The 129,992-nt window shown below is 51.9% G+C and overlaps 1 protein-coding gene and 1 pseudogene across 1 annotated transcript; both read left to right on the top strand.

Annotated features, from left to right (window-relative positions):
• The first annotated feature begins 3,491 nt into the window (after window positions 1–3,491).
• Window positions 3,492–3,801, top strand: LOC137346532 (cytochrome b-c1 complex subunit 10 pseudogene; annotated as a pseudogene).
• A 42,322-nt stretch (window positions 3,802–46,123) lies between these two features.
• smtnl (smoothelin, like) lies at window positions 46,124–122,287 on the top strand. The gene is made up of 8 exons (XM_068010003.1): window positions 46,124–46,844; window positions 97,073–97,151; window positions 101,235–101,459; window positions 103,112–103,178; window positions 109,676–109,846; window positions 113,001–113,121; window positions 121,111–121,262; window positions 121,906–122,287. The coding sequence occupies exons 1-8, from the start codon at window positions 46,470–46,472 to the stop codon at window positions 122,030–122,032; spliced, it is 1,317 nt and encodes a 438-aa protein (XP_067866104.1). The 5' UTR covers window positions 46,124–46,469; the 3' UTR covers window positions 122,033–122,287.
• Window positions 122,288–129,992: the final 7,705 nt, after the last annotated feature.

Raw genomic sequence — 129,992 nt, 5'->3', positions numbered from 1 at the left:
AGTTCCTGAAGGTGCTGACTCTCACTGGGATACAGTTCCTGAAGGTGCTGACTCTCACTGGGATACAGTTCCTGAAGGTGCTGACTCTCACTGGGGGACAGTTCCTGAAGGTGCTGACTCTCACTGGGGTCTAGTTCCGGAAGGTGCTGACTCTCACTGGGGGACAGTTCCTGAAGGTGCTGACTCTCACTGGGATACAGTTCCTGAAGGTGCTGACTCTCACTGGGATACAGTTCCTGAAGGTGCTGACTCTCACTGGGATACAGTTCCTGAAGTTGCTGACTCTCACTGGGATACAGTTCCTGAAGGTGCTGACTCTCACTGGGATACAGTTCCTGAAGGTGCTGACTCTCACTGGGATACAGTTCCTGAAGTTGCTGACTCTCACTGGGATACAGTTCCTGAAGGTGCTGACTCTCACTGGGATACAGTTCCTGAAGTTGCTGACTCTCACTGGGGGACAGTTCCTGAAGGTGCTGACTCTCACTGGGATACAGTTTCTGAAGTTGCTGACTCTCACTGGGGGACAGTTCCTGAAGGTGCTGACTCTCACTGGGGGACAGTTCCTGAAGGTGTTGACTCTCACTGGGATACAGTTCCTGAAGTTGCTGACTCTCACTGGGGGACAGTTCCTGAAGTTGCTGACTTTCACTGGGGAACAGTTCCTGAAGGTGCTGACTCTCACTGGGATACAGTTCCTGAAGGTGCTGACTCTCACTGGGGGACAGTTCCTGAAGGTGCTGACTCTCACTGGGATACAGTTCCTGAAGGTGCTGACTCTCACTGGGGGACAGATCCTGAAGGTGCTGACTCTCACTGGGATACAGTTCCTGAAGTTGCTGACTCTCACTGGGGGACAGTTCCTGAAGGTGCTGACTCTCACTGGGGGGCAGTTCCTGAAGGTGCTGACTCTCACTGGGGGACAGTTCCTGAAGGTGCTGACTCTCACTGGGGGACACTGCAGGACATCACAGCTGAAACTCACCCTGGCCTCATATGGTACCCATACTCGGACGTTCCACTGTGACTGACTGGGTGCTGATGTGCAGTAGCAATCCTGGTGGAGGTTTCTCCTCCAAAGCCCAGATTTGCTGAGGCTGATTACAATCAGTTTTATTTGATAACTTTCATGTTGTAGCAGGGATATTAAGTTCCCTGCTTTATTTATATATGTCTATCTAATCCTTATGGACTGTATTTATTCTGAAACAACAGTATCCCTTGTTATTTTAGCACCACTAAGTAATTAAAATATTGAGTTTCTGAAATAAAGTTTTGCAAAAATTTAGTTTGTATTGAAAATTCTGGCAGTGATAATCTGACCTGAAGACCCATTTGACAGCAGCACACTGATAAATGTCGCCCCACTCACTACTAAAGTGGAAATGCTTCATTTCCAACAAATTAGAAATTTTGTTTACTTTCCAGCAAATACATAATTCTAAGATTGTTGCCATTACTGTGAAGAGTTTTGATAAAGTAAATAAGGAGAAACTGTTTACAGTGACAGAAGTGTGCATAACAAGAAGACACAGATTTCTGCTCATTGGCAAAAGAACCAAAGGCAAGATGAGGAAAATATTAGACAGTGAGTGTTGCTGTGATGTGGAATGCACTGCCTTGAAAGGATGGTGGAAGCGGATTCAATAATAACTTCCAAAAGGGATTCAGATAAATAAAAGAGAAGATTGCAGGGTTACGGGGAAAGAGCTAACTGGATAGTTCTTTCATGAGCTGGACAGACATGATGGTCAGTTGGCCTCCTTATGTATTGTAGCATTCTATGTTTTCTTTTACTCTCCAACTGCACACTCTCATTTCTGGTAACTCAACAGAGACTGGGGATTAGAGCTCCAATACTCCGGGACTGTGGCTCAGTTCTACACTGACCTCTATCCTCAGTAAAAACCACACTCCAACATTCCTAGATACCTATCCAGCCATAGTCCAACTTCGCAGAGTTAAACTCCCACTACACTGTCCCCATCAAACACTCCCAGGACAGGTACAGCACAGGGGTTAGATACAGAGTAAAGCTCCCTCTACACTGTCCCATCAAACACTCCCAGGACAGGTACAGCACAGGGGTTAGATACAGAGTAAAGCTCCCTCTACACTGTCCCATCAAACACTCCCAGGACAGGTACAGCACAGGGGTTAGATACAGAGTAAAGCTCCCTCTACACTGTCCCATCAAACACTCCCAGGACAGGTACAGTACGGGGTTAGATACAGAGTAAAGCTCCCTCTACACTGTCACCATCAAACACTCCCAGGACAGGTACAGTACGGGGTTAGATACAGAGTAAAGCTCCCTCTACACTGTCCCCATCAAACACTCCCAGGACAGGTACAGTACAGGGTTAGATACAGAGTAAAGCTCCCTCTACACTGTCCCCATCAAACACTCCCAGGACAGGTACAGTACTGGGGAAAAAAAAAAGAAAAAAAAAAAACGGGGTTACATACGGTCCGGCGGGCGGAGGAGTAGCCGAAACCCCCGGGACACCCCTCACTGCGGGTGGCGAGGGGGCTCGGGAGTGCGGAGCGATCCCGGCCGAGCTGACCCCCGCTCGGCTGGAACTGCTCATCGGACCCAGGCCCCGAAACCCTCCTCGGGAGCCGGTCCCGCACAACCCGAGCCGCCTCTCGGAAATGCCCTCCGTGCCATTCCAATCGGCGCGGAGGGGTTTGCTGTACGGGCTGCTCCTGCACACTTTCCACTTCCTCGCCCTCGTCAGCCGGCCGGACACGCCCTGGCGGTCTGCGTTGCCATCTGGTGGCGAGGGGAAACCCCGATGGAGGTCTCTCTACGCGGGAGTCTTCCCCCTTTACATCGGGGACCTGGGGTGGAGGGTGCTGCACAGAGCAGTCCCGTGCAATAGACTTTTAAGTAGGTTCACGGACTCCCAGGCCTCCTGTACTTTCTGCGGCCTGGACGAGTCCGTGTTTCACGTTTACACGGAGTGTGCGAGGTTGCAGCCCCTCTTTGAGTATCTGAAGGGGCTGCTCCTCAAATTCTGGCTGCACTTCAGTCCCACGCTCCTGATCTTTGGGCACCCGGTGCGGAGGGGCTTGGGCCGGGAGGAGGATCTCCTCGTCGGTCTGCTCCTGGGCCTGGCCAAGGTGGCAATTCACAGGTCCAGGTTGCGGGCCGTCGGGGGTTCCGTCCTCCCCGATTGCCTGCCCCTCTTCCGCGGTTACGTTCGCGCCCGGGTGTCCCTGGAGAAGGAGCGTGCAGTGTCCGCTGGTACGCTTGAGGCCTTCCGCGACCGGTGGGCACCGCAGGGACTGGAGTGCATCGTCGACGCCGAGAATGGCATTTTAATTTGAGTTTTTGTTTATTTCTGTTTTTAATAAAGTTATTTTAAAAATATAAGCGTGTATATAAAGGGGGCCTGAGGAATAAAGGCCCCCTCGATGTAAAAAAAGAAAAAAAAAAACGGGGGCTTTTGCAGGTCTGGAGCTGCGGTCAGGGAGTGGGCGCCGAGATGTTGTAGAAATTCTTGGGACCCAGATACGTCCAGCTGATAAAAAACTGGATTCCAACAGTGTCATCATGGGGAGCTGTTAGTTGTGCAGCACTAGTATACGCTCCAGATTGGAGAGTAGTATTTGACCGTATCCCATACATAAGAGGAAAATTCAAGTCTGAATGAAGTATTCATGTTTTAATGGATTTAGATGAACAATCCAGACAAGTGATCAGTGGCTTCAGACATCAGGACAGTTGGGATCTTTCTGAACTGAATGTTTCTGTTTTTGAACTTTTAAAGCTGGAGCAGGAATCAGTTTTAGCAGCTTGTGTTCTAAGTCCTCAGAATTTTTGGGTTTTGCCCCAAATTCCATCCTTCAGCTTCTAAAATAAAATACGAAAACCTGTTAAAAAAAAACGGGGATTGGCTGCTCTTGTGATTGGGAATCCTGAGTGCTGTGTGACTGAACGAGGTGCAGCTGACAGTGCGGCAGTCAGTTGTTGGAGGTGCTGCTGGAGAGGGAGAACTGAGGAGAGAACTGCAAAAACCTTTCAACAACTTTTGTTGCAGAGGAAAGACTTTGGAATAAGGCTGTATTTCGAGGTGGGTGTCAAGCACCAGACTTATATTTATTTGGACTGTTGGGAGAGGCTAGAAGAACAAGGGGTGGGGGCTATACAATTCAGCAGGGAGCTGTGCAGTTGCTCTAAGGTTACAAGGAAGCTCCCTCCCCACCCCAATTGCCCGGCCTGGGTCAGCTGAAGCTGCCTGGCTAAATAGACGGAAAGGGATAAATAGTGCCTGGGCAGCTTCAGCTGACCCAGGTGAAGCCGCCTCCCCCAACCAGAAGACCGAGTGTGCTGGCAGAGACTGTTTTAAGTGTCTCCTCTACATTGGGGAGACCAAGCGCAGACTGGGTGACCGCTTTGCGGAACATCTCCGCTCAGTCCGCAAGCAGGACCCTGAGCTTCCGGTTGCTTGCCATTTCAACACTCCCCCCTGCTCTCATGCTCACATCTCTGTCCTGGGATTGCTGCAGTGTTCCAGTGAACATCAACGCAAGCTCGAAGAACAGCATCTCATCTACCGATTAGGCACACTACAGCCTGCCGGACTGAACATTGAGTTCAATCATTTCAGAGCATGACAGTCCCCCATTTTACTTTCATTTTTAGCCATTTTTTTGTTCCTTTTTTTTACATTCTTTTTTACATTTTTTACAATTTTTTTTTTGCATTTATTTCATTTCATCTTAGTTTGTTCAGTTTGCTTACCCACTGTTTTTTTCACGTTTGCACTTGCTGCTGTTCAATATTCAGTATATTAACAGCTAATCTGTACTAATGCTTTGTCTTTCACCACACCATTAACATATTGTTTGCCTTTGCTCCGTGACCTTTTGGTCAGCTATGTGGCCTGGTCCAATCTGCACCTTCTCCTTTGTTATCTCTTGCCCCACCCCCACCTCACTTGCTTATAACCTGTGACTTTTCTAATATTTGTCAGTTCCGAAGAAGGGTCACTGACCCGAAACGTTAACTCTGCTTCTCTTTCCACTGATGCTGCCAGACCTGCTGAGTGGTTTCAGCATTTCTTGTTTTTATTTCAGATTTCCAGCATCCGCAGTATTTTGCTTTTATTTTACTGTTTTAAGTGTGCTGTGTGCACCACCTCCTGAGAGCAAGTCATCCCTCACCCTCTCCTCTGTTCCCTCAGACTCTCCCCTAACCTGTTTGTTTGTTTGTTTGTGAATCTTTCAAGTTCTTTTGAATTACAAGCTTACAATTTGGGGTGGGTTAGCTCTTAGACTCATGGCAAGCCCTTCATCACAGGTGGCGGGGCCATCTACTACCTATGCAGCTGCAGCCTCTGTGGCTGCCCACGCGGCCCCGTCACCCTTTAAATTGATAACATCCAGCCATGGGGTGAAGAGCTATCCCCACCCCAACATGTCCATTGAGGCCTGCATGAAGGCAATGGCCGAGGTTGTCGGCCCCTCGGCCATTGTTGCAGCCTCAAAGATGTATGGGAAGGCTGTGCTTTTTCTGAAGACCGAGCAGGCCGTGTCCCTGGCCCTGAGTAAATGGATCACTGTGGGGGGGACCTTCCTGCCGGTGGACCCTCTGGGGGCCTCTGTGCAGTGGATAATGTTATCCAACGTCCCACCCTTCATTCCCAGTGAGCTCCTCCTCCCCCACCTACACCATCTGGTGGGGGTGAGGTCGGGGATTACCCCAATCCCGCTCGGTCTTCAGGAAAACAGCCTCTGGCATGTTTACTCCTTCCACCGCCAGCTATTTATGCAGCTGGCGCGGGAGGAGGACTCGGAAGGCCAATTTAATGTGGAGTTCCAGGGGATGACCGATTGCATCTTCTGACATTGGACAGGGCGCGGTGCCGTGCCTGCAAGGGGGTGGGGCATGTTCGTAAGAACTGCCCCAACCTCCCGGCCGCCAACTCCACCTCGACGGCCCAGGGTGGCGCCGCTGCACCTCCTCCCACCCCCCCACACATTGTACAGACGCTGCTCAGTCTGTGATTTTTCACAGTCTCCAGCGGGTAGGAGAGTACCCGTCTGGGTGGAAGGAAGGCGCGGAGCAAAAATAGACAGCGAGAGGCGTGTCCCCTGGACACATTGACACAACCCGAGCCTGAGCTCAGCCCAAGGCCCGTTCCCACGGAATCCACCTGTCCCAGGGCTGGGCTCAGGCCTAGGGTGACTAAAAAGAACAAAAAGGAGGATGCGGAGGCCTCTGATGACATGGAGGTCTCTGAGCCTCCGCACCCTAGTGGGAAAAAGACAAGAAGGCACCCCTCCACTGAGGTAACAAGGGGCCCTGAGGTGCAGGGTCCATCTGTTGGAGGGGAGCTGTCTCCTCTTTCGGGTCCCCAGGATCCCCCTGCCACCACCACCAACATCAAGGCTGTAAAGCCTGAGCAGGAGCTCCCTACCCCTCAGGATGAAGGGGAGGGGGAGACACCTGTACATGTGACCTCTCCAGGGGAAGCCAGTGGAGCCCTGCTTGTGGTGGGGAAGCCTGGGGACGCTGCCCATTCTGCCACTGGGTCGGGTGCCCTGAATGGAGGGGAGGGGGAGGCCCAGAAGGGTCGGCCATTCCAGTCAGAATCCACTCACAACCAGGAGACACCCGACCTGATTATAATTGAAAATGTTGTCCTATCTGCTGGGTCTGTGGGTGCTGGCGGAGCGAGAGATGGCCTCTTCTCTCCGCCTCCGGTCTCGGCTCCGGCTGGATTTCCGGAGTCGGGAACTCCCGTCTCCCCTGGACCAGTCATTGGCCTGGGGACAGAGGTGGAGGGGGGTCCTGAACCGCTGTTGCCCACAGGCTCCAGTTCCATCCTAGAACCCAGAGAGGACTCCTCCGCCATCGATCCTGGGGGTGGGATCGTGACGGAGGCGGGACAAGCTGGCGCTGCTGGGGCGTCCACCCCAAAGTGTGTGGTGGGTGTGTCGGCCGCTGGCGGTGACGACCCAGAGGAGGATGGGGACTCGGTATGGGGCACGGAGGACGACCTTGATCCCATCGCCAGTGAGGTGGTGTAGTCCCTCGTGCCTCCCACCGAGTCTCCTCTCATCCCCACGGCAGAAATCCGGGATTTCCTCCCGGCTTGCAGGGGTTGCCGCGAAAAAGTTGAGCTGGCCCTCGGTCATTGGACGAGTCTGGCGCTGATCATCCAGTCCATCACTGCCGCCCTCAAGAAAGCGGGCAAGGGTACGGGAGTGAAACTGGTTGAGAGGCGCCGTTTTAATGTGTTCTTCAATGGGTTGCTGGGGGAGTGGAGGGCCAGGTGCACTTCCACTCCCTCCTCACAGTGAGGTGTTGGTGACGGGTTTTAAGTACCTTTGACATGAAGATAACCATAGCCAGCCTCAACATCAACGGCAGCAGGGGGGCTCACCTCAGATTTCACAATCTCTCAGTCCTCAGGGAAGGGAGATACGCGGTGAGCTTTCTGAAGGAAACCCACACCGTTCCGGGAGACGAAGCCACCTGGCTCCTGGAGTGGCAGGGTGGGGTCTACATGAGTCACCTCAGCCCTATTTCTAGTGGGGTGGCTATCTTGTTGGCCCCGACTTTTCAGCTGGAGATCGTGGGGGTCAAGGAGCTAGTGCCGGGCCGCTTGCTCCACCTCGCCGTCCGCCTGGGTAGCGTGCTGCTCCACTTTGTGAACGTGTACGCGCCCAGGCCCGGCGCGTGACAAGCACGCTTCTTTGAAGAAGTGTCCGCTTTCTTGAGCTCCATCGATAGCGGCGAGTGCATCATCCTCGGGGGGGATTTTAACTGCACCCTCGAGGTGGGGGATCGCTCCGGTCCCCAGCGCGGCCAAGCGTCGGTGGAGAAGTTGAGGGGACTGATCAGCTCCCTTAACTTGGTGGACGTCTGGCGGAATCTCCATCCCGACTCCAGCGCCTTCACGTGGAGGTCTGGAGGAGGAGGGTCGCGAATCGACCGCCTCTACATTTCGCAGGCGTACGCCTCCCGCGTCTCGGCGGCCTCCATGCGGCTGGTGCCGTGCTTGGACCACCGCTTGGTGTGGGCGGAGTTCACTCCACTCTGCACCAGGGCAGGGTCCGCGTACTGGCACTTTAACAACTGGCTGCTGGAGGACGAGCGATTTCTGGACTCGTTCCGTCGATTCTGGGCCGACTGGAGAAGGAAGCAGGGGGGCTTCCCCTCCTTGAGGCTATGGTGGGATGTGGGCAAGACTCACATCTGTGTCTTCTGTCAGCAGTACGCGAAGGGGTCAACCAAGAGGCGGGAAGCTGAGATCGGGTGCCTAGAGAGGGAGGTGCTCGACTTGGAGTCCCGCCTCGGTCATGCCGTCGTGGACCCGGCCCTGTGGCAGGCGTATAAAGAGAAGAAGGGAGCGCTGAGGGACCTGCAGCTCATAGGGTCCCGAGGCGCGTACGTGAGGTCGCGGATCCAGATCCTGGAAGATTTGGACCGCGCCTCACCATTCTTCTACTCGCTGGAAAAATGGCGGGGGGTCCGTAAGCAGCTCGTCAAGCTGCTGGCCGACGACGGATCCTCCATCACGGATCCGGAGGGAATGGGCCTCCTGGTCCGGACGTATTACAGTGCGTTGTTCTCTCCGGATCGTCCAGCGAGAATGTGCACAGAGTTTTGTGGGAGGACCTGCCGCAGGTCAGCCCGGAGGGCGCCGAAGGATTGGAGGCTCCGCCCATGTTGGCGGAGCTGACCGGCGCCCTCCACCAGCTCTCGAGGGGCAAATCCCTGGGGTTGTTCGGGCTAACCGTGGAGTTCCTCAGGACGTTCTGGGACGTCCTGGGGGACGATTACGCGTGGGGCTTGGGGGATAGCCTGGCGACCGGGGAGATGCCCCTGTCATGGCGCAGGGCGGTCATCGTCCTGCTGCCGAAGAGGGGCGATCTCCACCTGCTTAAAAACTGGCGTCCGGTCTCCCTCCTCAGCACGGATTATAAGATCTTTGCCCGGGCTATGTCTACCCGCCTGGGCTCCGTGCTGGCCCACATGATCCACCCCGACCAGTCCTACACGTTCCCGGGCCAGTCCATCCAGGACAACATCCACCTGGTCCGGGACCTGATCCATATTTCCCAGAGGACTGGTCAGTCGGTCGCCTTCCTCTCCCTTGATCAGGAGAAGGCGTTCGACAGGATGGATCACGAATACCTTTTCGGGACTCTGCGCGCTTTCGGACTCGGGCTGCATTTCGTGGCCCGGGTCCGACTTTTATACGCCGCCGCAGAGTGTCTAATCAAGGTTAACGGGTCCTTGACGGCGCCCCTTCGCTTTGGGAGAGGAGTGCGTCAGGGATGCCCCATGTCTGGCCAATTGTATACCATCTGCGTGGAGCCCTTCCTGTGCCTGCTTCGCAGGAGGTTGACGAGATTGGCTCTGCGCGAGCCGGCCATGCGGGTCGTCCTCTCGGCTTACGCCGACGACGTGCTCCTCGCAATCACAGATCCCGTTGACTTGCGGAGGATGCGCGACTGCCAGCAGACCTTTTCTGCCGCATCCTCCGCGAGGATCAATTGGGAGAAATGTTCCGGACTCCTGGTGGATCAGTGGTGGGTGGACTCCCTGCCGGAGGAGATGACACCTTTTGTGTGGAGCACCACGCACCTCCTCTATCTGGGAGTCCACCTTAGCCCCGCTGAGGAAGCCTGGCCGGCAAACTGGCAGGAGTTGGAGGCGAAAGTCACCGCTCGGCTGGGGCGCTGGACAGGACTGCTCTGAGTGCTTTCCTACAGGGGCTGAGCGCTGGTCATAAACCAACTGGTGGCCTCCATGCTGTGGTACCGGTTGGTCACTTTGGCCCCGCCCCCTGCATTTGCCAACAAGATCCAGAAGAAACTCGTCGATTTCTTCTGGGGCAAGAGGAAACACTAGGTCTCTGCCGCGGTCCTGAGTCTCCTGATTGAGGAGGGTGGCCAGTCGCTGGTGTGCGTCTGCACCCAGGCTGCGACTCTCCGCCTTCGGACCCTGCTGAGATACCTGTACATCGAGCGTCCTCCCAGATGGTGTGCGCTGGCGACGTATTTTTTATGCCAGTGTCACTGCCTTCAAGACGACACGCAGCTCCCGGTGGAGTCCGTTAGCCGCGCCGCTCTGAGGGAGTTGCCTGTCTTTTACCGGGATCTATTCCGAGTCTGGAACATGGTCGCCTCCAGTCAGGGCGCTCCCCACCGGCGGAGGAGAGCGCCTCAGCTGCCCGGGCGGCCGTCTCCGGGGACGGTCCAGCAGGCATTGGAGTAGCCGAAACCCTTGGGACGCCCCTCACTGCAGGTGGCGAGGGGGCTCGGGAGTGCGGACCGCTCCCGGCCGAGCTGACCCCCACTCGGCTGGAACTGCTCATCGGACCCAGGCCCCGAAACCCTCCTCGGGAGCCGGTCCCGCACAACCTGAGCCACCTCTTGGAAATGCCCTCCGTGCCATTCCAACCGGTGCGGAGGGGTTACCTGTACGGGCTGCTCCTGCACACTCTCCACTTCCTCACCCTCGTCAGCCGGCCGGACACGCCCTGGCGGTCCGCGTAGCCATCTGGCGGCGACGGGAAACCCCGATGGAGGTCACTCTACTCGGCTGTGCCTCGCCAGCATATTACACCTACTTCCTCCTTTGCATTCAACAGAAGGGAGGAAGCTTCCACCCAACAGATTTAATTCCGGGGTTGGATTGGAGCAATATCCATCACTGTGCCATCCAATCCCACTGTCCATTCAAGAAGAATCTCCATCCATCTGGCCACAGGTCCAAGAGATGAAAGGCCAGTTTCTGGCCAACAGTCTGAGTGAAACTGTTTTCTTAAATTATTCATGACCGGGATCTGAGTGTCGCTGGCCAGGCCAGCATTTATTTCCCTTGAGAAGGTGGTGGTGAGCTGCCTTCTTGAACCGCTGCAGCCCATCTGGTATAGGTACACCCACAGTGCTGTTAGGAAGGGAGTTCCAGGATTTTGACCCAGTGACAGTGAAGGAACGGCGATTATAGTTCCAAGTCAGGATGGTGTGTGGCTTGGAGGGAACTTTCAGGTGGTGGTGTTCCCATGCATCTGCTGCCTTTGTCCATCGAGGTGGTAGAGGTCGTGGGTTTGGAAGGTGCTGTCTGAGGAGCCTTGGCGAGTGGCTGCAGTGCATCTTGTAGATGGTACACACTGCTGCCACTGTGTGTCGGTGGTGGAGGGAGTGAATGTTGAAGGTGAGGAGGAATCGCTTCGTGTTTCAAATTGTGTCAGCTGTGGATCAGTGAGCGACACCCTCATTCCTGAGTCAGAAAATTGTGGGTTCAACTTCCATTCCAGAGACTTGAGCACATAATCTAGGCTGACACCTAGTGCAATACTGAGGGAGTGCTGCACTATCAGTGGGTCAGTACTGAGGGAGTGCTGCACTGTCGGAGGGTCAGTACTGAGAGAGTGCTGCGCTGTCAGAGGGTCAGTACTGAGAGAGTGCTGCACTGTCAGAGGGTCGGTACTGAGGGAGCGCTGCACTGTCAGAGGGTCAGTACTGAGAGAGTGCTGCACTGTCAGAGGGTCAGTACTGAGGGAGATCTGCACTGTCGGAGGGTCAGTACTGAGGGAGTGCTGCACTGTCGGAGGGTCAGTATTGAGGGAGTGCTGCACTGTCGGAGGGTCGGTACTGAGGGAGTGCTGCACTGTCAGAGGGTCAGTACTGAGAGAGTGCTGCACTGTCAGAGGGTCAGTACTGAGGGAGAGCTGCACTGTCGGAGGGTCAGTACTGAGGGAGTGCTGCACTGTCGGAGGGTCAGTACTGAGGGAGTGCTGCACTGTCAGAGGGTCGGTACTGAGGGAGTGCTGCACTGTCGGAGGGTCAGTACTGAGGGAGTGCTGCACTGTCCGAGGGTCAGTATGGAGGGAGCGCTGCACTGTCGGAGGGTCAGTAGTGGGGGAGTGCTGCACTGTCGGAGGGTCAGTACTGAGGCAGTGCTGCACTGTCAGAGGGTCAGTACTGAGGGAGCGCCGCACTGTCGGAGGGTCAGTAGTGGGGGAGTGCTGCACTGTCGGAGGGTCAGTACTGAGGCAGTGCTGCACTGTCAGAGGGTCAGTACTGAGGGAGCGCCGCACTGTCGGAGGGTCAGTACTGAGGGAGTGCTGCACTGTCCGAGGGTCAGTATGGAGGGAGCGCTGCACTGTCGGAGGGTCAGTAGTGGGGGAGTGCTGCACTGTCGGAGGGTCAGTACTGAGGCAGTGCTGCACTGTCGGAGGGTCAGTACTGAGGGAGTGCTGCACTGTCGGAGGGTCAGTACTGAGGGAGTGCTGCACTGTCGGATGGTCAGTACTGAGGGAGCGCTGCACTGTCGGAGGGTCAGTACTGACGGAGTGCTGCACTGTCAGAGGGTCAGTACTGGGGGAGTGCTGCACTGTCGGAGGGTCAGTACTGAGGGAGTGCTGCACTGTCAGAGGGTCAGTACTGAGGGAGCGCTGCACTGTCGGATGGTCAGTACTGAGGGAGTGCTGCACTGTCGGAGGGTCAGTACTGAGGGAGTGCTGCACTGTCGGATGGTCAGTACTGAGGGAGTGCTGCACTGTCGGAGGGTCAGTACTGACGGAGTGCTGCACTGTCAGAGGGTCAGTACTGGGGGAGTGCTGCACTGTCGGAGGGTCAGTACTGAGGGAGTGCTGCACTGTCGGAGGGTCAGTACTGAGGGAGTGCTGCACTGTCGGAGGGTCAGTACTGAGGGAGTGCTGCACTGTCGGAGGGTCAGTACTGAGGGAGTGCTGCACTGTCGGATGGTCAGTACTGAGGGAGCGCTGCACTGTCGGAGGGTCAGTACTGACGGAGTGCTGCACTGTCAGAGGGTCAGTACTGGGGGAGTGCTGCACTGTCGGAGGGTCAGTACTGAGGGAGTGCTGCACTGTCAGAGGGTCAGTACTGAGGGAGCGCTGCACTGTCGGATGGTCAGTACTGAGGGAGTGCTGCACTGTCGGAGGGTCAGTACTGAGGGAGTGCTGCACTGTCGGATGGTCAGTACTGAGGGAGTGCTGCACTGTCGGAGGGTCAGTACTGACGGAGTGCTGCACTGTCAGAGGGTCAGTACTGGGGGAGTGCTGCACTGTCGGAGGGTCAGTACTGAGGGAGTGCTGCACTGTCGGAGGGTCAGTACTGAGGGAGTGCTGCACTGTCGGATGGTCAGTACTGAGGGAGTGCTGCACTGTCGGAGGGTCAGTACTGACGGAGTGCTGCACTGTCAGAGGGTCAGTACTGGGGGAGTGCTGCACTGTCGGAGGGTCAGTAATGAGGGAGTGCTGCACTGTCAGAGGGTCAGTACTGAGGGAGCGCTGCACTGTCGGAGGGTCAGTACTGAGGGAGTGCTGCACTGTCGGAGGGTCAGTACTGAGGGAGTGCTGCACTATCGGAGGGTCAGTACTGAGGCAGTGCTGCACTATCGGAGGGTCAGTACTGAGGCAGTGCTGCACTGTCGGAGGGTCAGTACTGAGGGAGTGCTGCACTGTCGGAGGGTCAGTACTGGGGGAGCGCTGCACTGTCGGAGGGTCAGTACTGAGGGAGTGCTGCACTGTCGGAGGGTCAGTACTGGGGGAGTGCTGCACTGTCGGAGGGTCAGTACTGATGGAGTGCCGCACTGTCGGAGGGTCAGTACTGAGGGAGCGCTGCACTGTCGGAGGGTCAGTACTGAGGGAGTGCCGCACTGTCGGAGGGTCAGTACTGAGGGAGCGCTGCACTGTCGGAGGGTCAGTACTGAGGGAGTGCTGCACTGTCGGAGGGTCAGTACTGAGGGAGTGCTGCACTGTCGGAGGGTCAGTACTGAGGGAGTGCTGCACTGTCGGAGGGTCAGTACTGAGGGAGTGCTGCACTGTCGGAGGGTCAGTACTGAGGGAGTGCTGCACTGTCGGAGGGTCAGTACTGAGGGAGTGTTGCACTGTCGGACGGTCAGTACTGAGAGAGTGCTGCACTGTCGGAGGGTCAGTACTGAGGGAGTGCTGCACTGTCGGAGGGTCAGTACTGAGGGAGTGCTGCACTGTCGGAGGGTCAGTACTGAAGGAGTGCTGCACTATCGGAGGGTCAGTACTGAGGCAGTGCTGCACTATCGGAGGGTCAGTACTGAGGCAGTGCTGCACTGTCGGAGGGTCAGTACTGAGGGAGTGCTGCACTGTCGGAGGGTCAGTACTGGGGGAGCGCTGCACTGTCGGAGGGTCAGTACTGAGGGAGTGCTGCACTGTCGGAGGGTCAGTACTGGGGGAGTGCTGGACTGTCGGAGGGTCAGTACTGAGGGAGTGCTGCACTGTCGGAGGGTCAGTACTGGGGGAGCGCTGCACTGTCGGAGGGTCAGTACTGAGGGAGCGCTGCACTGTCGGAGGGTCAGTACTGAGGGAGTGCCGCACTGTCGGAGGGTCAGTACTGAGGGAGCGCTGCACTGTCGGAGGGTCAGTACTGAGGGAGTGCTGCACTGTCGGAGGGTCAGTACTGAGGGAGTGCTGCACTGTCGGAGGGTCAGTACTGAGGGAGTGCTGCACTGTCGGAGGGTCAGTACTGAGGGAGTGCTGCACTGTCGGAGGGTCAGTACTGAGGGAGTGCTGCACTGTCGGAGGGTCAGTACTGAGGGAGTGCTGCACTGTCGGAGGGTCAGTACTGAGGGAGTGTTGCACTGTCGGACGGTCAGTACTGAGAGAGTGCTGCACTGTCGGAGGGTCAGTACTGAGGGAGTGCTGCACTGTCGGAGGGTCAGTACTGATGGAGCGCTGCACTGTCGGAGGGTCAGTACTGAGGGAGTGCCGCACTGTCGGAGGGTCAGTACTGAGGGAGTGCTGCACTGTCGGAGGGTCAGTACTGAGGGAGCGCTGCACTGTCGGATGGTCAGTACTGAGGGAGTGCTGCACTGTCGGAGGGTCAGTACTGAGGGAGTGCTGCACTGTCGGATGGTCAGTACTGAGGGAGTGCTGCACTGTCGGAGGGTCAGTACTGACGGAGTGCTGCACTGTCAGAGGGTCAGTACTGGGGGAGTGCTGCACTGTCGGAGGGTCAGTACTGAGGGAGTGCTGCACTGTCGGAGGGTCAGTACTGAGGGAGTGCTGCACTGTCGGATGGTCAGTACTGAGGGAGTGCTGCACTGTCGGAGGGTCAGTACTGACGGAGTGCTGCACTGTCAGAGGGTCAGTACTGGGGGAGTGCTGCACTGTCGGAGGGTCAGTACTGAGGGAGTGCTGCACTGTCAGAGGGTCAGTACTGAGGGAGCGCTGCACTGTCGGAGGGTCAGTACTGAGGGAGTGCTGCACTGTCGGAGGGTCAGTACTGAGGGAGTGCTGCACTATCGGAGGGTCAGTACTGAGGCAGTGCTGCACTATCGGAGGGTCAGTACTGAGGCAGTGCTGCACTGTCGGAGGGTCAGTACTGAGGGAGTGCTGCACTGTCGGAGGGTCAGTACTGGGGGAGCGCTGCACTGTCGGAGGGTCAGTACTGAGGGAGTGCTGCACTGTCGGAGGGTCAGTACTGGGGGAGTGCTGCACTGTCGGAGGGTCAGTACTGATGGAGTGCCGCACTGTCGGAGGGTCAGTACTGAGGGAGCGCTGCACTGTCGGAGGGTCAGTACTGAGGGAGTGCCGCACTGTCGGAGGGTCAGTACTGAGGGAGCGCTGCACTGTCGGAGGGTCAGTACTGAGGGAGTGCTGCACTGTCGGAGGGTCAGTACTGAGGGAGTGCTGCACTGTCGGAGGGTCAGTACTGAGGGAGTGCTGCACTGTCGGAGGGTCAGTACTGAGGGAGTGCTGCACTGTCGGAGGGTCAGTACTGAGGGAGTGCTGCACTGTCGGAGGGTCAGTACTGAGGGAGTGTTGCACTGTCGGACGGTCAGTACTGAGAGAGTGCTGCACTGTCGGAGGGTCAGTACTGAGGGAGTGCTGCACTGTCGGAGGGTCAGTACTGAGGGAGTGCTGCACTGTCGGAGGGTCAGTACTGACGGAGTGCTGCACTATCGGAGGGTCAGTACTGAGGCAGTGCTGCACTATCGGAGGGTCAGTACTGAGGCAGTGCTGCACTGTCGGAGGGTCAGTACTGAGGGAGTGCTGCACTGTCGGAGGGTCAGTACTGGGGGAGCGCTGCACTGTCGGAGGGTCAGTACTGAGGGAGTGCTGCACTGTCGGAGGGTCAGTACTGGGGGAGTGCTGGACTGTCGGAGGGTCAGTACTGAGGGAGTGCTGCACTGTCGGAGGGTCAGTACTGGGGGAGCGCTGCACTGTCGGAGGGTCAGTACTGAGGGAGCGCTGCACTGTCGGAGGGTCAGTACTGAGGGAGTGCCGCACTGTCGGAGGGTCAGTACTGAGGGAGCGCTGCACTGTCGGAGGGTCAGTACTGAGGGAGTGCTGCACTGTCGGAGGGTCAGTACTGAGGGAGTGCTGCACTGTCGGAGGGTCAGTACTGAGGGAGTGCTGCACTGTCGGAGGGTCAGTACTGAGGGAGTGCTGCACTGTCGGAGGGTCAGTACTGAGGGAGTGCTGCACTGTCGGAGGGTCAGTACTGAGGGAGTGCTGCACTGTCGGAGGGTCAGTACTGAGGGAGTGTTGCACTGTCGGACGGTCAGTACTGAGAGAGTGCTGCACTGTCGGAGGGTCAGTACTGAGGGAGTGCTGCACTGTCGGAGGGTCAGTACTGATGGAGCGCTGCACTGTCGGAGGGTCAGTACTGAGGGAGTGCCGCACTGTCGGAGGGTAAGTACTGAGGGAGCGCTGCACTGTCGGAGGGTCAGTACTGAGGGAGTGCTGCACTGTCGGAGGGTCAGTACTGAGGGAGTGCTGCACTGTCGGAGGGTCAGTACTGAGGGAGTGCTGCACTGTCGGAGGGTCAGTACTGAGGGAGTGCTGCACTGTCGGAGGGTCAGTACTGAGGGAGTGCTGCACTGTCGGAGGGTCAGTACTGAGGGAGTGCTGCACTGTCGGAGGGTCAGTACTGAGGGAGTGTTGCACTGTCGGACGGTCAGTACTGAGAGAGTGCTGCACTGTCGGACGGTCAGTACTGAGAGAGTGCTGCACTGTCGGAGGGTCAGTACTGAGGGAGTGCTGCACTGTCGGAGGGTCAGTACTGATGGAGCGCTGCACTGTCGGAGGGTCAGTACTGAGGGAGCGCTGCACTGTCGGAGGGTCAGTACTGAGGGAGTGCTGCACTGTCGGAGGGTCAGTACTGAGGGAGTGCTGCACTGTCAGAGGGTCAGTACTGAGGGAGTGCTGCACTGTCGGAGGGTCAGTACTGAGGGAGTGTTGCACTGTCGGACGGTCAGTACTGAGAGAGTGCTGCACTGTCGGAGGGTCAGTACTGAGGGAGTGCTGCACTGTCGGAGGGTCAGTACTGATGGAGCGCTGCACTGTCGGAGGGTCAGTACTGAGGGAGCGCTGCACTGTCGGAGGGTCAGTACTGAGAGAGCGCTGCACTGTCAGAGGGTCAGTACTGAGGGAGTGCTGCACTGTCGGAGGGTCAGTACTGAGGGAGTGCTGCACTGTCGGAGGGTCAGTACTGAGGGAGTGCTGCACTGTCGGAGGGTCAGTACTGAGGGAGCGCTGCACTGTCGGAGGGTCAGTACTGAGGGAGTGCTGCACTGCTGCACTGTCGGAGGGTCAGTACTGAGGGAGGGCCGCGCTGTCGGAGGGTCAGTACTGAGGGAGCGCCGCACTGTCGGAGGGTCAGTACTGAGGGAGTGCTGCACTGTCGGAGGGTCAGTACTGAGGGAGCGCCGCCCTGCCGGAGGGTCAGTACTGAGGGAGTGCTGCACTGTCGGAAGGTCAGTACTGAGGGAGTGCTGCACTGTCGGAGGGTCAGTACTGAGGGAGTGCTGCACTGTCGGAGGGTCAGTACTGAGGGAGTGCTGCACTGTCGGAGGGTCAGTACTGATGGAGTGCTGCACTGTCGGAGGGTCAGTACTGATGGAGTGCTGCACTGTCGGAGGGTCAGTACTGATGGAGTGCTGCACTGTCGGAGGGTCAGTACTGATGGAGTGCTGCACTGTCGGAGGGTCAGTACTGAGGGAGCGCTGCACTGTCGGAGGGTCAGTACTGAGGGAGGGCTGCACTGTCGGAGGGTCAGTACTGAGGGAGCGCCGCACTGTCGGAGGGTCAGTACTGAAGGAGTGCTGCACTGTCGGTGGGTCAGTACTGATGGAGTGCTGCACTGTCGGAGGGTCAGTACTGATGGAGTGCTGCACTGTCGGAGGGTCAGTACTGAGGGAGCGCTGCACTGTCGGAGGGTCAGTACTGATGGAGTGCTGCACTGTCGGAGGGTCAGTACTGAGGGAGTGCTGCACTGTCGGAGGGTCAGTACTGAGGGAGTGCTGCACTGTCGGAGGGTCAGTACTGAGGGAGTGCTGCACTGTCGGAGGGTCAGTACTGAGGGAGTGCTGCACTGTCGGAGGGTCAGTACTGAGGGAGCGCCGCACTGTCGGAGGGTCAGTACTGAGGGAGTGCTGCACTGTCGGAGGGTCAGTACTGAGGGAGTGCTGCACTGTCGGAGGGTCAGTACTGAGGGAGTGCTGCACTGTCGGAGGGTCAGTACTGAGGGAGTGCTGCACTGTCGGAGGGTCAGTACTGATGGAGCGCTGCACTGTTGGATCTTCTGTCTTTTGCATGAGATGTTAAATCAAAGCTGCCACTATTTCGGAGAAGGTCAGAGGAGTTTCCCCTGTGTCCTGGGGCCAATATGTATCCCTCAATAAATGTCACAGAAACAGATTATCTAGCCATTATCTCGTTGCTGTTTGTGGGATCATGCTGTGCACAAATTGGCTGCCTGTTTCCTACCCTGCAGCAGTGAATACACTTCATAAATACTTTGTTGGCTGTGATGTGCTTAGGGACATCCTGAGGCGGTGCAAGGTGCTATAGAAATGCAAATCTTTCTCTCTACCTCCTGATCCCAGCCTCTGCAGCAATGTCGAGGATGCAGTTACTACACGTTGTGTATCGTGTTGCTATCAGTGGTTCAGGAGCTTTTATTTGTCTGATGACATTGCCTGGCGATAATATGGATAGCCCAGGCTCCAGTGATGTAATGCCATTATCTTTGAGGACCAGAGACAGAGCAAAACTCTCTCCCTTTCTCACAGCAGCTCCAGATAACAAACCCCTGCCTCACAGTCCCGGCCATTATATTCATATCAGCTCCAGCCAGAATCCCAGGAAATGCAAACACTTTTCCAGCCTGCTATCGCACAGTTATCTTTGCTAGATTTTCCATGAGCAACCAAACCCTGTCCCATTCCCACATCTCCTTAACTCTTCGAGTTCTTTCTGTGTCTGAATGAAACTGAAATGAGTTTAGACATCTACAACAACAACTTTCATTTATATCGCACCCTTAATGTAGTAAAGCATCCCAAGATGCTTCACAGGAGTATCATCAGACAAAATTTCACACCGAGCCACATCAGGAGACATCAGGACAAGTGATTTAAAGTTTGGTTAAAGAGATTGGTTTTAAGGAACGTCTTAAAGGAGGAGAGAGAGGCGGAGAGGTTTAGGGAGGGAATTCCAGAGTTTAGGGCCCAGGCAGCTGAAGGCACGGCCGCCAATGGTGGTGCGATGGCAAGAGGGTGGGGGGTCAGCAAGAGGCCGGAACTGGAGGAGCGCAGAGATCTCGGAACATTGTAGGGCTGAAGGAGGTTAAGGGATAGGGAGAGGAGAGGCAATGGACAGGTTTGCACAAGGAGAATCTTGAATTTAGGGTGTTGCTGGACTTGGTCTGTGAGCACAGCAGTGATGGGTGAATGGGATTCGGTGTGAGTTAGGACACAGGCAGCAGAGTTCTGGATGAGAGGCTGGTCAGGAGAGCGTTGGAATCATCGTGTCTGGAGGTAACAAAGGCATAGATTACCCTTTTTCTTCTTGCCATTTCTCTCCTCCATCTTTCTCTCTGTCCCTTCTCCATTTTCCTCCCTTTCCTACTCTCCCCTTTACTCTCCTCCCCTTTTATCTCCTCTCCTGCCCTGCTCCTGGCCCTTGGCCTCCAGCTCTCGTTGTGCAGACATGAGTTCCCGGGAGAGTTCTGGCTGCTGAGGGACAAAGGTGATTGTGCAGGAATGGAATGTATCTCTAGTGACAGAGATGAGCTACTACCAGCTGTTTGACCGTTCAGCTATGCCCTGACCCAGCTCCTGCCGGGGATCCATTCCTGTTGAGTGTGTTCACTGGATGATGTATACCCTTTCCTGTTAACCAGGGGAATCACACTGTCTCAGAGCATTTGGTGGCATGCCCTTTGACTGGCCCCTGTGCAAGGGCCCTGGTGATGTTTCCTGAGGTTAAAATCTCAGTGGGCGGGTTGCCAGTGATGACCGAGTGCAGTGTCCAAAGAGACTGTCCCGCACCCAGTTTGTGCTGAATCAGCTGAATGGAGCTGGGGCAACAAAGAACAAAGAACAGTACAGCACAGGAACAGGCCATCCGGCCCTCCAAGCCTGCGCCGATCTTGATGCCTGCCTAAACTAAACACCTTCTGCACTTCCGGGGCCCATATCCCTCTATTCCCTTCCTATTCATGTATTTGTCAAGATGTCTCTTAAACGTCGCTATCGTACCTGCTTCCACCACCTCCCCTGGCAGCAAGTTCCAGGCACTCACCACCCTCTGTGTAAAAAACTTGCCTCGCACATCCCCTCTAAACTTTGCCCCTCGCACCTTAGATCTATGTCCCCTAGTAACTGACTCTTCCACCCTGGAAAGAAGCTTCTGACTATCCACTCTGTCCATGCCGCTCATAACTTTGTAAACCTCTATCATGTCGCCCCTCCACCTCCAACGAGTGATGCCCCGAGTTCGGGAGGGGGAGAACCAGTCAGCGGTCCTTGACTCAGTCCTTCACTAATTCCTTCTTATTCATTCTCATATCCCCTTTCTTGGTTCCGCCCTCATTCCCTCTCTTTTCCTGACCCAATTCATCTCTCTCAATCCGTCTCTCATTCTCTCTCTCTCCCTCTCATTCTCTCATTCCCTCTCCTTCCTTCCTTTCCCTCTCTTGATTACTCACTTGATCCCTCTTACTCCCTGTCTCATTCTCTCTCCCGTCCCCTCTCTCAGACCCTCAATGGTCACTTGGATGAGGTACCTATTATCACAGGATGAAGTTACCTGCAGTGAGGAGTATGACAAACTGTGAGTGTGGTGTGGAGTGGAGGGACAACTGAGGCCATTCCTATCCTGAGCTCATATCCTCATTGCCCTCCTAACACAGCCTGGGACCACCTCCCCTAGTGAGTCCCACACTGTCCCCAAATACTCTGTCCCCCACCCTAACGACTGAGGGAGATGGTCTCAGCCCCCGACAGTGACCCTCGATGACCTCTCTCCTAGATATCTACGTAGACAAGTATTCTCTTGCTCAGGGGAAAGGATGACAGTATTGGGATGGAATGTGTTTTTTGTGCAGTGAAATTAAGCTCTGTGCAGATGATCATTGATGCAATCAGAGCACGATTTCTACATCTGCTCGAGCACTTAGCATTTAAACCACTCACAGCTCCGAATCCTAAACTGTCAGGTGCGTGGGTCTCACTAAAACTTTCCTCCTTTTTAATTACAGTGCCAGCCCTGGCTCAGTGCAGAGCACAGACTCTCATCCCTGAGTCAGAAGGGCAAGGGTTTAAATCCCACTCCAGAAACATAAACCTATAATCCTGGCTGACACTCCAATGCAGTACTGAGGGAGTGCTGCACTGTCGGAGGGTCAGCACTGAGGGAGTGCTGCACTGTCGGAGGGTCAGTACTGAGGGAGTGCTGCACTGTCGGAGGGTCAGTACTGAGGGAGTGCTGCACTGTCGGAGGGTCAGCACTGAGGGAGTGCTGCACTGTCGGAGGGTCAGCACTGAGGGAGTGCTGCACTGTCGGAGGGTCAGCACTGAGGGAGTGCTGCACTGTCGGAGGGTCAGTACTAAGGGAGTGCTGCACTGTCGGAGGGTCAGTACTGAGGGAGTGCTGCACAGTCGGAGGGTCAGTACTGAGGGAGTGCTGCACTGTCGGAGGGTCAGTACTGAGGGAGTGCTGCACTGTCGGAGGGTCAGTACTGAGGGACTGCTGCACTGTCGGAGGGTCAGTACTGAAGGAGTGCTGCACTGTCGGAGGGTCAGTACTGAGGGAGTGCTGCACAGTCGGAGGGTCAGTACTGAGGGAGTGCTGCAGTGTCGGAGGGTCAGTACTGAGGGAGTGCTGCACTGTCGGACGGTCAGTACTGAAGGAGTGCTGCACTGTCGGAGGGCCAGTACTGAGGGAGTGCTGCACTGTCGGAGGGTCAGTACTGAGGGAGTGCTGCACTGTCGGAGGGTCAGTACTGAGGGAGTGCTGCACTGTCGGAGGGTCAGTACTGAGGGAATGCTGCACTGTCGGAGGGTCAGTACTGAGGGAGTGCTGCACTGTCGGAGGGTCAGTACTGAGGGAGTGCTGCACTGTCGGAGGGTCAGCACTGAAGGAGTGCTGCACTGTCGGAGGGTCAGTACTGAGGGAGTGCTGCACTGTCGGAGGGTCAGTACTGAGGGAGTGCTGCACTGTCGGAGGGTCAGTACTGAGGGAGCGCTGCACTGTTGGAGGGTCAGTACTGAGGGAGCGCTGCACTGTCGGAGGGTCAGTACTGAGGGAGTGCTGCACTGTCGGAGGGTCAGTACTGAGGAAGTGCTGCACTGTCGGAGGGTCAGTAATGAGGGAGCGCTGCACTGTCGAAGAGTCAGTACTGAGGGAGCGCTGCACTGTCGGAGGGTCAGTACTGAGGGAGTGCTGCACAGTCGGAGGGTCAGTACTGAGGGAGTGCTGCACTGTCAGAGGGTCAGTAATGAGGGAGTGCTGCACTGTTGGAGGGTCAGTACTGAGGAAGTGCTGCACTGTCGGAGGGTCAGTACTGAGGGAGTGCTGCACTGTTGGAGGGTCACTACTGAGGGAGTGCTGCACTGTCGGTGGGTGCACTGGATCCGCACACTCCAACAGGTGAGGCAGGTGGTGTTTGGGGAGGTGAGTGAATGGGATGCTCAAATTTCCGAATGCTCCTTCCACTGTTTGCACTTGGTCGCAGCCTGGACATGCCGACGTTGTTCGAACTGGCTGGAACCTTCGCGGGTGTTTCTTCTCCATTTTGGATGATCTCGGGCAAGAGATTCCCACGAATCAGTGGAGATGTCACATGTTTTCAGGGAGGCTTTAAGGACATCCTTGTAGTGTTTCCTCGGCCCTCCTGGTAGCCTCTTGCCATGACAGAACTTGGAGTAGAAAGTTTGTTTTGGGAGTCTTGTGTCAGGCATATGGACGATGTGGCCCGCCCAGTGTAACTGACTTGTCATGACCAGTGTCTCGATACTGGGGATGTCGGTCTGAGAGAGGACACTGATATGGACGATGAGGCCCGCCCAGTGTAACTGACTTGTCATGACCAGTGTCTCAATACTGGGGATGTCGGTCTGAGAGAGGACACTGATACGGACGATGTGGCCCGCCCAGTGTAACTGACTAGTCATGACCAGTGTCTCGATACTGGGGATGTCGGTCTGAGAGAGGACACTGATATGGACGATGAGGCCCGCCCAGTGTAACTAGTCATGACCAGTGTCTCAATACTGGGGATGTCGGTCTGAGAGAGGACACTGATATGGACGATGAGGCTCGCCCAGTGTAACTGACTAGTCATGACCAGTGTCTCGATACTGGGGATGTCGGTCTGAGAGAGGACACTGATATGGACGATGAGGCCCGCCCAGTGTAACTGACTAGTCATGACCAGTGTCTCAATACTGGGGATGTCGGTCTGAGAGAGGACACTGATATGGACGATGTGGCCCGCCCAGTGTAACTGACTAGTCATGACCAGTGTCTCAATACTGGGGATGTCAGTCTGAGAGAGGACACTGATATGGACGATGAGGCCCGCCCAGTGTAACTGACTAGTCATGACCAGTGTCTCAATACTGGGGATGTCAGTCTGAAAGAGGACACTGATATGGACGATGAGGCCCGCCCAGTGTAACTGACTAGTCATGACCAGTGTCTCAATACTGGGGATGTCAGTCTGAGAGAGGACACTGATATGGACGATGAGGCCCGCCCAGTGTAACTGACTAGTCATGACCAGTGTCTCAATACTGGGGATGTCGGTCTGAAAGAGGACACTGATATGGACGATGAGGCCCGCCCAGTGTAACTGACTTGTCATGACCAGTGTCTCAATACTGGGGATGTCAGTCTGAGAGAGGACACTGATATGGACGATGAGGCCCGCCCAGTGTAACTGACTAGTCATGACCAGTGTCTCAATACTGGGGATGTCGGTCTGAGAGAGGACACTGATACTGGAGCACCTGTCCTACCACTGAATTTGCAGGATCACCGGTGATATCTCTCCAGGGCTTTGAGATGTCTGCTGTACAGTGTCCATGTTTCTGACACATCCAGGAGGACAGGTAACACTGTGCCCTGTAGACCATGAGCTTGGTGCCAGGTTTGAGGTCTTTGTCGTCAAACACTCTTTTCCTCAGATGAATGGAAGCGATGCTGAGCTTCATCGTTGATGTCTGTCTTTGCTGAGAGGAGGCTTCTGAGGTATGAGAAGTGATACAGATTGCCCAGTGGTTCGCTGTGGATCTTGATAGTTGGGAGTGATGTTGCATTGTGGGAGCAGGCTGGTAAAGGGCCTGTGTCTTCCGGATGTTTAGCTTAAAGCCCATTCTTTCATCCGCCTCCATGAATGCATCGACAAAGATTTGAAGTTCGGCCTCTGAGTGTGCGCATTCGCAAGCATTGTCAGCGTACTGCAGCTCAATGACAGAGGATAGAGTGGCCTTGGTTCTGGACTGGAGGTGATGGAGGTTAAATAGTTTCCCACTCATCCTGTACAGTAGACGTACTCCAGCAGGGAGCTTCATGGAGATGAGGTGAGTGTTGCGATGAGGAAGATGGAAAAGAGTGTTGGTGCGATGGATGACACAGCCTTGCTTGACCCCAGTTTTCACTCGGATTGGGTCAGTGGCAGATCTGTTGGCAAGGATTACAGGTGGCATGTCATTGTGGGCAGCAGGCGGAGGATGGTGATGAATTTCTCCGGGCAGCCAAATCTGAGAAGGATGGTCCATAATCTCTCCCAGTTGATCGAGTCGAAGGCCTTTGTCAGGTCAGAGAAGGCCATGTATAAAGCTTGCTGCTGCTCTCTACATTTTTCTTGGAGTTGTCTTCCTTGGAACATGGGACAGCAAATGATCAAGGCTGGAGTGTAATTCCTCTTTGGCCTGATCCGTTGCTTCTGCGGTTAGGTGTACGTTGTTACAGCCGAGGTGGGAGGAGTGCACTGTTCATTCTAGTCCCACTTCTGCACAGGTCACAACATATACTTACATTTTCACATTTACCAATACGGTCAATCATAGACTTGTTTTTTCCAGAATATAACACACCAGGTTTCTTCAATAAAGCACAAAATTATCTGTTTATTATATAACAAGTCTTAAGCAGTAATGAAGTAAAGCATAAACACACAGATTGAAATATTACAGTTCCCTTTTTACCTTAGCCCCTCACACTCACATACCATTAGCCGAAAAAATAAAAGCGATTTTTGTTTAGAGTACTGTTACAGACAAAAAAAACTTGAGCTGAATACTTGCTCATTCTTGAAGAAACAGCAGATGAGATATGTTGTGTTCCAAAATTGGCATACAGTCTGGCCTCCGAGTACACATAGACGGGTCACTGGGATCTTTTAGAACAGTTCTTTTCAGGAGGCATTGAGAATTAATTTAGTAGGCTTTTCTTCAAAGACAGGAGATGAGATGAGTTGACACAGTGGACTTCTCAGGCTCTTTTTGAGAGGTGCTGGAAAGCTGAGCTGGGTTGTGGTCTTCTCTCCTTGGAAGTACTCTTTTTTTTTATTGATTCATGGGATCTGGGTGTCACTGGCCAGGCCACCATTTATTGCCCATCCCTAATTGCCCTTGAGAAGGTGGTGGTGAGCTGCCTTCTTGAACCGCTGCAGTCCATGTGGGGTAGGTACACCCACAGTGCTGTTAGAAAGGGAGTTCCAGGATTTTGACCCAACGACAGTGAAGGAACGGCGATATAGTTCCAAGTCAGGATGGTGTGTGACTTGGAGGGGAACTTGCAGGTGGTGATGTTCCCATACATTTGCTGCCCTTGTCCTTCTAGTTGATAGAGGTCGCGGGTTTGGAAGGTGCTGTCTGAGGAGCCTTGGTGCGTTTCTGCAGTGCATCTTGTAGATGGTACACACTGCTGCCACTGTGCGTCGGTGGTGGAGGGAGTGAACGTTTGTAGATGGGGTGCCAATCAAGCGGGCGGCTTTGTCCTGGATGGTGTCGAGCTTCTTGAGTGTTGTTGGAGCTGCACCCATCCAGGCAAGTGGAGAGTATTCCATCACACTCCTGACTTGTGCCTTGTAGATGGTGGACAGGCTTTGGGGAGTCAGGAGGTGAGTTACTCACCGCAGGATTCCTAGCCTTTGACCTGCTCTTGTAGCCACGGTATTTATATGGCTACTCTAGTTCAGTTTCTGGTCAATGGTAACCCCCAGGATGTTGATAGTGGGGGATTCAGCAATGGTAATGCCATTGAATATCAAAGGGAGATGGTTAGATTCTGTCTTGTTGGAGATGGTCATTGCCTGGCACTTGTGTGGCGCGAATGTTACTTGCCACTTATCAGCCCAAGCCCGGATATTGTCCAGGTCTTGCTGCATTTCTACATGGACTGCTTCAGTATCTGAGGAGTCATGAATGGTGCTGAACATTGTGCAATCATCAGCGAACATCCCCACTTCTGACCTAATGACTGAAGGAAGGTCATTGATGAGGCAGCTGAAGATGGTTGGGCCTAGGACACTACCCTGAGGAACTCCTGCAGTGATGTCCTGGAGCTCAGATGATTGACCTCCAACAACCACAACCATCTTCCTTTGTCATTCAATGGCATTACCATCGCTGAATCCTCTGCAGGCTTTTTAAAAAGATGGAACAGGCTGGGCTGAGCTGGGGTTCTGTCCTTCAGTTTTAATTTTTCAAAACTCCAACCCCTTTTAAACAGTTCATTCCCAACTCCAAACAATTCAAAAGCGAAACCGGAAACAGAGAGTCCACCTTCTGACCTGTCACTTCTCTGCACACATCTTCCCCAGTTACCCAGGGTTTCTGTCCTATTTTTAACTTGAGTCATGTGACAACCAGTAAATGTTATTGTCAAACATGTCCTTTCAGTGTCCTCTTGATGATCCTCTTGAAAAAAACCTGGTCCAACATTTCTTCAGTTTGATTGAATTCCTCAAAAAATATATTTAACAAAAAGAGAAGCACTTTCATAACAATATGCTGACGACTGTGGCGTGCTGTTTCTGGGTTAGGGTGAGCCGGAGGGTCCTGAGACATTAGTTTATCCCACAAGGGGGCTTGCTGAGGCTGTCGGCAAGTTCATTTTTTATGGCGAAGCCGACCCGGTGGAGTCGGTGTTCCTCTTCTGGTTTCCCTTTCCAGGAGAAGGTGTATCCACCACCTTGTTCAAGGAGGTGGCCTTCTCCTGCCCACCGTGTCTCACTCAGGGCAGCGATATCAATGTTGTAGTGACAGACTTCTCAGGCTATGATAGTGGTGAGAAGGACAAGGGCAGCAAATGCATGGGAACACCACTACCTGCAAGTTCCCCTCCAAGTCACACACCATCCTGACTTGGAACTATATCACCGTTCCTTCACTGTCGCTGGGTCAAAATCCTGGAACTCCCTTCCTAACAGCACTGTGGGTGTACCTACCCCACATGGACTGCAGCGGTTCAAGAAGGCAGCTCACCACCACCTTCTCAAGGGCAATTAGGGATGGGCAATAAATGCTGGCCTGGCCAGTGATGCCCACATCCCATGAATGAATTAAAAAAAAGACATTCAGGTCTGTCACTGCTGGGGTTGTCCATAAGTGTCCTGATATTCCAGGTCCCAAAGTTCATTTTGAGGGGGTGTAAGATGCCTGTGCGTGGGTTCTTTTAACATGGGCTGGCCATTGCACACCGACTACCACACTGTCCGAGCAAAGCAAGGGCTTTGTCCAATGGCAGGGATGGCCGAGATGACTGGAGACCAGGCTCCAATACACAGACATGTTATAATACACAGACATGGCCAGCAGGTCAGCTGGCGAGCCCGGATGCAGGCCGTGTGGATCTGTGTCAGGGGATTCTTGAAGGGGAAGCTGAAAGCCTACTCCAAGTCTACCAGCTCCATGAGGGGTCCCGGGGACCCTCGTCACCGGCCTCGGGGCCTGTGTCGTCCTGATGGTCCAAGGTGTACGACAGGACCAAGATGACTCTTTGTCCCCACTCCACCATTACCACCAATCTCACTGTGCTCCCTCTCAGCCTCACGCACACAGACCAGACACACACACAGAGACAGACACAGACACAGACACACACAGAAACAGACACACTCACAGACACACACACACAGACAGATACACAGACACACACACACACAGACACACACACTGACATGCACACAGACACACGCACAGACACACACAGACAGACATACACACACACAGACACACACTGCGCTCTTGTGGCTTTTCCTCTCTGTCTGTCACTAAGTCTGTCTCCCCTTCCCATCCTCCACTTAGTTGGCAGCGAGGGGTTAGATCGAGTTTCCTGGCCTGTGAACAGATCAATCTTTGATCTGGAAAGAATTGGAGCTGTTTGTGGAACGCTGACTGAGATCAGATAGAGTGACCGCTCACTAACGGAACAACACAGGGGCCCAATGAGGGAGGCAAACAGGAGACTGAGAGTGAGCGAACGAGAGAGGGAGTGAGAGAGGGACTGAGTGAATGATGGAGGGAACAAGCAAGGGAACTAGGGGGAACAAGAGAGAAAGAGAGGAAACAGAGATGAAATGAGAGAGCGAATAAGAGAGAGAATGAGAGAGGGAATGAGAAAATGAGGGAATTGAGAGATGGAATGTGAGAGTGAGGGGGAGATGGAGAGAGAAACCGAGAGAATGAGATAGTGAGAGGGAGATTGACATAAAGAACAAAATAGAGAGAGTGAGGGGAAGAGAGAGTGAGGGATGGATCAGAGTGACCTGATAGAAGGTTTTAAAATTACAAAAGAGGAGGAGGAGAGGGGCTCTGAAAGGAGGAGGGAACAGAAAGAGTGCAGGGGTCCTGGAGGAGAGGCGAGGGAGATGGGAGGGCAGAGGGGGAGTGAATGGGGGAGAGGGAGTATGATGATCATAATTGGGTTAGTCCTGTCTCGTCCACATACTCACATCCCAGCATTGTGGGGAGGGGAAGGGGACAGAGTGTGGGGGTAGAGGATTGGTTGGGGAGAGAGGGTGGGGGCTGGTAGAGAGTGGGGAAGGTGGGGGTAGAGGGTGGGAGTGGAAGGGGTGGGGAGAAGGATAGGGGGAGAGTAGTTGGGCAGGGAAGTGGGGGCGAGGGGGAGAGGGGGTGGAGGGGAAGGTGGGTGAGGGGACGGGGTGGAGGGGAGGGTGGGTGAGGAGAGGGGGTGCAGGGGAGGGTGGGTGAGGGAAGGGTGGGTGAGGGGATGGGATGGAGGGGAGAGTGGGTGAGTGGACAGGGTGGAGGGGAGGGTGGGTGAGGGGAGGGGGTGGAGGGAGGGGAGGGTGGGTGAGGGGACAGGGTGGAGGGAAGGGTGGGTGAGTGGACAGGGTGGAGGGGAGGATGGGTGAGGAGAGGGGGTGGAGGGGAGGGTAGGTGAGGGAAGGGTGGGTGAGGGGAGGGGAGAGTGGGTGAGTGGACAGGATGGAGGGGAGGGTGGGTGAGGGGAGGGAGGGGAGGGGTGGAGGGGAGGGTGGGTGAGGGGAGAGAGTGGAGGGGAGGGGGTGGAGAGGAGGGGAGGGGGGTGAGGGGAGGGAGTGGAGGGCAGAGTGGGTGATGGGGAGGGGGTGGAGGGGAGGGAGTGGAGGGGAGGGGTGGAGGGGAGGGTGAGCGAGGTGAGGGAGTGGAGGGGAGGGGTGGAGGGGAGGGTGAGCGAGGGGAGTGAGTGGAGGGGAGGGTGAGTGAGGGGAGGGGTGGAGGGCAGAGTGCGTGAGGGGAGGGGGTGGAGGGGAGGGGAGGGTGAGTGAGGTGTCAATGGACAGTGAGGAGGAGCTGTGTTGACTCCAATGGCACAGGAAGAGGTAAAGAGAAAGCAGCTGCTGTTCCTGTGTCAGACGCTGGGGTTTCGAATGCAATCGATTCTGTGACTGCAGAGAGTAAATATTATTAATGGACGGACATTTTTAGGTTGTTTAATGAGTGAAATCTCCGAGTTTTACAGTTGCTGCTGGGAGGAGGCGTTTGGGACCGAGGCGATGACATAATTTCTTGTTCTTCCCTGTCCAGTGGACTCACCTTTCCCTGTGAAAAGGTCATCGAGTCATTTTCTTCCCTGTTCCTCACAGAATTGGTTTGGTTCCAGGACAGTGTCCGGATCAACGATTTGTTCCTTGTCCCAAATCTCGGAAATGCTCCCAATTCAGTCTTTCGGGGACGGCCGTGGTTCAGTTTCTGGCTCCGTCCTTTTCACCTTGGAGTCAGAGGTCATGAGTTCAAATCCCAAGCCGACACTCCCAGGGCAAAAGTACTGAGGGAGTACTGCACTGTCGGAGGGTCAGTGCTGAGGGAGTGCTGCACTGTCGGAGGGTCAGTATTCAGGGAGCGCTGCACTGTCGGAGGGTCAGTACTGAGGGAGTGCTGCACTGTTGGAGGGTCAGAACTGAGGGAGTGCTGCACTGTCGGAGGGTCAGTACTGAGGGAGTGCTGCACTGTCGGAGGGTCAGTACTGAGTGAGTGCTACACTGTCGGAGGGTCAGTACTGAGGCAGTGCTGCACTGTCGGAGGGTCAGAACTGAGGGAGCGCTGCACTGTCGGAGGGTCAGAACTGAGGGAGTGCTGCACTGTCGGAGGGTCAGTACTGAGGGAGTGCTGCACTGTCGGAGGGTCAGTACTGAGGGAGTGCTGCACTGTCGGAGGGTCAGAACTGAGGGAGTGCTGCACTGTCGGAGGGTCAGAACTGAGGGAGTGCTGCACTGTCGGAGGGTCAGTACTGAGGGAGTGCTGCACTGTCGGAGGGTCAGTACTGAGGGAGAGCTGCACTGTCGGAGGGTCAGTACTGAGGGAGTGCTGCACTGTCAGAGGGTCAGGACTGAGGGAGCGCTGCACTGTTGGAGGGTCAGTACTGAGGGAGCGCAGCACTGTCGGTGGGTCAGTACTGTGGGAGTGCTGCACTGTCAGAGCGTCAGTACTGAGGGAGTGCCGCCCTGTCGGAGGGTCAGTACTGAGGGAGCGCAGCACTGTCGGTGGGTCAGTACTGAGGGAGTGCTGCACTGTCAGAGCGTCAGTACTGAGGGAGTGCCGCACTGTCGGAGGGTCAGTACTGAGGGAGCGCTGCACTGTCGGAGGAGCCATCTTTCAGATAAAACATCACAGTGAGGCCCAAAGTGCCCGATCAGGTGGATGTAAAAGATCGCATGGCACAGTTTGGAAGAAGAGCAGGGGAATTCTCCCTGGTGTCCTGGCGCCAACTTTTTTCCCTCGATGAACATCAATAAAAACAGATTACCAGGTCATTATTACATTGATGCTTGTGGGATCTTGCTGTGTGCAAATTGGCTGCTGCATTTCCTACAACACCTGCATAAAACTGTGTATGGAACCCGTACCCCAGTGAGAGTCAGTGTGTTTGTAACCCATACCCCAGTGAGAGTCAGTGCATGTGGAACCCGTACCCCAGTGAGAGTCAGTGTGTGTGGGACCCGTACCCCAGTGAGAGTCAGTGTGTGTGGGACCCATCCCCAAGTGAGAGTCAGTGTGTGTGGGTCCCGTACCCCAGTGAGAGTCAGTGTGTGTGGGACCCGTATCCCAGAGAGAGTCAGTGCATGTGGAACCCGTACCCCAGTGAGAGTCAGTGTGTGTGGGACCCAACCCCAAGTGAGAGTCAGTGTGTGTGGGTCCCGTACCCCAGTGAGAGTCAGTGTGTGTAGAACCCGTATCCCAGTGAGAGTCAGTGTGTGTGTGGGACCCGTACCCCAGTGACAGTCAGTGTGTGTGGGTCCGTAACCCCAGCGAGAGTCAGTGTGTGTGGGACCCGTACCCCAGTGAGAGTCAGTGTGTGTGGAACCCGTTCCCCAGTGAGTCAGTGTGTGTGGAACCCGTACCCCAGTGAGTCAGTGTGTGTGGAACCCGTACCCCAGAGAGAGTCACTGTGTGTGGACCCCATACCCCAGTGAGTCAGTGTGTGTGGAACCCGTACCCCAGTGAGAGTCAGTGTGTGTGGAACCCGTACCCCAGTGAGAATCAGTGTGTGTGGGACCCGTACCCCAGGGAGAGTCAGTGTGTGTGTGGGACCCATAGCCCAGTGAGAGTCAGTGTGTGTGGGTCCCGTACCCCACTGAGAGTCAGTGCATGTGGAACCGTACCCCAGTGAGAGTCAGTGTGTGTGGGACCCGTACCCCAGTGAGAGTCAGTGTGTGTGGGACCCGTATCCCAGTGAGAGTCAGTGTGTGTGGAACCCGTACCCCAGTGAGAGTCAGTGTGTGTGGAACCCGTACCCCAGTGAGTCAGTGTGTGTGGGACCCGTACCCCAGTGAGAGTCAGTGTGTGTGGGACCCGTACCCCAGTGAGTCAGTGTGTGTGGGACCTGTACCCCAGTGAGAGTCAGTGTGTGTGGGACCCGTACCCCAGTGAGAGTCAGTGTGTGTGGGACCTGTACCCCAGTGAGAGTCAGTGTGTGTGGAACCCGTACCCCAGTGAGAATCAGTGTGTGTGGGACCCGTACCCCAGGGAGAGTCAGTGTGTGTGGAACCCGTACCCCAGAGAGAGTCACTGTGTGTGGACCCCATACCCCAGTGAGAGTCAGTGTGTGTGGGACCCGTACCCCAGTGAGAGTCAGTGTGTGTGGAACCCGTACCCCAGTGAGAATCAGTGTGTGTGGGACCCGTACCCCAGGGAGAGTCAGTGTGTGTGTGGGACCCATAGCCCAGTGAGAGTCAGTGTGTGTGGGTCCCGTACCCCACTGAGAGTCAGTGCATGTGGAACCGTACCCCAGTGAGAGTCAGTGTGTGTGGGACCCGTACCCCAGTGAGAGTCAGTGTGTGTGGGACCCGTATCCCAGTGAGAGTCAGTGTGTGTGGAACCCGTACCCCAGTGAGAGTCAGTGTGTGTGGAACCCGTACCCCAGTGAGTCAGTGTGTGTGGGACCCGTACCCCAGTGAGTCAGTGTGTGTGGGACCTGTACCCCAGTGAGAGTCAGTGTGTGTGGGACCCGTACCCCAGTGAGAGTCAGTGTGTGTGGGACCTGTACCCCAGTGAGAGTCAGTGTGTGGAACCCGCACCCCAGTGAGTATCAGTGTGTGTGGGACCTGTACCCCAGTGAGAGTCAGTGTGTGTGGAACCCGTACCCCAGTGAGTCAGTGTGTGTGGGACCCGTACCCCAGTGAAAGTCAGTGTGTGTGGAACCCGTACCCCAGTGAGTCAGTGTGTGTGGGACCTGTACCCCAGTGAGAGTCAGTGTGTGGAACCCGCACCCCAGTGAGTATCAGTGTGTGTGGGACCTGTACCCCAGTGAGAGTCAGTGTGTGTGGAACCCGTACCCCAGTGAGTCAGTGTGTGTGGAACCCGCACCCCAGAGAGAGTCACTGTGTGTGGACCCATACCCCAGTGAGAGTCAGTGCATGTGGAACCCGTACCCCAGTGAGAGTCAGTGTGTGTGGGACCCATCCCCAAGTGAGAGTCAGTGTGTGTGGAACCCGTACCCCAGTGAGAGTCAGTGTGTGTGGAACCCGTACCCCAGTGAGTCAGTGTGTGTGGGACCTGTACCCCAGTGAGAGTCAGTGTGTGTGTGGGACCCATACCCCAGTGAGAGACAGTGTGTGTGGAACCCGTACCCCAGTGAGAGTCAGTGTGTGTGGGACCCGTACCCCAGTGAGAGTCAGTGTGTGTGGGACCCGTATCCCAGTGAGAGTCAGTGTGTGTGGAACCCGTACCCCAGTGAGAGTCAGTGTGTGTGGAACCCGTACCCCAGTGAGTCAGTGTGTGTGAGACCCGTACCCCAGTGAGAGTCAGTGTGTGTGGAACCCGTACCCCAGTGAGAGTCAGTGTGTGTGGAACCCGTACCCCAGTGAGTCAGTGTGTGTGAGACCTGTACCCCAGTGAGAGTCAGTGTGTGTGGGACCCGTACCCCAGTGAGAGTCAGTGTGTGTGGGACCTGTACCCCAGTGAGAGTCAGTGTGTGGAACCCGCACCCCAGTGAGTATCAGTGTGTGTGGGACCTGTACCCCAGTGAGAGTCAGTGTGTGTGGAACCCGTACCCCAGTGAGTCAGTGTGTGTGGGACCCGTACCCCAGTGAAAGTCAGTGTGTGTGGAACCCGTACCCCAGTGAGTCAGTGTGTGTGGGACCCGTACCCCAGTGAGAGTCAGTGTGTGGAACCCGCACCCCAGTGAGAGTCAGTGTGTGGAACCCGCACCCCAGTGAGTATCAGTGTGTGTGGGACCTGTACCCCAGTGAGAGTCAGTGTGTGTGGAACCCGTACCCCAGTGAGTCAGTGTGTGTGGAACCCGCACCCCAGAGAGAGTCACTGTGTGTGGACCCATACCCCAGTGAGAGTCAGTGCATGTGGAACCCGTACCCCAGTGAGAGTCAGTGTGTGTGGGACCCATCCCCAAGTGAGAGTCAGTGTGTGTGGAACCCGTACCCCAGTGAGAGTCAGTGTGTGTGGAACCCGTACCCCAGTGAGTCAGTGTGTGTGGGACCTGTACCCCAGTGAGAGTCAGTGTGTGTGTGGGACCCATACCCCAGTGAGAGACAGTGTGTGTGGAACCCGTACCCCAGTGAGATTCAGTTCCTGTGGAACCCGTACCCCAGTGAGAGACAGTGTGTGTGGGACCCATACCCCAGTGAGAGTCAGTGTGTGTGGGACCCGTACCCCAGTGAGTCAGTGTGTGTGGGACCTGTACCCCAGTGAGAGTCAGTGTGTGTGGGACCCGTACCCCAGTGAGAGTCAGTGTGTGTGGGACCTGTACCCCAGTGAGATTCAGTGTGTGTGTGGGACCCATACCCCAGTGAGAGTCAGTGTGTGTGGGAACCGTACCCCAGTGAGTCAGTGTGTGTGGGACCTGTACCCCAGTGAGAGTCAGGGTGTGCGTGGGACCCATACCCCAGTGAGAGTCAGTGTGTGTGGGTCCCATACCTCAGTGAGAGTCAGTGTGTGTGGGTCCCATACCCCACTGAGAGTCAGTGTGTGTGGAACCCATACCCCAGTGAGAGTCAGTGTGTGTGGAACCCATACCCCAGTGAGAGTCAGTGTGTGCGGGACCCATACCCCAGTGAGAGACAGTGTGTGTGGAACCCGTACCCCAGTGAGATTCAGTTCCTGTGGAACCCGTACCCCAGTGAGAGACAGTGTGTGTGGGACCCATACCCCAGTGAGAGTCAGTGTGTGTGGGACCCGTACCCCAGTGAGTCAGTGTGTGTGGGACCTGTACCCCAGTGAGAGTCAGTGTGTGTGGGTCCCATACCCCACTGAGAGTCAGTGTGTGTGGAACCCATACCCCAGTGAGAGTCAGTGTGTGTGGGTCCCGTACCCCAGTGAGAGTCAGTGCGTGTGGGACCCGTACCCCAGTGAGAGTCAGTGTGTGTGGAACCCGTACCCCAGTGCGAGTCAGTGTGTGTGGGACCCGTACCCCAGTGAGAGTCAGTGCCTGTGGAACCCGTACCCCAGTGAGTCAGTGTGTGTGGGACCTGTACCCCAGTGAGATTCAGTGTGTGTGTGGGACCCATACCCCAGTGAGAGTCAATGTGTGTGGGACCCGTACCCCAGTGAGTCAGTGTGTGTGTGGGACCCGTACCCCAGTGAGAGTCAGTGTCTGTGGAACCCGTACCCCAGTGAGAGTCAGTGTGTGTGGGACCCGGACCCCAGTGAGTCAGTGTGTGTGGGACCCGTACCCCAGTGAGAGTCAGGGTGAGTGTTGGACCCATACCCCAGTGAGAGTCAGTGTGTGTGGGTCCCATACCCCAGTGAGAGTCAGTGCATGTGGAACCCGTACCCCAGTGAGAGTCAGTGCCTGTGGAACCCGTACCCCAGTGAGAGTCAGTGAGTGTGGGACCCGTACCCCAGTGAGAGTCAGTGAGTGTGGAACCCGTACCCCAGTGAGAGTCAGTGCCTGTGGAACCCGTACCCCAGTGAGAGTCAGTGAGTGTGGGACCCGTACCCCAGTGAGAGTCAGTGAGTGTGGAACCCGTACCCCAGTGAGTCAGTGTGTGTGGGACCCGTACCCCAGTGAGAGTCAGGGTGTGCGTGGGACCCATACCCCAGTGAGAGTCAGTGTGTGTGGGTCCCGTACCCCACTGAGAGTCAGTGTGTGTGGAACCCGTACCTCAGTGAGAGTCAGTGAGTGTGGGACCCGTACCCCAGTGAGTCAGTGTGTGTGGGACCCGTACCCCAGTGAGAGTCAGGGTGTGCGTGGGACCCATACCCCAGTGAGAGTCAGTGTGTGTGGGTCCCGTACCCCACTGAGAGTCAGTGCATGTGGAACCCGTACCTCAGTGAGAGTCAGTGTGTGTGGGACCTGTACCCCAGTGAGAGTCAGTGTGTGTGGAACCCATACCCCAGTGAGAGTCAGTGTGTGTGGGACCCGTACCCCAGTTACAGTCAGTGTGTGTGGGACCCGTACCCCAGTGAGAGTCAGTGTGTGTGTGACCCGTAACCCAGTGAGTCACTGTGTTTGGAACCCGTACCCCAGTGAGAGTCAGTGTGTGTGGGACCTGTACCCCAGTGAGAGTCAGTGTGTGTGGGACCCATACCCCAGTGAGAGTCAGTGTGTGTGGGTCCTGTACCCCAGTGAGAGTCAGTGTGTGTGGAACCCGTACCCCAGTGAGAGTCAGTGCCTGTGGAACCCGTACCCCAGTGAGAGTCAGTGCCTGTGGAACCCGTACCCCAGTGAGAGTCAGTGTGTGTGGGACCCGTACCCCAGTGAGTCAGTGTGTGTGGGACCCGTACCCCAGTGAGAGTCAGTGTGTGTGGGACCCGTACCCCAGTGAGAGTCAGTGTGTGTGTGGGACCCATACCCCAGTGAGAGTCAGTGTGTGTGGGTCCCGTACCCCACTGAGAGTCAGTGCATGTGGAACCGTACCCCAGTGAGAGTCAGTGTGGGTGGAACCCGTACCCCAGTGAGAGTCAGTGTGTGTGTGGGACCCGTACCCCAGTGACAGTCAGTGTGTGTGGGTCCGTAACCCCAGCGAGAGTCAGTGTGTGTGTGGGACCCGTACCCCAGTGAGAGTCATTGTGTGTGGGACCCGTACCCCAGTGAGAGTCAGTGAGTGTGGGACCCGTACCCCAGTGAGTGTGTGTGGGACCTGTACCCCAGTGAGAGTCAGTGTGTGTGGGACCCGTACCCCAGTGAGTGAGTGTGTGTGAAACCCGTACCCCAGTGAGTCAGTGTGTGTGGAACCCGTACCCCAGTGAGAGTCAGTGTGTGTGTGGGACCCATAGCCCAGTGAGAGTCAGTGTGTGTGGGTCCCGTACCCCACTGAGAGTCAGTGCATGTGGAACCGTACCCCAGTGAGAGTCAGTGTGTGTGGAACCCGTACCCCAGTGAGAGTCAGTGTGTGTGGGACCCGTACTCCAGTGAGAGTCAGTGTGTGTGAGACCCGTACCCCAATGAGAGTCAGTGTGTGTGGGACCCGTACCCCAGTGAGAGTCAGTGTGTGTGGGACCCGTACCCCAGTGAGAGTCAGTGTGTGGGGAACCCGTACCCCAGTGAGTCAGTGAGTGTGGAACCCGTACCTCAGTGAGTCAGTGTGTGTGGAACCCGTACCCCAGAGAGAGTCACTGTGTGTGGACCCATACCCCAGTGAGAGTCAGTGTGTGTGGGACCCGTACCCCAGTGAGAGTCAGTGCATGTGGAACCCGTACCCCAGTGAGTCAGTGCGTGTGGTACCCGCACCCAAGTGAGAGTCAGTTTGTGTGGAACCGTACCCCAGTGATAGTCAGTGCATGTGGGACCCGTACCACAGTGATACTCAGTCCGTTCAGGTTGGCAGGTATAGGATAATCTATTAATGACAAAGAGGAATGTTTTTTGGATATAGTATTGATTTTACCAGGTATTACAGGGTGAGCGAGTGTATTGGACATGCCTGGGGCCTGCCCTACCTGGGGCCTGCCCTACCTGGGGTCTGCCCTACTGGGTCTGCCCTGCATAGACCTGCCCTACCTGGGGTCTGCCGAACAAAAACAAGAAATGCTGGTCACTCAGCAGGTCTGGCAGCATCTGTGGAAAGAGAAGCAGAGTTAACGTTTCGGGTCAGTGACCCTTCTTCGAAACTGGGGTCTGCCCTACTGGGCCTGCTCTACCAGGGGTCTGCCCTACTGGGTCTGCCCTACTGGGCCTGCCCTACCTGGGGTCTGCTCTACTGGGGGTGCCCTGCTGGGCCTGCCCTACTGTGCCTGCCCTACCCGGGGCCTGCCCTACCTGGGGTCTGCTCTACTGGGCCTGCCCTACTGGGCCTGCCCTACTGAGCCTGCCCTACTGGGCCTGCCCTACCCGGGGCCTGCCCTACCTGGGGTCTGCCCTACCCGGGGCCTGCCCTACCTGGGGTCTGCCCTACCCGGGGTCTGCCCTGCTGATTCTCCCCTACCTGGGGCCTGCCCTGCTGAGTCTGCTCTCCTGTGCCTGCCCTACCTGGGGTCTGCCCTACTGGGCCTGCCCTACTGAGTCTGCCCTGCTGGGCCTGCCCTACCCGGGGCCGGCCCCACCCGGGGTCTGCCCTACCCGGGGTCTGCCCTGCTGAGACTGCCCTGCTGGATCTCCCCTACCTGGGGCCTGCCCTGCTGTGTCTGCTCTCATGGGCCTGCCCTACCTGGGGTCTGCCCTGCTGGGTCTGCCCTACTGGGCCTGCCCTACCTGGGGTCTGCCCTACCTGGGGTCTGCCCTGCTGGGTCTGCCCTACTGGGCCTGCCCTACCTGGTGCCTGCCCTACCTGGGGTTTTCCCTACCTGGGGTCTGCCCTACTGGGCTTGCCCTACCTGGTGCCTGCCCTACCTGGGGTCTGCCCTACCTGGGGTCTGTCCTGCTGCGTCTGCCCTGCTGGGTCTGCTCTGCTGGGTCTGCCCTACAGGGCCTGCCCTACCTGGTGCCTGCCCTACCTGGGGTTTTCCCTACCTGGGGTCTGCCCTACTGGGCCTGCCCTACCTGGTGCCTGCCCTACCTGGAGTCTGCCCTACCTGGGGTTTTCACTACCTGGGGTCTGCCCTACCTGGGGTTTCCCCTCCCTGGGGTCTGCCCAACTGGGCCTGCCCTACCTGGTGCCTGCCCTACCCAGGGCCTGCCCTGCTGAGTCTGCTCTACTGGGCCTACCCTACTTGGGGTCTGCCCTACCTGGGGTCTGCCCTACCTGGGGTCTGCCCTACCTGGGGTTTTCCCTACCTGGGGTCTGCCCAACTGGGCCTGCCCTACCTGGTGCCTGCCCTACCCGAGGCCTGCCCTACCCAGGGCCTGCCCTGCTGAGTCTGCACTACTGGGCCTACCCTACCTGGGGTCTGCCCTACCTGGGGTTTTCCCTTCCTGGGGTTTTCCCTACCTGTGGCCTGCCCTACTGGGCCTGCCCTACCTGGGGTCTGCCCTTCCTGGGGTTTTCCCTACCTGGGGCCTGCCCTACCTGGGGTTTTCCCTACCTGGGGCCTGCCCTACCTGGGGTTTTCCCTACCTGGGGTTTTCCCCACCTGGGGTTTTCCCTACCTGGGGCCTGCCCTACCTGGGGTCTGCCATACCTGGGGTTTTCCCTACCTGGGGCCTGCCCTACCTGGGGTCTGCCCTACCTGGGGTTTTCCCTACCTGGGGCCTGCCCTACCTGGGGCCTGCCCTACCTGGGGTTTTCCCTACCTGGGGCCTGCCCTACCTGGGGTTTTCCCTACCTGGAGCCTGCCCTACCTGGGGTCTGCCCTACCTGGGGTATTCCCTACCTGGGGTCTGCCCTACTGGCCTGCCCTACCTGGGGTCTGTCCTACCTGGGGTTTTCCCTACCTGGGGCCTGCCCTACCTGGGGCCTGCCCTACTTGGGGTCTGCCCTACCTGGGGTTTTCCCTACCTGGGGTCTGCCCTTCCGGGGGTTTTCCCTACCTGGGGCCTGCCCTACCTGGGGTTTCCCTACTTGGGGCCTGCCCTACCTGGGGTTTTCCCCACCTGGGGTTTTCCCTACCTGGGGCCTGCCCTACCTGGGGTCTGCCCTACCTGGGGTTTTCCCTACCTGGGGCCTGCCCTACCTGGGGTCTGCCCTACCTGGGGTTTTCCCTACCTGGGGCCTTCCCTACCTGGGGCCTGCCCTACCTGGGGTTTTCCCTACCTGGGGCCTGCCCTACCTGGGGTCTGCCCTACCTGGGGTTTTCCCTACCTGGGGTCTGCCCTACTGGCCTGCCCTACCTGGGGTCTGCCCTAACTGGGGTTTTCCCTACCTGGGGCCTGCCCTACCTGGGGCCTGCCCTACTTGGGGTCTGCCCTACCTGGGGTTTTCCCTACCTGGGGCCTGCCCTACTGGGCCTGCCCTACCTGGGGTCAGCCCTACTGGGCCTGCCCTACCTGGGGCCTGCCCTACTTGGGGTCTGCCCTACCTGGGGTTTTCCCTACCTGGGGTCTGCCCTACATGGGGTTTTCCCTACCTGGGGCCTGCCCTACCTGGGGTTTTCCTTACCTGGGGTTTTCCCTACCTGGGGCCTGCCCTTCCTGGGGTCTGCCCTACTGGGCCTGCCCTACCTGGGGCCTGCCCTACTTGGGGTCTGCCCTACCTGGGGTTTTCCCTACCTGGGGCCTGCCCTACCTGGGGTTTTCCCTACCTGGGGCCTGCCCTACCTGGGGTTTTCCTTACCTGGGGTTTTCCCTACCTGGGGCCTGCCCTTCCTGGGGTCTGCCCTACCTGGGGTTTTCCCTACCTGGGGCCTGCCCTACCTGGGGTTTTCCCTACCTGGGGTCTGCCCTACCTGGGGTTTTCCCTACCTGGGGTCTGCCCTACCTGGGGTTTTCCTTACCTGGGGTTTTCCCTACCTGGGGCCTGCCCTACCTGGGGTCTGCCCTACCTGGGGTTTTCCCTACCTGGGGCCTGCCCTACCTGGGGTTTTCCTTACCTGGGGTTTTCCCTACCTGGGGCCTGCCCTACCTGGGGTCTGCCCTACCTGGGGTTTTCCCTACCTGGGGCCTGCCCTACATGGGGTTTTCCCTACCTGGGGTTTTCCCTACCTGGGGTCTGCCCTACCTGGGGTTTTCCCTACCTGGGGTCTGCCCTACCTGGGGTTTTCCCTACCTGGGGCCTGCCCTACCTGGGGTTTTCCCTACCTGGGGTCTGCCCTACCTGGGGTTTTCCTTATCTGGGGTTTTCCCTACCTGGGGTCTGCCCTACTGGGCCTGCCCTACCTGGGGTTTTCCTTACCTGGGGTTTTCCCTACCTGGGGCCTGCCCTACCTGGGGTCTGCCCTACCTGGGGTTTTCCCTACCTGGGGCCTGCCCTACATGGGGTTTTCCCTACCTGGGGTTTTCCCTACCTGGGGTCTGCCCTACCTGGGGTTTTCCCTACCTGGGGTCTGCCCTACCTGGGGTTTTCCCTACCTGGGGTCTGCCCTACCTGGGGTTTTCCTTATCTGGGGTTTTCCCTACCTGGGGCCTGCCGTACCTGGGGTTTTCCCTACCTGGGGTCTGCCCTACTGGGCCTGCCCTACCTGGGGTTTTCCCTACCTGGGGTTTTCCCTACCTGAGGTCTGCCCCACTGGGCCTGCCCTACCTGGGGTTTGCCCTACTGGGCCTGCCCTACTTTTTTTTTTCTTTTTTCTTTTTTTGTTTTTTCAGGTGACCTTTATACCCCAGGCCCCTTTTATATATTTTTTATGTCGAGGGGGCCTTTATTCCTCAGGCCCCTTTATATATGGGCCTGCCCTACCTGGGGTCTGCCCTACTGGGCCTGCCCTACCTGGTGCCTGCCCTACCCGGGGTTTCCCCTACTGGGTCTGCCCTACTGGGCCTGCCCTACCTGGGATCTGCCCTGCTGTGTCTGCCCTGCTGGGTCTGCCCTGCTGGGTCTGCCCTACTGGGCCTGCCCTACCTGGGGCCTGCCCTGCCTTCCGCAGTGTATTGAATACATTTCCTATTTGACAGAGATGGAACAGGTTGGTGCAGGAGCTGAGATGTGAGACCAGTCCCTCTGTGCTGATACAACCGCCCCAAGCGTCTGATCTTGTCAAACAGATGAAGATTTATACTCAGACATGCTGTGCCTCTGAGATGCCAGCACACTGAGTCATACCTGAATCCATTAACTCCTTCACTCCCACCCGCTCCCTCAGTGGCTCAGTGGGGAAAGGACCTCCCTGGGTAGATCTGAAACTGACCAGTTCAGACTCAGGGTCTAACTATCCCTCTGTCACTCCTTTCACAACCTCAGTACATCCCAAAACACTTTCCAGCCGATGAAATAATTTTAAAGTGTAGTAATGTAGTAGAGAAATAAGGCAGTCAATATGCACACAGCAAGATCCCACAAGAGCAGTGAGCTCATCTGTTTTAATGATGTTGGTTGAGGTATAAATTCTGGCCCCAGGACACCATGGAGAACTCCCCCCTCCTCTTCTTCCGAATAGTGGCCATGGGATCTTTTATGTTCACCTGAGAGGGCAGACGAGGCCTCAGTTTAACAACTGATCTGAAAGACAGCACCTCTGACAGTGCGGCACTCCCTCAGTACTGACCCTCCGACAGTGCAGCACTCCCTCAGTACTGACCCTCCGACAGTGCAGCACTCCCTCAGTACTGACCCTCCGACAGTGCGGCACTCCCTCAGTACTGACCCTCCGATAGTGCAGCACTCCCTCAGTACTGACCCTCTGACAGTGCGGCACTCCCTCAGTACTGACCCTCCGACAGCGCAGCACTCCCTCAGTACTGACCCTCCGACAGTGCGGCACTCCCTCAGTACTGACCCTCCGACAGTGCGGCACTCCCTCAGTACTGACCCTCCGACAGTGCGGCACTCCCTCAGTACTGACCCTCCGACAGTGCTGCACTCCCTCAGTACTGACCCTCTGACAGTGCAGCACTCCCTGTGTGTGTGTGTACAAATCTGTCAGTCTGTGTGTGTGTGTGGCTGGGATTTTGTATTGTGGGTTGGAACCCTGATGTTGTGATGATTTCCTGGTCCCGACCCCACTGACACAGAAAGGTGCCCAAGCTGCAATTTTTAATCAGCAAGAGCTCAATTGGTCTGGAGTCACATTTGCTGCCCAGTTAATGGCAGCGAATGCAGGACCGAGGCAGCAGTCAGCCTGATGTAGAGGGCGGACAGCAGCCATTGCAGTGGGCAGTGGGCAGTGGGCAGGGAGGAACCCCCCAGTTTGCTGACAACTTGCTGGAGATGGTAACTGCGTGCAGGAGCAGTCTCTTCCCTGCCATCGGCCACAGACGGCCCACAAGACTGACCAAGTGGGCATGGCTGGAGGTGGCACACGAGGTCAGCAGCACAGCAGTGGTGAGGAGCAAACAGAGCTGGAAATGATCTTGTTAGGTCTGGCGAGGTGAAGGGCAAGAGAGACCCAGATGGTTTGCCTCCTGGTCCGCAGTCACCAGAGTGTAAAAGAGAGGACGAATAGCATTCTCCTGACCATGGGCGAGGGGTGTGCCCAGGTGCCTGGCTGACCGATAGGTAAAGATCAGAATCCTAGCATCACCAGTCAGGAGGCTGGAGTGCAGAGTGCAATATCGTCTGCGAATGAGAAGCTGCAAGTGGAGAGGGATGGAGCGGGGGATTGTCCAAACAGCATCGTTCTCCACCTTGATGGCCAAAAGGAAGTTGACACTCGGGAGAATGAGAGGGCGTGTCTGGACAGTGGGGTAGCCCAGCTCACAGTAATGATGCGATTTGAGGAGTTGGTCCTTGGTGTGGCCAGTGTCCAGTCACAGGGACTCTGGGGACAGGGTGATAAGATCTGAACATCTCCATGTTCAGGGGATGCAGGGCAATGCTCCCATGCCACGAGCTGTCAATGCATAAGCTGACATCTAAATATTTTAAGCAGCAGAGACATCTGTTGACTGCCCCGATCTCTCACCATCTTCTCTTATATCACTCACAGGGCCAGCTGCAGAGGGGCAGGAGTCCACGCTCACAGAACAAGTTCCCCAGGAGTCAGGAAGAAGAGATAGCGGAGCCTGTAGCGTCACATCTTACCAGCACACCCTCCACCAGCACAGACACACACACCTGGGTGGGTCCTCGTGTGTTATTAGAGATGGTGGCACAAGGTGAGGTGCACATCATTTCAGAGCAGAAAGATTCGGGGCAGGCAGAGTCGGCTATGGCCAGTCTCCCTCGGAGGATGGAGGACAGGGGCAGCCTTGCTCAGCAGGGTGGAGACGCAGAGCTTTGGGAGTCACGAAACAGGCGGCTCTACCTGGAGAACCAGTGTGAGATGTGTGTCCACGTTGGAATTACCTGAGGCTCTGTGGAGTCATGGGATGAGAATGGAGGAGTCCATTCATCTGGTGCTCCACAATGTCTCAGTGATTTTAATGCCTGAGCTATTGCCAGAGTGGGTAACCTTGTGGGGAGCCATATGTGGCATCACTCAGAGTGGATGCAGGAACAGTGAGTGAGGTACACCATGCATTGACCAGTCAGTGGTGCATGGAGTGGATGCCAGCTGCGGCCGAGCTACTGGTCCCCTCCAGGGGTCAAGGGCTGAGGAAATGACAAATGGTGATGGAGGGACACCCTCACGGGCCTCCATCATCATCATCTTCCCCCGTCGCCCCTCCAATAGATGAGGTAACTGTGCAGTCACACCCTGTGACTGAGGCAGCCCCCACAGCACTACCGGTGCAGCGGCCTTTGGAGGTGCTCCCCTCCTCCCACCCCATTGACCCGGCACCTCCACGACAAGGCCAACCACCACGAGCATCTCAGTCCCAGACAAGGCACTAGTGAGCAGACTGCCTCCACCTCATCCTCAGCCACAGGGGGAGAACCTCGGAGTGGCCGTCAGCAGAGGCCACTGTGTCGGTAATGTTACTTTGTGGGTCACTCGGATTTTTCTGATGTAAACAATAGTGAAATGTTTAGCGATAAAACACAGAGAAAGTTGTAGCACTAAAGTGGACCTGTGTGTTTCCATTTCATGTTGGTCAAACTGCAGAGAATGGGAGGTGAGTGTTGGCAGAGTGTTGGAGTAAGCTGGTGAAGGCTGTGTAAGGTGTCGACTCTGAAGCCCTGCAGCACTCCCCTCCTCACTTCTGTGCCGCAATGTCCAGGGGTCCGTCTCTGCTCCGGCAGAAAATGCTCCTCATCACTACTCAGAGCAAACTCGGAGAAGCTTGATCCCATTTCCTCCAATACCCGCACTTTGTTGGCAATGGAGTGTGGACAGCCTCGCCCCTCCCTATCTCTGTAACCTCCTCCAGCTCTACAACCTCCAAGATCTCTGTGCTCCTCTAATTCCGGCCTCTTGAGTATCTCCGATTTTAATCGCTCCACCATTGGCGGCCGTGCCTTCAGCTGCCTGGGCTCTAAGCTCTGGAATTCCCTCCCTAAATTCCTCCACCTCTCTCTCCTCCTCAAGATGCTCCTTAAGACCTTTGTGACGGGAAATGCAGAACCCCCAAAGAACTGGTGTAGGCGGAGAATTGAGAGAAAACCCCGCCCCCGCTGCTCCTGCCTGCAGACCGCACTGCCAGTGGACAGTGTCCCTAGCGGGGAGGAGACATTCCGGAAGATTCCGGTGGGGGGAGAGAGAGGAAGAAACAGCCCATCTCCCAGGGACTTTGTGGGCTCCTCCTTCTCCCCTTGCCCCTGTGAAGGGATTGCTTGTGGTCCCATTGCAAATGAGAAAGTATTTGATTGATTTCTCAGTTTCTAAGCTGTGTGGTTGCCCAGGAGTCACAGGTTACAGTGACTGCGTTAATGGGTCTCACTGTCTGTGAGCGGAGAGCCCCCTTTCCCTGTATGTGCTAAGTTAACTCCCTCTCCCTGCACTGCTCTCCATGACTCCAGCTGCACTGATAAGGAATGCTTGAACTGGCTCACAGCACAGTGACAGTGTCTGATTACACAGAGACACCTCCCACTCACTCTTCCATCAACAGTCACCCTTCCCCCCTCCTCCCTCCCTGACACACAGCCTTGGTCCAGCTGCTCCCGACACCCCCACTCACCCGAAGGAGCTCGGCTACAGAGTTTGGCAGCTTCTCTCCTGCAGCCTCTGACACTATTCTACTCCAATTCAGATTAGACAGCAGATGTGGAGAGAGTAGGAGGAAGAGACAGAGACAGAGAGACAGACAGTGAGAGTCAGTCAGGATCAGTTTGCAGGGATTGAATGAAGGACTAATCAAGATACGAGACAGAGAGAGGATAGAGGAGGGGAGTTCAGCACCCCGGCAGGGGGGTGGAGTAGCTGAGAGAAACTTTCAACCATACAAAACACTAACAATTTGTACAAAGAGGTTGCGGCTGTTTGGGCTCCAGGGACAGTTACAACCAACTCCATGGAGTCCAAGAGTTTAGTTCATTCCGAGCCCGAGTCTCTCAGGCAGGCGGTGGGCTACTTCGAGGGGACTTTGCGTGAGGCGGTCAAGGAGATCCACGTGGACATCAGTGCGCTGAAGAGGGATGTCGAACAACGCATCGAGGACATGCTAAAACTGGTGAGCCCTCTCTCGCAGACACTGAGCGACCTCCAGCAGGAGAACAGAGATCTGCGGGAACAGGTGTGGCTCCTCTCCCAACAGGTGGAGCGCTTGATGACGGCAGCTAGTGCCGGCGGCAATCACTGGCCGCTGGAAAGCGCTGAGAGCGGCCAGCAAGTTCCAGGTGTAACCAAAGGCCGAACGCCCTTCCACAGACCCTCAACTAAAATCAATGTAAGTAACTCATAAGGACACTGGGGACTCGAGGAGAGGCAAAGGCTGTTTAAATGTCGCTGTGAATGAAACTTAGTAGCAGAGGAGGTTTCCCGGGAATCCTGGTCTGGGGGTCAGTGAGACTCTCACTGGAGTACAAGTTCTGCAGATACTGTGTCCACCCATTCCAGAGAATCGTGCCCATAATCCTGGCTGACACTACCACTGCAGTACTGAGGGATTGCTGCACTGTCAGAGGGTCAGTACTGAGGGATTGCTGCACTGTCGGAGGGTCAGTACTGAGGGATTGCTGCACTGTCGGAGGGTCAGTGCCGAGGGATTGCTGCACTGTCGGAGGGTCAGTACTGAGGGAGTGCTGCACTGTCACAGGGTCAGTGCCGAGGGATTGCTGCACTGTCGGAGGGTCAGTACTGAGGGAGTGCTGCACTGTCGGAGGGTCAGTACTGAGGGAGCACTGCACTGTCGGAGGTTCAGTACTGAGGGATTGCTGCACTGTCGGAGGGTCAGTGCCGAGGGATTGCTGCACTGTCGGAGGGTCAGTACTGAGGGATTGTTGCACTGTCGGAGGGTCAGTACTGAGGGAGTGCTGCACAGTCGGAGGGTCAGTGCTGAGGAAGCACTGCACTGTCGGAGGGTCAGGACTGAGGGAGTGCTGCACTGTCGGAGGGTCAGTACTGAGGGATTGCTGCACTGTCGGAGGGTCAGTGCCGAGGGATTGCTGCACTGTCGGAGGGTCAGTACTGAGGGATTGCTGCACTGTCGGAGGGTCAGTGCCGAGGGATTGCTGCACTGTCGGAGGGTCAGTACTGAGGGATTGCTGCACTGTCAGAGGGTCAGTACTGAGGGAGTGCTGCACTGTCGGAGGGTCAGTGCCGAGGGATTGCTGCACTGTCGGAGGGTCAGTACTGAGGGATTGCTGCACTGTCAGAGGGTCAGTACTGAGGGAGTGCTGCACTGTCGGAGGGTCAGTACTGAGGGAGCACTGCACTGTCGGAGGTTCAGTACTGAGGGATTGCTGCACTGTCGGAGGGTCAGTGCCGAGGGATTGCTGCACTGTCGGAGGGTCAGTACTGAGGGATTGCTGCACTGTCGGAGGGTCAGTACTGAGGGAGTGCTGCACAGTCGGAGGGTCAGTGCTGAGGAAGCACTGCACTGTCGGAGGGTCAGTACTGAGGGAGTGCTGCACTGTCGGAGGATCAGTACTGAGGGAGCGCAGCACTGTCAGAATGTCAGTACTGAGGGAGTGCGGCCCTGTCGGAGGGTCAGTACTGAGGGAGTGCTGCACTGTTGGAGGGTCAGTACTGAGGGAGTGCTGCACTGTCGGAGGGTCAGTACTGTGGGAGTGCTGCACTGTTGGAGGGTCAGTAGTGAGGGAGTGCTGCACTGTTGGAGGGTCAGTACTGAGGGAGTGCTGCACTGTCGGAGGGTCAGTACTGAGGGAGTGCTGCACTGTCGGAGGGTCAATACTGAGGGAGTGCTGCACTGTTGGAGGGTCAGTACTGAGGAAGTGCTGCACTGTCGGAGGGTCAGTACTGAGGGAGTGCTGCACTGTCGGAGGTTCAGTACTGAGGGAGTGCTGCAGTGTCGGAGGGTCAGTACTGAGGGAGTGCTGCACTGTCGGAGGGTCAGTACTGAGGGAGCACTGCACTGTCGGAGGTTCAGTACTGAGGGATTGCTGCACTGTCGGAGGGTCAGTGCCGAGGGATTGCTGCACTGTCGGAGGGTCAGTACTGAGGGATTGCTGCACTGTTGGAGGGTCAGTACTGAGGGAGTGCTGCACAGTCGGAGGGTCAGTGCTGAGGAAGCACTGCACTGTCGGAGGGTCAGTACTGAGGGAGTGCTGCACTGTCGGAGGGTCAGTACTGAGGGAGCGCAGCACTGTCAGAATGTCAGTACTGAGGGAGTGCGGCCCTGTCGGAGGGTCAGTACTGAGGGAGTGCTGCACTGTCGGAGGGTCAGTACTGTGGGAGTGCTGCACTGTTGGAGGGTCAATAGTGAGGGAGTGCTGCACTGTTGGAGGGTCAGTACTGAGGGAGTGCTGCACTGTCGGAGGGTCAGTACTGAGGGAGTGCTGCACTGTCGGAGGGTCAGTACTGAGGGAGTGCTGCACTGTCGGAGGGTCAGTACTGAGGGAGTGCTGCACTGTCGGAGGGTCAGTACCGAGGGAGTGCTGCACTGTCAGGGGGTCAGTACTGAGGGAGTGCTGCACTGTCGGACGGTCAGTACTGAGGGAGTGCTGCACTGTCGGAGGGTCAGTACTGAGGGAGTGCTGCACTGTCGGAGGTTCAGTACTGAGGGAGTGCTGCAGTGTCGGAGGGTCAGTACTGAGGGAGTGCTGCACTGTCGGAGGGTCAGTACTGAGGGAGCACTGCACTGTCGGAGGTTCAGTACTGAGGGATTGCTGCACTGTCGGAGGGTCAGTGCCGAGGGATTGCTGCACTGTCGGAGGGTCAGTACTGAGGGATTGCTGCACTGTTGGAGGGTCAGTACTGAGGGAGTGCTGCACAGTCGGAGGGTCAGTGCTGAGGAAGCACTGCACTGTCGGAGGGTCAGTACTGAGGGAGTGCTGCACTGTCGGAGGATCAGTACTGAGGGAGCGCAGCACTGTCAGAATGTCAGTACTGAGGGAGTGCGGCCCTGTCGGAGGGTCAGTACTGAGGGAGTGCTGCACTGTCGGAGGGTCAGTACTGTGGGAGTGCTGCACTGTTGTAGGGTCAATAGTGAGGGAGTGCTGCACTGTTGGAGGGTCAGTACTGAGGGAGTGCTGCACTGTCGGAGGGTCAGTACTGAGGGAGTGCTGCACTGTCGGAGGGTCAGTACTGAGGGAGTGCTGCACTGTCGGAGGGTCAGTACTGAGGGAGTGCTGCACTGTCGGAGGGTCAGTACCGAGGGAGTGCTGCACTGTCAGGGGGTCAGTACTGAGGGAGTGCTGCACTGTCGGACGGTCAGTACTGAGGGAGTGCTGCACTGTCGGAGGGTCAGTACTGAGGGAGTGCTGCACTGTCGGACGGTCAGTACTGAGGGAGTGCTGCACTGTCGGAGGGTCAGTACTGAGGGAGTGCTGCACTGTCGGACGGTCAGTACTGAGGGAGTGCTGCACTGTTGGAGGGTCAGTACTGAGTGAGTGCTGCACTGTCAGAGGGTCAGTACTGAGGGAGTGCTGCACTGTCGGAGGGTCAGTACTGAGGGAGTGCTGCACTGTCAGGGGGTCAGTACTGAGGGAGTGCTGCACTGTCGGACGGTCAGTACTGAGGGAGTGCTGCACTGTTGGAGGGGCCTCTCAGATCAGATGTTAAACTGATCCGTCTGTCCTGTGTGGGTGTAAATGATTCTATGGCCACTATTATGAAGAAGAGTGGGAGAGTTCTCCCCAGTCTCCTGGACAATGTTTATCCCTCAATCAACATCCGTAAAACAGATTATCTGATCATTATCACATTGCTGTTTGTGGGATCTTGCTGTGTGCAAATTAGCTGCCATGTTTCCTACATTACAGCAGTGACTCCACTTCAAAAAATACTTCATTGGCTGGAAAGCGCTTTGGGACATCCCGAGATTGTGAAAGGTGCTACAGAAATGCAAGTCTTTCTTTAGCACTGTGCCCTGTAACTGGCTGCAGTCTGTGTGAGCTGCTCGGTCCCATCTGTACCATTGCATTACCTCTAGCTGGCTGCTGTCTCTCATGGTGACTATGCTGAGCTGCGTGTACTCACAGGTAGATTACAGGGGCCGTCCTGCTTCATTCAGGACACTCGGTGATGTGACCAGCGTGGACAGTCCAGTGCTCTGTCCCCGGCCTGTTCCAGGAAGACTGACTTCAACCAGGGCTGCAATTGATGGACTGGAACTGCCCTCTGCCCCACTGCTGGGGTAAGGAAGGACAGAAGATCAGCCAGCCTTCCTGTGCCAGTGATCCCACCACCTGCACTATTACTACAAGACACAAACATGCAGATACAAGGCAAAATCGCGATGCCCCCACAGCAGAATAGTCCACAGATGCTGACCCCTCAGGAGGCAGTGGCGTAGTGGTGTTGTGACTGGACTAGTAACCCAGGGTATTACTCTGGGGACATGGGTTCTAATCCCACCACGACACATGGTGAAATTTGAATTAATTTAATTAAAAATTTGGAATTTAAAAGCTAGTCTAATGATGGCCATGAAACCATTGTCGATTGTTGTAAAAACCCATCTGGTTCACTAATGTCCTTTCGGGAAGGAAATCTGCTGTCCTTACCTGGTCTGGCCGACATGTGACTCCAGACCCACAGCAATGTTGACTCTTACATGCCCTCTGAAATGGCCTAGCAAGTCACTCAGTTGTACCTAACCACTACAAAGTCAATAAAAAGGAATGAAACCGGACGGACCACCCGGCATCGACCTAGGTACCGGAAACGACAACGGCAAACCCAGCCCTGTCGACCCTCCAAAGTCCTCCTTACTAACATCTGGGGCTTGTGCCAAAGTTGGGAGAGCTGTCTCACAGACTAGTCAAGCGACAGCCTGACGTAGTCATACTCACGGAATCATACCTTACAGACAATGTCCCAGACACTGCCATCACCATCCCCGGGTATGTCCTGTCCCACCAGAAGGACAGACCCAGCAGAGGTGGTGGCACAGTGGTCTACAGTAGGGAGGAAGTTGCCCTGGGTCCTCAACATAGACTCCAGACCCCATGAAGTCTCATGGCATCAGGTCAAATATGAGCAAGGTAATCTCCTACTGATTACCACCTACCGCCCTCCCTCAGCTGATGAGTCAGTACTCCACCATGTTGAACACCACTTGGAGGAAGCACTGAGGTGGCAAGGGCACAAAATGTACTCTGGGTGGGGGACTTCAATGTCCATCACCAAGAGTGGCTCGGTAGCACCACTACTGACCGAGCTGGCCGGGTTCTAAAGGACATAGCTGTTAGACTGGGTCTGCGGCAGGTGGTGAGGGAACCAACACGAGTGAAAAATATATTTGACCTCGTCCTCACCAATCTGCCTGCTGCAGATGCTTCTGTCCATGACAGTATTGGTAGGAGTGACCACCGCACAGTCCTTGTGGAGACAAGGTACCGCCTTCACATTGAGGATACCGTCCATCGTGTTGTGTGGCACTATCACCGTGCTAAATGGGATAGATTTCGAACAGATCTAGCAATGCAAAACTGGGCATCCATGAGGCGCTGTGGGCCATCAGCAGCAGCAGAATTGTACTCAACCACAATCTGTAACCTCATGGCCCGGCATATCCCCCACTCTACCATTACCATCAAGCCAGGAGACCAACCCTGGTTCAATAAAGAGTGCAGGAGGGCATGCCAGGAGCAGCACCAGGCATACCTCAAAATGAAGCCACAACCCGGGACTACTTGCATGCCAAACTGCGTAAGCAGCATGCGATAGACAGAGCTAAGCAATCCCATAAACAACGGATCAGATCTAAGCTCTGCAGTCTTGCCACATCCAGCCGTGAATGGTGGTGGACAATTAAACAACTAACTGGAGGAGTTGTCTCCACAAATATCCCCATCCTCAATGATGGGGGAGCCCAGCACATCAGTGCGAAAGATAAGGCTGAAGCATTTGCAACAATCTTCAGCCAGAAGTGCCAAGTTGATGATCCATCTCGGCCTCCTCCTGAAGTCCCCAGCATCACAGATGCCAGACTTCAGCCAATTCGATTCACTCCGCGTGATATCAAGAAACGACTGAAGGCACTGGATACTGCAAAAGCTATGGGCCCTGACAATATTCCGGCAATAGTACTGAAGACCTGTGCTCTAGAACTTTCTGCACCCCCAGCCAAGCTGTTCCAGTACAGCTACAACACTGGCATCTACCCTGCAATGTGGAAAATTGCCCAGGTAAGTCCTGTACACAAAAAGCAGGACATGTCCAACCCGGCCAATTACTGCCCCATCAGCCTACTCTCAATCATCAGTAAAGTGATGGAAGGTGTCATCAACACTGCCATCAAGCAGCACTTGCTTAGCAATAACCTGTTCAGTGACGCTCAGTTTGGGTTCCGCCAGGGCCACTCAGCTCCTGACCTCATTACAGCTTTGGTTCAAACATGGACAAAAGAGCTGAACTCAAGAGGTGAGGTGGGAGTGACTGCCCTTGACATCAAGGCAGCATTTGACCGAGTACATCATCAAGGAGCCCGAGCAAAACTGAGGTCAATGGGAATCGGGGGGAAAACTCTCCAATGGTTGGAGTCATACCTAGCGCAAAGGAAAATGGTTGTGGTTGTTGGAGGTCAATCATCTGAGCTCCAGGACATCACTGCAGGAGTTCCTCAGGGTAGTGACTTGGCCCAAAAGTCTTCAGCTGCTTGATCAATGACCTTCCTTCAGTCATAAGGTCAGAAGTGGGGATGTTCGCTGATGATTGCACAATGTTCAGCACCATTCGCAACTCCTCAGATACTGAAGCAGTCCGTGTAGAAATCTTTTTATTTATTTTTTATTTTATTTTGAGATACAGCATTGAAACAGGCCCTTCGGCCCACCAAGTCTGTGCCGACCAACAACCACCCATTTATACGAACCCTGCAGTAATCCCATATTCCCTACCACCTACCAACACTAAGGGCAATTTACAATGGCCAATTTACCTATCACCTGTGGGAGGAAACCGGAGCGCCCGGGGAAAACCCACGCAGACACAGGGAGAACTTGCAAACTCCGCACAGGCAGTACCTAGATTCGAACCCAGGTCCCTGGAGCTGTGAGGCTGCGGTGCTAACCACTGCGCCACTGTGCCGCCCTGTGCAGCAAGACCTGGACAATATCCAGGCTTGGGCTGATGTGGAAAGTAACATTCGTGCCATACAAGTGCCAGGCAATGACCATCTCCAAGAAGAGAGAATCTAACCATCTCCCCTTGACATTCAATGGCATTACAATCGCTGAATCCCCCACTATCAACATCCTAGGGGTTACCATTGACAAGAAACTGAACTGGAGTAGCCATATAAATGCCATGGCTACAAGAGCAGGTCAGAGACTGGGAATCCTGAGGCGAGTAACTCACCTCCTGACTCCCCAAAGCCTGTCCACCATCTACAAGGCACAACTCAGGAGTGTGATGGAATACTCTCCACTTGCCTAGATGGGTGCAGCTCCAACAACACTCAAGAAGCTCGACACCATCCAGGACAAAGCAGCCCACTTGATTGGCACCCCATCCACAAACATTCACTCCCTCCACCACCGACGCACAGTGGCAGCAGTGTGTACCATCTACAAGATGCACTGTATCAATGCACCAAGGCTCCTTAGACAGCACCTTCCAAACCCATGACCTCTACCAACTAGAAGGACAAGGGCAGCAGATGCAGCAGATGGGAACACCACCACCTGCAAGTTTCCCTCCAAGTCACACACCATCCTGACTTGGAACTATATCACCATACCTTCACTGTCGTTGGGTCAAAATCCTGGAACTCCCTTCCTATCAGCACTGTGGGTGTACCCACCCCTCATGGACTGCAGTGGTTCAAGAAGGCAGCTCACCACCACCTTCTCAAGGGCAATTAGGGATGGGCAATAAATGCTGGCCTGGCCAGCGACAACCACATCCCATGAACGAATTAAAAAAACACGTCCTACGAGGGAGCAGGAGATGGGGATCTGCCAATCACAAACCATTCCTCCCCACAATCAAAACAGCTGACAGCTGCCCTCAATCAGGAAGTCACCACATGTCCGATTTCACACATGTATCCAAGCAACGCACGATACACAGAAGCTTATTTATAATTAATCACGATACAAGTCGAAATATCAGAAAACCAGAATGATGTCATCAATCAAACCAGTTGAGGAGATAGAAATAAAAAGTTGAGGAAGATTTAGTTATATCGGCAGAAATTATAAACTGCACAGTGGCAGCACTTGTTATACAGTGACAGACGTGTCCCCACCAGTACTGTACCCCAGTGTTATACAGTGACAAACCTGTCCCCACCAGTACTGTACCCTAGTGTTATACAGTGACAGAGCTGTCCCCACCAGTACTGTACCCCAGTGTTATACAGTGACAGACCTGTCCCCATCTACTGTGCCCCAGTGTTATACAGTGACAGACCAGTCCCCACCAGTACTGTATCCCAGTGTTATACAGTGACAGACCAGTCCCCACCAGTACTGTACCCCAGTGTTATACAGTGACAGACCTGTCCCCATCAGTACTGTACCCCAGTGTTATACAATGACAGACCTGTCCCCACCAGTACTATACTCCAGTGTTATACAGTGACAGACCTGTCCCCATCTACTGTGCCCCAGTGTTATACAGTGACAGACCAGTCCCCACCAGTACTGTATCCCAGTGTTATACAGTGACAGACCAGTCCCCACCAGTACTGTACCCCAGTGTTATACAGTGACAGACCTGTCCCCATCAGTACTGTACCCCAGTGTTATACAGTGACAAACCTGTCCCCATCAGTACTGTACCCCAGTGTTATACAGTGACAGACCTGTCCCCATCAGTACTGTACCCCAGTGTTATGCAGTGACAGACCTGTCCCCACCAGTGCTGTAACCCAGTGTTATACAGTGACAGACCTCCCTCCACCAGTACTCTACCCCAGTGTTATACAGTGACAGACCTGTCCCCATCATTACTGTACCCCAGTGTTATACAGTGACAGACCTCCCTCCACCAATACTGCACCCAGTATTATACAGTGACAGACTTGTCACCACCAGTACTGTACTCCAGTGTTATACAGTGACAGACCTGTCCCCACCAGTACTGTTCCCCAGTGTTATACAGTGACAGACATGTCACCACCAGTACTGTACCCCAGTGTTATACAGTGACAGACCTCCCTCCACCAGTACTGTACCCCAGTGTTATACAGTGACAGACCTCCCTCCACCAGTACTGTACCCCAGTGTTATACAGTGACAGACCTCCCTCCACCAGTACAGTACCCCAGTGTTATACAGTGACAGACCTGTCCCCATCAGTACTGTACTCCAGTGTTATACAGTGACAGACATGTCACCACTAGTACTGTACCCCAGTGTTATACAGCGACAGACCTGTACCCACCAGTACTGTACCCCAGTGTTATACAGTGACAGACGTGTCACCACCAGTACTGTACCCCAGTGTTATACAGTGACAGACCTGTACCCACCAGTACTGTACCCCAGTGTTATACAGTGACAGACGTGTCACCACCAGTACTGTACCCCAGTGTTATACAGCGACAGACCTGTACCCACCAGTACTGTACCCCAGTGTTATACAGTGACAGACGTGTCACCACTAGTACTGTACCCCAGTGTTATACAGCGACAGACCTGTACCCACCAGTACTGTACCCCAGTGTTATACAGTGACAGACGTGTCACCACCAGTACTGTACCCCAGTGTTATACAGCGACAGACCTGTACGCACCCAGTACTGTACCCCAGTGTTATACAGTGACAGACCTGTACCCACTGGTACTGTACCCCAGTGTTATACAGTGACAGACCTGTACCCACTGGTACTGTACCCCAGTGTTATACAGTGACAGACCTGTACCCACTGGTACTGTACCCCAGTGTTATACAGTGACAGACCTGTACCCACTGGTACTATACCCACACAGCCTCTCGTCCTTGTGAAGTGGAGCAGTCTGTCAGGAATTAAGGTTTTTAGCCTCAAAGCAAACATGAGAATTGAAGGTCTGATCTTTGCCAGTACCATCCCATTTCTACTCCCTTTTCTGCCCTCTTGGCGACTCTGGGTCATGGCATTGTTGACACAGTATCGTCAGTGTCCAGCCATGGTGCGGGCAGGTGGTCAGTGATTCACGGTGGGATCGAAGGAGATGCAGCAGCAGTTTTGGGTGAGGTGGTGATTGCAGTCTGCTGGGACTCCTGGAAGGAGAGCAGGGGAGTTCTCCCCAGTGTCCTGGGGTCAATATTTATCCCTCTGTCAACATCAATCTTCTTCTTCTTCTTCTTCTTCTTTGGGCCTCCTTGTCTCGAGAGACAATGGGTAAGCGCCTGGAGGTGGTCAGTGGTGTGTGGAGCAGCGCCTGGAGTGGCTATAAAGGCCAATTCTAGAGTGACAGACTCTTCCACAGGTGCTGCAGATAAAATTGTTTGTCGGGGCTGTTACACAGTTGGCTCTCCCCTTGCACTTCTGTCTTTTTTCCTGCCAACTGCTAAGTCTCTTCAACATGAATAAAAACCGATAATCAGGCATGATAACTTTGCAGTTTGTGGGATCTTGTTGTGCACAATTAACTGCCGTGTTTCCTACAACAGGAACAGCATTTCATTTGCTAGAAAGCACATTGGGAAATCCTATCGTTGTGAATGGTGTTATCGAAATGCAAATCTTTCTTTTTACTGAGGGCCAATTACCCACATTTGATTAAAAAATACTAAATGTTTGGCGTCACTGAACTGATTGGTCTACAGGATGTGAAATAAACAGTCTCCAAGCTACTTATAGGCGAAAGAGGTTAAACGGGCTGTGGACTCGTAGTCACTCCCTCAACAATATCACACAAAGATCTCTCCCAGGAGAGAGGGAGAGAGAAAGACAGAGGCAGAGAGATAAAGTGACTGCAAGGCATGGACAGGCAGAAAGAGATATCGACAGAGACAGAGAGCGGGAGAGATAGAAAGAGAAAAAGAGAGCCAGAGTAACAGACAGAGAGGGACAGAGAGGAGAGAGGCAGGCAGTGAGAGACCAGATACCGGACGATAGGTGGTTTCACGGTGGTTTTGTTCCAAATTCAAAAGGTTGCTAAACGTATGCACATTGTATGCGTTGCCACTGTGATAAAATCTCTGTCAGATAAGGACATTTGCAGAAAGTAAACAATGTGACGCTCACAATCGAGACCAAAACTCAGAGTGACTGACTCACCATCTGGGAGACACCTCAGCTCAGAATCTATGAACTGAGTTAGGATTCAATTTAAAAAATGTCCCACTCAATCAGGTGAGTAATGTCAGTGCTGGGAACAAGAGCACATCCCACTTTATACCCAGTGTCAGCACAAACACTGCCAGGACAGGTACAGCACGGCATTAGATACCTTTTACATCGGGGACCTGGGGTGGAGGGTGCTGCACAGAGCAGTCCCGTGCAATAGGTTTTTAAGTAGGTTCACGGACTCCCAGGCCGCCTGTACTTTCTGCGGCTTGGACGAGTCCGTGTTCCACATTTATATGGAGTGTGCGAGGTTGCAGCCCCTCTTTGAGTATCTGAAGGGGCTGCTCCTCAAATTCTGGCTGCACTTCAGTCCCACGCTCCTGATCTTTGGGCACCCGGTGCGGAGGGGCTTGGGCCGGGAGGAGGATCTCCTCGTCGGTCTGCTCCTGGGCCTGGCCAAGTTGGCAATTCACAGGTCCAGGCTGCGGGCCGTTGTGGGGTCCGTCTTCCCCAATTGCCTGCCCCTTTTCCACCGTTACGTTCGCGCCCGGGTGTCCCTGGAGAAGGAGCATGCGGTGTCCGTCGGTACGCTTGAGGCCTTCCGCGACCGGTGGGCACCGCAGGGACTGGAGTGCTTCGTTGACGCCGAGAATGGCATTTTAATTTGAGTTTTGGTTTATTTATTCATTTTTAATTAAGTTATTTTTGTAAATATGTATATAAAGGGGGCCTGAGGAATAAAGGCCCCCTCGACATAAAAAATATATAAAGGGGGCCTGAGGAATAAAGGCCCACTCGACATAAAAAATATATAAAAGGGGCCTGGGGTATAAAGGTCACCTTAAAAAAAAACACGGGGGTTAGAAAAAAAAAAACGGGGGTTAGATACAGAGTAAAGCTCTCTCTACACTGTCCCCATCAAACACTCACAGGACAGGTACAGCACGGGGTTAGATACAGAGTAAAAGAAAAGAAAAAGAAAAAAAACGGGGTTAGATACGGAGTGTGCGAGGTTGCAGCCCCTATTTGAGTATCTGAAGGGGCTGCTCCTCAAATTCTGGCTGCACTTCAGTCCCACGCTCCTGATCTTTGGGCACCCGGTGCGGAGGGGCTTGGGCCGGGAGGAGGATCTCCTCGTCGGTCTGCTCCTGGGCCTGGCCAAGGTGGCAATTCACAGGTCCAGGTTGCGGGCCGTCGGGGGGTCCGTCCTCCCCGATTACCTGCCCCTCTTCCGCGGTTACGTTCGCGCCCGGGTGTCCCTGGAGAAGGAGCATGCGGTGTCCGCCGGTACGCTTGAGGCCTTCCGCGACTGGTGGGCACCGCAGGGACTGGAGTGCATTGTCGACGCCGAGAATGGCATTTTAATTTGAGTTTTGGTTTATTTTTCTGTTTTTAATTAAGTTATTTTTGTAAATATGTATATAAAGGGGGCCTGAGGAATAAAGGCCCCCTCGGCATGAAAAATATAAAAGGGGCCTGGGGTATAAAGGTCACCTTAAAAAAAAACACGGGGGTTAGTAAATAAAAGGGGGTTAGATACAGAGTAAAGCTCCCTCTACACTGTCCCCATCAAACACTCCCAGGACAAGTACAGTATAGGGTTAGATACAGAGTAAAGCTCCCTCTACACTGTTGGGTTAAACACTCCCAGGACAGGTACAAAAAAAACAAAAAAAAACGGGGTTAGATACAGAGTAAAGCTCCCTCTACACTGTCCCCATCAAACACTCCCAGGACAGGTACAGCACGGGGTTAGATACAGAGTAAAGCTCCCTCTACACTGTCCCATCAAACACTCTCAGTGCAGGTACAGTACGGGGTTAGATACAGAGTAAAGCTCCCTCTACACTGTCCCCATCAAACACTCCCAGGACAGGTACAGCACGGGGTTAGATACAGAGTAAAGCTCCCTCTACACTGTCCCATCAAACACTCTCAGTGCAGGTACAGCACAGGGTTAGATACAGAGTAAAGCTCCCTCTACACTGTCTCCATCAAACACTCTCAGTGCAGGTACAGCACAGGGTTAGATACAGAGTAAAGCTCCCTCTGGAAAGGGAGCGATGTGTCGTGAGAACAGGAACTGACTTGGCTATGATGCCCCTGAGGTTGACTAGCATATCAATACTCATGAAAAAACCAAGATAAAACTGTCACTCAGTGAGCAGAGAGGACTGCATGGTGTGTGTGTGGCTCAGTATGATACCATGCAGTACACTTAGCCATTGGGTAACCCTGCACTTGAACAGTTTATCCTGTTTCTGTCGTAATTCTCAGATCCCACCCACTCCGCTAACTTTTTTTAAATTCGTTGTGGGATGTGGGCATCACTGGCAAGGCCAGCATTTGTTGCCCATCCCTAATTGCCCTTGACAACTGAGTGGCTTGCTCGACCATTTCAGAGGGTAGTTAAGAGTCAACCACATTGCTGTGGGTCTGGAGTCACATGTAGGCCAGATCAGATAAGGATGGCAGATTTCCTTCCCTAAAGGACATTAGTGAACCAGATGGGTTTTGCAGACAATCGATGATAATTTCATGGCACCATTACTGAGACTAGCTTTCAATTCCAGATTTTTTATTAACTGAACTCATTAATTCTTTGACGTAAATTACAGCAGCTGTCGTGGTGGGATTTTGAACCTGTGCCCCCAGAAAATTGGCCTGCGCTTCTAGATGACTGGTCAGCGGCATTACCACTACACCACCGTCTCCCTGACAACTGAGGGACAAATCAGTAACTGACTGTCCAAAACAGAGGCCAGAGCCACAATCTCTGCAAATACATCATTCCTGATGTGTAAGATTCTGGGAGACTGGCACAGGATGAGCCCACAGTACACAGGGTATCTGGGTGACGGTTAATGGCCCAATGAACACCAGGAATTATCAAAAAGCTGTGTGAAAATGGCTTCCCTTGCGTCTCAGCTGTCGCTCAGTGGGCAACACTCCCACCTTGAACTCAAAAGGCTGTGGGTTCGAGACTGTTCCTGAGCAGAAAATCCAGGCTGACCCTTCCAGTGCAGTACTGAGGGAGTGCTGCACTGTCGGAGGGTCAGTACTGAGGGAGTGCTGCACTGTCGGAGGGTCAGTACAGAGTGAGTGTTGCACTGTCGGAGGGTCAGTACTGAGGGAGTGCTGCACTGTCGGAGGGTCAGTACAGAGTGAGTGTTGCACTGTCGGAGGGTCAGTACTGAGGGAGTGTTGCACTGTCGGAGGGTCAGTACTGAGGGAGTGCTGCACTGTCGGAGGGTCAGTACAGAGTGAGTGTTGCACTGTCGGTGGTTCAGTACTGAGGGAGTGCTGCACCGTCGGAGGGTCAGTACTGAGGGAGTGCTGCACTGTCGGAGGGTCAGTACTGAGGGAGTGCTGCACTGTCGGAGGGTCAGTACTGAGGGAGTACTGCACTCAGAGGGTCAGTACTGAGGGAGTGCTGCACTGTCGGAGGGTCAGTACTGAGGGAGTACTGCACTGTCGGAGGGTCAGTACTGAGGGAGTGCTGCACTGTCGGAGGGTCAGTACTGAGGGAGTGCTACACTGTCAGAGGGTCAGTACTGAGGGAGTGCTGCAGTGTCAGAGGGTCAGTACTGAGGGAGTACTGCACTGTCGGAGGGTGTGTACTGAGGGAGTGCTGCACTGTCGGAGGGTCAGTACTGAGGGAGTACTGCACTGTCAGAGGGTCAGTACTGAGGGAGCGCTGCACTGTCGGAGGGTCAGTACTGCGGGAGTACTGCACTGTCGGAGGGTCAGTACTGAGGGAGTGCTGCACTTTTGGAGGGTCAGTACTGAGGGAGTGCTGCACTTTTGGAGGGTCAGTACTGAAGGAGCACTGCACTGTTGGAGGGTCAGTACTGAGGGAGTACTGCACTGTCGGAGGGTCAGTACTGAGGGAGTGCTGCACTTTTGGAGGGTCAGTACTGAGGGAGCACTGCACTGTCGGAGGGTCAGTACTGTGGGAGTGCTGCACTGTCGGAGGTAATGTCTTTCGGACGAGATGTTAAACTCTGTCTGCCCTCTCAGGTGGACATAAACAATCCTATGGTCATTATTAGAAGGAGACCAGGGAGAAATGCTGCCCCAATCCTGTCCTTGCCCCACTTCCCAGAAGGAGCAGCGGCCAAAATTAGCAGCTTCCCCCCTCCACGCCGCCGCCCCCCACCACTTCCCCATCAACAGAAGGAATGCAACCAGCACAGAATTACATTGTTTATTGGCAGTGAATGCACCAGCTTCCCCACTGCCCCCCAGGTCACTCATTACCACAGGGAGTGGTTGTGATGTATCAGCATAGATACATTGAAGGGGAAGCTAGATAAGGAAGTGAGGGGCAAAGGAATAGAAGGATATGCTGACCGGGTGAGATGAAGCCTGTGAGGAGCAGAAACACCAGCACAGATTATCCCAGCTGCTCCCCCATCTTCCACCCTCTGTAAATTTGAGCTCATCTAAAACACTGCTGCCCATATCCTAACTCACACTAAATCCCGTTCGTCCATCACCCCTGTGCTCGCTGACCTACACTGGCTCCCAGTTAATCAACATCTCGATTTTTAAAATATCTTAAGCTTGTTTTCAAATCCTTCCATGTCCTCGCTCCCTCCCTATCTCTGTAACCTCTTCCAGCCCCACAACCCTCCCTATCTCTGTAACCTCTTCCAGCCCCACAACCCTCCCTATCTCTGTAACTTCTTCCAGCCCCACAACCCTCCCTATCTCTGTAACCTCTTCCAGCCCCACAATCCTCCCTATCTCTGTAACCTCTTCCAGCCCCACAACCCTCCCTATCTCTGTAACCTCCTCCAGTCCCTACAACCCTCCCTATCTCTGTAACCTCTTCCAGCCCCACAACCCTCCCTATCTCTGTAACCTCTTCCAGCCCCATAACCCTCCCTATCTCTGCAGTCTCCTGCAGCCCCACAACCCTCCCTATCTCTGTAACCTCTTCCAGCCCCACAACCCTCCCTATCTCTGTAACCTCCTCCAGCCCCACAACCTTCCCTATCTCTGCAGTCTCCTCCAGCCCCACAACCCTCCCTATCTCTGTAACCTCCTCCAGCCCCACAACCCTCCCTATCTCTGTAACCTTCTCCAGCCCCACAACCCTCCCTATCTCTGTAACCTCCTCCAGCCCCACAACCCTCCCTATCTCTGTAACCTCCTCCAGCCCCACAACCCTCCCTATCTCTGTAACCTCCTCCAGCCCCACAACCCTCCCTATCTCTGTAACCTCTTCCAGCCCCACAACCCTCCCTATCTCTGTAATCTCCTCCAGCTCCACAACCCTCCCTATCTCTGTAACCTCTTCCAGCCCCACAACCCTCCCTATCTCTGCAGTCTCCTCCAGCCCCACAACCCTCCCTATCTCTGTAACCTCTTCCAGCCCCACAACCCTCCCTATCTCTGTAATCTCCTCCAGCCAGACAACCCTCCCTATCTCTGTAACCTCCTCCAGCTCCACAACCCTCCCTATCTCTGTAACCTCCTCCAGCCCCACAACCCTCCCTATCTCTGTAACCTGCTCCAGCCCTACAACCCTCCCTATCTCTGTCACCTCCTCCAGCCCCACAACCCTCCCTATCTCTGTAACCTCCTCCAGTCCCTACAACCCTATCTCTGTAACCTCTTGCAGCCCCATAACCCTCCCCATCTCTGTAACCTCCTCCAGCCCCACAACCCTCCCTATCTCTGTCACCTCCTCCAGCCCCACAACCCTCCCTATCTCTGTAACCTCCTCCAGTCCCTACAACCCTATCTCTGTAACCTCTTGCAGCCCCACAACCCTCCCTATCTCTGTAACCTCCTCCAGCCCCACAACCCTCCCTATCTCTGTAACCTCCTCCAGCCCCACAACCCTCCCTATCTCTGTAACCTCCTCCAGCCCCACAACCCTCCCTATCTCTGTAACCTCCTCCAGCCCCACAACCCTCCCGATCTCTGTAACCTCCTCCAGCCCCACAACCCTCCCTATCTCTGTAACCTCCTCCAGCCCCACAACTCTCTGAAACCTCTGTGTTCCTCTAATTCTGGTCCCTGGCAGGTCTCTGACTTTAATCGCTCCACCACTGGTGGCCGTGCTTGCAGCTGCCTGGGCCCTAAGCTCTGGAATTCCTTCCCTAAACCTCTCCACCTCTCTCCTCCTTTAAGACTCTGCTTAAAACCGACCTCTTTAACTAAGATTTTGGTCACCTGACCTAATATCTCCCTCTGTGGCTCGGTGTCAAAATTTATTTGCTCACATTCCTGGGACATGCCTTGGGAATTTTTTGCTCTATTGGAGGCACTATATAAAGACAAGCTATTGTTGTTGGGCTTGTGTTTGTGCTGTAAATTCTACGCCGATAATATTGCCGAGTTTACACCTCGGGAACAAGACTCTGGGGAAACATCTCGGATCTGGATCCTGACGGATGGGAACAGCTGCAGCAACTGAAGGCAGAGAGGGAGAGAGAGAGACGCAGGTTTTAAATACACCCTGATTACTGGGCTGATTCCAGTCAGCTACCTCTCCGTTCAGCTCCTGGCTGCTCACTACTTAACCCTTTAATAAGATGGCAGCAAATTCTCTGAGTCGACTGGGCATTGAAGAGAGTGTCTGAGGAGAGGATTCATACCTGGGTACCGGGATAGTGCTTCATTCTGGGGCGGGTATAGTGAGGAGTAATGCAGTGATCATCCCCTGCCTGCTCCCAATCTCTTCCTGTTGCCCTGAAACCTCATTGCACTCCAACTCCAGGAGCAGCTGCAGGGACAGTGGCTTCAGCTCATGTTTGATTCCCTTAGTCTGTGCTGATCATGACCAAGGTTACCAATTGGGGCATTATATATCCATCTTTCAGAGGAAACATTAAACTCAGGCCCCCTCTGCCCTCTCAGGTGGATGTGAAAGATCCTGAGGCCGCTATCGGATGAAGAGCAGGGGGGAGTTCTCCCCAGTGTCCTGACCAATATTTATCCCTCAATCAACATCACTAAAAACAGATTATCTTGTCATTATCAGATGCTATTCGTGGGATCTTGCTGTGCACAAATTGGCTGCTGTGTTTCACACATTAGAAAAGTGTCGACACTTCAAAAGCTCTTCTTTGGATGTAAAGCACTTTGGGAACATCCTGAGGTTGCTAAAAGCACTACCGAATTTCTATCATTGACGTCTCTGTCCCTGGGAAAGAACTCACCAATCCTCCTTAGACAGCACCTTCCAAACCCGCGACCTCTATCAACTAGAAGGACAAGGGTAGCTGATGTATGGGAACATCACCACCTGCAAATTCCCCTCCAAGTCACACACCATCCTGACTTGGAACTATAATCACCGTTCCTTCATTGTCGCTGGGTCAAAGTCCTGGAAAACCTTCCTAACAGCACTGTGGGTGTACCTACCCCACATGGACTGCAGCGGTTCAAGAAGGCAGCTCACCACCACCACCTTCTCAAGGGCAATTAGGGATGGGCAATAAATGCTGGCCTGGCCAGTGATGCCCACATCCAGTGAATGCATAACAAAAATTAAGGATCCTGCTCCTGATCTCTGTCTAGGGACCCTGCTGGACAGAGTCATTATGGAACAGAAGGAGGCCATTCAGTCCATCGAGTCCATGCCAGCTCCCTATAGAGCAATCCAGTCAGTCGCATTCCCCCGCGATATCCCTGTAGCCCTGCAAGTATATTTCCAAGTGTCCTTTTGAAATCAATCATCACCACTCACTGTATAAAAAGGTTTTTCCTCACATTTCCTCCTTGTACCTCTTGCACAAACCCTTTAATGTGTCCCCTAATCCTTGTACCATCAGCTAATGGGAACAGCTTTTCTTTGTCTACCTTATCTAAGCCTGTCATAATCTTGTACACCTCTATCAAACCTCCCCTCCATCTCCTTTGCTCGCAGGAGAGCGACCCCAGCTTCTCCAACCTAACCTTGTAGCTAAAATCCCTCAAGGCGGGTAAATAGAGTTAAGATCAGCCATGAGCCAATTGAATGGTGGAATAGACCTGAGGGTGCTGAATGGCCTCCTCTTGTAGCTATCCCGAGTTGGGCTGAAAGCAAGGAAAGCTTCTTCAAAGTAGTTCTAACTGGATGAACAGATCTGTTTACTGCGGTGGGAAATTTAAAGCTCAACCCTTATTCCCAAAGGAAGGAGGGAAATCTGTCCAAACGTGGGATTAGCAGTTTGCAGTTGTTAACAGACTCAACTCTGAGCAAAGTCAGGATGGGTTAAATGGTCAAAGATGGAAGTTAAATATAGCTAGAGAAAGGGATGGCCCAGACACAGAGAGACAGCGGGAGGGGGAGAGATTGAGACAGAAAGACAAAGAGAGAGAGACAGAGAAAGAGAGAGAGAGAGAGAGAGAGACCGAGACAGAGAAAGAGAGAGAGAGAGAGAGAGAGACCGAGACAGAGACAGAGACAGAGAAAGAGAGAGAGAGAGAGAGAGAGACCGAGACAGAGACAGAGACAGAGACAGAGAAAGAGGGAGAGAGACAAAAAGACAGGACTTAAGGGCCAGAGGGGGAGGGACAGAGAAAGACAGAGAGGGAGAGACAGGGACAGAGTGATGGAGACAGAGAGAGAGATGGGGGTTTAGCGCTGTTGGAGAGCAGTGATGTAACACTTTAGCCCATCTGTTTGACTCAACCCTCTGCTGCTAAGCCATGTCCATCAGCTTGTAGCGGCTGTTTGTACCCCTCCCCCGCAGAGCTGCCGGAACATTCTGAGAAGCTGATGTCACCGGTTCCTCCGCAAGCTTTAACCCTGCAGTTTATTCATTGTTCTGTCTCTGCATTCCTTCCAACCACTGGCTCGAGCCCCTCTCCCCTCCTGTCCCCAGCCCCTCCCTCTCTCCCCATCCCCCCTCCCACCTCCTCCCCATCCCCCCTTCCCTCTATCCCCTTCAACCCCATCACTCCTCCCCATCCCCCTCCCCCATCCCCCTCCCCCATCCCCCATCCCTTCCCCTCTCTTAGCCCCTCCCCTATCCCCCTCCCCTCTATCCCCTTCCTGTTCCCCCCCCCTTTATTCCCCCTTGCCCTCTCTCACCCCTCCCCATCCCCTTCCCCTCTCCATCCCCTCTTTATTCTCCCTCCCCATCCCCTCTCCCACCCCCTCCCCTCTATCCCCCTCCCCCTCCCCCTCCCCTCAATCCCCTTCATCCCCATCACTCCTCCCTATCACACTTTCTCCATCCCCCTCCCCCATCCCCTTCCCCTCTCAACCCCTCCCCTATCCCCCTCCCCTCTCTCAGCCCCTCCCCTATCCCCCTCCCCTCTATCCCCTTCCTGTTCCCCTTCCCTTTATTCCCCCTTGCCCTCTCTCACCCCCTCCCCATCCCCCTCCCCTCTATTCCCCTTCCCCTCTCCCACCCCCTCCTCTCTATCCCCCTTCCCCTCCCCATCACCCCTCCCCATCCCCCTTCCCCTCCCCACTCCCTCCCCCTCCCCTCTATCCCCCGTCCCCTCCCCATCACCCCTCCCCTCTATCCCCCTTCCCCTCCCCCTCCCCTCTATCCCCTTCCCCTCCCCACTCCCTCCCCCTCCCCTCTCTCACCCCCTCCCCATCCCCCTCCCCTCTATCCCCTTCCCCTCCCCTCTCCCACCCCCTCCCCTCTATCCCCTTCCCCTCCCCTCTCCCACCCCCTCCTCTCTATCCCCCTTCCCCTCTCCACTCCCTCCCCCTCCCCTCTATCCCCCTTTCCCTCCCCATCACTCCTCCCCATCCCCCTTCCCCTCCCCACTCCCTCCCCCTCCCCTCTATCCCCCTTCCCCTCCCCATCACCTGTCCCTTATCCCACTTCCGCTCTCCCAACCCCCTCCCCACCCTGCTAACCTCCTCTCCAACAAACAGCTGTGTCGCATAAAATCACATCACACAGTTGTGCTTTTTTTTCAAAAATAAAAAGCAAACTCCAGTTTGTTAAGATCACCGGCCGTCAGGAACACCAGCTGGGGGATCTTTTATTGCAGGAATATTTTTCTCTTCCAATTTTCAAGGGTAGTGGTTAATTGCTCTGTAACTGCACAAAGTTACTGTTTATTCAGCGGGCTGGAAAGGTACTTTGTAAAAGGAAGTCCTTTTACCCACAGAAACTTACAGTACAGAAGGAGGCCATTCGGCCCAACATGTCTGTGCTGCCTCTTTTAAAGCACTATCCAATCAATCCCACTCTCCCCCTGCTCTCTCCCCACAGCCAGGAAAATTCCTCCTTTTCAGTTCCCTTTTGAAAGTTACTATTGAATCTGCTTCCACCGCCCTTTCAGGCAGCGCGTTCCAGATCACAACAACTCAGTGTGTCAAAAAAACTAAATTCTCACGTTGCCTCTGGTTCTTTTGTCAATTACCTTAATCCTTGCTCGCACTGGAAACAGTTTCTCCCTATCTACTCTATCAAAACCCCTCATCAATTTGACACCTCTATTAAATCTCCCCTTAACCTCCTCTGCTCAGCAACTGTATAGATTCACTTTGTATCCAGGGTAAGTTGTCTCTTTACAGACGAGAGTGGAATTGCTTATCAAGCACAGGAATGTCCGAGGTGTTCGAGGAGGTTCTCCAGTTGTGGGAACTGTGTCCAAGTTTTGAACAGCACTCGCCTTTTTAGACTGAACACTTGTTAAAGAGAAACAGAAGAGTTTGATACCAAAAAGGGGACAGTTTTCTGGGGCTGCTGGATGAAATGTGGGTGTTCCATTTAAAGCCAGAGGAGATAGTGAGGCCAAGAATGTTGATCATTAGATACAAAAGGATTGAGCCATTAAGGAGGTAAGAGATTGGCAGCTGTTGGTGAGACTTGTGAGAGATACAATGAAATTATCTTTGGCGTGATGGGGTTCACTACTTCAATGAGCAGCTGAAGATGCAGAGATTCGATCATTGCTCTGAGGATTGGAGCCGGTGAGCCCTGGAATCTGAAGAAAGATGACGACGGAACCAGCAGCGAAAGCTTGGCTCGGGTTGGTGATAAGTGGTGGAGGTCTTTGATATGAGGAAGAGGGAGCATGTGAGAGGGCTCAAGGCTCTGGGGAATCTGTTAATGGAAAAAGAGTCAAGATGATCCATCGACTATAATTAAAGACAGAGTGATGTGACAGCAAAGTAGATAGTATTGATATCAAAGCCACACACAATGATAATGTGCTGCTTTCTGTTGGTCTCCAGCAGTCATGGCCCTCACTCAAGGGGATATTCGAGACTGTCGGTGTTGGGGATCAGACCCTCACCCACCATCCACTTAGGGCTGATTACAGAGTCATCTGGAACAACAACCTTGGCCAATCTCTGCCTTCTGTAAATTAAGGGAAATCAGATCAATTAATTGTCATACCTCAGCTGTTAGCCATGACTCAAATCAGCAAACTCAAGACAGGCTAGCAATCCGATCCCCAACTTTCACTTAGTAGATTCACCCATTAATCCATTATGGGGAACTTGTGATGTTGTCACACCTTAAGTTATGTTTAAAACAATAACAACCTGCATTTATATAGCATCCTTAGCATAGTAAAAGATCCCAAGGCACTTTGCAGGAGAGTTATCAAACAAAATTTGACACTGGGCTGTGTCAGGAGATATTAGGGTAGGTGACCAAAAGCTTCGTCAGAGGTCAGTTTTAAGGAGCATCTTAAAGGAGGAGAGAGAGATGGAGAGGTTTAGGGAGGGAATTCCAGAGCTTGGGGCCCAGGCAGCAGAAGGCCCAGCCGCCAATGGTGGTGTGATGGGAACCAGGAACAGACAAGAGGCCAGAATTAGAGGATGCAGAAATCTCAGAGGGTTGTGGAGCTGGAGGAGATTACAGAGACAGGGAGGGGGCGAGACCAGGGAGAGACTGGAAAACAAAGATGAGGATATTAAATTGTGAAGTTACTGGACTGGGAGCCAATGTAGGTCGGTGAGAACATGGGTGATAGATGAATGGGGCTTGGTGCGAGTTAGGACACAGGTTTATTCAGTTCACAGGTTCCTCACTATATTGGAGTATTGTGAAGCCCCTCTAAATTCCTTTTCCCTGGTTTCATCAGTCCAGGAAGTACTCCCAACAAGAAATTCCGAATCATAGCAAAGCTTTCAAACAGCAAAGGTCCTGCCCACAATTTACTCACGTTTATACATTCCAATTTTCACTGTCTCCTGCTGTCTCACAGCTCACCACTCATATCATTCAGTATTTGTCCCATCACCTTCCATTCACTCCCAGTTATTCTGCCTTCTTCTGGGGGCTAACACGAGGATACAGGTCAATAGGGAGTCAGTCAGTGTCTCACTCCAAGCATCCCTACATTGTGTCTGAGGCTTGGTAGTCAGTATTGAAAGGATCATGTGTGAGCCTAACTATTGCACCTCAACTATCCATTACCCTGCTTAGAGAGGTTGGCACCTGTGGATTATTTCCAGCATTTTCAGTTTTCATTTGGGATCTTCCTGGCTCTGTTTGGCTCAGGACCACATCTAACGATGGATTTATCCAATAACCTCTGAAGAATATCTCACATTTTGTATACTCAATGTCATCGCCTGACCCTGACCCTCCCCGACACTGACTCCCCTGACCCTGACACCCTCCTCCGACCCTGAACCCCTCCGACCCAGACTCCCCTGACACTGACTCCCCTGACACTGACTCCCTCCTCCGAGCCTGACTCTCCCCCGACCCTGACCTCCCTCCTGACCCTGACCCCACCGACCCACAAATGTGGCAGTCCTCTCGACGGCAGAGCTCCCAAGGTCCATAGTACTGCAACATCTGCCGTCTATCGTGTAATGTCCATAGTACTGCACCAGCTACTGTCCATGGTGTAAGGTCTATAGTACTGCACCAGCTACTGTCCATGGTGTAGGTTCCATAGTACTGTACCATCTACTGTCTATGGTGTAAGTTCCATAGTACTGTACCATCTACTGTCCATGGTGTAAGGTCCATAGTACTGTACCATCTACTGTCTATGGTGTAAGTTCCATAGTACTGTACCATCTACTGTCCATGGTGTAAGGTCCATAGTACTGCACTATCTACTGTCTATGGTGTAAGGTCTATAGTACTGCACCAGCTACTGTCTATGGTGTAAGTTCCATAGTACTGTACCATCTACTGTCCATGGTGTAAGGTCCATAGTACTGCACTATCTACTGTCTATGGTGTAAGGTCGAGAGTACTGCACCATCTACTGTCTATGGTGTAAGGTCTATAGTACTGTACCATCTACTGTCCATGGTGTAAGGTCCATAGTACTGTACCATCTACTGTCCATGGTGTAAGGTCTATAGTACTGCACCATCTACTGTCTATGGTGTAAGGTCTATAGTACTGCACCAGCTACTGTCCATGGTGTAAGTTCCATAGTACTGTACCATCTACTGTCCATGGTGTAAGGTCCATAGTACTGCACCATCTACTGTCTATGGTGTAAGGTCTATAGTACTGTTCCAGCTACTGTCCATGGTGTAGGTTCCATAGTACTGTACCATCTACTGTCCATGGTGTAAGGTCCATAGTACTGTACCATCTACTGTCCATGGTGTAAGGTCTATAGTACTGTTCCAGCTACTGTCCATGGTGTAGGTTCCATAGTACTGTACCATCTACTGTCTATGGTGTAAGGTCTATAGTACTGTTCCAGCTACTGTCCATGGTGTAGGTTCCATAGTACTGCACCATCTACTGTCTAAGGTGTAAGGTCTATAGTACTGCACCATCTACTGTCTAAGGTGTAAGGTCTATAGTACTGTACCATCTACTGTCTATGGTGTAAGTTCCATAGTACTGCACCATCTACTGTCTATGGTGTAAGGTCTATAGTACTGCACCAGCTACTGTCCATGGTGTAAGTTCCATAGTACTGCACCATCTACTGTCTATGGTGTAAGGTCTATAGTACTGCACTATCTACTGTCTATGGTGTAAGGTCTATAGTACTGCACCAGCTACTGTCCATGGTGTAAGTTCCATAGTACTGTACCATCTACTGTCCATGGTGTAAGGTCCATAGTACTGCACTATCTACTGTCTATGGTGTAAGGTCTATAGTACTGCTCCAGCTACTGTCCATGGTGTAGGTTCCATAGTACTGTACCATCTACTGTCCATGGTGTAAGTTCCATAGTACTGTACCATCTACTGTCCATGGTGTAAGGTCCATAGTACTGCACTATCTACTGTCTATGGTGTAAGGTCTATAGTACTGCTCCAGCTACTGTCCATGGTGTAGGTTCCATAGTACTGTACCATCTACTGTCCATGGTGTAAGTTCCATAGTACTGTACCATCTACTGTCGATGGTGTAATGTCCATAGTACTGCACCATCTACTGTCTATGGTGTAATGTCCATAGTACTGCACCATCTACTGTCGATGGTGTAAGTTCCATAGTACTGTACCATCTACTGTCGATGGTGTAATGTCCATAGTACTGCACCATCTACTGTCTATGGTGTAATGTCCATAGTACTGCACCATCTACTGTCGATGGTGTAAGTTCCATAGTACTGCTCCAGCTACTGTCCATGGTGTAGGTTCCATAGTACTGTACCATCTACTGTCCATGGTGTAAGTTCCATAGTACTGCACCATCTACTGTCTATGGTGTAATGTCCATAGTACTGCACCATCTACTGTCGATGGTGTAAGTTCCATAGTACTGCACCAGCTACTGTCTATGGTGTAAGGTCTATAGTACTGTACCATCTACTGTCCATGGTGTAAGGTCCATAGTACTGTACCATCTACTGTCCATGGTGTAAGGTCCATAGTACTGCACTATCTACTGTCTATGGTGTAAGGTCTATAGTACTGCTCCAGCTACTGTCCATGGTGTAGGTTCCATAGTACTGTACCATCTACTGTCCATGGTGTAAGTTCCATAGTACTGCACCATCTACTGTCTATGGTGTAAGTTCCATAGTACTGCACCATCTACTGTCGATGGTGTAAGTTCCATAGTACTGCACCAGCTACTGTCTATGGTGTAAGGTCTATAGTACTGCACCAGCTACTGTCTATGGTGTAAGGTCTATAGTACTGCACCAGCTACTGTCGATGGTGTAAGTTCCATAGTACTGCACCAGCTACTGTCTATGGTGTAAGGTCTATAGTACTGCACCAGCTACTGTCTATGGTGTAAGGTCTATAGTACTGCACCAGCTACTGTCTATGGTGTAAGGTCTATAGTACTGCACTATCTACTGTCTATGGTGTAAGGTCTATAGTACTGCACCAGCTACTGTCGATGGTGTAAGTTCCATAGTACTGCACCAGCTACTGTCTATGGTGTAAGGTCTATAGTACTGCACCATCTACTGTCTATGGTGTAAGGTCTATAGTACTGCACCAGCTACTGTCTATGGTGTAAGGTCTATAGTACTGCACTATCTACTGTCTATGGTGTAAGGTCTATAGTACTGCACCAGCTACTGTCGATGGTGTAAGTTCCATAGTACTGCACCAGCTACTGTCTATGGTGTAAGGTCTATAGTACTGCACCAGCTACTGTCGATGGTGTAAGTTCCATAGTACTGCACCAGCTACTGTCGATGGTGTAAGGTCCATAGTACAGCACCAGCTACTGTCTATGGTGTAAGTTCCATAGTACTGCACCAGCTACTGTCCATGGTGTAGGTTCCATAGTACTGCACCAGCTACTGTCTATGGTGTAAGGTCTATAGTACTGCACCAGCTACTGTCGATGGTGTAAGTTCCATAGTACTGCACCAGCTACTGTCGATGGTGTAAGGTCCATAGTACTGCACCAGCTACTGTCTATGGTGTAAGTTCCATAGTACTGCACCAGCTACTGTCTATGGTGTAAGGTCTATAGTACTGCACTATCTACTGTCTATGGTGTAAGGTCTATAGTACTGCACCAGCTACTGTCCATGGTGTAAGTTCCATAGTACTGTACCATCTACTGTCCATGGTGTAAGGTCCATAGTACTGCACTATCTACTGTCTATGGTGTAAGGTCTATAGTACTGCTCCAGCTACTGTCCATGGTGTAGGTTCCATAGTACTGTACCATCTACTGTCCATGGTGTAAGTTCCATAGTACTGTACCATCTACTGTCCATGGTGTAAGGTCCATAGTACTGCACTATCTACTGTCTATGGTGTAAGGTCTATAGTACTGCTCCAGCTACTGTCCATGGTGTAGGTTCCATAGTACTGTACCATCTACTGTCCATGGTGTAAGTTCCATAGTACTGTACCATCTACTGTCGATGGTGTAATGTCCATAGTACTGCACCATCTACTGTCTATGGTGTAATGTCCATAGTACTGCACCATCTACTGTCGATGGTGTAAGTTCCATAGTACTGTACCATCTACTGTCGATGGTGTAATGTCCATAGTACTGCACCATCTACTGTCTATGGTGTAATGTCCATAGTACTGCACCATCTACTGTCGATGGTGTAAGTTCCATAGTACTGCTCCAGCTACTGTCCATGGTGTAGGTTCCATAGTACTGTACCATCTACTGTCCATGGTGTAAGTTCCATAGTACTGCACCATCTACTGTCTATGGTGTAATGTCCATAGTACTGCACCATCTACTGTCGATGGTGTAAGTTCCATAGTACTGCACCAGCTACTGTCTATGGTGTAAGGTCTATAGTACTGTACCATCTACTGTCCATGGTGTAAGGTCCATAGTACTGTACCATCTACTGTCCATGGTGTAAGGTCCATAGTACTGCACTATCTACTGTCTATGGTGTAAGGTCTATAGTACTGCTCCAGCTACTGTCCATGGTGTAGGTTCCATAGTACTGTACCATCTACTGTCCATGGTGTAAGTTCCATAGTACTGCACCATCTACTGTCTATGGTGTAAGTTCCATAGTACTGCACCATCTACTGTCGATGGTGTAAGTTCCATAGTACTGCACCAGCTACTGTCTATGGTGTAAGGTCTATAGTACTGCACCAGCTACTGTCTATGGTGTAAGGTCTATAGTACTGCACCAGCTACTGTCGATGGTGTAAGTTCCATAGTACTGCACCAGCTACTGTCTATGGTGTAAGGTCTATAGTACTGCACCAGCTACTGTCTATGGTGTAAGGTCTATAGTACTGCACCAGCTACTGTCTATGGTGTAAGGTCTATAGTACTGCACTATCTACTGTCTATGGTGTAAGGTCTATAGTACTGCACCAGCTACTGTCGATGGTGTAAGTTCCATAGTACTGCACCAGCTACTGTCTATGGTGTAAGGTCTATAGTACTGCACCATCTACTGTCTATGGTGTAAGGTCTATAGTACTGCACCAGCTACTGTCTATGGTGTAAGGTCTATAGTACTGCACTATCTACTGTCTATGGTGTAAGGTCTATAGTACTGCACCAGCTACTGTCGATGGTGTAAGTTCCATAGTACTGCACCAGCTACTGTCTATGGTGTAAGGTCTATAGTACTGCACCAGCTACTGTCGATGGTGTAAGTTCCATAGTACTGCACCAGCTACTGTCGATGGTGTAAGGTCCATAGTACAGCACCAGCTACTGTCTATGGTGTAAGTTCCATAGTACTGCACCAGCTACTGTCCATGGTGTAGGTTCCATAGTACTGCACCAGCTACTGTCTATGGTGTAAGGTCTATAGTACTGCACCAGCTACTGTCGATGGTGTAAGTTCCATAGTACTGCACCAGCTACTGTCGATGGTGTAAGGTCCATAGTACTGCACCAGCTACTGTCTATGGTGTAAGTTCCATAGTACTGCACCAGCTACTGTCTATGGTGTAAGGTCTATAGTACTGCACTATCTACTGTCTATGGTGTAAGTTCCATAGTACTGCACCAGCTACTGTCTATGGTGTAAGGTCTATAGTACTGCACCAGCTACTGTCTATGGTGTAAGGTCTATAGTACTGCACCAGCTACTGTCTATGGTGTAAGTTCCATAGTACTGCACCAGCTACTGTCTATGGTGTAAGGTCTATAGTACTGCACCAGCTACTGTCTATGGTGTAAGGTCTATAGTACTGCACCAGCTACTGTCTATGGTGTAAGTTCCATAGTACTGCACCAGCTACTGTCTATGGTGTAAGGTCTATAGTACTGCACCAGCTACTGTCTATGGTGTAAGGTCTATAGTACTGCACCAGCTACTGTCTATGGTGTAAGGTCTATAGTACTGCACCAGCTACTGTCTATGGTGTAAGGTCTATAGTACTGCACTATCTACTGTCTATGGTGTAAGTTCCATAGTACTGCACCAGCTACTGTCTATGGTGTAAGGTCTATAGTACTGCACCAGCTACTGTCTATGGTGTAAGGTCTATAGTACTGCACCAGCTACTGTCCATGGTGTAAGTTCCATAGTACTGCACCATCTACTGTCTATGGTGTAAGGTCTATAGTACTGCACTATCTACTGTCTATGGTGTAAGGTCTATAGTACTGCACCAGCTACTGTCCATGGTGTAAGTTCCATAGTACTGTACCATCTACTGTCCATGGTGTAAGGTCCATAGTACTGCACTATCTACTGTCTATGGTGTAAGGTCTATAGTACTGCTCCAGCTACTGTCCATGGTGTAGGTTCCATAGTACTGTACCATCTACTGTCCATGGTGTAAGTTCCATAGTACTGTACCATCTACTGTCCATGGTGTAAGGTCCATAGTACTGCACTATCTACTGTCTATGGTGTAAGGTCTATAGTACTGCTCCAGCTACTGTCCATGGTGTAGGTTCCATAGTACTGTACCATCTACTGTCCATGGTGTAAGTTCCATAGTACTGTACCATCTACTGTCGATGGTGTAATGTCCATAGTACTGCACCATCTACTGTCTATGGTGTAATGTCCATAGTACTGCACCATCTACTGTCGATGGTGTAAGTTCCATAGTACTGTACCATCTACTGTCGATGGTGTAATGTCCATAGTACTGCACCATCTACTGTCTATGGTGTAATGTCCATAGTACTGCACCATCTACTGTCGATGGTGTAAGTTCCATAGTACTGCTCCAGCTACTGTCCATGGTGTAGGTTCCATAGTACTGTACCATCTACTGTCCATGGTGTAAGTTCCATAGTACTGCACCATCTACTGTCTATGGTGTAATGTCCATAGTACTGCACCATCTACTGTCGATGGTGTAAGTTCCATAGTACTGCACCAGCTACTGTCTATGGTGTAAGGTCTATAGTACTGTACCATCTACTGTCCATGGTGTAAGGTCCATAGTACTGTACCATCTACTGTCCATGGTGTAAGGTCCATAGTACTGCACTATCTACTGTCTATGGTGTAAGGTCTATAGTACTGCTCCAGCTACTGTCCATGGTGTAGGTTCCATAGTACTGTACCATCTACTGTCCATGGTGTAAGTTCCATAGTACTGCACCATCTACTGTCTATGGTGTAAGTTCCATAGTACTGCACCATCTACTGTCGATGGTGTAAGTTCCATAGTACTGCACCAGCTACTGTCTATGGTGTAAGGTCTATAGTACTGCACCAGCTACTGTCTATGGTGTAAGGTCTATAGTACTGCACCAGCTACTGTCGATGGTGTAAGTTCCATAGTACTGCACCAGCTACTGTCTATGGTGTAAGGTCTATAGTACTGCACCAGCTACTGTCTATGGTGTAAGGTCTATAGTACTGCACCAGCTACTGTCTATGGTGTAAGGTCTATAGTACTGCACTATCTACTGTCTATGGTGTAAGGTCTATAGTACTGCACCAGCTACTGTCGATGGTGTAAGTTCCATAGTACTGCACCAGCTACTGTCTATGGTGTAAGGTCTATAGTACTGCACCATCTACTGTCTATGGTGTAAGGTCTATAGTACTGCACCAGCTACTGTCTATGGTGTAAGGTCTATAGTACTGCACTATCTACTGTCTATGGTGTAAGGTCTATAGTACTGCACCAGCTACTGTCGATGGTGTAAGTTCCATAGTACTGCACCAGCTACTGTCTATGGTGTAAGGTCTATAGTACTGCACCAGCTACTGTCGATGGTGTAAGTTCCATAGTACTGCACCAGCTACTGTCGATGGTGTAAGGTCCATAGTACTGCACCAGCTACTGTCTATGGTGTAAGTTCCATAGTACTGCACCAGCTACTGTCCATGGTGTAGGTTCCATAGTACTGCACCAGCTACTGTCTATGGTGTAAGGTCTATAGTACTGCACCAGCTACTGTCGATGGTGTAAGTTCCATAGTACTGCACCAGCTACTGTCGATGGTGTAAGGTCCATAGTACTGCACCAGCTACTGTCTATGGTGTAAGTTCCATAGTACTGCACCAGCTACTGTCTATGGTGTAAGGTCTATAGTACTGCACTATCTACTGTCTATGGTGTAAGTTCCATAGTACTGCACCAGCTACTGTCTATGGTGTAAGGTCTATAGTACTGCACCAGCTACTGTCTATGGTGTAAGGTCTATAGTACTGCACCAGCTACTGTCTATGGTGTAAGTTCCATAGTACTGCACCAGCTACTGTCTATGGTGTAAGGTCTATAGTACTGCACCAGCTACTGTCTATGGTGTAAGGTCTATAGTACTGCACCAGCTACTGTCTATGGTGTAAGTTCCATAGTACTGCACCAGCTACTGTCTATGGTGTAAGGTCTATAGTACTGCACCAGCTACTGTCTATGGTGTAAGGTCTATAGTACTGCACCAGCTACTGTCTATGGTGTAAGGTCTATAGTACTGCACCAGCTACTGTCTATGGTGTAAGGTCTATAGTACTGCACTATCTACTGTCTATGGTGTAAGTTCCATAGTACTGCACCAGCTACTGTCTATGGTGTAAGGTCTATAGTACTGCACCAGCTACTGTCTATGGTGTAAGGTCTATAGTACTGCACCAGCTACTGTCTATGGTGTAAGGTCTATAGTACTGCACCATCTACTGTCTATGGTGTAAGTTCCATAGTACTGCACCATCTACTGTCTATGGTGTAAGTTCCATAGTACTGCACCATCTACTGTCTATGGTGTAAGTTCCATAGTACTGCACCATCTACTGTCTATGGTGTAAGGTCTATAGTACTGCACCAGCTACTGTCTATGGTGTAAGGTCTATAGTACTGCACTATCTACTGTCTATGGTGTACGTTCCATAGTACTGCACCATCTACTGTCTATGGTGTAAGGTCTATAGTACTGCACCAGCTACTGTCTATGGTGTAAGGTCTATAGTACTGCACTATCTACTGTCTATGGTGTACGTTCCATAGTACTGCACCATCTACTGTCTATGGTGTAAGTTCCATAGTACTGCACCATCTACTGTCTATGGTGTAAGTTCCATAGTACTGCACCATCTACTGTCTATGGTGTAAGGTCTATAGTACTGCACCAGCTACTGTCTATGGTGTAAGGTCTATAGTACTGCACTATCTACTGTCTATGGTGTACGTTCCATAGTACTGCACCATCTACTGTCTATGGTGTAAGGTCTATAGTACTGCACCAGCTACTGTCTATGGTGTAAGGTCTATAGTACTGCACTATCTACTGTCTATGGTGTACGTTCCATAGTACTGCACCATCTACTGTCTATGGTGTAGGTTCCATAGTACTGCACCATCTACTGTCGATGGTGTAAGTTCCATAGTACTGCACTATCTACTGTCTATGGTGTAAGTTCCATAGTACTGCACCAGCTACTGTCTATGGTGTAAGTTCCATAGTACTGCACCAGCTACTGTCTATGGTGTAAGGTCTAAAGTACTGCACCAGCTACTGTCTATGGTGTAAGTTCCATAGTACTGCACCAGCTACTGTCTATGGTGTAAGGTCTATAGTACTGCACCAGCTACTGTCTATGGTGTAAGGTCTATAGTACTGCACAATCTACTGTCTATAGTGTAAGTTCCATAGTACTGCACCAGCTACTGTCTATGGTGTAAGGTCTATAGTACTGCACTATCTACTGTCTATGGTGTAAGTTCCATAGTACTGCACCATCTACTGTCTATGGTGTAAGTTCCATAGTACTGCACTATCTACTGTCTATGGTGTAAGTTCCATAGTACTGCACCAGCTACTGTCTATGGTGTAAGTTCCATAGTACTGCACCAGCTACTGTCTATGGTGTAAGGTCTAAAGTACTGCACCAGCTACTGTCTATGGTGTAAGTTCCATAGTACTGCACCAGCTACTGTCTATGGTGCACGGTCTATAGTACTGCACTATCTACTGTCTATGGTGTAAGGTCTATAGTACTGCACCATCTACTGTCTATGGTGTAAGTTCCATAGTACTGCACCAGCTACTGTCTATGGTGTAAGGTCTATAGTACTGCACCAGCTACTGTCTATGGTGTAAGGTCTATAGTACTGCACAATCTACTGTCTATAGTGTAAGTTCCATAGTACTGCACCAGCTACTGTCTATGGTGTAAGGTCTATAGTACTGCACAATCTACTGTCTATAGTGTAAGTTCCATAGTACTGCACCAGCTACTGTCTATGGTGTAAGGTCTATAGTACTGCACAATCTACTGTCTATAGTGTAAGTTCCATAGTACTGCACCAGCTACTGTCTATGGTGTAAGGTCTATAGTACTGCACTATCTACTGTCTACGGTGTAATGTCCATAGTACTGCACCATCTACTGTCTATGGTGTAAGTTCCATAGTACTGCACCATCTACTGTCTATGGTGTAAGGTCTATAGTACTGCACCATCTTCTGTCTATGGTGTAAGGTCCATAGTACTGCACCATCTTCTGTCTATGGTGTAAGGTCTATAGTACTGCACTATCTACTGTCTATGGTGTAAGTTCCATAGTACTGCACCATCTTCTGTCTATGGTGTAAGGTCCATAGTACTGCACCATCTACTGTCTATGGTGTAAGGTCCATAGTACTGCACCATCTTCTGTCTATGGTGTAAGGTCCATAGTACTGCACCATCTTCTGTCAATGGTGTAAGGTCTATAGTACTGCACTATCTACTGTCTATGGTGTAAGTTCCATAGTACTGCACCATCTTCTGTCTATGGTGCAAGGTCCATAGTACTGCACCAGCTACTGTCTATGGTGTAAGGTCTATAGTGCTGCACCATCTTCTGTCTATGGTGTAAGGTCCATAGTACTGCACCATCTGCTGTCGATGGTGTAAGGTCCATAGTACTGCACTATCTACTGTCTATGGTGTAAGGTCCATAGTACTGCACTATCTACTGTCTATGGTGTAAGGTCCATAGTACTGCACTACCTACTCTCTGTGGTGTAAGGTCCATAGGACTGCACTATCGACTGTCTATGGTGTAAGGTCCATAGTACTGCACTATCTACTGTCTATGGTGTAAGGTCCATAGTACTGCACTACCTACTCTCTGTGGTGTAAGGTCCATAGTACTGCACTATCGACTGTCTATGGTGTAAGGTCCATAGTACAGCACCATCTACTGTCTATGGTGTAAGGTCCATAGTACTGCACTACCTACTCTCTGTGGTGTAAGGTCCATAGTACTGCACTATCGACTGTCTATGGTGTAAGGTCCATAGTACTGCACCATCTGCTGTCTATGGTGTAAGGTCTATAGTACTGCACTATCTACTGTCTATGGTGTAAGGTCCATAGTACTGCACCATCTGCTGTCTATGGTGTAAGGTCCATAGTACTGCACCATCTACTGTCTATGGTGTAACGTCCATACTACTGCACCATCTACTGTCTGTGGTGTAAGGTCCATAGTACTGCACCATCTACTGTCTATGGTGTAACGTCCAAAGTACTGCACCATCTACTGTCTATGGTGTAAGGTCCATAGTACTGCACCAGCTACTGTCTATGGTGTAAGGTCTATAGTACTGCACCAGCTACTGTCTATGGTGTAAGTTCCATAGTACTGCACCATCTACTGTCAATGGTGTAAGGTCCATAGTACTGCACCATCTACTGTCTATGGTGTAAGGTCCATAGTACTGCACTACCTACTCTCTATGGTGTAAGGTCCATAGTACTGCACCATCTACTGTCAATGGTGTAAGGTCCATAGTACTGCACCATCTACTGTCAATGGTGTAAGGTCCATAGTACTGCACCATCTACTGTCAATGGTGTAAGTTCCATAGTACTGCACCATCTACTGTCAATGGTGTAAGGTCCATAGTACTGCACCATCTACTGTCAATGGTGTAAGGTCCATAGTACTGCACCATCTACTGTCTATGGTGTAAGGTCTATAGTACTGCACCATCTACTGTCTACGGTGTAATGTCCATAGTACTGCACTACCTACTCTCTGTGGTGTAAGGTCCATAGTACTGCACCATCTTCTGTCTATGGTGCAATGTCCATGGTACTGCACTACCTACTCTCTATGGTGTAAGGTCCATACTACTGCACCATCTTCTGTCTATGGTGTAATGTCCATCGTACTGCACTACCTACTCTCTATGGTGTAAGGTCCATAGTACTGCACCATCTACTGTCTATGGAGTAAGGTCCATAGTACTGCACCATCTACTGTCTATGGTGTAACGTCCATAGTACTGCACCATTTACTGACTATGGTGTAACGTCCATAGTACTGCACCATTTACTGTCTATGGTGTAATGTCCATAGTACTGCACCATCTACTGTCTATGGTGTAACGTCCATAGTACTGCACCATTTACTGACTATGGTGTAAGGTCCATAGTACTGCACCATCTTCTGTCTATGGTGTAAGGTCCATAGCACTGCACCATCTACTGTCTATGGTGTAATGTCCATAGTACTGCACCATCTTCTGTCTATGGTGTAATGTCCAAAGTACTGCACCATCTTCTGTCTATGGTGTAAGGTCCATAGTACTGCACCATCTTCTGTCTATGGTGTAATGTCCATAGTACTGCACCATCTACTGTCTATGGTGTAAGGTCCATAGTACTGCACCATCTTCTGTCTATGGTGTAAGGTCCATAGTACTGCACCATCTTCTGTCTATGGTGTAATGTCCATAGTACTGCACCATCTACTGTCTATGGTGTAATGTCCATAGTACTGCACCATCTTCTGTCTATGGTGTAATGTCCATAGTACTGCACCATCTACTGTCTATGGTGTAATGTCCATAGTACTGCACCATCTTCTGTCTATGGTGTAAAGTCCATAGTACTGCACCATCTACTGTCTATGGTGTAATGTCCATAGTACTGCACCATCTTCTGTCTATGGTGTAATGTCCATAGTACTGCACCATCTACTGTCTATGGTGTAATGTCCATAGTACTGCACCATCTTCTGTCTATGGTGTAATGTCCATAGTACTGCACCATCTACTGTCTATGGTGTAAGGTCCATAGTACTGCACCATCTACTGTCTATGGTGTAAGGTCCATAGTACTGCACCATCTACTGTCTATGGTGTAAGGTCCATAGTACTGCACTATCTACTGTCTGTGGTGTAAGGTCCATAGTACTGCACTATCTACTGTCTGTGGTGTAAGGTCCATAGTACTGCACCATCTACTGTCTATGGTGTAAGGTCCATAGTACTGCACCATTTACTGTCTATGGTGTAATGTCCATAGTACTGCACTATCTACAGTCTATGGTGTAAGGTCCATAGTACTGCACCATCTACTGTCTATGGTGTAAGGTCCATAGTACTGTACCATCTACTGTCTATGGTGTAAGGTCCATAGTACTGTACCATCTACTGTCTATGGTGTAAGGTCCATAGTACTGCACCATCTACTGTCTATGGTGTAAGGTCCATAGTACTGCACCATTTACTGTCTATGGTGTAAGGTCCATAGTACTGCACTATCTACTGTCTATGGTGTAATGTCCATAGTACTGCACTATCTACAGTCTATGGTGTAAGGTCCATAGTACTGCACCATCTACTGTCTATGGTGTAAGGTCCATAGTACTGTACCATCTACTGTCTATGGTGTAAGGTCCATAGTACTGTACCATCGACTGTCTCTGGTGTAAGGTCCATAGTACTGCACTATCTACTGTCTATGGTGTAAGGTCCATAGTACTGCACTATCTACTGTCTATGGTGTAAGGTCCATAGTACTGCACCATTTACTGTCTATGGTGTAATGTCCATTGTACTGCACCAGCTACTGTCGATGGTGTAAGGTCCATAGTACTGCACTATCTACTGTCTATGGTGTAAGGTCCATAGTACTGCACCATCTTCTGTCTATGGTGTAATGTCCATAGTACTGCACCATCTACTGTCTATGGTGTAATGTCCATAGTACTGCACCATCTACTGTCTATGGTGTAAGGTCCATAGTACTGCACCATTTACTGTCTATGGTGTAATGTCCATAGTACTGCACTATCTACAGTCTATGGTGTAAGGTCCATAGTACTGCACCATCTACTGTCTATGGTGTAAGGTCCATAGTACTGTACCATCTACTGTCTATGGTGTAAGGTCCATAGTACTGCACCATCTACTGTCTATGGTGTAAGGTCCATAGTACTGCACCATTTACTGTCTATGGTGTAAGGTCCATAGTACTGCACTATCTACTGTCTATGGTGTAATGTCCATAGTACTGCACTATCTACAGTCTATGGTGTAAGGTCCATAGTACTGCACCATCTACTGTCTATGGTGTAAGGTCCATAGTACTGTACCATCTACTGTCTATGGTGTAAGGTCCATAGTACTGTACCATCTACTGTCTATGGTGTAAGGTCCATAGTACTGCACTATCTACTGTCTATGGTGTAAGGTCCATAGTACTGCACTATCTACTGTCTATGGTGTAAGGTCCATAGTACTGCACCATTTACTGTCTATGGTGTAATGTCCATAGTACTGCACCAGCTACTGTCGATGGTGTAAGGTCCATAGTACTGCACTATCTACTGTCTATGGTGTAAGGTCCATAGTACTGCACCATCTACTGTCGATGGTGTAAGGTCCATAGTACTGCACTATCTACTGTCTATGGTGTAAGGTCCATAGTACTGCACCATCTACTGTCGATGGTGTAAGGTCCATAGTACTGCACTATCTACTGTCGATGGTGTAAGGTCCATAGTACTGCACCATCTACTGTCGATGGTGTAAGGTCCATAGTACTGCACTATCTACTGTCTATGGTGTAAGGTCCATAGTACTGCACCATCTACTGTCGATGGTGTAAGGTCCATAGGACTGCACTATCTACTGTCTATGGTGTAAGGTCCATAGTACTGCACCATCTACTGTCGATGGTGTAAGGTCCATAGTACTGCACTATCTACTGTCGATGGTGTAAGGTCCATAGTACTGCACCATCTACTGTCGATGGTGTAAGGTCCATAGTACTGCACTATCTACTGTCGATGGTGTAAGGTCCATAGTACTGCACCATCTACTGTCGATGGTGTAAGGTCCATAGTACTGCACTATCTACTGTCTGTGGTGTAAGGTCCATAGTACTGCACTATCTACTGTCTATGGTGTAAGGTCCATAGTACTGCACCATCTACTGTCGATGGTGTAAGGTCCATAGTACTGCACCATCTACTGTCGATGGTGTAAGGTCCATAGTACTGCACTATCTACTGTCTATGGTGTAAGGTCCATAGTACTGCACCATCTACTGTCTATGGTGTAAGGTCCATAGTACTGCACCATCTACTGTCGATGGTGTAAGGTCCATAGTACTGCACCATTTACAGTCTATGGTGTAAGGTCCATAGTACTGCACCATCTACTGTCTATGGTGTAAGGTCCATAGTACTGTACCATCTACTGTCTATGGTGTAAGGTCCATAGTACTGCACCATCTACTGTCTATGGTGTAAGGTCCATAGTACTGCACCATTTACTGTCTATGGTGTAAGGTCCATAGTACTGCACTATCTACTGTCTATGGTGTAATGTCCATAGTACTGCACTATCTACAGTCTATGGTGTAAGGTCCATAGTACTGCACCATCTACTGTCTATGGTGTAAGGTCCATAGTACTGTACCATCTACTGTCTATGGTGTAAGGTCCATAGTACTGTACCATCTACTGTCTATGGTGTAAGGTCCATAGTACTGCACTATCTACTGTCTATGGTGTAAGGTCCATAGTACTGCACTATCTACTGTCTATGGTGTAAGGTCCATAGTACTGCACCATTTACTGTCTATGGTGTAATGTCCATAGTACTGCACCAGCTACTGTCGATGGTGTAAGGTCCATAGTCCTGCACTATCTACTGTCTATGGTGTAAGGTCCATAGTACTGCACCATCTACTGTCGATGGTGTAAGGTCCATAGTACTGCACTATCTACTGTCTATGGTGTAAGGTCCATAGTACTGCACCATCTACTGTCGATGGTGTAAGGTCCATAGTACTGCACTATCTACTGTCGATGGTGTAAGGTCCATAGTACTGCACCATCTACTGTCGATGGTGTAAGGTCCATAGTACTGCACTATCTACTGTCTATGGTGTAAGGTCCATAGTACTGCACCATCTACTGTCGATGGTGTAAGGTCCATAGGACTGCACTATCTACTGTCTATGGTGTAAGGTCCATAGTACTGCACCATCTACTGTCGATGGTGTAAGGTCCATAGTACTGCACTATCTACTGTCGATGGTGTAAGGTCCATAGTACTGCACCATCTACTGTCGATGGTGTAAGGTCCATAGTACTGCACTATCTACTGTCGATGGTGTAAGGTCCATAGTACTGCACCATCTACTGTCGATGGTGTAAGGTCCATAGTACTGCACTATCTACTGTCTGTGGTGTAAGGTCCATAGTACTGCACTATCTACTGTCTATGGTGTAAGGTCCATAGTACTGCACCATCTACTGTCGATGGTGTAAGGTCCATAGTACTGCACCATCTACTGTCGATGGTGTAAGGTCCATAGTACTGCACTATCTACTGTCTATGGTGTAAGGTCCATAGTACTGCACCATCTACTGTCTATGGTGTAAGGTCCATAGTACTGCACCATCTACTGTCGATGGTGTAAGGTCCATAGTACTGCACCATTTACTGTCTGTGGTGTAAGGTCCATAGTACTGCACTATTTACTGTCTATGGTGTAAGGTCCATAGTACTGCACCATCTACTGTCTATGGTGTAAGGTCCATAGTACTGCACTATCTACTGTCTATGGTGTAAGGTCCATAGTACTGCACCATCTACTGTCTATGGTGTAAGGTCCATAGTACTGCACCATCTACTGTCGATGGTGTAAGGTCCATAGTACTGCACCATTTACTGTCTATGGTGTAAGGTCCATAGTACTGCACCATCTACTGTCGATGGTGTAAGGTCCATAGTACTGCACCATCTACTGTCTATGGTGTAAGGTCCATAGTACTGCACTATCTACTGTCTATGGTGTAACGTCCAAAGTACTGCACCATCTACTGTCTATGGTGTAAGGTCCATAGTACTGCACTATCTACTGTCTGTGGTGTAAGGTCCATAGTACTGCACTATCTACTGTCTGTGGTGTAAGGTCCATAGTACTGCACCATCTACTGTCTATGGTGTAAGGTCCATAGTACTGCACCATTTACTGTCTATGGTGTAATGTCCATAGTACTGCACTATCTACAGTCTATGGTGTAAGGTCCATAGTACTGCACCATCTACTGTCTATGGTGTAAGGTCCATAGTACTGTACCATCTACTGTCTATGGTGTAAGGTCCATAGTACTGCACCATCTACTGTCTATGGTGTAAGGTCCATAGTACTGCACCATTTACTGTCTATGGTGTAAGGTCCATAGTACTGCACTATCTACTGTCTATGGTGTAATGTCCATAGTACTGCACTATCTACAGTCTATGGTGTAAGGTCCATAGTACTGCACCATCTACTGTCTATGGTGTAAGGTCCATAGTACTGTACCATCTACTGTCTATGGTGTAAGGTCCATAGTACTGTACCATCTACTGTCTATGGTGTAAGGTCCATAGTACTGCACTATCTACTGTCTATGGTGTAAGGTCCATAGTACTGCACTATCTACTGTCTATGGTGTAAGGTCCATAGTACTGCACCATTTACTGTCTATGGTGTAATGTCCATAGTACTGCACCAGCTACTGTCGATGGTGTAAGGTCCATAGTACTGCACTATCTACTGTCTATGGTGTAAGGTCCATAGTACTGCACCATCTACTGTCGATGGTGTAAGGTCCATAGTACTGCACTATCTACTGTCTATGGTGTAAGGTCCATAGTACTGCACCATCTACTGTCTGTGGTGTAAGGTCCATAGTACTGCACTATCTACTGTCGATGGTGTAAGGTCCATAGTACTGCACCATCTACTGTCGATGGTGTAAGGTCCATAGTACTGCACTATCTACTGTCTATGGTGTAAGGTCCATAGTACTGCACTATCTACTGTCTATGGTGTAAGGTCCATAGTACTGCACCATCTACTGTCGATGGTGTAAGGTCCATAGTACTGCACCATTTACTGTCTATGGTGTAAGGTCCATAGTACTGCACCATCTACTGTCGATGGTGTAAGGTCCATAGTACTGCACCATCTACTGTCTATGGTGTAAGGTCCATAGTACTGCACTATCTACTGTCTATGGTGTAACGTCCAAAGTACTGCACCATCTACTGTCTATGGTGTAAGGTCCATAGTACTGCACTATCTACTGTCTGTGGTGTAAGGTCCATAGTACTGCACTATCTACTGTCTGTGGTGTAAGGTCCATAGTACTGCACCATCTACTGTCTATGGTGTAAGGTCCATAGTACTGCACCATTTACTGTCTATGGTGTAATGTCCATAGTACTGCACTATCTACAGTCTATGGTGTAAGGTCCATAGTACTGCACCATCTACTGTCTATGGTGTAAGGTCCATAGTACTGTACCATCTACTGTCTATGGTGTAAGGTCCATAGTACTGCACCATCTACTGTCTATGGTGTAAGGTCCATAGTACTGCACCATTTACTGTCTATGGTGTAAGGTCCATAGTACTGCACTATCTACTGTCTATGGTGTAATGTCCATAGTACTGCACTATCCACAGTCTATGGTGTAAGGTCCATAGTACTGCACCATCTACTGTCTATGGTGTAAGGTCCATAGTACTGTACCATCTACTGTCTATGGTGTAAGGTCCATAGTACTGTACCATCTACTGTCTATGGTGTAAGGTCCATAGTACTGCACTATCTACTGTCTATGGTGTAAGGTCCATAGTACTGCACTATCTACTGTCTATGGTGTAAGGTCCATAGTACTGCACCATTTACTGTCTATGGTGTAATGTCCATAGTACTGCACCAGCTACTGTCGATGGTGTAAGGTCCATAGTACTGCACTATCTACTGTCTATGGTGTAAGGTCCATAGTACTGCACCATCTACTGTCGATGGTGTAAGGTCCATAGTACTGCACTATCTACTGTCTATGGTGTAAGGTCCATAGTACTGCACCATCTGCTGTCTGTGGTGTAAGGTCCATAGTACTGCACTATCTACTGTCGATGGTGTAAGGTCCATAGTACTGCACCATCTACTGTCGATGGTGTAAGGTCCATAGTACTGCACTATCTACTGTCTATGGTGTAAGGTCCATAGTACTGCACCATCTACTGTCGATGGTGTAAGGTCCATAGTACTGCACTATCTACTGTCGATGGTGTAAGGTCCATAGTACTGCACCATCTACTGTCGATGGTGTAAGGTCCATAGTACTGCACTATCTACTGTCTATGGTGTAAGGTCCATAGTACTGCACCATCTACTGTCGATGGTGTAAGGTCCATAGTACTGCACCATCTACTGTCGATGGTGTAAGGTCCATAGTACTGCACCATTTACTGTCTGTGGTGTAAAGTCCATAGTACTGCACTATTTACTGTCTATGGTGTAAGTGCCATAGTACTGCACCATCTACTGTCGATGGTGTAAGGTCCATAGTACTGCACTATCTACTGTCGATGGTGTAAGGTCCATAGTACTGCACCATCTACTGTCTATGGTGTAAGGTCCATAGTACTGCACCATCTACTGTCGATGGTGTAAGGTCCATAGTACTGCACCATTTACTGTCTATGGTGTAAGGTCCATAGTACTGCACCATCTACTGTCGATGGTGTCAGGTCCATAGTACTGCACCATCTACTGTCTATGGTGTAAGGTCCATAGTACTGCACCATCTACTGTCGATGGTGTAAGGTCCATAGTACTGCACCATCTACTGTCTATGGTGTAAGGTCCATAGTACTGCACCATCTACTGTCGATGGTGTAAGGTCCATAGTACTGCACCATTTACTGTCTGTGGTGTAAGGTCCATAGTACTGCACTATCTACTGTCTATGGTGTAAGGTCCATAGTACTGCACCATCTACTGTCTATGGTGTCAGGTCCATAGTACTGCACTATCTACTGTCTATGGTGTAAGTTCCATAGTACTGCACTATTTACTGTCTATGGTGTAAGGTCCATAGTACTGCACCATTTACTGTCTATGGTGTCATGTCCATAGTACTGCACTATCTACTGTCTATGGTGTAAGGTCCATAGTACTGCACTATTTACTGTCTATGGTGTAAGGTCCATAGTACTGCACCATTTACTGTCTATGGTGTAAGGTCCACAGTACTGCACTATCTACTGTCTATGGTGTAAGGTCCATAGTACTGCACTATTTACTGTCTATGGTGTAAGGTCCATAGTACTGCACCATTTACTGTCTGTGTTGTAAGGTCCACAGTACTGCACCATCTACTGTCTATGGTGTAAGGTCCATAGTACTGCACCATCTACTGTCGATGGTGTAGGGTCCATAGTACTGCACTATCTACTCTCTATGGTGTAAGGTCCATAGTACTGCACTATCTACTGTCTATGGTGTAAGGTCCATAGTACTGCACTATCTACTGTCTAAGGTTTAAGGTCCATAGTACTGCACTATCTACTGTCTATGGTGTAAGGTCCATAGTACTGCACCATCTACTGTCTATGGTGTAATGTCCATAGTACTGCACCATCTACTGTCTATGGTGTAATGTCCATAGTACTGCACCATCTACTGTCGATGGTGTAAGGTCCATAGTACTGCACTATCTACTGTCTATGGTGTAAGGTCCATAGTACTGCACTATCTACTCTCTGTGGTGTAAGGTCCATAGTACTGCACCATCTACTGTCTATGGTGTAAGTTCCATAGTACTGCACCATCTACTGTCTATGGTGTAAGGTCCATAGTACTGCACCATCTACTGTCGATGGTGTAAGGTCCATAGTACTGCACCATCTACTGTCTATGGTGTAATGTCCATAGTACTGCACCATCTACTGTCTATGGTGTAAGGTCCATAGTACTGCACCATCTACTGTCGATGGTGTAATGTCCATAGTACTGCACTATCTACTGTCTATGGTGTAAGGTCCATAGTACTGCACCATTTACTGTCTATGGTGTAAGGTCCATAGTACTGCACCATTTACTGTCTATGGTGTCATGTCCATAGTACTGCACTATCTACTGTCTATGGTGTAAGGTCCATAGTACTGCACCATTTACTGTCTATGGTGTAAGGTCCATAGTACTGCACCATATACTGTCTATGGTGTAATGTCCATAGTACTGCACTATCTACTGTCTATGGTGTAAGGTCCATAGTACTGCACTATCTACTCTCTATGGTGTAAGGTCCATAGTACTGCACCATCTACTGTCTATGGTGTAAGGTCCATAGTACTGCACCATCTACTGTCTATGGTGTAAGGTCCATAGTACTGCACTATCTACTGTCTATGGTGTAAGGTCCATAGTACTGCACTATCTACTCTCTATGGTGTAAGGTCCATAGTACTGCACCATCTACTGTCTATGGTGTAAGGTCCATAGTACTGCACCATCTACTGTCTATGGTGTAAGGTCCATAGTACTGCACTATCTACTGTCTATGGTGTAAGGTCCATAGTACTGCACCATCTACTGTCTATGGTGTAAGGTCCATAGTACTGCACTATCTACTCTCTATGGTGTAAGGTCCATAGTACTGCACCAGCTACTGTCTATGGTGTAAGGTCCATAGTACTGCACCATCTACTGTCTATGGTGTAAGGTCCATAGTACTGCACCATCTACTGTCTATGGTGTAAGGTCCATAGTACTGCACTATCTACTCTCTATGGTGTAAGGTCCATAGTACTGCACCATCTACTGTCTATGGTGTAAGGTCCATAGTACTGCACCATCTACTGTCTATGGTGTAAGGTCCATAGTACTGCACTATCTACTGTCTATGGTGTAAGGTCCATAGTACTGCACCATCTACTGTCTATGGTGTAAGGTCCATAGTACTGCACCATCTACTGTCTATGGTGTAAGGTCCATAGTACTGCACCATCTACTGTCTATGGTGTAAGGTCAATAGTACTGCACCATCTACTGTCTATGGTGTAAGGTCCATAGTACTGCACCATCTACTGTCTATGGTGTAAGGTCCATAGTACTGCACCATCTACTGTCTATGGTGTAAGGTCCATAGTACTGCACTATCTACTGTCTGTGGTGTAAGGTCCATAGTACTGCACTATCTACTGTCTTTGGTGTAACGTCCAAAGTACTGCACCATCTACTGTCTATGGTGTAACGTCCATAGTACTGCACCATCGACTGTCTCTGGTGTAAGGTCCATAGTACTGCACTATCTACTGTCTATGGTGTAAGGTCCATAGTACTGCACTATCTACTGTCTATGGTGTAAGGTCCATAGTACTGCACCATCTACTGTCTATGGTGTCAGGTCCATAGTACTGCACTATCTAGACAAGTGAAAATTAGTAGAGAAGTGTTCGAAAGAATGCATCCACAGGGCTAAAATGCTGCCATTCTCAATTCAGGTTTTACGGTTTTAACCATCTGTTCTCTGATCAGACGTGTCGGGCCTAGAACCTCAGATTAATGTAAATTGGCCCTCAGCTACTGATTGGCATGCTGGGTGCTTACACAGGTGCGTGTGCTATTGAATCTCATAGACCTGGCAAGTTCCAGATTGTTCCTTAGCTTATTTCAGCTAGGACCCAAATTGGGTGTCACAATTGCCCTTAGAGCCTCTAGGGTAGGGAGGAAAACAAATTTGATGCCCACTCTTAATTGTTATCCACAACTAATACTGCCGTGATGTACAATTGGACTTGCCTGTAATCTGTCTGTCTCTCCAGGGCAATTTGACAAATTGGATCCAAAATTAGCTTTGTGGCAGGAGGCAGAGGGTGATGGTCGAGGGCTGTTTTTGCGATTGGAAGCCTGTGACCAGTGGTGTACCACAGGGATCGGTGCTGGGACCCTTGCTGTTTGTAGTGTACATTAATGATTTATATGTGAATATAGGAGGTATGATCAGTAAGTTCGCAGATGACACGAAAATTGGTGATGTTGTAAATAGTGAGGAGGAAAGCCTTAAATTACAGGATGATGTAGATGGGCTGGTAAGATGGGCGGAGCCGTGGCAAATGGAATTTAATTCTGAGAAGTGTGAGGTGATGCATTTTGGGAGGACTAACAAGGCATGAGAATATACAATGGATGGTAGGACCCTAGGAAGTACAGAAGGTCAGAGGGACCTTGGTGTACTTGTCCATAGATCACTGAAGGCAGCAGCACAGGTAGATAAGTTGGTTAGGGAGGCATATGGGATACTTGCCTTTATTAGGCGAGGCATAGAATATAAGAGCAGGGAGGTTATGATGGAGCTGTATATATTGTGGGTTAGGCCACAGCTGGAGTACTGTGTACAGTTCTGGGCACCACACTATAGGAAGGATGTGATTGCACTGGAGAGGGTGCAGAGGAGATTAACCAGGATGTTGCCTGGGCTGGAGCATTTCAGCTGTGAAGAGAGACTGAAAAGGCAAAGGTTGTTTTCCTTATAGCAGAGAAGGCTGAGGGGCGACATGATTGAGGTATACAAAATTATGAGGGGCATTGATAGGTTAGATAGGAGGAAACTTTTTCCCTTCGCGAATGGGTCAGTAACCAGGGGGCATAGATTTAGGGTAAGGGGCAGGAGGTTTAGAGGAGATTTGAGGAAACATTGTTTCACCCAGAGGGTGGTTGGAATCTGGAACACTCTGCCTGAAGGGGTGGTAGAGGCAGGAACCCTCACAACATTTAAGAAGTATTTAGATGAGCATTTGAAACGCCATAGCATAGAAGGCTATGGGCCAAGTGCTGGAAAATGGGATTAGAATAGTTAGGTGCTGTATGGCCGGCACAGACACGATGAGCCGAAGGGCCTGTTTCTGTGCTGTATAACTCTATGACTCTATGAACTTGACTCCCCCTCTGACCTTGACCCCCCCCACCCTGACTCCTCCCCGACCCTGACTCTCCCCCGACCCTGACTCCCCCCCCCCACCCCATCCCTGACTCCGTCCCTGATCCTGACACTCCCCCCACCCTGACCCCCCCTGAACCTGACTCCCCCCACCCCCACCCTGACTTCCCCCCTGAACCTGACTCCCCCCACCCCCACCCTGATTCCCTCAGACCCTGGCTCCCTGCTCACCCCAGCACCCCGCTTCCCCACCCCCCCCCCCTCAACTCCCCGCTCACTTCCCTGACCCTGGCTGCACCCCCACCCCCCCAGACTCCCCTAGACACTGATTTCCCCCCTCCGACCCTGACTCTCCCCACCCTGACTCCCCCTTCAGCCCAGCTCCCCCACTCTGGCTCCCCCTCAAGCTTGTCAGTAATCTAAGGGAGGGGGAAGGGAACACACACCCTGTATAGACCCAGCTGGTTATATCTCCCATTAATTGTATTGGAATGTGAATCAGGCCGCTTCTGTAAAGGGCGTGTGTTAATGACCCCCGATTACCCCTCTCCAGATTACCACCCAGGCTATGGTAAGGAAGATGGACCCCAGTCTCTCTGTGTGAGAGGGAGAGCAGGACTCACTGAGAGATTCCGCAGGCTCACACTCTCACCTCCATTCCATAATCGACACAGCCTCTCAGCTCAGCACCCGGGGCCTCCTGGTGTCCTTTCTATTTAAAGATCATTGTTTATGCTCCATCTGTCATGGATCAACACTTAAAACCAGCTCATCTTTCTCCCTCTCTCATCACACTAGATACTCAATATTATAAACAGGACCCGGTACAAGCCAAAACTGAGAGCTTTCAGCACCGCAGTGAAAGTGTTACAGCGTAGACATTCACAGGGAGTTTGGGTGAGGTTCTTGACTCTGGATTGAGCATCGGTCTCGGTAACCTCAAAGTTACCATTCACCAGCTCACATAACCTGGAAACTGCGATCTGAGATTACCCCATCTTAGTTGAGTGAGGAAACCGAAGGATATAGACTCAAAGGCAGGTAACTGGCGCTGAGGTACAGGTTAGATATGATCAACTGGAACGCCAGAACAGGTTTGAGGGGCTGAATGGCCTCGTCTTGCTCCTACCTGTTGGTGAAACATCATGTCGGAACCTACCTCCAGTTTGCGCTCCTCCAGGCTGCTGAAACCGGATTTTACTGGACTGCGGGGTCAGGGATATAATGAGTGGACTTACATCACCTTCCTCAGCCTTAGGACATCTCAAAATGCTTTACAAACAGAGAGGTTTTTTTGAAGTGTAGTCACTGTTATAATGTAGGAAACGCAGCAAATGATTTGTGCACAGCAAGATCCCACAAACAGCAGTGTGATAATGACCAGATAATTTATTTTTTAATGATGTTGGTTCAAGGATAAATATTGTCCAGGTCACTGGGGAGAACACCCCTGCTCTTCTTCCAGTTAGTGGCTGTGGGACCTTTTATGTTCACCTGAGAGACGGTTTAACCTCTCATCCAAAAGGCAGCACCTCTGACAATGCAGCACTCCCTCAGTATCACACTGGAGTACAGCACCTCTGACAATGCAGCACTCCCTCAGTATCACACTGGAGTACAGCACCTCTGACAATGCAGCACTCCCTCAGTATCACACTGGAGTACAGCACCTCTGACAATGCAGCACTCCCTCAGCCTGGGTTATGGGCTCTAGCCTCTGGAGTAGCTCAGAGGTGAGAGAGCACTACCCACTGAGTCATGGCTGACACCTGGAGCTGATGAGAGTTCACTGGCACTCCTGCAACTCACCCAAACAGCCACTCTTTGGATTTACATCCATGCCACATCCCGATCCTCTCCCCATTCATTAGCTGCACATGTGCTTTCCTGCATGAGTCACTCACTGATGGTCCGAAACAGGAACCCTGCGTAATTATTCCCACCCTGCCCCACCCAACACCCACTTCCTGCCCCTCCCCCATCCAGCACCCACTTCCTGCCCCTCCCCCACCCAACACCCACTTCCTACCCTCCCCACCCAGCACCCCATTCCTGCCCCTCCCCCACCCAGCACCCACTTCCTGCCCCTCCCCCACCCAGCACCCACTTCCTGCCCCTCCCCCACCCAGCACCCCATTCCTGCCCCTCCCCCACCACCCTGCCCCTCCCCCACCCAGCACCCACTTCCTACCCCTCCCCCAACCAGCACCCCATTTCTGCCACTCCCCCACCATCCTGCCCCTCCCCCACCCAGCACCCCATTCCTGCCCCTCCCCCACCCAGCACCCCCTTCCTTCCCCACCCAACACCCCATTCCTGCCCCTCCCCCACCCAGCACCCACTTCCTGCCCCTTCCCCACCCAGCACCCTATTCCTGCCCCTCCCCCACCACCCTGGCCCTCCCCCACCCAGCACCCCCTTCCTGCCCCTCCCCCACAACTCTGCCCCTCCCCCACCCAGCACCCCCTTCCTGCCCTTCCCCCACCCTGCCCCCCCCAACCCAGCACCCCCTCCCTGCCCTTACCCCCACCCAGCACCCCCTTCCTGCCCTTCCCCCACCCTGCCCCTCCCTCACCCAGCACCCCATTCCTGCCCCTCCCCCACCCAGCACCCCGTTCCTGCCCTTCCCCCACCACCCTGCCCCTCCCCCACCCAGCACCCCCTCCCTGCCCCTCCCCCACCCAGCACCCCCTACCTGCCCCACCCCGCCCAGCGCCCCCACCCTGCCCCTCCCCCACCCAGTACCCCATTCCTGCCCCTCCCCCACCCAGCACCCCAGTCCTGGTAAAGTTTTTCCTTTTATTTGTTTTAAATTTACTCTCCATTCATTTAAATTTACATCCTGTTCTATTGACCTGAGTTATTTCGATCTGGTCTGTACCATTTAATATTTCTACATCTCGATGCAGGTACTGCCCTGATCCCCTTTCTTTCCAGTTTGATACATTGGGGTGAGTTTACAGCCGGGGAGATGGTACGAGAAGTGTTGACCAGTTGAATGACCTGTTCACTGTCCTGTTTTCTTCTTGATTATCTGCATTTACGGAGGGACAGATTTCCCCCGGGCTCCTTGGGTTTCTGAAGCTTAACCCATTTCCTTTCTCTTCCTTGTTTCTTTAGCCTGAAGAACAGATGGCAGAGCAGAATGGGAAAGATGGTGGACCATCACCAGAAGACAGCACACTCCACTCCAGAAGAGGCAAGGCTGGAGATAATCCTTCCCCTTTCCATCAATCTCCGCGTGTTTAATTTATTTCAATTTTCTAAGCCAGTGTCCGATCCTTCCATTTCTATTTCTGTCTTCGTCCCTCTGCCTCAGCCTCCAACATGACCCTCTCCTTCCACCTCCACCTTACTTCTAGCTGTTGGTCATGACTCAGTGGGTAGCACTCTCGCCTCAGAGTCACACGACTGTGGGCTCGTCCCACTCCAGACACTTGAGCGCATAATCCAGGCTGATACTCCCTATGAAGTACCGAGGAGGTGCTGCACTGTCAGAGGCGCTGTCTTTTGAATGAGACGTTAAACTGACGCTCTGCCATGTCTGCCCTCTCAGGTGGGCATAAAAGATCCCATGGGCAGTATGCTGAAGAAGAGCAGGGGGGAATTCTCCCCGGTGTCCTGGGGACAATATTTATCCCTCAACCAATTTCACGAAAACAGAGTATCTGGTTATTGTCACATTGCTGTTAGTGGGATCTTGCTGTGCGCAAATTGGCTGCTGCATTTCCTAACATGAATACAGTTCAAAAGTACTTCACTGGCTATAAAGCGCTTTGGGCTTTCCTGAAAGGCGCAATAGAAATGCAAGTCTTTATTTTATACCACAACAGGCAGCAGAGAGTCAATGAAACTCAACAGTGCTCATTGATGTTTCTCAGATCTTATTATTTTGCAGTTAAGAATAAGAAAAACTTGTATTTATCTAGAAATGTCCCAAGGTACTTCAGCTCCAGTGATTATACCTTGAAGTGTCGTCACTGTTGCTATTTGGCAAACATGGCGGCCAATTCACAAAGGAAGATCCCACGATGAGATGAATGACCAGTGAATCTTCTGTTTGTTGGTGTTGATTAAGGGAGGAATGTTGACCCAGACCAGCAGGAAAATCCCTTGCTGCTCTTCCAACAGGGATGTGGTGGTGGGGGGGGGGGGGAGGGGATCCTTGGCCCAGTAGAACAAGCAGGTGGAGGCCAGCTCACATCCAAAGGACAGCTCCTCCCACAATCCGCACTGGAGAATCAGCTCCTCCCACAATTCGCACTGGAGAATCAGCTCCTCCCACAATCCGCACTGGAGAATCAGCTCCTCCCACAATCCGCACTGGAGAATCAGCTCCTCCCACAATTCGCACTGGAGAATCAGCTCCTCCCACAATTCGCACTGGAGAATCAGCTCCTCCCACAATCCGCACTGGAGAGTCGGCTCCTCCCACAATCCGCACTGGAGAGTCGGCTCCTCCCACAATCCGCACTGGAGAATCAGCTCCTCCCACAATTCGCACTGGAGAATCAGCTCCTCCCACAATCCGCACTGGCGAGTCGGCTCCTCCCACAATCCGCACTGGAGAGTCGGCTCCTCCCACAATCCGCACTGTTGAGTCGGCTCCTCCCACGATCCGCACTGGAGAGTCGGCTCCTCCCACAATCCGCACTGTCGAGATGGCTCCTCCCACAATCCGCACTGGAGAATCAGCTCCTCCCACAATTCGCACTGGAGAATCAGCTCCTCCCACAATCCGCACTGGAGAATCAGCTCCTCCCACAATCCGCACTGGAGAGTCGGCTCCTCCCACAATCCGCACTGTCGAGTCGGCTCCTCCCACGATCCGAATTGGAGAGTCGGCTCCTCCCACTATCCGAACTGGAGAGTCGGCTCCTCCCACGATCCGCACTGGAGAGTCGGCTCCTCCCACAATCCGCACTGGAGAGTCGGCTCCACCCACAATCCGCACTGTCGAGTCGGCTCCTCCCACGATCCGAACTGGAGAGTCGGCTCCTCCCACGATCCGCACTGGAGAGTCGGCTCCTCCCACGACCCGCACTGGAGAGTCGGCTCCTCCCAAGACCCACACTGGAGAGTCGGCTCCTCCCACGACCCGCACTGGAGAGTCGGCTCCTCCCACAATCCACACTGGAGAGTCGATTCCTCCCACGACCCGCACTGGAGAGTCGGCTCCTCCCACGACCCACACTGGAGAGCCGGCTCCTCCCACGACCCGCACTGGAGAGTCGGCTCCTCCCACGATCCGCACTGGAGAGTCGGCTCCTCCCACAATCCGCACTGGAGAGTCGGTTCCTCCCACGACCCGCACTGGAGAGTCGGCTCCTCCCACAATCCGCACTGGAGAGTCGGCTCCTCCCACAATCCGCACTGGAGAGTCGGCTCCTCCCACAATCCGCACTGGAGAGTCGGTTCCTCCCACGACCCGCACTGGAGAGTCGGCTCCTCCCACAATCCGCACTGGAGAGTCGGCTCCTCCCACAATCCGCACTGGAGAGTCGGCTCCACCCACAATCCGCACTGTCGAGTCGGCTCCTCCCACGATCCAAACTGGAGAGTCGGCTCCTCCCACGATCCGCACTGGAGAGTCGGCTCCTCCCACGACCCGCACTGGAGAGTCGGCTCCTCCCAAGACCCACACTGGAGAGTCGGCTCCTCCCACGACCCGCACTGGAGAGTCGGCTCCTCCCACAATCCACACTGGAGAGTCGATTCCTCCCATGACCCGCACTGGAGAGTCGGCTCCTCCCACGACCCACACTGGAGAGCCGGCTCCTCCCACGACCCGCACTGGAGAGTCGGCTCCTCCCACGATCCGCACTGGAGAGTCGGCTCCTCCCACAATCCGCACTGGAGAGTCGGTTCCTCCCACGACCCGCACTGGAGAGTCGGCTCCTCCCACAATCCGCACTGGAGAGTCGGCTCCTCCCACAATCCGCACTGGAGAGTCGGCTCCTCCCATGACCCGCACTGGAGAGTCGGCTCCTCCCACGATCCGCACTGGAGTGTCGGCACCTCCCACGATCCACACTGGAGTGTCGGCTCCTCTCACAACCCGCAATGGCGAATCGGCCTACACGATGTACATGGAACCTTGGTGGGGGGCAGAATCCAGTCTTCATAGAATGATACAGCTCATTAAGCAGGCCATTCGGCCCATTGTACCTGTGCTGGCTTTTTGAAAGAGCTATTCAATTAGTCCCACTCCCCTGCTCTTTCCCCACAACACAGCAAATGTTTTATTTTTAACTATTTATCCAATTCCCTTTTGAAAGTTACTATTGAATCTGCTTCCACCGCCCTTTCAGGCAGCGCGTTCCAGATCACAACAACTCACTGTGTAAAAATCATTCTCCTCTGGTTACTGACACTGCTGTCAATGGAAACAGTTTCACCTTATTTAATCCAACAAAAATCTTCATAATTGTAAACATCTCAATTAAATGTACCCTTAACCTATCTGTTCTAAGGAGAAAACCCCAGTTCCTCCAGTCTCTCCACAAACTAGGGGAGGTGGTGGCGTAGAGTAATGCCACTGGACTAGTAATCCAGAGCCCAGGCTAATGCTTCGGGGGCGTGGGTTCGAATCCCACCACGGCAGATGGTGAAATTAAATTCAATTAATAAATCTGGAATTGAAAAGCTAGTCTAATGATGACCATGAAACCATTGTCCATTGTTGTAAAAACCCATCTGCTTCACTAATGTCCTTTAGGGAAGGAAATCTGCTGTCCTTACCTGGTCTGGCCTACATGTGACTCCAGACCCAGAGAAATGTGGTTGACTCTTAAAATACTCTTTGAAATGGCCTAGCAAGCCACTCGGTTCAAGGGCAATTAGGGATGGGCAATAAATGCTGGACTATCCAGCAACACCCACATCCCATGAATGAATTTAAAAAAACAGAATTAGAGACAATATTCCTGCTTTAACCAGTGTGTTATAAAAGATTTAGCACAAATTCACTGTTTTTATACTTGATTCCTCTCTTAATAAAGCCAAGGATTCTGTATGATGTTTTAACAGCTTTCTCAACTTGCCCTGTCATCTTCAGAGATTCATGTACACACACCCCCAGGTCTCTCTGTTCCTGCACCCCCTTTAAAATTCTACCATTTAATTCATATTGTCTCTCCTCATTCTTCTTACCAAAATGCATTACTTGCTTTCTGTCTGGACAGATGGGGATGGGCCTGAGATTAGGAGCTCAGAGTTGTGGGTGGTCCCACTTCACACTGGGACACGGCGCTAATGAAATTTTGCTTTCCACCCAAAGCAGGGAAGGAACTGACAACATCCCGGCACATCCCAGCCGCTGGTTTGCAGGAACACGAGCCTGCAGCGGTGGGCCTTGCTCACCTGCCCATCACCGCGGTTACCAAATCCGGAGAGAAATTCTCCGCGGAAATGTCAACGAGCGTGGCCTCGCGATCAGAAACCCACAGCCAATCGGCTATGAGCAGGCACCAGGCTGAGTCTGTCAGTCAAACAGTGCATCAATCAGGTGAGTGGCACCAGACGATGGGTCAGTAAACCTTCAATAATCTCCCCTCTCTGTCACCATAGCTTTCCTCTCCCATTTATACCATGTTTCCTGAAAGCACTAACTCTGACTGAGCTGATTTCAGTGTTAAAGAAAGATTAGCTCCTTTCACAATCTCAGGATGTCCCAATGCACTTTCTAGCCAATAAAGTACTTTTGAAGTGTCGTCACTGTTATAATGTAGGAAACATGGCAGCCATTACACACAGCAAGATCCCACAAACAGCAATGTGCTAAATCTGTTTTTAGATGTTTGTTGAGGGTTGACAAGCTATTCCTCATTAGGGGCATCATCACAGAGTCTGATCCTAAGCTTAGTCATCTCACTAAGGGAAAGAAACTTTAAAATTCCTCTCTGACCCCACTTAGGCGATGGAACACAGTCCAGGAGATCACACGGACCGTGTGATACTTATAGAGGCATTTACCTTCTATACAACACAATCTCTGCCCCAGTCAGGAACCAGTCCAGCTCCCTCTTGAAGGCACAGAGTCAGCACCTACTATGATAGTCTGCAAAACATTCCAGAGGCTCACTACTCTCTGGGAAAAGTCAAACCACCTAACAGCCCAGTCTATTCCTAGTGTTACGTAGTTTAAACTCTTGTCCTCCCCAATCTGTCAAACTGGAACTAGCCAATGGCCCCAGCTGGACGTTAACCGAGGATGGGGATTGGCTCGGGCTCGACTGTGCCACGTCCCAACAGTCGAATATCCCATCAGCACCCACTGTCTAGACTCGGTTGGAAAGAGGCCGCTTGGCTGGGATACAGGGTGACAGTGGGTGCCTGGTAACTGTGGCCCAGCGGCAGAGGCTGCGTGGAGTGTCTGTTTCACGTGCGTGGGAGGTGACTGACATTACTGTGCAGGCCGCTCACAAGTTGGCCCCTCTCCTGCACGTGTACAACCAAGCAAAAAAATTTAACGGTACTGCACATTCAAAAGAAAAGGCGGCACAAAAAAAAAAATTTGGAGGAAGCACTGGAGGTGACTCAGAATTTTTTAATTTATTCACAGGATCTGAGCATCGCTGGCTAGGCCAGCATTTATTACCCATCACTAATTGCCCTTGAGAAGGTGGTGGAGAGCTGCCTTCTTGAACATAACTGTGTTGTTTGCTAGGCTACTTCAGAGGGCAGTTAATAGTCATCCACATTGCTGTGGGTCTGGAGTCACATGTAGGCCAGACTAGATAAAGACGGCAGATTTCTGTCCCTCCCTGAAGGGCATTAGTGAATCAGCTGGTTTTAAAAAAACAATCTGGTAGTTTTATGGTCGCCATTACTGGGACAATCCTTTATATCCAGATTTATTTAAATTGAATTTAAATTCCCCAACTGCCTGAGTAAGAATTGAACACAGGTTACTAGATCATTAGTACAGATCTCTTAATTACTAGTCTAGTAACATAACCATCATGCTACAATAGCCCCTCATACCATACACCCTACATTGAGATACCAGTAGAATCAGTGAGATTGCACACGGATCACCTGTAGAACAGGTATTGAGGTCTCTGAGCTATAAACAGTGGGTAAGGAAAGCAGAGCAATGTGTTTGTGATGTATTTCTGTAGAACCTCATTCCTTCTAATTCATTCTCTTTTTTTTCAGACGAGAAAAGTAAGAGTGTCTCTTCTATCAGTTACTCGAAGTCCAGTGATGTCCGTTCTCCATCCAGGTAATGACTCAGAGGAACCACTCCAAGCAATTCAACACACTCACCTTCCACCAGCTCTTCCCCTGTGATCTAAAGCCCTCCATGTTGCAGACTCACTCGGGTCTGCCCGAAACTTCTGATTTTGCTTTGTCAACGCTCTCCAGACCAGCCTTCCACCTTTCACCATCTAGAAACTCGAGCTTATCCAAAACTCTGCTGCCCCGTGTCCTAACTTGCACCAAGTCCCATTCACCCATCACCCCTGTGCTTGCTGACCTACATAAAAACATAAGAACAGGAGCAGGAGTAGGCCATTCAGCCCCTCGAGCCTGCTCCACCATTCAGTAAGATCACGACTGATGTGATTGTGGCCTTAATTCCACTTTCCTGTCTGCCCCCCCATAACCCTTGACTTCCTTGTAGATCAAAAATCTAACTCCGCCTTGAATATATTCAATAACCCAGCCTCCACTGCTCTCTGGGGAAGAGAATTCCAAAGATTAACAACCCTCTGAGAGAAGAAAAATCCTCCTCATCTCCGTCTTAAATGGGAGACCCCTTATTCTTGATTCCCCCACAAAGGGAATCATCCTCTCAGCATCTACCCTGTCAAGTCCCCTCAGAATCTTATATGTTCCAATAAGCTCACCTTTCACTCTTCTAAACTTCAACAAGCACAGGCCCAACCTGCTTACCCTTTCCTCATAAGACAACCCCTTCATCGCAGCAATCAGCCGAGTGAACCTTCTCTGAACTGCTTCCAATGCAAGAATATCCCTCCTTGAGTAAGGAGACCAAACTGTACACAGTACTCTAGGTGTGGTCTCACCAATGCCTTGCAAGACTTCCCTACTTTTAAACTCCATCCTCCTTTGTAATATAGGCCAACATTCCATTTGTCTTCCTAATTACTTGCTGTACCTGCAGGCTAACTTTTTGTGACCTACACTGGCTCCCAGTCCGACAACTTGATTTTAAAATTTTCTGCCTTGTTTTCAATTCCCTCAATGGTCTCACGCCTCCCTATCTCTGAGACCTCCTCCAGCTCAGCAACCCTCCAAGATCCTCTAATTCCAGCCTCTTGCGCACCCCGATTTTAATTGCTCCACCATTGGTGGCCGTGCCTTCAGCTGCCTGAGCCCTAAACTCTGGAATTCCCTCCCTAAACCTCTCCACTAAAGCCTGGCTACCCGAGCTGAACCCAACCACACGTGTCTGGTTCAGGTTGGGTTGGGTCTGTATTCAGCCTCCAGTATTCAGGCTCCGGTTGGGTCAGGCTGAACTGTACTGTTTTGTTTTGTATTGTTTTTGTTTTAGTCTATGATCTTTCTCTGCTTCAAAAATATGTTTGTTATTTTCGGGTCAGGCATTTAAAAAAATTAAAAAGACTCGGGTCCAGGTTGGCTGTTGTCGGGTTGGTCCCGGGTCGGGTTTTAATTTTATACCTGAGCCAGGCTTTACTCTCCACCTCTCTCTCTCCTCCTTTAAGACACTGTTTAAAAATTTGTGGTCAGCTTTCCTAATATCTCCTTACATGGCTCAGTGTCACATTCTGTTTGATAATGCTCTGGTGTAGGCATTTAGGATGCTTTACTGTGTTAAAGGTACTATATAAATGTAAGTTATTAAGAGTTGGGGGGGGTGGGGAGGGATTTCTGGGGAGAGTCAGACGAGAGGTGTAGGGAAGAGTCAGGTTTGAGTGGCTCCTGGAAGCCCATCTTAGGCTCATAAGCTTCACAACCATAAGAAAAAGAACGGGACAAACAGAGAGGGAGGAAACTTATCAAAAAAATACAGACAGAGAGTCGGAAATATCTGCACAACAAATGAGAGCTAATTTCCCAATTTTACTGCTTCGCCAAGAGTTGGGAACTCATGCTACCAGAAACAGCTGAAATTGAGGTCTGGTGCTCACACAGTGAATACGTCACTCTGTCCTAAAACACAGCAGGATGGCCTGGTCTTTCTGAAGGACTTCAATCCAGCTCCCAGGCAATGACACATCAGCCTGTACTAAACCGATACAGGATCCGCCAAATCCATTTGAAACACAAAAACCATCTACACTCCACTACACTACCAGAGAAAGGATTAAGATAATTACAAGAAGAATTAAGGAGGAGGTGAGGAAAAGGTTGACACTCAGTGTGATTAGTTTGTGAAATTCGCAGAGAGTAACAATTGTTAGAGTCAGTAACAAATTCTTATCAAAGAATTTCACATTGTTATTTGAAAAAGGGGACGAGGAAAGGGTACGGGGAGTGAGGGGAGAGTGGGATTAGACTGGGTGGGATATTAAAGGGTGTGGGGAGTGAGGGGGACAGTGGGATTAGACTGGGTGGGATATTAAAGGGTGTGGGGAGTGAGGGGTAGAGTGAGATTGTGGGATATTAAAGGGTGTGGGGAGTGAGGGGGAGAGTGGGATTAGACTGGGTGGGATATTAAAGGGTGCGGGAGTGAGGGAGAGAGTGGGATTAGACTGGGTGGGATATTAAAGGGTGTGGGGAGTGAGGGGGAGAGTGGGATTAGACTGGGTGGGATATTAAAGGGTGTGGGGAGTGAGGGGGAGAGTGGGATTAGACTGGGTGGGATATTAAAGGGTGTGGGGAGTGAGGGGGACAGTGGGATTAGACTGGGTGGGATATTAAAGGGTGCGGGGAGTGAGGGGGAGAGTGGGATTAGACTGGGTCGGATATTGAAGGGTGTGGGGAGTGAGGGGTAGAGTGGGATTAGACTGGGACGGATATTAAAGGGCGTGGGGAGTGAGGGGTAGAGTGGGATTAGACTGGGTGGGATATTAAAGGGTGTGGGGAGTGAGGGGGACAGTGGGATTAGACTGGGTGGGATATTAAAGGGTGTGGGGAGTGAGGGGGAGAGTGGGATTAGACTGGGACAGATATTAAAGGGTGCGGGGAGTGAGGGGGAGATTGGGATTAGACTGGGTCGGATATTAAAGGGTGTGGAGAGTGAGGGGGAGAGTGGGATTAGACTGGGTGGGATATTAAAGGGTGTGTGGGGAGAGTGGGATTAGACTGGGTGGGATATTAAAGAGTGTGGGGGGAGAGTGGGATTAGACTGGGTGGGATATTAAAGAGTGTGGGGGGAGAGTGGGATTAGACTGGGTGGGATATTAAAGGGTGCGGTGAGTGAGGTGGGAGAGTGAGTTTAGACTGGGTGGGATATTAAAGGGTGTGGGGAGTGAGGGGAGAGTGGGATTAGACTGGGACGGATATTAAAGGGTGTGGGGAGTGAGGGGTAGAGTGGGATTAGACTGGGTGGGATATTAAAGGGTGTGGGGAGTGAGGGGGACAGTGGGATTAGACTGGGACAGATATTAAAGGGTGTGGGGAGTGAGGGGTAGAGTGGGATTAGACTGGGTGGGATATTAAAGGGTGTGGGGAGTGAGGGGGAGAGTGGGATTAGACTGGGTGGGATATTAAAGGGTGCGGGGAGTGAGGGAGAGAGTGGGATTAGACTGGGTGGGATATTAAAGGGTGTGGGGAGTGAGGGGGAGAGTGGGATTAGACTGGGTGGGATATTAAAGGGTGTGAGGAGTGAGGGGGAGAGTGGGATTAGACTGGGTGGGATATTAAAGGGTGTGGGGAGTGAGGGGGAGAGTGGGATTAGACTGGGTGGGATATTAAAGGGTGTGGGGAGTGAGGGGGAGAGTGGGATTAGACTGGGTGGGATATTAAAGGGTGCAGGGAGTGAGGGGGAGAGTGGGATTAGACTGGGTCGGATATTAAAGGGTGTGAGGAGTGAGGGGGAGAGTGGGATTAGACTGGGTGGGATATTAAAGGGTGCAGGGAGTGAGGGGGAGAGTGGGATTAGACTGGGTCGGATATTAAAGGGTGTGGGGAGTGAGGGGTAGAGTGGGATTAGACTGGGTGGGATATTAAAGGGTGTGGGGAGTGAGGGGTAGAGTGGGATTAGACTGGGTGGGATATTAAAGGGTGTGGGGAGTGAGGGGTAGAGTGGGATTAGACTGGGTGGGATATTAAAGGGTGTGGGGAGTGAGGGGTAGAGTGGGATTAGACTGGGTGGGATATTAAAGGGTGTGGGGAGTGAGGGGGACAGTGGGATTAGACTGGGTGGGATATTAAAGGGTGTGGGGAGTGAGGGGGAGATTGGGATTAGACTGGGTCGGATATTAAAGGGTGTGGAGAGTGAGGGGGAGAGTGGGATTAGACTGGGTGGGATATTAAAGGGTGTGGGGAGTGAAGGGGAGAGTGGGATTAGACTGGGTGGGATATTAAAGGGTGCAGGGAGTGAGGTGGGAGAGTGAGTTTAGACTGGGTGGGATATTAAAGGGTGAGGGGAGTGAGTGGGATTAGACTGGGTGGGATATTAAAGGGTGTGGGGAGTGAGGTGGGAGAGTGAGTTTAGACTGGGTGGGATATTAAAGGGTGAGGGGAGTGAGTGGGATTAGACTGGGTGGGATATTAAAGGGTGTGGGGAGTGAGGTGGGAGAGTGAGTTTAGACTGGGTGGGATATTAAAGGGTGTGGGGAGTGAGGTGGGAGAGTGGGATTAGACTGGGTGGGATATTAAAGGGTGCAGGGAGTGAGGTGGGAGAGTGGGATTAGACTGGGTGGGATATTAAAGGGTGTGGGGAGTGAGGTGGGAGAGTGAGTTTAGACTGGGTGGGATATTAAAGGGTGTGGGGACTGAGGTGGGAGAGTGGGATTAGACTGGGTGGGATATTAAAGGGTGCAGGGAGTGAGGTGGGAGAGTGAGTTTAGACTGGGGGGGATATTAAAGAGTGTGGGGAGTGAGGTGGGAGAGTGAGTTTAGACTGGGTGGGATATTAAAGGGTGAGGGGAGTGAGTGGGATTAGACTGGGTGGGATATTAAAGGGTGTGGGGAGTGAGGTGGGAGAGTGAGTTTAGACTGGGGGGGATATTAAAGGGTGTGGGGAGTGAGGTGGGAGAGTGAGTTTAGACTGGGTGGGATATTAAAGGGTGAGGGGAGTGAGTGGGATTAGACTGGGTGGGATATTAAAGGGTGTGGGGAGTGAGGTGGGAGAGTGAGTTTAGACTGGGGGGGATATTAAAGAGTGTGGGGAGTGAGGTGGGAGAGTGAGTTTAGACTGGGTGGGATATTAAAGGGTGAGGGGAGTGAGGTGGGAGAGTGGGATTAGACTGGGTGGGATATTAAAGGGTGTGGGGAGTGAGGTGGGAGAGTGGGATTAGACTGGGTGGGATATTAAAGGGTGCAGGGAGTGAGGTGGGAGAGTGAGTTTAGACTGGGTGGGATATTAAAGGGTGAGGGGAGTGAGGTGGGAGAGTGGGATTAGACTGGGTGGGATATTAAAGGGTGTGGGGAGTGAGGGGGAGAGTGGGATTAGACTGGGTCGGATATTAAAGGGTGTGAGGAGTGAGGGGGAGAGTGGGATTAGACTGGCTGGGATGTGAAAGGTTTGAATGGGCTGAATGGAGATTCTGTTTATAGACTAATGGAACCCATTGCTCGCTGCAGAAATATGTGGAAATGTTCTATTGATTTGCCCCTTCCTCCCCAGTGGAACTGACTCTTGCAGGGTCCAGATCCCCAGAGTCTTCCCATCCTTCCAGTACCTCACCCATGTGACCATTCATCACCAGTAGCCCGAGGACTGTTGAGTGTCACTGGGCTACATGGTCAAGGGAGCCTCATCGTGTCTTAATGCAACATTGAAACATTCACTTCCTAGGCTAGTGATTGGTCTCAGAATCCTCCCGAGCTCGGGGCACTGAGGCTGATTCTGAGAGGCCCAAATGCCTTCTGCCCTCAGATCAGAAAGGGCCAGAGAGCAGGGATCAAACCTGGGAGCTGTGTGGTGGGAGGGGCACCCACAGAGTCCAGTAAACCACTCAGACAGAGTACTCACCTCTGTGCAGATCTTCCACCTCGCCTATATTTCTAGAAGGAGTGTCCTGGAGATGCCCTGTAGGCAGATTTTAGGAAGGTAGGACAATTGTGAGGGCTTTAAAGCGAGTGTAGAAAAGATTCAGAAGAGTTGTTCTAGGGATAAGAAATTTCAGTTACGTGGATAGATTGGAGAAGCTGGGTCTGTTCTCCTTGGAGAAGAGATTGAGGAGATTTGATAGAGGAGTGCAAAATCATCAGGGGTCTGGATAGAGTAGATGGAGAGAAACTGTTCCCATTGGCAGAGGGATCCAGAACCAGAGGGGACCGATTTAAGGTGATTGGCAAAAGAACCAAAGGTGACATGAGGAAAAAACTTCTTTGGCAGGGATTGGCGAGATCTGGAATGTGGGAACTGAGACTGTGGTGGAGGCTGATTCAATCCTGGTTTTCAAAAGGGTAGTGAATAATTACCTGACGTGGAAAAATTTGCTGAACGATGGGGAAAAGGTGGGGGAGTGGGACGAGCTAAATTGCTCTTGCAGAGAGCCAGCATGGGCTCGACAGGCTGAATGGCCTTTGTGCTGTCACTATTTGGATTCCACACCCCTGTGTTGGAACTTCTGCTGTGTTTCCGTGCTGTCACTTACTTCTTATCTTGTCTCCCCGCAGTGTACTCGATCTTTATCCGGACACAACCACCAAATCCCGATCTCCCCCTCCCACACTACCCCGACAGGGTGAGAAACGGCCTGTGCTGATGAGGTCACAGACACTGCCTCGGACATCCGGACCCCAATCAAGGAAGGCTCTCTTCGAAAAGTTTGAACAAGAAGGCAGTAGGTAGGATCTTGCCTCTTATTCCTGCACCTCACAGGCTGTGAGCCAACAGGGGTCACCACATTGCTGGCACGTCCCAGTGTTCGCCGTGGGTCAGAGAGGAGCACTCTCTCCATAAGTCAGAACGTCAGTAGTTCAAGCATCACTCCAGAAACTAGAGCACACATTCCAGGCTGACACTTCCAATGCAGTACTGAGGGAGTGCTGCACTGTCAGAGGGTCAGTACTGAGGGAGTGCTGCACTGTTGGAGGGTCAGTACTGAGGGAGAGCTGCACTGTTGGAGGGTCAGTACTGAGGGAGAGCTGCACTGTAAGAGGATCAGTACTGAGGGAGCGCTGCACTGTTGGAGGGTCAGTACTGAGGGAGTGCTGCACTGTTGGAGGGTCAGTACTGAGGGAGTGCTGCACTGTTGGAGGGTCAGTACTGAGGGAGTGCTGCACTGTAAGAGGATCAGTACTGAGGGAGCGCTGCACTGTTGGAGGGTCAGTACTGAGGGAGTGCTGCACTGTTGGAGGGTCAGTACTGAGGGAGTGCTGCACTGTTGGAGGGTCAGTACTGAGGGAGTGCTGCAGTGTCGGAGCTGCTGTCTTTTGGATGAGTCATTAAAATGAGGCCCGGTCTGCCTTCTCAGGTGGGTGTAAAAGATCCAATGGCCACTATTTGGAAGAAGAGCAGGGGGGAGTTCTCCCCGGTGTCCTGAGGTCAATATTTATCCCTCAATCAACATCACTAAAACAGATTGTCAGGTCATTATCACATTGCTGTTTGTGAGATCTTGCTGTGCACAAGTTGCCTGCTGCATTTCCTACAACAGTGACTACACTTCAAAAATACTTCATTGGCTGCAAAGCGCTTTGGGCCATCCTGAGGTTGTGACAGGCGCTAGAGAAATGTGAATCTTGCTTCAGAACCAGATGAGCTGCATCCAAGTATACTGAGGGAAGTGAGGGTGGAAATTGCAGAGGCACTGGCTATAATTTTCCAGTTTTCCTTAGACTCCAGGGTGGTGCCAGAGGACTAGAGAATTGCAAACGTTACACCCTTGTTCAAAAAAGGGTGTAAAGATAAGCCCAGCAACTACAGGCCAGTCAGTTTAACTTCAGTGGTGGGAAAATTTCGAGAAAAAATAAGTCGGGACAAAATTAATAGTCACATGGACAAATGCAAGTTAATTAAGGAAATCCAACATGGATTTCTTAAGGGAAAATCATGTTTAACTAACTTGCTGGAGTTTTTTGAAGAGGTAACAGAGAGGGTTGATGAGGACAATGCTGTTGATGTGGTGTACATGGACTTTCAAAAGGCGTTTGATACAGTGCCACACAACAGACTTGTGAGCAAACCTGTAGCTCATGGAATAAAAGGAACAGTAACAACATGGATACGAAATTGGCTGAGTGACAGGAAACAGAGTAGTGGATAATGGATGTTTTTCGGGCTGGAGGAAGGTTTGTAGTGGAGTTCCCCAGGGATCAGTGTTGGGACCTTTGCTTTTCCTGATATATATTAATGACCTAGACCTTGGTATACAGAGCACAATTTCAAAGTTTGCAGATGATATGAAACTTGGAAGCATTGTGAATTGTGAGGAGGATAGTGTAGAACTTCAAAAGGACATAGACAAGTTGGTGGAATGGGCAGACAGGTGGCAGATGAAGTTCAATGCAGAGAAATGTGAAGTGATTCAATTTGGTAGGAAGATCATGGAGCAGAGGGACCTGGGTGTATATGTGCATAAGTCATTGAAGGTGGCAGGACAGGTTGAGAGAGTGGTTAATAAAGCATAGTGTCCTGGGCTTTATTAATAGGGGCATAGAGTACAAGAGCAAGGAAGTTATGTTGAACTTGTATAAGACACTAGTTCGGCCTCAGCTGGAGTGTTGCGTCCAGTTCTGGGCACTGCACTTTAGGAAATATGTGAGGGCATTGGAGAGAGTACAGAAAAGATTCAGGAGAATGGTTCCAGGGATGAGGAATTTCAGGTATGAAGATAGATTGGAGAAGTTAGGACTGTTTTCCTTGAAGAGAAGGCTGAGAGGTGATTTGATAGAGGTATTCAAAATCATGAGGGGTCTGGACAGAGTAGATAGAGAGAAACTGTTCCCATTCGTGAAAGGATCGAGAACGAGAGGACACCGATTTAACGTATTTGGTAAGAGAAGCAAAAGTGACACGAGGAAAAACTTTTTCACACAGCGAGTGGTTAAGTTCTGGAATGCGCTGCCTGAGAACGTGGTGGAGGCAGGTACAATTGAAGCATTCAAAAGGCAATTAGACAGTTATATGAAAAGGAAGAATGTGCAGGGTTATGGGGAGAAGGCAGGGGAACGGAACTGAGGGAATTGCTCTTTCAGAGCGCAGGTGTGAACACGATGGGCCGAATGGCCTCCTTCTGCGCTGTAACGATTCTGTGATTCAGTAAAAGTCCTTTATTCCCTCTCATTCTCCTCCTTTTCCTCTCCCTATGTCGAGGACTCTTGCTGGGATTCAGTCCCACTGGTTACCTCACCCCAGAGCTCATTTTTGATCCACCAGTCAGGCACAGTGAATATTTTCGAGATATTCCATTACAAAAGGCATTGTGGCTGCACCAGGTCCTGATTTTACCCGATGTCCCAGCATGAACTTTGCAGGCACTGCTCACTGGTCTCTGGATGGTTCTCAGGAAATGATTCCTCGGTGAAATTACCCTCTCTGACCCAGGGCACTGAGGCCAATAGTGGCATCTCAGCTTAGCGCAAAGACCTGGAATTGATTCTAGGGCCCTGTCCTAGCCCAGGGCGATACATTGACCTACTGAACCACAGGCCTATGTGCCAGTTAGATGCACATGAAACATATTTACAAACTTATTAAAATGTTTTATATTAATGTTGAAGCAATTAAATATTTCATATAAACATAGTATTTCAGAAAAGGAAAACGTTGTAGGGGTCTGGGGAAAGATCAGGGAGTCAGTGGGACTAATTGAATATTTCATTCAAAGAGCCAGCAGAGGGACCATGGGTTGAATGGCCTCCTTCTGTGCTGTCTGACTGAGAGATTTTACAAAATCTTTATTTTCATCGTGTGTTGCAGTGAGGGCGATGATGAACAAGATTTGCAGTCCAACCTCCGAGTGGTTCAGTTTTATACTGTGTTAACCTTTTTTTTCAGGGGCAAAGTTGGAGTTTCGAAGGTAAAACTCCAAAGATCCCAAAGCTTCGGGGTTGCCAGTGCAAGTAGCATCAAACAGATCCTTCTGGAATGGTGTCGCTCCAAAACAATAGGATACAAGGTAAGCGAAGGGTTAATACCCACTGCTGCACCCGAAGAGAGAGGGAGGAAGCAGGTGGAAAAAGGTGATGGTTAGAACCATTTTTACTGATGTAGAGACCAGGATCCACTGAGCAATTAGCTGGTCTCTATTGGGACTCCAAGGGTTAAAATGAGGAGAGATCACACAGGGTTATATTCTCTGGCATTTAGAAGTTTAAGGGGTGATTTGATCAAAGTTTTTAAGATATTAAGGGATAGATAGAGAGAAACTATTTTCGCTGGTTGTGGAGTTTAGGACTAGGGGGCAGAGTCTGAAAATTAGAGCCAGAGCTTTCAGGAGTGAAATTAGGAAACACTTCGACATGCTAAGGGTGGTAGAAGTTTGGAACTCTCTTCCGCAAATGGGAATCGATGCTCAATCAATTGTTTGTATGATCAGTTAGGCAGGGAGTAAATCATCAGGCATGGTTTGTGCTCCCTCTGATCTGCGCCCGTGTGGGGGTCACTGGGTGAGAGCAGGTTCAAACAAGGCTCTGACTTTCTACAAATGGAATATTCTACCATTACTGACACATAGAGAGAAGCACTGGTATTTCAAAAGTGGGTGCGGGTGTGAACATTAGAGAGCAGAGAAAAATCATACAGGATAGGGTGGTGGGGGAGGGTCTGATCACTCGCTCCGTAGGGTTTCTGATCTGAGCTGCATGCTGCAGGAAACTAAGGCAAGCGGCTACCCGACAGGGAAGGAAAGGCAGAGATGGTCCCCATCATTCACCACACAGCCAGGAAAGCTTGTGCCTCCTGGTGGCCAATTGAAGAGCAGCCTTGGTGAAGGCCTCTCGGATGCCTGGGCCAGGGAGCTGAGAAACACAGGATGAACATTTAGGGGCAACACAATATTAGAGAAATTAAGACCACAGACAGAATGGGTGGTAAAGAGAATTAGACACCACAATTTCTCACTGAGGGAGTGCTGCACTGTCAAAGGTGCCATCTTTCAGCGGCAATGTTAAATCGAGGCCTTGTCTGCCCTCTCAGGTGGAGGTAAACGATCCCATGACACTATTTCAAAGAGCACTGCCCTGACCAATATTTATCATTCAACCAATATCACAAAAATATATTATGTGCTTATCACTGTTGTTTGTGGCATCTTGCTATGTATAGATTGGCTGCTGTGTTTCCTACATCACAACAGTGACTACACTTCAAAAAGTGCTTCATTGACTGTAAAGCACTTTAGGACGTCCTGTGGTCGTGAAAAGCACGATATAAGTGTGGACCTTTACTCTGTATCTAACCCCCGTATTTTTTTTTTCTTTTTTTTTCCAAGGTGGCCTTTATATCCCAGGCCCCTTTTATATATTTTATGTCAAGGGGGCCTTTATTCCTCAGGCCCCCTTTATATACATACTTATATTTTTAAAATAACTTTATTAAAACCAGATAAATCAAAAAAAACTCAAATTAAAATGCCATTGTCGGCGTCGACGATCCACTCCAGTCCCTGCGGTGCCCACCGGTCGCGGAAGGCCTCAAGCGTACCGGCGGACACCGCATGCTCCTTTTCCAGGGACACCCCGGGCGCGAACGTAACCGCGGAAGAGGGGCAGGCAATCGGGGAGGACGGACCCCCGACGGCCCGCAACCTGGACCTGTGAATTGCCTCCTTGGCCAGGCCCAGGAGCAGACCGACGAGGAGATCCCCCTCCCGGCCCAAGCCCCTCCGCACCGGGTGCCCAAAGATCAGCAGCGTGGGACTGAAGTGCAGCCAGAATTTGAGGAGCAGCCCCTTTAGATACTCAAATAGGGGCTGCAACCTCGCACACTCCGTATAAACGTGGAACACGGACTCGTCCAGGCCGCAGAAAGTACAGGCGGCCTGGGAGTCCGTGAACCTACTTAAAAGTCTATTGCACGGGACTGCTCTGTGCAGCACCCTCCACCCCAGGTCCCCGATGTAAAGGGGGCAGACTCCCGCGTAGAGAGACCTCCATCAGGGTTTCCCCTCGCCGCCAGATGGCAATGTGGACCGCCAGGGCGTGTCCGGTCGGCTGACGAGGGCGAGGAAGTGGAGAGTGTGCAGGAGCAGCCCGTACAGGAAACCCCTCCGCGCCAATTGGAATGGCACGGAGGGCATTTCCGAGAGGCGGCTCGGGTTGTGCGGGACCGGCTCCCTAGGAGGGTTTCGGGGCCTGGGTCCGATGAGCAGTTCCGGCCGAGCGGGGGTCAGCTACTCCTCCGCCTACCGGACTGTCCCCGGAGTCGGCCGCCCGGACAGCCGAGGCGCTCTCCTCCGCCGGCGGGGGAGCGCCCTGACTGGAGGCGACCATGTTCCAGACTCGGAATAGATCCCGGTAAAAGACAGGCAACTCCCTCAGAGAGGCGTGGCTAACGGACTCCACCGGGTGCTGTGTGTCGTCTTGAAGGCAGTGACACTGGCGGAAAAAATACGTCGCCAGCGCACACCATCTGGGAGGACGCTCGACGTACAGGTATCTCTGCAGGGTACGAAGGCGGAGAGTCGCAGCCTGGGTGCGGACGCACACCAGCGACTGACCGCCCTCCTCAATCGGGAGACTCGGGACCGCGGCAGAGACCCAGTGTTTCCTCTTGCCCCAGAAGAAATCGACGAGTTTCTTCTGGATCTTGGTGGCAAATACAGGGGGCGGGGCCAAAGTGACCAACCGGTACCACAGCATGGAGGCCACCAGTTGGTTTATGACCAGCGCTCGGCCCCTGTAGGAAAGCACTCGGAGCAGTCCTGTCCAGCACCCCAGCCGAGCAGAGACTTTCACCTCCAACTCCTGCCAGTTTGCCGGCCAGTCTTCCTCAGCGGGGCTAAGGTGGACTCCCAGATAGAGGAGGTGCGTGGTGCTCCACGCAAATGGTGTCATCTCCTCCGCCAGGGAGTCCACCCGCCACTGACCCACCAGGAGTCCGGAACATTTCTCCCAATTGATCCTCGCGGAGGACGTGGCAGAAAAGGTCTGCTGGCAGTCGCGCATCCTCCGCAAGTCAACGGGATCTGTGATTGCGAGGAGCACGTCGTCGGCGTAAGCCGAGAGGACGACCCGCATGGCCGGCTCGCGCAGAGCCAATCCCGTCAACCTCCTGCGAAGCAGGCACAGGAAGGGCTCCACGCAGATGGTATACAATTGGCCGGACATGGGGCACCCCTGACGCACTCCTCTCCCAAAGCGAAGGGGCGCCGTCAAGGACCCGTTAACTTTGACTAGACACTCTGCGGCGGCGTATAAAAGTCGGACCCGGGCCACAAAATGCGGCCCGAGTCCGAAAGCGCGCAGAGTCCCGAAAAGGTAATCGTGATCCACCCTGTGGAGCCTTCTCCTGATCGAGGAAAAGAAAGGCGACCGACTGACCGGTCCTCTGGGAAAGATGGATCAGGTCCCGGACCAGGTGGATGTTGTCCTGGATGGACCGGCCCGGGACAGTGTAGGACTGGTCGGGGTGGATCATGTGGGCCAGCACGGAGCCCAGGCGGGTAGACATAGCCCGGGCAAAGATCTTATAATCCGTGCTGAGGAGGGAGACCGGACGCCAGTTTTTAAGGAGACGGAGATCGCCCCTCTTCGGCAGCAGAACGATGACCGCCCTGCGCCACGAGAGGGGCATCTCCCCGGTCGCCAGGCTTTCCCCCAGGACCCGCGCGTAATCGTCCCCCAGGACGTCCCAGAACGCCCTGAGGAACTCCACGGTCAACCTATCCAGCCCTGGGGATTTGCCCCTTGAGAGCTGGTGGAGGGCGCCAGTGAGCTCCGCCAATGTGAGCGGAGCCTCCAATCCTTCGGCGCCCTCCGGGCTGACCTGCGGCAGGTCCTCCCACAAAACTCTGCGCGCATCCTCGCTGGATGAATCCAGAGAGAACAACGCACTGTAATAAGTACGGACCAGGAGGCCCATTCCCTCCGGATCCGTGATGGAGGATCCGTCGTCGGCCAGCAGCTCCATGAGCTGCTTACGGACCCCCCGCCATTTTTCCAGCGAGTAGAAGAAGGGTGAGGCGTGGTCCAAATCTTCCAGGATCTGGATCCGCGACCTCACGTACGCGCCTCGGGACCCTATGAGCTGCAGGTCCCTCAGCACGCCCTTCTTCTCTTTGTATGCCTGCCACAGGACCGGGTCCACGACGGCATGACCGAGGCGGGACTCCAAGTCGAGCACCTCCCTCTCAAGGCGCCCGATCTCGGCTTCCCGCCTCTTGGTCGACCCCTTCGCGTACTCCTGACAGAAGACGCGGATGTGAGTCTTGCCCACATCCCACCATAGCCTCAAGGAGGGGAAGCCCCCCCGCTTCCTTCTCCAGTCGGCCCAGAATCGACAGAACGAGTCCCGAAAACGCTCGTCCTCCAACAGCCAGTTGTTAAAGTGCCAGTACGCGGACCCCGCCCGCGTGCGGAGCGGAGTAAACTCCGCGCACACCAGGCGGTGGTCCGAGCACAGCATCAGCCGCATGGAGGCCGCCGAGACGCGGGAGATGTACGCCTGCGAAAAGTAGAGGCGGTCGATTCGCGACCCTCCTCCTCCAGACCTCCACGTGAAGGCGCTGGAGTCAGGATGGAGATTCCGCCAGACGTCCACCAAGTTAAGGGAGGTGATCAGTCCCCTTAACTTCTCCACCGACGCTTGGCCGCGCTGGGGACCGGAGCGATCCCCCACCTCGAGGGTGCAGTTAAAATCCCCCCCGAGGATGATGCACTCGCCGCTATCGATGGAGCTCAAGAGAGCGGACACTTCTTCAAAGAAGCGCGCTTGCAACGCGCCGGGCCTGGGCGCATACACGTTCACAAAGTGGAGCGGCACGCTACCCAGGCGAACGGCAAGGTGGAGCAAGCGGCTCGGCACTCGCTCCTTGACCCCCAAGATCTCCTGCTTTAAAGTCGGGGCCAACAAGATAGCCACCCCACTAGAAATAGGGGTGAGGTGACTCATGTAGACCCCACCCTGTCACTCCAGGAGTCAGGTGGCTTCGGCTCCCGGAACGGTGTGGGTTTCCTGCAGAAAGCTCACCGCGTATCTCCCCCAGCAACCCATTGAGGAACACATTAAAACGGCGCCTCTCAACCAGTTTCACGTCCGCGCGCTTGCCCGCTTTCTTAAGGGCGGCACGGACGGACTGGATGATCAGCGCCAGATTCGACCAACGGCTGAGGGCCAGCTGAACTTTATTGCGGCAACCCCTGCAAACCGCGAGAAAATCCCGGAGATCCGCCTTGGGGATGAGGGGAGATTCGGTGGGAGGCACGAGGGACTCCACCACCTCACTGGCGATGGAATCAAGGTCATCCTCCGTGCCCCACGCCGAATCCCCATCCTCCTCCGGGTCATCACCGCCAACGGCCGACACATCCACCACACACTGTGGGGCGGACGTCCCGGCCGCGCCAGCTGATCCTGCCTCCGTCACGATCCCACCCCCAGGAACGATGGTGGAGGAGTCCTCTCTGGGTTCTACTGTGAAACTGGAGCCTGTGGGCGCCAGCAGTTCAGGACCCCCCTCCACCCCCGTCCGCAGGCCAATGAGTGGTCCAGGGGAGACAGAAGTTCCCGACTCCGGAAATCCAGCCGGAGCCAAGACCGGAGGCGGAGAGAGGAGGGCATCTCCCGCTCCGATAGCACCCACAGGCCCAGCAGATGGGGCAGCATTCTCGATTATAACTGGGTCGGGTGTCTCCTGGTTGGTGGAGGGCTCCAGCTGGGAGGCCGACCCTCTGGGGCCTTGCCCTCCCTCCCTCTCTGGGCACCCGACCCAGTGGCAGTGGCAGAATGGGCGGCGTCCCCAGGCTCCCCCACCACAAGCAGGGCTCCACTGGCTTCCCCCGGAGGGGCCACATGTACAGGTGTCTCCCCCTCCCCTCCATCTTGAGGAATAGGGAGCTCCTGCCCGGACTTTGCAGCCTTGATGTTGGTGGTGGTGGTAGGGGAAACCTGGGGACCTGAAACAGGAGACAGCTCCCCTCCAACAGATGGACCCTGCGCCTCAGGGCCCCTTGTCACCTCTGTGGAGGGGTGCCTTCTCCTCTTTTTCCCAGTTGGGTGCAGAGGCTCAGAGACCTCCATGTCATCAGAGGCCTCCGCACTCTCTTTTTTCTTATTTACCCTGGGCCTGAGCCCAGCCCTAGGGCAAGTTGACTCCCCGAGATCGGGCTTTGTGCTGAGCTCAGACTCGGGTTGTGTCAATATGTCCAGGGGATGCGCCTCTCGACGTTTATTTTTCCTCCGCGCCTTCCTTCCACTTGGACGGGCACTCTCCTCCCTGCCGGAGGCCGTGAAAACCACAGCCTCCGGTACCGACTGAATGGTATCTGGTAGAGGTGTAGGGGGGGTGGGAGGAGGTGCAGCGGTGCTACCCTGGGCCGCCGAGTTGGAGTTGGCAGCCGGGAGGTTGGGGCAGTTCTTACAGACATGGCACCGCACCCCATCCAAGGTCCAGAAGACGCAGTAGGCCTTCCCCTGGAACTCTGTATTGAAGTGGCCCTCTGTAACCTCCTCCCACGCCAGCTGCATGAATAGCTGGCGGCGGAAGGAGTACACATGCCGGAGGCTGTTCTCCCGAAGACCGAGCGGGACTGGGTTGAGCCCCGTCTTTACCTCCCCCAGATGGTGCAGGTGGGGAAGGAGGAGCTCACCAGGGATGAAGGGTGGGACATTGGATAGAATGAGCCTTTGCGTAGTGGCCTCCAGGGGGTCCACTGGCAGAAAGGTCCCGCCCACGGTGAGCCCCTTGTTTAGAGCCAGGGACACCACCCGCTCGGTCTTCAGGAAAAACACTGCCTTCCCGTACATTTTAGAGGCTGCAACAATGGCCGAAGGGCCGACAACCTCGGCCATTGCTTTCACGCATGCCTCTATAGTCATGTTCGGGTGGACGTAGCTCTTGACCCCATGCTTCGATGTTATTAATGCAAACGGTGACGGGGCAACAGGTGCAGCTGCAGCAGCATATGTACGGGAAGGCCCCGCCACCGGCGAAGGAGGGCTTGCCATGGGGTCTAAGAGCCACGTCCACTCCCAAGAAGCAAAGTAATTTTACACAATTGAAACAAAACAAACAAACTTTAAACAAAGTGGAGTGGGAGTAGAGGAGGATAGGGGTAGGAAGGTAAAGGAAAAAGGGGGGATAGGTGACTGAGGCGACTGAGTGGAGGAAGGGAGAGAAAGGCTGAAAGGGATATTTGATCCAACTGCCAGTTGGAGCACCTTTGTAACAATTAGTCCAAAACAGTTTGTTGTCTTCCAGTTGGGGGAGGCTTCTTCGCCCGGGACGGCTGGAGCTGCCCGGTACTCTCCTCTTCTGATTTTAACAAGACAGTCTTCACCCGGGCAACTCCAGCTGTACCGAGCAGGCAGTTGGGGTGGGGAGGGAGCTCCCTGTGTGCAAACACCATTACAAATACAGGGGCCCCCTACTGGATTTGGCAGCCCCACCCAAGTCTTCCGGCCTCTTCTCCCTCCCCCAAACAGTCCAAACTTAAGAATTCTTCAGGTGCCCTGACACCCATCTCTCCAAAACAATTGCAGCCTTCCTTGATGGTTTCTCTCCACTCTGTATTCACCTCTCTCCACTTCCTCCAATTACTCCAGTCTCCACTCTGCAGTTGCTGCAACACAGGTGCAGCTGCTCCCCCTGATTGCTGGCAGGAAGTGTTCCAAATTGCCCAGCTCACCCCAGTGCTGTACCTGCCCTGGGAGTGTTTGATGGGGACAGTGTAGAGGGAGCTTTACTCTGTATCTAACCCTGTTTTTTTTAGTGTTTGATGGGGACAGTGTAGAGGGAGCTTTACTCTGTATCTAACCCCGTACTGTACCTGTCCTGGGAGTGTTTGATGGGGACAGTGTAGAGGGAGCTTTACTCTGTATCTAACCCGCGTCCTGTGTGTACTGACATTTAACACCTTGAGGGGCACAAAATTCACTAATAAAAGGGAAAAGCTGCTCTGCCTCTGGGATCAGACATGAATTATAAATCTCTCTCTGTTCCTTGCAGTTGATTGACATCCAGAATTTCTCCTCGAGTTGGAGCAATGGGATGGCGTTCTGTGCTCTCGTGCACTCCTTCTTCCCGGAAGCCTTCGATTACAATGAACTGAGCCCCACTAACCGCAAACAGAACTTTGAGCTGGCGTTTGGCATGGCTGAGTGAGTACTACCCTTCCACAAAGAGAGAGTACCCGTAACACGGTGCAGTCACCGTGAGGAACATAGAGACTCGGGTAGGGGGAGGGATCATATATGGTGCCTGTCCAGAGAATCTCTGCTCGATCATTGCAAACTATCTTGTTTTTGATTCTGTAACTAAAACAGTGTCTTTCCCACACTGGACAGCAACAGTTTGAGAACTCATGGGCAACGGGTGACAGTGGGTCAATAAATGCTGTCGTTCCCAGCAACAAGCACATCCTTCAGGATTAATATATTTTAAAAAAAATTTTGCGAGTGTTATTCCTCAGAGGGCCCCATGAAATGCCACAGGGCTGGCAGTAAGTTCAACTCCACAGGTCCCGGGTCTATGTTGGCAGATCTCAATCTTTCCAGCTGCCGTCTTTCAGATGAGATATTATAATGAGGCCGGCTCTCAGGTGGGTGTAAAAGAGGCCATGGCCTCTATTCTGGAGCAACAGAGTTCTCCCTGGTGTCCTCGTGAATAACTTGCTGTGTGCAAACTGGCAGCTGCATTTCTGACAAGAGTGATGACATTTCCTAAGTATGTCACTTTGAGGCACTGAGATTGATGGAAGGCGCTATAAAAATGTAAGTTTTATCTTTATTCTTGGTGTTACAGGAAGCTGGCACATTGTGACAGGCTGATTGAGGTGGAGGATATGATGGTGATGGGGAACAAACCTGACCCGATGTGTGTGTTCACCTACGTCCAATCGCTCTACAACCACCTACGTCGTTTCGAGTAAAACCCTGATCCCCACGACTGTCAGGCCTGGGGAGCAGGAGGGATGAGTGTTTCAGCACCTTACCCACTGCGCCAGCATCACGGGGGATCAGCTGAACCCCAACAATGTCTCCCATTAACCATGGAGCAGAGACGTCTTCAGCGAATGTAAACCACACAAGATTCAGTGTTCACGGCAGATTAATTACAGCCACCTGCACAGATGTAGCGGTTCATTTAAGATTACAATAAAGAAAGATTTAACTTGTATTGTTGGAGACCTTTCTTAAGAGCCCAGCTTTTCATAGGCAACCTAGACTCAACATTGCAATCTGGTATGTTTAATGAGATTAGCTGTCAGGTATAGTTCAGTGGGGAGCTCCCTCACCTCTGAACCAGGTCATGGGTTAAAGTCCAACTCCAGAGACTTGAGTCCAGAATCCAGGCTGACACTCCCAGTGCAGTACTGAGGGAGCGCTGCACTGTCGGAGGGTCAGTACTGAGGGAGTGCTGCACTGTCGGAGGGTCAGTACTGAGGGAGTGCTGCACTGTTGGAGGGTCAGTACTGAGGGAGCGCTGCACTGTCGGAGGGTCAGTACTGAGGGAGCGCTGCACTGTCGGAGGGTCAGTACTGAGGGAGTGCTGCACTGTCGGAGGGTCAGTACTGAGGGAGTGCTGCACTGTTGGAGGGTCAGTACTGAGGGAGCGCTGCACTGTCGGAAGGTCAGTACTGAGGGAGCGCTGCACTGTCGGAGGGTCAGTACTGAGGGAGCACTGCACTGTCAGAGGGTCAGTACTGAGGGAGTGCTGCACTGTCGGAGGGTCAGTACTGAGGGAGTGCTGCACTGTCGGAGGGTCAGTACTGAGGGAGCGCTGCACTGTTGGAGGGTGCACTGGATCTGCACACTCCAACAGGTGAGGCAGGTGGTGTTTGGTGAGGTGAGTGAATGGGATGCTCGAATTTCCGAATGCTCCTTCAACTGTTTGCACGTGGTCGCAGCCTGGACATGTCAACATTGTTTGAACTGGCTGGAACCTTCGCGGATGCTTCTTCATTTTGGGCGGTCTTGGGCTCCCTCAGTACTGACCCTCCGACAGTGCAGCACTCCTTCTGTATTGACCATCGACAGTGCAGCACTCCCTCAGTACTGACCCTCTGACAGTGCAGCACTCCCTCAGTACTGACCCTCTGACAGTGCAGCACTCCCTCAGTACTGACCATCGATGGTGCAGCACTCCCTCAGTACTGACCCTCCGACAGTGCAGTACTCCCTCAGTACTGACCATCCGACAGTGCAGCACTCCCTCAGTACTGACCATCGATGGTGCAGCACTCCCTCAGTACTGACCCTCCGACAGTGCAGCACTCCCTCAGTACTGACCATCGATGGTGCAGCACTCCCTCAGTACTGACCATCCGACAGTGCAGCACTCCCTCAGTACTGACCCTCCGACAGTGCAGCACTACCTCAGTACTGACCATCCGACAGTGCAGCACTCCCTCAGTACTGACCCTCCGACAGTGCAGCACTCCCTCAGTACTGACCATCCGACAGTGCAGCACTCCCTCAGTACTGACCCTCCGACAGTGCAGCACTCCCTCAGTACTGACCCTCCGACAGTGCAGCACTCCCTCAGTACTGACCCTCCGACAGTGCAGCACTCCCTCAGTACTGACCCTCCGACAGTGCAGCACTCCAAAAACTAAGCCCTCTGCACCATCATTCTCTGGGACGTGTTGGGAGCTCTTCCGTTCAGTTCTCAGCCTCAGTATCTCGGAGCCTCAGCTGCTAAAACCACGGAGAAACTGTCAGGGCGAGTTATTCATCAGGATTGGCACAGGCTCTCATGTTACGTGGAGACAGACTCTGACAGGTTCCAGCACCTTCCAGAATTCCCTGTGCGTTACATGAAAGAACTACTGCTTTGGGGCTCCCAGTGAGCAGCTATTTTGTACAGTTCACTGAGCCCGAGGTTTTAGCAGGTGTGGGGACCCAGATGGACACAACGATCTGAAAATTACTACCATCTAGGTCCCTGTTGTGCAGTCGAAATCACTGATCAGCCCCAGTGACAGATTTAGCCACATTCATTAAAAAGTGTTTAACAGACACCATCGCTGGTCATGCGACCTCAATCCCCATCTCCGCAAAACGTGAACGTTAACCTTTGTTGATGAAACAGTGAGACAAAATGCAGAGTGTAAGTGCGTATTTTACCCAGAGAGTGGTGAGAATGTGGAACTCACTACCACAGGGAGTGGTTGAGGTGAATAGTATCGATACATTTAAGGGGAAGCTGGATAAACACATGAGGGAGAAAGGAATAGAAGATATGGTGATTGGGGGGGGGAGGGGGGGGAAAGAGATGGAGTAGGGGGGGAAAGAGGTGGAGTAGGGTGGGAGGAGGTTCATGTGGAGCATAAACACCAGAACAGAGCAGATGGGCCGAATGGCCTGTTCCCATGATGTAAATTCTATGTATTTTGATCATTGTGAGTGCTTAGTGAATGGTGGGAGATGTTTATTTAGTAAGTATCCACGAGTGAACTACATTTCCCTGAGTTGTGAGTGAAGCTTTTTCTAGTAAAATTAGGTCTTGTGTCTAAAATGTTGTCACCCTAGCAACAGCTGGATATTGAGTGATTTCTATTGGCCAAACCCTGTTTTAAGAGAATCACTGCTGTGTATGGTGCTATTCTGACAACACTGGGTATCCCTCGCAACCGACAGTAGCTTGTAAACAGTGCAGCTGATACAATCTATACAACAGTCAGCATTTCAGCTATTCAGGGAAGTGTTTACGATCCTGGAATTCCGACTCCTGCCATCCTCATATCGCCCAACACCCGAGCATGAAGGAGCACCAACACTGCACTGAAACAAGCCCACGACTGGCCCGTGGGGCTCCGACAGGCCAGCACAGTGAGTGTATGATTTAGGGAATACTCAGGTTTCATCTGTACTCTGCCCCGGTAAGCTGATCTCACTCAGAGCAGCATCGATCGACAGGATACAAAAGAGGGTGCAGGGACAAATAAGGCAGCCAGACAGAGCTCCTGCTCCTGACAGCTAGCAATTCCAGCCGCCAAGTTCACATATGTTCACACAGTGATGCCCTTCACACATGACCTGCCTTCTGCCACTCAATGGGTTCACACACCTGGTCATTATGACTCACAACCAGGCAGTATATCTACCTAGAGTGAGCTTGGATGAGTGCTAACAGTCCCTGAGTTAGAAGATTGTGCTCAACCCCCCACTCCAGAGGCTAGAACACAAAATCTAGGCTGACAATACAGTGCAATTAAACAGAGTCCTCACACCCCCTCTTCAGGTGGATGTAAAAGATCCCACAGCCACTATTTAGAGTCACAGAGTTATACAGCTCAGAAACAGGCCCTTCAGCCCATCGTGTCTGTGCCGGCCATCAAGCTCCTATCTATTCTAACCCCATTTTCCAGCACTTGGCCCATAGCCTTGTTTGCTATGGCGTTTCAAGTGCTCATCTAAATACTTCTTAAATGTTGTGAGGGTTCCTGCCTCTCTCTCACCTCTTCAGCTAGTGAAAAACAGCAAGTTAGTGCTCCCCAGTGTTCCAGCCAGTATTTATCCCTAAACCAACACCACAGAAACAGGCCATTCGGCACAACTAGTCTGTGCTGGGTTTTATGCTCCACACAAGTCTCCTCCCATTCCATCTGCCTCATCTCAGACTTTCAGAAATTCTTTCTATTCCCTTTTCTCTCATGTACTCATCTAGTTTCCTTTTGAAAGTATCAAAGCTATTTCCCTCAACTGCCTCCTGTGGGACTGAGTTCCACATTCGTAGCACCCTCTGAGTAATGAAGCTTCTCCCTATATCTGATTGGGTTTATTAGTAGCTACCTTGCATTGGTGGGTACGGTAGCATAGCAGTTATGTTACAGGACTAGCAATTCAGAGACCTGGACTAATAATCTGGTGATGTGAGTTCAAATCCCACCACAGCAGCTGGTGAATTCAACTTCAGTTTTTTTCAATCCTTTCTTCAGATTTAAGTATCACTGGCAAGGCCAGCACTTGTTGCCCATCCCTAATTGTCCTTGAGAACGTGGTGGTGAGCTGCCTTTTTGAACTGCTGCAGTCCATGTGGTGCAGGTACACCCACGGTGCTGTTACAGAAGGAGTTCCAGGATTTCGACTCAGTGACAGTGAAGGAACGGCGATATAACAGCACTGTGGGTGTACCTACCCCACATGGACTGCAGCGGCTCAAGAAGGCAGCTCACCACCACCTTCTCAAGGGCAATTAGGGATGAGCATTAAATGCTGGCCTGGCCAGCGACACCCACATCTCATGGAACTATGTTTTTTTAATTCGTTCAAGTCAGGATGGTGTGAGGTTTGGAGGGGAACTTGCAGGTGGTGGTGTTCCCATGCATCTGCTGCCCTTGTCTTTCTGGTTGGTAGAGGTCATAGGTTTGGAAGGTGCTGTCGAAGGAGCCTTGGTGAGTTGCTGCAGAGCATCTTGTAGATGGTACACACTGCTGCCACTGTGCGTCGGTGATGAAGGGAGTGAATGTTGAAGGTGGTGGATGGGGTGCCAAACGGGCTGCTTTGTCCAGTATAGTGTCAACCTTCTTGAGTGTTGTTGGAGCTGCACCCATCCAGGCAAGTGGAGAGTATTCCACAACACCCTGATTTCTGTCTTGTAGATGGTGGACAGGCTTTGGGGAGTCAGGAGGTGAGTTACTTGCTGCAGAATTCCCAGCCTCTGACCTTCTCTTATAGCCACAGTATTTATGTGGCTGGTCCAATTCAGTTTCTGATCCATAGTAACCCCCAGGATGTTGATAGTGGGGGATTCAGTGATGGTAATGCCATTGAACGTCAAGGGGAGTTGGTTAGATTCTCTCTTCTTGGAGATGGTCATTGCCTGGCACTTGTCTGGGGTGAACGTTACTTGCACATATCAACCCAAGCCTGAATGTTGTCCAGGTCTTGCTGCACATGGGCACGGACTGCTTCAGTGTCTGAGCAGTCGTGAATGGTGCTAATACTGTGCAATCATCAGTGAACATCCCCACTTCTGACCTTATGATGGAGGGAAGGTCATTGATGAAGCAGCTGAAGATGGTTGGGCCTAGGACACGACCCTGAGGTACTCCTGCAATGATGTCCTGGGGCAGAGATAACTGGCCCCCAACTACCACAACCATCTTCCTTGGTGCTAAGTATGACACCAACCAGTGGAGGGCTGCCCCCCGCACCGATTCCCATTGACTTCAATTTGGCTAGGGCTCCTTGATGCTGCACTCAATCAAATGCTGTCCTGATGTCAAGGGCAGTCACTCTCACCTCATCAGTTAATTAAACAAATTTGGAGTTAAAAAGCTAGTCTCAGTAATGGTGACTGTGTAACTGCCATCGTTTGTTGTCAAAACCCATCTGGTTCACTAATGTCCTTGAGGGAAGGAAATCTGCCATCCTACCTGGTCTGGCCTACATGTGACTCCAGACCCACAGCACAACTGCCCTCTGAAATGGCCCAGCAAGACACAGTTTTCAAGAGGGTGGCTTACCAGCTTCTCAAGGGGAATTAGGGATGGACAATAAACACTGGTTTTACTAGCGATGCTCACATCCCATGAGTGAATAAAAAACTAATTTATGGTCCTTAGTTTTGGACAAGTGAATCTTGCTTTGTGGAAAAATCAGCTCTCCCTACATTACAGTTTCCAAAGAAATTCAATGGCTGTCACATATTTTGGGATGCGAAGGTCACTATATAAATACAAGTTTTTTCTTCCATTGGCACATCAGTGAAGCAGCCAGGACAGGAACTAGTGGCTTAGTGAACCCCCATCAAACTATATCAAGTCAATGGCTGAGAGAGAGGAAGGGGAGAAGATTGGAGCTGCAGAGTTCAGAAGGCAGCCCATCCACTGAATCACTCCATGTGGGGTCTTGAATAGACGTTCGAGAAAGGCTGCAGTTGACACAGAGTTGCCAACCCTCCAGGAGTCTCCAGGAAATGAAGTATAATTTCATGGTCACTGCTGCTGGCAACTCCCAGGGGAAAAATGCTAGGGGAATTTAAAGGAGGGCGCCTTATTTTTCCTTTTCTTTGAACAGTTTTGTTTATTCGTTACAAAAATTGGGATTGAGATTGGGATGGTGAGGAGAGTGAGATAAAGCAGATTTGAGTGGGTAGGGCAGTGATGAAAATGTGATGAAAACCTGTAGGAATATATTGAACCAGAAATGGCGAGGTTTAATCCTTTCAAATACTGGACTGCTTTTGTTATTCAGTTACTGAAATAAAGGAGTCACCGTTAATCATACAGATACACACAATGCAGGAGTATTACAGCATAACTGGATCAATGTCTGTAAGAATTTAACACCATGGAAAGGCCAACAAACCCATCTGTTTTTAATAGACCAGGTCCACCTGCTCACCTTACTCTGCAATACATTCTGCTGACAGAGAGATAGCCAACGTTACTGTCTTACCCTTGGAACTTATTCCACTACACAACTTTTAGACTGCACAGGTTGTGTCTCTGGTTTCATTTGTATCTCCAACTTCCTCATTTTTCCCCATTTATTCTCTGTCCGTTAGTTGACTTAGAATCATAAAGCACAGAAAGAGGCTATTGCTTTCTTTGAAAGAGCTGTCTAGTTAGACCCACACTCCACTGCTCGTTCACCATAGCACTGTAAATTGCAAGTCAACCCACTGAACTGGAGTCCATTGTAGAGCGAACAAGTTAAGGACAGTGGGTTCCTTGCCCTGAAGGGCACTGGCAAACTGGTTGGGTTTTTATCACAAATTGACAGCTTTGGTGTTCACTCCTTTCTTACCTGGGAGTTACCCACAAGTTACTTGCCTCTGTGGAATTTGATTTTCCAACATTGGGTTGGCATCAGGAGAATAATCTGAACTCCCAACACTCTAACCTTAAAATACAAGCAAGGGGACACCCATCAGAGAGAAGCATCACACACTCACAGTTACTTATTCCAACAGCAGCTGTTTAATACGTACAGAGAATGTTTGGCAAGAATTTGAATATTTTATATATTATTGCATTGTATTACCAACGCAGGAGCCTGGGATAAAGGCTAACAGGACAACAGCAACAAAACCGTGGGAACACGATCACCACCAAACCACCCAGGCTCAGACATCTATCTCCCAGTTACTTTATCGTTACAGGTCAATATCCTTCCTAACGGCCCTATGGGAGCACCGTCAACACAGGGACTTCAGCTCTACCATTAAACCACTTCCTCAGAGATCAATCAACGTGGCTTTGCCAGTAACGTCCACATTCCCAGGACAAAGTTATGGAATACAACCTGTCAAAGTGATGGTCTGATTTCATTTGCCGAATGAGAATTCTAAAAAATTCATTAAAAAAATAAATTAAATAAATTACAAGTCGAGCAGCTCCCCTCGATAACCTTGCCAGATCTTTTGTTCTGAACATAGCTGGGCCAGGGCAGGACGAGCCTTCATCACATCCGTACTCTAATTCAGTGTAGGACAGTATGAGATGAAAGGACGGGTTATACATTTTCACTGCTGTGTGTGTTGTACAAAGTCCAAGGTGTTGGAGGAACACAGAGATCTCAAGAGGATTAAAGGCTGGAGGAGGTTACTGAGACATGGAGGAGCGAGGCCATGGAGGGATTTGGGCCAGACTGATTCTGAGGCTGGGAATCTTCTTACTTGATTTCAGACAGGTAGCAGGGTCTTTGCTGGACAAACTGGTGCTTTTAGCGTTTAAACTCTAGTTCTGGGAAGTCAGGAGGACTGTGTCAAATCAATAAATATCTCCTCAAACAAATTTTTGTTTTGGATGTTTGCACGGGAACAGATACAAGAGTCTGAGGGGGACAGGGCAGGGGAGAGAAAAAGGAAGGTTAATTTCTGTACACAGAGTATAGCACTTATTCCCCATAGTGACACACCCCATACCCAAGCCCTTACAT

This window comes from Heterodontus francisci, chromosome 30 (assembly GCF_036365525.1).
Source record: "Heterodontus francisci isolate sHetFra1 chromosome 30, sHetFra1.hap1, whole genome shotgun sequence".
NCBI lineage: Eukaryota > Metazoa > Chordata > Chondrichthyes > Heterodontiformes > Heterodontidae > Heterodontus > Heterodontus francisci.
This window is presented reverse-complemented; position numbering and strand designations above follow the sequence as displayed.

Coding starts and splice junctions, on each gene's coding strand:
- smtnl (XM_068010003.1), top strand. CDS start 46,470: ATGGAGTCCAAGAGTTTAGTTCATTCCGAGCCCGAGTCTCTCAGGCAG. Junction 113,122..121,110: donor CCAAAACAATAGGATACAAG/GTAAGCGAAGGG, acceptor TGTTCCTTGCAG/TTGATTGACATCCAGAATTT. Junction 121,263..121,905: donor CTGGCGTTTGGCATGGCTGA/GTGAGTACTACC, acceptor TTGGTGTTACAG/GAAGCTGGCACATTGTGACA.